At 43.4% G+C, this 144,179-nt stretch overlaps 2 protein-coding genes across 2 annotated transcripts; one reads left to right on the forward strand and one right to left on the reverse strand.

The window, feature by feature from the left end:
• The first annotated feature begins 3,047 nt into the window (after positions 1-3,047).
• Positions 3,048-103,062, forward strand: CCDC148 (coiled-coil domain containing 148). Its single transcript, XM_075284490.1, has 15 exons — positions 3,048-3,056; positions 7,824-7,880; positions 14,132-14,253; positions 44,636-44,739; positions 46,259-46,341; positions 52,372-52,535; positions 52,940-53,035; positions 53,116-53,291; positions 64,587-64,725; positions 65,317-65,523; positions 75,443-75,583; positions 80,938-81,056; positions 83,437-83,554; positions 96,942-97,082; positions 102,469-103,062. The coding sequence occupies exons 2-15, from the start codon at positions 7,826-7,828 to the stop codon at positions 102,613-102,615; spliced, it is 1,812 nt and encodes a 603-aa protein (XP_075140591.1). The 5' UTR covers positions 3,048-3,056; positions 7,824-7,825; the 3' UTR covers positions 102,616-103,062.
• A 4,527-nt stretch (positions 103,063-107,589) lies between these two features.
• UPP2 (uridine phosphorylase 2) lies at positions 107,590-116,219 on the reverse strand. Its single transcript, XM_075285582.1, has 7 exons — positions 116,088-116,219; positions 113,544-113,661; positions 111,962-112,120; positions 111,639-111,753; positions 110,240-110,449; positions 109,539-109,685; positions 107,590-107,752 (listed from the first exon to the last, which is right to left on the reverse strand). Exons 1-7 carry the CDS (start codon positions 116,147-116,149, stop codon positions 107,610-107,612), a joined length of 954 nt encoding a protein of 317 aa, XP_075141683.1. The 5' UTR covers positions 116,150-116,219; the 3' UTR covers positions 107,590-107,609.
• Between the last annotated feature and the right edge of the window lie 27,960 nt (positions 116,220-144,179).

A 144,179-nucleotide genomic window follows, 5' to 3' on the forward strand; every position in this document is an offset into this window, starting at 1 on the left:
TATGGGGCACTGTGATAGGCGTTTCTTATGGGGCCCTGACAGGAGCTTCTTATGGGGCACTGTGACATGAGTTTCTAATGGGGCACTGTGATGGGCGCTTCTTATGGGGCACTGTGATGGGAGCTTCTTATGGGGCACTGTGATAGGCACTTCTTATGGGGCAATGCGATAGGAGCTTCTTATGGGGCACTGTGATAGGCGTTTCTTATGGGGCCCTGACAGGAGCTTCTTATGGGGCACTGTGACATGAGTTTCTAATGGGGCACTGTGATGGGCGCTTCTTATGGGGCACTGTGATGGGAGCTTCTTATGGGGCACTGTGATAGGCGCTTCTTATGGGGCACTGTGACAGGAACTTCTTATGGGGCACTGTGATAGGCGTTTCTTATGGGGCCCTGACAGGAGCTTCTTATGGGGCACTGTGACATGAGTTTCTAATGGGGCACTGTGATGGGCGCTTCTTATGGGGCACTGTGATGGGAGCTTCTTATGGGGCACTGTGATAGGCACTTCTTATGGGGCAATGCGATAGGAGCTTCTTATGGGGCACTGTGATAGGAGCTTCTTATGGGGCACTGTGACAGGAGCTTCTTATGGGGCACTGTGATAGGCGCTTCTTATGGGGCACTGTGATAGGAGCTTCTTATGGGGCACTGTGATAGGCACTTCTTATGGGGCACTGTGACAGGAGCTTCTTATGGGGCACTGTGACAGGAGCTTCTTATGGGGCACTGTGATAGGCGCTTCTTATGGGGCACTGTGATAGGAGCTTCTTATGGGGCACTGTGATAGGCACTTCTTATGGGGCACTGTGACAGGAGCTTCTTATGGGGCACTGTGACAGGAGCTTCTTATGGGGCACTGTGACAGGAGCTTCTATGGGGCACTGTGACATGAGTTTCTTATGGGGCACTGACAGAAGCTTCTTATGGGGCACTGTGACAGGAGCTTCTTGTGGGACACAGTGACTGGAGCTAATTATGGGGCACTATGACAAGCACAGTTTGCAGGATAAATGTTTTGTGTAAAGATGGGACATTGTTCTAATTCATTTTCGTTGCTTTCCTCTGACAGGTTGTGACTTGTGTTTTGTTGGCTCCACGCTTCTCTCCTGGTCCACACACATGTGCGGGGTGAGGTGCCCCTATTATATAGTGTGCAGGGTGAGGTACCCTTACTATATAGTGTGCAGGAGGAGGCGCCCTACTATTTAGTGTCCAGGGGCCTGAAGCTTCTGATGGCCGCCCCACTTGTGTTATTAGTTGTCTTCTACCACAATGCAACTTTAAAGGAAGGCACAAGGAAATAAAAGTCTGTCCTTGGCGTCCCTCCAGCAGTACAATGTCAACAACCTGTAATCATCACCAATCTTCCCAGGAGACATCTGCAGATTGTGAAGTAACCTTTACTAACTATCACACCTCCAGTGTTTTCTTATTATTAGAGAAATATACACTCACCGGCCACTTTATTAGGTACACCTGTCCAACTGCTCGTTAACACTTAATTTCTAATCAGCCAATCACATGGCGGCAACTCCGTGCATGTAGACATGGTCAAGACAATCTCCTGCAGTTCAAACCGAGCATCAGTATGGGGAAGAAAGGTGATTTGAGTGCCTTTGAACGTGGCATGGTTGTTGGTGCCAGAAGGGCTGGTCTGAGTATTTCAGAAACTGCTGATCTACTGGGATTTTCACGCACAACCATCTCTAGGGTTTACAGAGAATTGTCCGAAAAAGAAAAAACATCCAGTGAGCGGCAGTTCTGTGGGTGGAAATGCGTTGTTGATGCCAGAGGAGAATGGCCAGACTGGTTCGAGCTGATAGAAAGGCAACAGTGACTCAAATAGCCACCCGTTACAACCAAGGTAGCCAGAAGAGCATCTCTGAACGCACAGTACGTTGAACTTTGAGGCTACAGATGGGCTACAGCAGCAGAAGACCACACCGGGTGCCACTCCTTTCAGCTAAGAACAGGAAACTGAGGCTACAATTTGCACAAGCTCATCGAATTTGGACAATTGAAGATTGGAAAAACGTTGCCTGGTCTGATGAGTCTCGATTTCTGCTGTGACATTCGGATGGTAGGGTCAGAATTTGGCGTCAACAACATGAAAGCATGGATCCATCCTGCCTTGTATCAACGGTTCAGGCTGGTGGTGGTGGTGTCATGGTGTGGGGAATATTTTCTTGGCACTCTTTGGGCCCCTTGGTACCAATTGAGCATCGTTGCAACGCCAAAGCCTACCTGAGTATTGTTGCTGACCATGTCCATCCCTTTATGACCACAATGTACCCAACATCTGATGGCTACTTTCAGCAGGATAATGCAATGCCATGTCATAAAGCTGGAATCATCTCAGACTGGTTTCTTGAACATGACAATGAGTTCACTGTACTCCAATGGCCTCCACAGTCACCAGATCTCAATCCAATAGAGGAGCATCTTTGGGATGTGGTGGAACGGGAGATTCGCATCATGGATGTGCAGCCGACAAATCTGCGGCAACTGTGTGATGCCATCATGTCAATATGGACCAAAATCTCTGAGGAATGCTTCCAGCACCTTGTTGTATCTATGCCACGAAGAATTGAGGTAGTTCTGAAGGCAAAAGGGGGTCCAACCCGTTACTAGCATGGTGTACCTAATAAAGTGGCCGGTGAGTGTAGTTTTAAGGGTATGTTCACATGTGGTGGATAATCTGGTTCTGATAGACATTAATGAGGCTCCTGGGCCCCAATGTAAGATCTGTATCCGCCCCCAGCTGTATTATATCATGTATAGTACTGGTCTCCTTATATTGGGTATAGACACTTAGTGGTCCCCTTAAAGCTCCAGGACCCAGGTGTGACCCCCATCCTCTGCACCCCCTCAGGTTACTCCCCTGGATAGAAATGGTGATTCCTGTCCTCTGGATATGAAGAACCATTTTCTATCATTTGTTTCCTCTTTCAGCTGATCAAGTCTGAATGCGGAAAAAACTCTCTCATGTAGAAGAGCGGCAGTATCTGTATATTCAAGGCACGCTAAAGTATATGCCCAAAACATCACAAGGTAAGTGATTGTACAGTAAATCGTGGGTATTTTTGACTTTCCGAAAAAAAAAAAAAAAAAACGCAGCAAAATCGACAGTAAAAAAGCTGCATTTCCACAACATGAGGCCTCTGCCTTCCAGACATTTTGGAGGGGATTAATCAAAACCAGCAGATTATATACTGGAATGAATCTGAGCAGCTCATGGGCCATCTATGCCCTGCCCCCACACACTGAGTAATGTGACAGCAGCGATGTAGATGTAAAAACAACGGCTTTGCAAATCACAGCGTGTCCGTGTTGCGATCTTTTCCGCAAAGTGGGCATGGGATTCGCATGTATCCCATCTACTTTGCAATTACTGTATAACGCCACAATTCCTTTTGTAGCCAAGAATGGGAAATATACAGGAAGTACATTTACTTCTCCCTTCTGCTCAATCAAATCCTGGTTTTGGCTCAAACACGCAACAAAAGAAGCTGTGTTTCATTAACGTGGGGCCGAAGACTAAGTCTCCACGTTGCGGAAACGCAGCTTTTTTTTGTTGCAGAATTTGATGAATTTTTTTTGAGCCAAAGTCAGGATTTGATTGAGCGGAAGGCAGAAATATTATATAAGTCCTGCCTATTTATTTCCCATTCCTATTGTAGCCATTCTTGTCTTTGGCTCATAAAACCGTAGCAAAATCTGCAACAAAAAAAGCTACATTTCAGCAACGTGGGGCCTCGGCCTAAGGATCAAAACCTCTTGGTCACTAAGGGTTAAATAAGTGACTCTTTTACGACTTTACACGTCATGTTTGCTACTAGTAAAATACTTCCTGGAACATCTTCATCAGTAGATGAGTGAGGAGCCCAGAGCCCAGACCCCCACTGGGGACACTCTGACATCTCAGTGACAGGCCGGAAGATGCTAGAAGGTAAACCAGCCCTTTAAAGTAGCCATTGGCATCTTGGGACCAAAAACCGTATCACACAAACAAGTGACATTTGGCAGACGGGTGTTACTTGTCCACACGTCAGGTCTGCAGACAGGAAGGTGACCCCAGATTGTGAGACCTTCTACGTAATAACAATGGCTTTGGGTCTCAGCAGGTGCTTTATGTATTATGAAGGCCTCTCATCTCCATCTATTAACCCATATCTCATTGTAATTGAGCTCCGATCCCTGAGGCCATTAGAAACCTTAGACGCTGCTCTCAGTCCATTACATGATTCGTTGAATTGCATGTATATAGCTTTATAGACCTTGTTCTGATTAATAGGCAATTAGTAGCAATGGCCGCAAACAGTGCAGACGGATAACCTGTAATGGCAAATAAAAGGAGAGAACTCGCAGACAAAGGGTAACATAATAGTCTTCCCGGTGTTAAATGGTGACACATCGACAAGCCGGAGACCATTGTGTGTAGTCAAAAGAACGCCAGAGGTATGCTGAAGGTATAATGTCGGCCATTGTTCAGACACTTTCATCATCATTTGTCGTTTCTGTACAGAACACCCGATCCTCAGGTCTAGAAATCACACACGTACTATGTTATGTTTAGCACAGAAACTGAATCTCCCCCCCCCCCTTCCCTGAACAAATATTGAGATATCGCAGTTGCTTATTATGGATCATCTCAGTCAGGTTACATTCTGATGGAAATTCAGATGAAAAGGTCCGCCAAGCCCAACTTTTTTTCCGGCAATGTCTATGAAAAAATAATGGCCACCCAACAGACCCCATTATAGTCAATGGAGTCCCTAAGGATCAGTTGACCGCCATTATACAGACTATTTATTACTTTATTCTGATCCTGCGACAAACCAGAAATAAATCTGAGTTTTGTCCATGTTCTATCGGTTTTTCAATGAAACGTGTCTTTTTTTTTCTATTGGATTTGTAAACTTCAATGAGCAAAGTCTTAAAGGGGTATTCCCATGACGCTTGTTCACCCAACCTGCAGGCTGTGTGCTCTTGTCACTTCCTGCTTTTCTCAGCACATTGGTGGGTGGGGTTTCACTTGCACAGGATTGGTTGTAAGTGAATTACCACAGTGTGAAGCTGATGTAGCAGAGCTGGATTTGAGTCCATTTGCATTACATACAGAGGTAACAGAGGTAAGAGGTAGAGATAGGGACTCCCTATCTCAGCCCTTATCAGCCAAATTCAATTAAACCGACTGATAAGAGCTCAGAAATCCTGCAGCTCTCACCTTCCCTATCTGAGAAGCTCCGCTACTTATCAGACACAAACAGTCAGAGCTGCTCCCAGCCCCTCCCTTCCCCCCTGAGAGCAGGCAGCTACATCACTTGACAAATGAGCAGATAATCCCAAGGGCCATAGAAACAGAGTGTAAACAATGAAGTGAATAAATTAAGATAACGGCCAAACAAAGCAGTTTTGATAAAGCAATGCATTTAGGAATAGTCTTAAATCCACATTAACTAACAGTATAGATAGGATCCTTGTGATGGGACAACCCCTTTAAGTAGAATATGGGCAAGAATAGGCAAGGCGGATTTGCACTGCATCTGGTAGCTGAAGTTTTTCCACACTTTTTGTGTCCATTTCCATGTCAGGATTAACTCAGTGTGAACCCAGCCTAAGATCTGACTAGCTCCACATACGGAATACAAATGCACACAAACGGCATCACAGTATAGAGCCCACTTAGACCCCTACATAGTACGACATCCAAAACCGCGCCGAATTTAGAAATCGTGGCATGTCCACAGCGCAGTTTTTACCGCAAAGTGGACACGTGTTTGCTAGAATCCCATCCACGTTGCCCTGACTGTAAAACGCTGTGATTTTTTTCGCATTGCTTCCGCCACAGCATTGTGTATATCAGCCTTCCTAAACAATGTCCATGGCTCTTCAACTGCAATGAAACTACAAGCCCCAGCGTGCAATCACTGCAGCTTTCAGGGTTGGGATTTGTAGTTTTACAACCCCTGGACATTCGCAGTGATAATAACAGGAGACTTTAACACATAGAGGTCGGGGAGCAGTCACACTGGGCATTTCTGGGGCCTGTTTTTACATGACTGACAGGAGGACCATAAATACCTGGAATGAATCTAAGCTCAAGCAGACAGTGGTTGGGGTCAGGGGTCTTCTGGAGCAGCTGCAAAGGACAGGTCGTATATCTAGTGTCTCGAGAAACAGCAGTCGCTACGTTAAATCCATTAGGGGTTTTTCCAGATTTTTAAGATTGATGATCGTTCATTAGCATTGGTCATCCATCTATGATCAGTGGGGTCTGGTACCCAGAACCTATACAGATCAGCACTTCAACACTGCTGCTACCGTTTCACAGGCCGTGTGATGTCATGTTCATTCGTCACATGACCTGTGATCATCATGGGGCTGAATTACAAAGCCCAAGCATAGCCATTATACAGTGTACGACTGACACTGGGTTCACACCAGCACCTGAACTCCGTTTTCAGGTTTCCGAAACCTGTCAAGCCGAGTCCGGCTGTGAGCGCCGGTGAGCGTTTTATGCTCTCCGCAGCAAAAACGTTTTTTTTAAAACCAGACACAGAGTACGGCATGTCCGACTCTGTGTCCGTTTTTTTAAAAAAAAAAAAACTGTTTCGCCGTGGAGAGCATAAAACGCTCACCGGCACTCACGGCCGGAGACTTTTCAAGCCCATTCAAATGAATGGGATTGAAACAGGCCGACAGGTTTCCGTCTCCTGCTCCTGTTTTGTGCAGGAAACGGAAACCTGCAGGTTACGGGCGCAGATGTGAACGAGCCCTGAGCTGAACACTACGGACTCTTCAATCATCGGAGGGTCCTGGGTGTCAAACCCCCCCACTCAATATTCAATTGATGACTTATCCTAGGGATAGGTCATCAGTCGGTAAGCCTGGACAGCCCCTTTAATCTGCATGGGGTTTGCAAAAAACGTAAATTTTACCACCAAGTCAGAAGAACTGAACTGATTTGCAGTCACACAAATTTCTGCATCAAATATTGCACATGTGAATATACCCAAAGAAGGGTTCACATTTGCATTTGGGCCATTCCATTCCCTTGTCCGCACTTTTCATGACGAAACTGAGTGGTCTATGGGGTCCGTGGGTTTCCTAAATTTACCACCTTTTTATGAGGATTAGGTTTCCGTTCGTGGGGTCCCCAAGCGGACTTCCTGAATGGAAACCCATGCGCAGATGTGAACTGTGCCTAAAGGAGAAGCCCGGGCCAGATGCCCCCTGAAAATAGAATACAAAAAAAATTACAAACAGAAAATAGAAACGAAATAGAAAAAAGTGATTTCATTTAGTTAAAATTGGTGGTCCATTCCCTTTAAGGGCTTGCTATGCAGGACAATTTCTACATACATGATACGTTTTGTGGGATTAAATTCGGAGATCTTACTATGGAATACTGTGCGGTTAGGGGCTCAATGTAAAGTGCGTTATAGTGGAAAATGAACTTCCCCTTGAAATGATTGTAGTGTGTACTATATTCCCGCCAATAAGAGTAAATGAGGACACGCTGTTACATGACGAGCACATAAATAAAATTGATGAGCGCAGTAAATATAAGGAGACCGAGATCGACAAAGACATCTCAGAAAGTGCTAGAGACACCATTAACTTCCCATCTTCAGAGCAGGCGGAATATATTGTATAGATTAGGAGATGGATTGTATAGCGGGGATGATATAATCTGGTTGGGGCTGCAGCTGTCTGATGTAATGAGACCAGAGATGTGGGAGGACGCCGGCGGATGAGCGCACCATCACTCCCCCGTGTATATTTTATTAATATCTGCTTTTCATTCATTTACAGACATGACCGGAAGGGACGTGCGATCATTTGTAAGAACGAACAGGAACGGAGACAATGGTATAGTCTGCCTTTTCAGTGTCTTCTTGGTTGTAATCTTGCAATGATTGCCATAATGTACACTGATCTAATTCCTTATTGTCATAGGTTTCTTGTTTCTGTAATACCTAGGTTGTTTCTTTCTCAGCACACGTTTGTTAGATACATACGTTTCAGCAGTATAAGACTGACACCAGGAGACCATGGATAGATTTGTACAGCTGCTATGACTTGTGTACATCTGTCTTCAGTTTGCTCCACCTAGTGGTTGCCTTGTACTGCAGAAATCTGAGTATTTAAAGGGAATGTGTTGACAAAAAATTACCTATTTTTGTTATTATTTTCCATAATCTAGATTAACAAAGTACTATCTCCCATAATTTTTCACTCTGACCACTAGGACTAATAATAGACTGAAAGTTACCAATTCTGTAGGGGTTTTGTTGGCAGAAGTAACTTCATTGACACCACAGACAAGATTACAAATGAAGATAGATAAGACCACTGACCCATCCTTACGTCACTACTGACAATTGATGATGTCACAGTTTATCTCCTCCCCCTCCCTGCTCGGAGCATGTGTAGAAAACTCTCCCATAGACCTCCATGAGTCAACTCCAGACTATTGCTGATTATGGCCCATGAATATGTCGTAAAGCAGATCACTAACTGCTGCTAACAGAACAGACAAGAAGCTCAGGCACGATGGGTACCTTGTAATCATGTACAGAAAATGGTCTAAAAAAATCTACAAACATGCATAAGTCAATACAGCTAGCAAGTATAAGACGCTTTGTACTACGTCTTATCAGGAAAATATTAGTTTTGTCTTCATATCCACCTGTTACTTCTCTGTAAAATCTCTGCTGAATCTGACTTGGTCTCACAAGATGGACTTCAGGTTCACCAAAACATCAAATTTTTGACTAGAGCGGGAAGAAGGAGGAGTAACCAAGTGAGATAGAAGAAGAGACAAAACATCGGCTGATGCACCTTGTATATTTTTTTTATCTCACCCCAAGTGCTTAATTAAAGGGGTATTCCCATGACGCTTCTTCACTAACCTGCAGGCTGTGAGCTCTCTTCACTTCCTGCTTTTCTCAGCACATTGGTGGGCGGGTTTTCACTTGTGCGGGATTGGTTGTAAATGAATTACCACAGTGTGAAGCTGATGTAGCAGAGCTGGATTTGAGTCAGTTTGCATTACATACAGAGGTAACGGACTCCCTATCTCAGCCTTTATCAGCCAAATTCAATTAAACCAACTGATGAGAGCTCAGAAATCCCGGAGCTGTCACCTCCCCTATCTGAGAAGCTCCGCTATTTAAAAGACACAAACAGCTCAGAGCTGTTCCCAGCCCCTCCCTCCCCCCTGAGAGCAGGCAGCTACATCACTTGACAAATGAGCAGATAATCCCAAGGGCCATAGGAACTGAGTGTAAACAATGACGTGAATAAAGTAAGATAGCGGCCAAACAAAGCAGTTTTGATAAAGCAATACGTTTAGGAAAAGTCTTAAATCCACATAAACTAGCAGTATAGATAGGATCCTTGTGATGGGACAACTCCTTTAAGTATAATATGGCAAGGCGGATCTTGCACTGCGTCTGGTCGCTGCATCTTAAAACCCAGGCAAACTGAAGAAGTTTTTCCACACTCTTTGTGGCCATTTACATGTCAGGATTAATGTGAACTAACTCCTTGTGATGGGACAACCCCTTTAAGTAATTCTTTATAATGTCCTATATGGTGCGTCTGCATCTATGTGTGTGTGAGAGACTTAGTAGACTTTGTTAGACTTTGTTTTCTATATGTATTGTATATGGGAGACATCATATCAGCTAGTCATATCCATCAGATCAGGGACAAGAGCCTGAAGCGTGGAGAACTGCTGCAGAATATAAGTCATATAATTGCTAGATAGTCTTACTCCTTGTGTACACAGAGGGCAGCTCATTCTGGAAGGTTAGGTGTGACTTTATAGTAGCCAGTCACTATGTATTCTAGCCATAAATCACTTATTTTATCCCTATTTCTGAAGGCATTCTTATTGTGCAGCCTTTATTCCTCACCAGCCTAAATTTTTGCAAAGTACTCTATAAGGATGTCTATGAATCAATTCTGTATTTTCATCTAAAAAAGCTCTTTACATGCTGCTACAGAAAGCCCAGGAGCCCTGCCGGTCGCAGAATGATGGACAGCTCTCCTTGTCTACAACCCCATACAGGAGAAACTGTCCATCACTGCTTAGCCGGGGAGGCTGGGCTCTCGGGGGCAACCGAATCATGGAAAACTCTATCACCCCGAGCTCAGCATCTCTCGTCCTAGTCCTGCCATCAGATATAGTAGGGAAGAACAGATCTGACAGAGGCGGTAAAACATCTGTAACATAGAAACAATTCCTGCATCAAAGAAATAAGCCCTGAACCTTCTTAGACGTCTTAGATTATATTATTATTATTAATATTATCATCTCATCTCAAGTATTACCATTTATTATTAGTGTTATGTATTATTAATAGTATTATGTATTACTATTTTATTTTATTATTACTATTATGTATTATTATCTACCTCCATATTATATTACTGTGTATTATCCTGTCTCTGTATTACTTTGCTACTGTAACATACTGAAATTTCCCCACTGTGGGACTATTAAAGGATTATCTTATCTTATTAATAGTTTGATATATTATTAGTAGTTGTATTGTGTATTTTTGCCGTCAGAAGACGGAAACCTGGCAGGCAGTGTCCGGCTGTGAGCGCCGGTGCGTGTTTTATGCTCTCCGCGGCAAAACCGTTTTTTTTTTTTAACCGGATACGAAGTCCTGCATGTCCGACTTTGTCTGGTTAAAAAAAAAACATGTTCAGAATGAGCGCGTAAAAAGCAGCTCCCATTGACTTGAATGGGAGCCGGCATACGTGCACTCCCCATTGAAATCAATGGGAGGCTTTTTTCCCTATGCTTTCAATGTATTATTAGTAGTAGTAGTAGTAGTATTACTATGGATTATTATTAGTTTTATGTATTGTTGTTAGTAGTAGCACATAATAGTAATAAATATCCATAGTATAGAAACTACCCACTGTACATTGTAGGGGACTGAGCACCATTTTGCTTTCAGATAATGAAATAGATGCAGCGTTTTCATAAAGAAAATCTGTTTTATAAATATGCAAATGAACAATGGGGCCGTGTCAGAGACTCCATGGACTCAAGTCAGGAAGCGCCAGGCACATGTGCAGGAACTCAACAAGCAGCGTCATGGCTGTAGGACAGGAAGAAGCTGTCAATCCTGTGTACAGAGGTCAGACCCGGAGGTGGAGCCCCCTCTCCCCGTTGTAAGTTTCGATGTATCGCGGCGTTGATTCTGACACATAAACTCATGTCAGAGTCAGCGCTGCAAAAAAGAATCCCATTGACTTCAATGGGTTCCAATTAGCGGGCGTACCACGTTGAAATCATTGGGTTAAAATGCCTCCCATTGATTTCAATGTGTTACGCGCTCTAAAGGGAACCCATTGAAGTCAATGGGATTCTGTTTTGCAGCGCTGACTCTGACACAAGTTTACGTGTCAGAATCAACGCCGCATTACATCGTGTGAACGGACCCTGACACTAATGAGTCACATGACACCGGGGAGGGAAAATGGTCAATTGGGTACAATTTGACAATTTTTACTCAGGAGTGTACTCACTTTTGTTTCCAGGGGTTTGGGCAATAATGACTGTGTGTTAAGTGATTTTGCTGTCTTTTTCCTCTTTAGTTAGTTAAAAAAAAAATAAAAATATCCAGGTGATACTTTCCTTTAAGACAGGGAGGCCCAGTTCTGCTGCTGCCCTTGCATCTCCTATAGCTATACCCCTGCCATCCCCATTAGAGAAACATAAACATTGCCTTGGTTAGATGGCCGCTTTCCAGTTTGAGCCCTTTGTAGTGCTGGAGTGAGCATGCTAGCGATGCTTATCTATATAAGCAGCCAGCCCTTGTGGACATCAGTACATGTCACCCACTGGCAGCGTCTGGCCCTGCTGAGCAATGGGCCAAACATACTTCAGGCCGCTGCTTAGCAAACAGCGCGGCCACCAAATGATTCATTAGAGAGTCTGAGGTAGTCCATTATTGTGTCATCTAGAAAACAAGCACGACTCTAAACGCAGCTACATTTAGGCTTTATAGGATAAAGACTATGCCGAGGTTCCCTATAGAGAATAGTCAGCAGCTCTCATGTAAACAGTTCAGCATTTGGCATCTTTTGGCAGTGCAGACCTTTATGCTATTGATTGATGGCAGCGGCTTATTGAAGAGTCCGTCCCTCCGGCCTGGAACAAGACTGAAATTTGCAACAAGTATATAAAAATAACATCACTTTTTTCCTCCTTTCTTTGAACACAATCCGCCTTCCCCAGCCCACATTCTTCAAATGGAGACTTGAAAGGTTTTTGCTCCTTGCAGGCCTTCTAATGATCTCGGCCGCCTTGCAACCCCAGTCTAGTGTAAACTACCTTACTATACAAGCAAATCATTACTTCTTACTGTCAATATGTGCACAGAAAACACCTAGACCCAACAGAGCAGTGAGAATACATTTAAAGGGCTAGCAAAGCTGTAGAAAAGGAAGCCATTACTCAAGGGAACCTGTCAGGAGGGAGATCGGCTTTGCAGGCTACCTGTACGTGTGTGTAGACCATACATGACCTGCTAAGGATTCTGGAAAAAGAATATGGACATAATTCTTCCTTCCTAGAAATCTAGACCCATCTGCTATGACCTCTCACCCAGCCAACCTATACCCTGCTTTCCATTGATGAGGGGGGCAGTAACCCCAAAACAGCTGTCTAGGGATAGGGGGTTCTCTTCCTTTTGGAGAGAACTTCCTTTAAAATTGATCCTTTTATCAATTTTAAAAAATGTAACCCTTCTAAAGACTATGCTCACGGATCTCCTTGTGTTGGATTCCATTTTTAGCGAGTCTTTTACACAGACTCACTAAATATGTGCAAAAATGTGAATATAGACTTACATCTACTTCCAACACTAAGGATAGAATTAAGCTTTTTTTTTTTCTAATATAGAGATCACAATGTACATTTTTTTTTCCTTATCAGTATGTCTTTGTAGAATGGGACAAAATCCATGCAAACACGAGGAGAACATACAAACTCCTTGCAGATGTTGTTCCTGGCAGGATTTGACCCCAAGACTCCAACGCTGCAAGGCTACAGTGCTAATGACTGAGACACCGTGTTGCCCCAAAGTTAGCTATTTATATACAGAAATTGTGCACATTTTACTGTCCTCCAGTCATCGGCTTATCATGCATTTCTTAATGTTACGTGGTTCAGCAAGGTTATAACTACAGTATATAGGCTCTGGCATGGTAGATTTAGGTGCCGTGGCTCAGCAAAAAGCCTATCCATATATCAGATCTTTTCATCCTCGGACCGGTGGTGACTGCGCCGCTGTAATGTTAGCAGAAGGCATCACCAAAAATGTTCAATTCACATCCTAGTTATTGCAGAGACCTTTAAATGTCATCTGTGCTTAGCATTACCTCCAAATAGAAACCACTAATCTGAGAAGGGGGACGTAGGAGTCACCAGACTATCGTAAGAAGGAACATTTCTGAGGGCCACATAATCCGCCGTTATGTAATGTCGGCTAGGTGCCTATAGCGGGGTTAAATAAATCTGGCAAGTGACATCATCAGCCACAACAACACAATAATCAACAGATTAGAAAATGACCCGGGATGGGCACTCCGGCAGTGCACTGGACTGGGTCCATGTTAGGTGAGTACGGTGGTGGAACCTTGTGTCTGCTGAATCTTCCAAATCACAAATGTGTGGTTTTTGGAAAATAAGCAAAACCATCATCCTCAATAGAGGATCATAAGCAATGCCTTTACAGCCGAAATCTACACCTTCACCAGCGAGGGATGAGAGAGGTTGCACATAATTCCTAACAGTTTGTGTGCCATACTATGACTTAAGCGCCTCTTCCACCAGTACAGGGGACATCGGCATGATGAATTGCACCGACTGACTTTGTGTCCACACATAGAGGCTATATCAGTCGGAGAGTCAGACTGTTGGTCACATGACACAGCTGAGGACCAGATAAGTCGCATGTGCAGCCCTGCGAGAGGATTATCTTCACTACAATATACATTAGACCAGAGAGTACACATTGTAGTTGGAGTGTTGCTTTAAGCTCAGACCTGGTTTAATGTATGTTCTTACTGGTTTTCTGTCCGTCTCTTTGTAGCAGATTTAGTGGTTCGCATGAAGAATGGATTTGGCAGCTCAAAATACAAGCCTGTTGACTACCAACAACTACGGGCATTAACCGAAGCCAAGAAGTTAGCCTCCTCAAGCATCCAATTAAAGGTACTGCTAACTCCTCGCTGTTACAGAGCGTTTGCCATTCACATAATACATGACACGTTAAGCCTCTGTTCTCACTTTTGTTAGTTATTTTCCATCAGATTTTCATCGCTCTTTTACAGCCATCACAGCACGGTGAGAAAACAAAAATGAGCAATCTTTACATACCCATTCACATGGGGAAGACAATGATGAGGAGGCCCACTCACTGGACTTATAAGCCTCCAGGGTGCAGGGATTTCAGTCAATTGTTAAGGCTACGTTCACACTGTCTTTATTACCATCCATTGCTGTCATCCGTCATAGATAGTGGAGTGACAGACACAGACAGAGCCTCCTCCATCTGCCTCCGGTCCCCTTTGACTATAATGGAAATAGACATGGCGGACACTTTCTTCTATTTTCTTCCTTCCGTCATGTTTGTTTACTTTTGCAACGGAAGAAAAAATCCTGCAGAAGATAGAAGAAAGCATCCGCCATGTTTTTTTTTTGTGGTGAATACAGGAGGACACCATACAGAGGGGGCTCTGTTTGCATCTGTCTTTTAGCCCTTTAAATGCGCGGGGTAATTTGTAGGTTACTGCTTTTTATTTCTTGGTATAGTACATCACACATAGGCTCCATGGCTAACCTTCAGACTGTGCGATCTTCCCCCGGACACCTGGATGCCATGTTTGCCATCTGAGTGGTAAATCCCCCGGAGTTGCAGTATTTTCTTTATCACTCCAGTGTCTAGTCCCAGGTCTCGGTTATGTAATACTGCCAAGTGCCAGAAGTAATGCCGATACAGCTAGATGCCATTACAGCACCTATATATAGCTAACTATACACTCAGCGTGATGTAATTGTACGTCGCAGAGCAGGTTAAGATTTGTGTGTTGCGTTTATCCTTTGGAGGATGAAAACAACAGACATTAAATAACTGTATTGGGATCCTACAATTATACTGAATATTTTCCATCAATCAAGCCTACCAGAAGGGGAAGAAGACTGATTCTGTCTAGAGTCTGTCACCAAAAAGGCACACGAGCAGCTGCCACAAAGGAGACACATGGGAATCCCCTTTATAGTGGCTTCTGAGGTGCTTTTATGGTGATGGAGTCTAGGCAGAATCGGTCTTCTTCCCCTTCTGGCAGGTCTTCTTCCCCTGACCAGTCACTGAGCATGTGTGACCACCAGAAATCACATGGTAGATGTTGCTATATACTTTGAGCACCAGGTGGCGCCTTACTGTGTAAGTCAGTGTCATAAATCTCATTAAAGAGGACCTTTCATGGTTTAAGGCACAGGCAGTTCTATATACTGCTGGAAAGCGGACCGTGCGCTGAATTCAGCGCACTGTCGGCTTTCCTGATCTGTGCCCCGGGTAAAGAGCTATCGGTGCCGGTACCGTAGCTCTTTACTGTCAGAAGGGCTTTCTGACAGTCAGTCGGGTACATCCTTCTCCACAGCAGCGCCTATTGTGCTGTACAGTGTGAGTGGGGAGGAACGCCCCCTCCCTCTGCTCACAGTGCTCGTCCATAGATGAGTATTATCAGGAGGGGAGGGGCGTTCCTCCCCGCTCATACTGTACAGCACTATAGGCGCTGCTGTGGAGAAGGACGTACCTGACTGACTGTCAAACGCCCTCCTGACTGTAAGGAGCTATGGTACCGGCACCGCTAGCTCTTCACCCGGGGCACATATCGAGAAAGCTGACAGTGTGCTGAATTCAGCGCACTGTCGGCTTTCCAGCAGTATATAGAACTGCTTGTGCCCCAAACCATGAAATGGTCCTCTTTACGTCTTCAGTGATATTTAATGGCGGGACAATGCCTATAAGTAACATGGGAAACTGGTCGTGTCCTGATCTCCTCACAGACTGCAGTGTTATGGATGTGGTTGTGTTTAGCTCTTTAGAGGCTTTCAATTTGTATACATGTCTATTAAATAATCTGATGTAATCCTGGAAAACCCGGACTACCAGATTTTACCATCATGTTGTCCTTCATTGCCGGTCAGCACAATAAACTTACCAATCATCCCTTACAGAGCACATGTCTATGTGTCAATGTCACAAGTAGTCCTACGAGGATTTGGCCCTCGGCTTCCCGCACCGATTTGTAATTTCATCCACTTTAGCACAGTTCAGTGCTCACACCTCCTGCTTTGCAGAAATGGGAATATTTACCCATTACTGGATCTAATCCTCAGGCAGTGATTATACCATATGCTCATAAAACTAGCAGCCTACAATGTACCTCTATGGGAAGGGGTGAAATCCGATCATTAGAAGGAGGACGACATACTATAAATACATGGAAGGTTTATTTCCGCCAAAATGGACATAGTTAATAGGAGTCCATATTATTAGAATTTGTCCAGTGTCATTCACTATAACTAATTGGTGGATTATTATGAGTTCCAGTATTATGAGTGTACAGCATGGACATCAGCTAGACGGACGAGTAGGGACTCAGAAAGGTTATCTCAGGTATCTGGAGCCGTGATGACCACAGTGCACCCCACATTTACTGGAGCATGTGGAAGGATCTATAGATCTATAAGGGGCTCAAATGGGTTCAAGTATTGGGCATTAGAAGGCCAGTAAGCTGGTGTAAGCGGCCATTTTCTTGTGGCCCGGGAATGAGCAGTCGGCTCTTGAAAAATTGAAAACCCAGGAAGAAAGAAGACACAGGGAGAGGCCATTCCAGAAGAAGATGGAAGTGTCACTGGAGAGTTCTCTTGCAGCATTGGGGACGCCTCCAGTGCTGTATGAGTGCCAGGGCCCGTCCCCAGTGCTGCGAGAGAACTCATTTGCATGCCGAAGAAAACCGGGATTTCTACCGAACGGCAGCGTGGAGAAGACAGCTATAGGTAGGAGAAGAATAGACTTTCTTAAGGCTATTCCAACGTGTTATTGAGCAAAAAAAGGCTATCCAATGATAGGATCCCTTTAAGCTCAATGTCAGCTTTGTAGCGTTATATAAAACTGCACTTTCACGAGGACATGAAAAGTCCTCTTTAAGGGCCATAATACCCCCTTAATTTAATTTTATGGAACTTTGTACAAAATAATCGATGCAGTATATCAATGCAGGTAAGTGCACCTCTTCCCCCATGCGGTGCCCTTGGCCGCCTCCTATTCCTCATCCCATCCCAGGTTGATGTAGGCAGAAAGATACAAGGAAAAAACATCCATCCAACCAGAGATTTGCTTAAAGTTATTACTAACAGAAATGTTTGGGCAAATACTCAGCCGCTGAACTCTTTTTATTATAGTTCTTGGCCATAAAACATTCACAGATATCCATCCATCATAAGCAATGTTCAGAAAGTCCATTAAACCTGGCAGCCAAGTGATTCTGAGTCCAGCGCCAATGTAGTTTGTCAACAGTAAAATACAGCTTGTGGTTCCCGTAATACCGCTACACATCATCTGATGCAAACTACAGAATATCAACTACTGTAAATACATTCCAAGTAAGACTATCTAATTGTTCTCGTATTTTTGGCTTTGTTGAGTTGTATTTCATGAGGGAGTAGAGGAGCTGAATGGTTGTAAAGGATCCAATGTAAAAGTCCTGAATTCTCCTTCTCTATACCAAAGACAACATTACTGATCAGATATAGTCACAGGACAGACATACCTAGTACACCCCACAACTCGTGGATGCTGTCTCCTCTGATAGTAAACAGTCACTTTCCTTAAAGTCTCCAGTCAGCCCAGACCACTATGACCACTTCTTCTACCAATGACTTGTCTTTGTAGAGTTTGCCACTTGAACATCTGCGATTTCTCACTTTTCTATCATCCCCTCCATCCTGGTGTCCTAACAGTGTCTTCCTGCTGTTGTCACTAATACTGCTGTAACTCACACATCCTCCTGAGCATGGCATGTCTTAGTACATAAAGACCGTGCATTCACCCTGTATGTGCCACATCTCAGTACTGCAGAACATGCATTCTCCATGTGCTACAACTCAGTACTGCAGAATGTGCCTTCTGCTTGTGTGTGTTACATCTCAGTACTGCAGACTGTGCATTACCCGAGTGTGATAAATGATAGTCCTGCAAACCATGCATTTACCCTGTATGTGTTACATGTCAGTACTGCAGACCATGCATTCCCCCTGCGTGTGCTACATCTCAGTACTGCAGACCATGCATTCACCCTGTATGTACTACATCTCAGTACTGCAGACCATGCATTCCCCCTGCGTGTGCTACACCTCAGTACTGCAGACTGTACATCCTGTGTGTTACATCTCAGTACTGCAGACCATGCATTCCCCCTGCGTGTGCTACATCTCAGTACTGCAGAATGTGCATTCACCCCGTGTGTGCTACATCTCAGTACTGCAGAATGTGCATTCACCCTGTATGTGCTACATCTCAGTACTGCAGACCATGCATTCACCCTGTGTGTGCTACATCTCAGTACTGCAGAATGTGCATTCACCCTGTGTGTACTACATCTCAGTACTGCAGACCATGCATTCCCTCTGCGTGTGCTACATCTCAGTACTGCAGAATGTGCATTCACCCTGTGTGTACTACATCTCAGTACTGCAGACCATGCATTCCCCCTGCGTGTGCTACATCTCAGTACTGCAGAATGTGCATTCACCCTGTGTGTACTGCATCTCAGTACTGCAGACTGTGCATTTCCCCTGCGTGTGCTACATCTCAGTGCTGCAGACTGTGCATTCACCCTGTGTGTACTGCATCTCAGTACTGCAGACCATGCATTCACCCTGTGTGTTGCACCTCAGTACTGCAGACTGTGCATACACCCTGTATGTGCTACATCTCAGTACTGCAGACTGTACATACACCCTGTGTGTTGCATCTCAGTACTGCAGACCATGCATTCACCCTGTATGTACTACATCTCAGTACTGCAGACTGTACATACACCCTGTGTGTTGCATCTCAGTACTGCAGACTGTGCATACACCCTGTATGTGCTACATCTCAGGAATCTGGACCATTCGGATGTGACAGCGATCACTGATCCCAGTAAAAGTCATTCCTGCCTGTCCACAAGAGCTTGTAGTATTTTGACTGCAGCTGATATATAGCCATGTTTCAGCTGCCTTTGTGTACGGGCATATCTGGCAGGGTCAGTGATGTCTATGACAGCTGCATTTTTTTTTTATACATGTGTCCTTGTCATTATATCAGCCATGAATCTCAGTCCTGGATAATGGGTACTAGATGGTATTGGATATGACATAGTGTAGCAGATTTACACAACCAGGTTTCTCATCTGCGTGGGGTCCATGAGCCAGGAAAAAATAGGAAATTCTGTAATGTTTCATGAAACAGTCCCTGAGAAGAGATCCAATTCACCCATAGAAGTGGAGGGCTCCACTCTTACATTGTGCTCCATAATAGTAATATGTTTAAAGGGGTCTCCTTAAAACAAGCTGTGTAGCAGATTCTGCCAGATCCTTCAAGAAGATCGATACATATTAATATGGAATCACCTGATAGACTTCCAGTTCAGGGAAAGCAAGAAAGACAATGGTTCACATGGCGGCTCTTGTAGAGTCTTCTGTCTCATAAACCTGCTACAAGAATGTCCCACGTCATCCGTGACGGAAAGGCGAGGCTGAACCTCAGATATGTGGCACAGGGTTGCATGTGTGATCGGCCTCATACAATGGGGCTTATCAGTAGAGATGGGCAAACCAATTCAGATCAAACTGGATTCAAGTCGAATTTCCAGCAGCGTCAAGTTTGATCCGACATCAAAGCTTTTGGAGTTGATCACCCACTAATCATGCGTGTCTATGTGCGATGACGTTGTAGTGCCCCACGTGACGGCTGAAAGCCCAAACACATGACAATATGATGTCAGCCAAGATGTTGGAAAAAGACCGAGCTACCGACAGAGAAGTTAGACAAGGTGAGTATAATGGTTTATTTTGTTGCGGCACCTCCCCTGGGACTCCACTTATTATAATCTGGGGTATGAAGAGAGAATTTTGAGACAGAAGACCACCTAAAACACCCCTCCGAAAGCTGCCACGTGAACATACACTAAACCCCATCAGCCTCTCCTCCAGTCTCTTTTGACTCTTTTAGGATTTATCTTCTCCTCCCTTCGGGTCCTCATCTGTGTCATGTGACCCGCAATCAAACTCTCTAACACTGATGTGGACAGAAAGTCAGTTTCTCCATTGACTGCTATATCTTTAACCTTTTATAGATGTAGGACACACTTTGCATTTCCCCTTCACATTGCCCAATGGGACATTTATGGCAGTGTTGCCTAAAATAGACAAACTGTTTAAAGAACATTCCTCACGGAAATAAAAAACCAGCAGAGAGTCCTTGAGTTGTTCTTTTCTGTCACGTTGCGAAGAGGTCCACTTCTTATTTATATTTGTTCGGACACCTTTGGGTCACAACTAAAATGCCTGCCATTACAGCTGATATGGGAGTTGTCAGACAGTTTTCTAATCCCCTGCATGACAGATCTGCTGAGATTTGTAATAATAACTCCGTCTAGCCATACATTGCTCAACAGGTAGAAGACGTACTGCTCAGGCAATACAGAAGCTATAGAAGCTATCATATGGGTTGTCACCTAAATGCAACCCCAATTCCAAAAAAGTTAGGACAATGTGTAAAAGGGAAGGAAAAGAAGAATGCAGCAATTTGAAGATGTATATACCAATATTTTATGCACAATAGAACAGGTCAGAAGAGGAAGGTTAGACATTTCTCCATTTCATTGGACGAAATTAACTCATTTAGAGATTGATGGCAATAACAAATCTCAAAAAAGTAGGGCCAGGCCCCTGTCTAGCATTGTGCTGCATCCGCTCTTACATCTGGGAAATGAGACCAATTTCTGGAGTTTTGGAGAGAAACATTGTCCAATTCGTGTTCTGAACAGTCCTTGGTCTGCTCAACTTTTTGTTTCATAATGTTTTTTGATTGGTGAAAGGTCTGGACTGCAAGTGGACTCGTCTTCTTTGAAGCAATGCTGTTGTGGTGGGTACAGTGTGTGGTTTAGCATTGTCTTGCTGTAATCTACAATTTTCTATTGCGTAACTTTCACTTTCTGATATGTGATCTATGTTCTATTGTGTAACTTTCACTTTCTGATATGTGATCTATGTTCTATTGTGTAACTTTCACTTTCTGATATGTGATCTATGTTCTAATCTATTGTGTAACTTTCACTTTCCAATATGTGTTCTGTGTTGTATTGTCTAACTTTCACCTTCCGATATGTGTTCTGTGTTGTATTGTGTAACTTTCACCTTCTGATCTGTATTCTGTGTTGTATTGTGTAACTTTCACCTTCTGATCTGTATTCTGTGTTGTATTGTGTAACTTTCACCTTCTGATCTGTATTCTGTGTTGTATTGTGTAACTTTCACCTTCTGATCTGTATTCTGTGTTGTATTGTGTAACTTTCACCTTCTGATCTGTATTCTGTGTTGTATTGTGTAACTTTCACCTTCTGATCTGTATTCTGTGTTGTATTGTGTAACTTTCACCTTCTGATCTGTATTCTGTGTTGTATTGTGTAACTTTCACCTTCTGATATGTATTCTGTGTTGTATTGTGTAACTTTCACCTTCCGATACGTGTTCTGTGTTGTATTGTGAATAAAATAGGGTTAGATGAGATTTCCAAATCCTTTAATCCTAACTTTCTTTACATTTTACCCAGCGTCCTAACATTTTTGGAATTGGGGTTGCATAAAAAAAGGGAAATTATCTTGAATTACAATTTCTATTAAAACTAGGTTTAGCTTGGTAGAGGAACTAAATCTAGAAATAAATGAAGTGCACCCTTGATAATCCTGCCCCCTCTCTTCTCCAGTCTGCAGCACTATATTGTATATTTGTATATACGGTATATTTGTATGGTTGTGAAATAACCAATCTTTTGTCCTTTTTATAAACATGGCACAGCAGGGAAGCTCCTGTTCAAGCCCTTTATCAGTGACAATGGGGCTGAGTTCCTGAGACACTGAGGGATGGCTTTATATATTTCTCAGTTATCATTAAAATATGAAGTAGATATAAAAAAGATCAAAAGAAAGGAGGATGAGGAGGGAGGACTGAGATGTTTTTTATTTCCTTTTGCATTTTTTCCATTAATCCTCGCAAAATGCTGTCCATTAGTAACAGTAGTGTAAAATTTGTAGTCTCGCTGGAATAGTGATTTTCTTTGGGAAATCCATCAGAATTGTAGGGAGATATCAGGCAGTGTTCCCCGGGGAGCAATATAAATAGGTCACCTGCAGAAAGGAAAGAAATCTGTCTCATAATAAAACGTCTACTATCTCTGAGATACAGCATGCAAAGCAGAACGCCTCCATGTATAGCAAAAAGGTATGTTAATGCATAGCGGCAAAGTATATGCCACCATAGAAATACCCTTTAGGCATCTTCCTGGTGAATGGAGCCCTACAGATATATCAAACGTTATTCACAAATCATATGTGAACAGAGCCGTACTGTAATAGTAATTGCTGTTATCAGCCAAGGATCGGATCTCTCCAAAATGCGGTTGTGTTCCTAGTCGCAGGGCGCTGCAGCAATGACGCTACAGTGGGATGAAGTCTAGCAGGTTGGGATTTCTTAAGTGTCATGCTCGCAGCAACCAGTAAGTAGCAATGCAACCCCATTCAATATCATTAGGCTGCAATGTGATCCCATTTCATCCATTTGTCTATGTATTTATTTATTATTCAAATGATGATGGCCACTCCCACTTTTTGGCTGAAGTGGGACGGCCTCTTTTTGTCTTTTGACTATTTGTTGTTTGTCTGTCAGCTAGTGTGTCAGCGCTTGTCTTTTTAAACACTTGACAAAGGGGCGCTCCCCAAAACGTACGTCGTGTTTAGACCCAAATAAAGTATTGGATTTATACAATCTGTCTCTGAGAGTGCAGTCCTTGGCGATTTCCATTGGATTTCAGTCCGATTATTGACTTCAATGACATTTTTTACACGTGTCAAAATACACGTGTAAAATGTCATTGAAGTCAATGGGAGTCTTATTTTTACACGTGTATTTTGCCAAAATACACGCGCATTTACTCCGTGTGAGCTTGAAACCACTCAGCATTGTCTTTTAACTATCCAAGGTAGCCATTGATTGCTGATGCTATCACCCATGTTTAGTATCTGCACCCATGTCTAGTAGCTGCAGAGCTCATTATAATATGTACATGCCAAGAGGACCTTACACTGTGAGCATGACAATGTCACCAAAGGTCTACGAGGGGCCTTGTTAATGCGGGCATGGTGAGGAGGCACTATGGCAGAAAAGGTAAGTCAGAATAGTGGGGGGTACGTTGATAAATCTGAGATCACATGGTAGTTCTCAATAGTATGGGCAGGCAACAGAGAGAGACCTCATGTTTACACAGCAACCCATGCTAGAATAAGCAGGTCACATTTTAATAGTCATGTGATTTACTGAAGAAGCTTAAGCAAAGCAAGATAAAGAAAGACACTGTGAGGAGACAACTATTACTATAAAAGAGATGGGACTGTAATCTTCAGAAGTGCTTTCAGCCGCATAGAAGTGAACTGAGAACTGGTCACACAAGTGCAGTGGTTCTCTATTCACATGGAGGCTTTAACAGTACTTTCCCATTCCTACAGATCACTTGAAAACAAGGCATTCGGGTCTCCAACAGTCGGACACTTATCTTCTGTCCTGTGGGTAGGGGAAAACTGTCCATAACGGGACACACCCATTAAAGGGATCTTATCATTGGATACCTTTTTTTCTCAATAACATGTAGGAATAGCATTAAGAGGCTATTCTTCCCCCACCTTTAGATGTCTTCTCCACGCCGCTGTACGGAAGAAATCTGGGGGGTTTTCCGTATGGAAATGAGTTCTCTCGCAGCACTGGTGGCGTCCCCAATGCTGTGAGAGAACTCTCCTGCGACGCCTCCATCTTCTTCTTTAACGCCCTCTCTCTGTGTCTTCTTCTGTCCTGGGTTTCAATCTTCTAGGCCTTGAGACTCGGGCAGAGCCGATTGCCCAGGCCTCAAGAAAATGGCCGCTTACACAGTAATCTGGTGTAAGCGGCCATTTTCTTGTGGCCCGGGCATGTGCAGTCGACTCTTCCCGAGGCCTAGAAGATTGAAACCCAGGACGGAAGAAGACACAGGGAGAGGGCGTACCAGAGGAAGATGGAGGCGGCACTGGAGAGTTCTCTCGCAGCATTGGGGACGCCCCCAGTGCTGTTTGAGCTGCTGGGCCCACCCCCAGTGCTGCGAGAGAACTCATTTGCATAGCAAAGAAAACCGGGATTTCTACCGAACGGCGGCACGGAGAAGACATCTAAAGGTAGGAGAAGAATAGCCTTTCTTAAGGCTATGCCTACGTATTAAAGTCAGAAAAAAAAGGTATCCAGTGATAGGATCCCTTTAAGGATCAGTTATAGCTTATGATGGGTGCTGATTTCGGTACAGGTGCACAACCCCCTTGAGGATGTGTCCAATTTATGCCAAGGTGAATACCTTGTCATAAACTAAGTGCATTCTCCGAAAGATATGATGATCGGCATTGAACATGGCGTTTTTCATTAATCTATCACTGCGATCGGGAACACGGGTATGTGTAATTTTTTTCTGCAAAACTTCCTTAGCAATGATAGCGATACGGGGAAATCGGAGCAAAACTGGCGACAGGTTCCTAATGTAATAATATAGGGCACAGAACACATTTGTACAGTATAATAACCTGAGCAGCCAGTTATTTGCTGTCACGATAAATAAACGCTTCTTTCTTCATTTGTGGTGGAGACACTTTCAGGCCTGGTACCTGCTGCGACGGGAAGCTGCTTATGTAAACTGTACATCAAAGGCTGCACAATCTGCTCCTACATATTTAATGACCTCTAATATGGGACCATCTTGTGCACTTTCATTTCTTATCTTACTAGAATATTGAAAGTCTTAGTATCCGCTGGCACTATAACCAGACAGGTGTCCCTGCATGTAATAAAGAGTCATTATTACGCATCGGACAGAATAGTGTTAGATTTATAATCTGCTTAAAGGAACAGTAAGCGTAAGAAGTAACGCTAAAGGTAAACATTATGTTTGTCCACCTGTGACATTTTCTTCTTGACCCCGACATAATCTTGTAGAAATCTTTGGAGGACTGAGTTTTATCTCCTGTTGGTCTGCTCCATTTGCAGCTGGAAAGTGACTGAGGGGAGGGACTTAGCCAGGGGGGTGGGGTTTATGGGGTTTTCCACAAATATAACCATATTTAAGTTTGTAACCAATTAAAAGCTAAAAATGTTTGCAGATATTAATAATGTTATCATATTATGTATATATTATATATTTTTACAGATAGTGGTAACAGTCTGTTGTCTTGATCAGTTGCAAATTGATACCACCATGCATGCAGGATCTTTCTATGGTCTGAAACCCAGCCATGATGTTATTATTGCGGTCAGGTTATCTTCTCATACATGTAGTGTCCTCCTGATAACCAGCCATGATGTCCTTATTGTGGTCAGGTTATCTTCTCATACATGTAGTGTCCTCCTGATAACCAGCCATGATGTTCTTATTGTGGTCAGGTTATCTTCTCATACATGTTGTGTCCTCCTGATAACCAGCCATGATGTCCTTATTGTGGTCGGGTTATCTTCTCATACATGTAGTGTCCTCCTGATAATCATCCATGATGTCCTTATTGCGGTCAGGTCATCTTCTCATACATGTAGTGTCCTCCTGATAACCAGCCATGATGTCCTTATTGTGGTCAGGTTATCTTCTCTTACATGTCGTGTCCTCCTAATAACCAGCCATGATGTCCTTATTGTGGTCAGGTTATCTTCTCATACATGTAGTGTCCTCCTGATAATCATCCATGATGTCCTTATTGCGGTCAGGTCATCTTCTCATACATGTAGTGTCCTCCTGATAACCAGCCATGATGTCCTTATTGTGGTCAGGTTATCTTCTCTTACATGTCGTGTCCTCCTGATAACCAGCCATGATGTCCTTATTGTGGTCAGGTTATCTTCTCATACATGTAGTGTCCTCCTGATAACCAGCCATGATGTCCTTATTGTGGTCAGGTTATCTTCTCATACATGTAGTGTCCTCCTGATAACCAGCCATGATGTCCTTATTGTGGTCAGGTTATCTTCTCTTACATGTCGTGTCCTCCTAATAACCAGCCATGATGTCCTTATTGTGGTCAGGTTATCTTCTGCATGGAGGACCCATATAGAAAGCTGATTTTCCGTGGTACAGAAGAGGATTATGGACTGTGTGGTGTATGTATGTATTTGTTTAGCTTTAAAAGGTGTCCTGGCGCCAAATCAAATGTTCATAACCCCAGGATAGGTCATCATTATGTGATCTGTGGATTTGTTACTTACATAAAGATTTTAGTGTATGAAGGTGTATGGATGAGGTCACGGCGTCCTCGTTCTGTCTTATGTCATTTGCCTTCGAAGGGATTGAAGATTCCAGAATAGGAAAGGGATCTTAAATTGAAGTGAGTGAAGAGACAAGAGACTTACCTCCTGAGTTACTGCCGTAACCTTCAGTATAATTGGTATCATGGTAATTAGTGATGTCTCTTGTATCGGGCCCGCAGCCAGTTATAGTAAACATTGTGATTTCCAGAGGGGGTTTCTGTCCATTGCCTTATCTGAATCAATTATCTTCTTCATCCTCAGCAATAGTCAGACTTATAGGGACTCTTTTTTATTATTCTGGTTTGGTAATATTTATTACTTTATTTTTCTTACTCAAGATACTGTTGGCTACCGCTTAAGGTAGATCAAGACTTAAAGGGGTTTTCCCATAGTTGCTTTTGATTGCCTGTGCTTTGGTCACCAGTATTAGATAGATGGGGGTCTAGCAGCCGGCGCCCTCACCAGTCAACTGCTGGATCTACACAGTGTATGGAGTTGGAAATATGTAGTAGTGGGCGAGCTCTTAATAGCAGTTCAGATCCATTTTATGAATATAAGCGGAGTGGCAGTGCTCCAGTATTTCCACTACGTAATGTACAGACTGTTTCTGGCTCTGTATACTGTGCGAATCCAAATTAAGAATTGTGGATCTATTTAGGTTAAAGAGGACCTTTCACCACCTCTACCAATTCTAGTTGTTAGCATCTCTTAAAATATGTCCCTTCAATGATTCCAGAACAGTTGGAATTTACTCTATAGCCTCCCCTGTTCCTGAGCAATAAGGGCACGCAGTTTTGGTGCCTGATGTGCTATTCCAGCTTTGTAATGTCAGGTGGGAGGTGTCAGACAGGGGGCGTGACTCAGAGCTCCAATCTGACACCACCGGTCTGACAGTACGGAGACTAAATAATATATCAGGCACCAAAACTAACAGCAGCGATTGCTCAGAAATGGTGGGGGTGAGAATAAAAGATGAAGATAAATAAAAATGGGGTGTAGTTTACTGACCCTAGACCCTGAGGTGGCCCCTAAGGTCCCTCTGCCACTATTTTAAACAGTCCAAGGTAAGTAGGGACACATTACAGATCCTGCACTGGCCCCCAGGAACTTCCCGGGTTGACTTGACCCATGGGTTGAAAAGAAAAAGTACCAAAATTATAAAACGGTAATAAAACAAACATCATCAAGAAGAAAATAATCTAAACCTCATCAACAAAGACAAGACGACAACAATGGCGAGAGGGAAGACAAGAAACGACTTGGTCGTGTAAGGGAAGAGGGATAGAAAACTGAATATGGAGATGCTCACGGCTACACCAATAACCTGGTGGGATATGAGAACGAGACAGGGCCAGGAAAGTGATACAAAGGAAGAATATTCTTCCCTAGCTGGAGATGACGCCAACCATAACCACATGGTCTTTGAGCACTGATACCAGGGGGACCAGGTAGCGTTAAACGACTTCTTCCCATCTAATAGAATAGATATATGTCAGTGATTTTAACCACCGAGCCATCATGTGAAGAGACAGACCATCACAGGGCTCGGATTCTTTTTCTTCCCCATCCCGACTCTCCAGAAACATAAAACCAAGACTCCCCTCGAATCCCCTCGAACGTCTCAGAAGATCGTTCAGTTTGTTAAAGAAAAACAGCAAGATTTATTCGAAGTGCCAGATGCAGCCATGGCGTTGTTCCCATTACATCAGTATCATCTTTCTTGTGTCTTTCAGGCAGGCGTGCCAGGATCACGTCAGTTTCCAATTACACGGTGGGATGTGTAGTGTCTTTCCACTGCTTGAGAAAAAACACACTCACTAGGAAAGCGAGATCCTGTGAACACCTTGCCAGCTGCTCTGCACACGAGATAATGTTGCGTATTGGGACGGACACCTGCAGATTCTGCATTTATTTCATCCCTCCAGCCATCGCTTCACACACTGGGATCATAAACGGAAGAGCAAAATGTATGATAGATGATAAAAACAGCGATTACGTTTAGATGGAAAAGCGAATTTCTCCTTGTGATTGGTTACTATATGGGGGAGGTGTCGCCAAGAAATTACTTATTTTTATATTAAACATTATTTTTGGTGATGTTTTTAATTTTTCATGTTCGCAATGTTCTTAAAATCTAGCAATTCCAACTCTTGCCACTAAGCCTAAAATAGTCTGTGGCTTCCTGTCTCCTGGAGATGGACCATGGGCCATAGACACAATGGTCTGGAGCAGACGCTATTGACTTCTATAGGAGAGTTTTCTAAGCCTGCTCTGTGACCTGTGCAGAGAGGGGAGTAGATAAGATGTGACATCACCTATTGTGGATTCTGTGTCTTATCTACATAGACATGATCGCTGTGATCGTCAGTGTGCTGTAAGTGAGGTGACTGCTGCAAAGAAATCTACACAAAACAGGAAGACTCAGTATTTCATTTGGCTTAGTGGCCAGAGTCAGAACTTCATGATTTTTATTGAATATTTACAATATGCATAATGAGATGAAAAATTATTATTTTAAAAATTTCACCAAAAATTCTTTAAACTTGATTAAAAACTAGGTTATTTTCTGGCGACACATTGCCTTTACGTTTTTTTTTTTTGCTACTGTACATCAACTTCTCTGAAGTTTTGGGGAACCACATAATGAGTGCACTTAGAGGGGTTGTCCCATCTCAAAGATCCTATCTATACTGCTAGCTTATGTGGATTTAAGACTTTTCCTAAATACATTGCTTCATCAAAACTGCTTTGTTCGGCAGTTATCTTAATTTATTCACTTCATTGTTTGCACTGCGTCTCCATAACCACCTGGGGATGATCTTATTCCTCTGCCCAGGACAAGTGAGGTAGCTCCTGGCTCTCAGGAGAGGGAGAGCTGAGTGCTTGGGACTCCGGAGCAGCTTGTATTTCTGAGCTGTTTATCTCCCAGTTATCAGGTCGACTAATTGAATTTAGCTGATAAGGGCTGAAATAGGGAGTCCGTTACCTCTGTATGTAAACACAGACCTAAAATGGAGTTTATTGCAAGCTGACTCTTGTTCCTGTAGCATGTAAATTTGGGATTCTCATCACCTATCAAATCCAGCTCTACTACATCAGCTTCATATTGTGCATCTTCCAGTGATACTGTGCTAATTTATTTACAACCATCCCTCAGTACTGACTGCAAACATGTACTGCTATGAAAAGAGATAGCCGAGCTGGCTTTGTCTGGGAGACAGCAGGTGAAACTCTGCCCACCAATGTACTGAGAAAACCAGGAAGTGAACAGAGCATACCCCTTTAAACATAAGAAACATATATATAGGATGTACAGTAAAATGGGACCTTACTGGTGCCGAAGTATTAGGGTAAGTGCACACGGGGTTTTTTGGACTGGAACCTGAGGCGGAGGCCGCCTCAGGTTCCGGTCCAAAAAACGGGTAGCCGTGGCTGAATGCCAGTGCACTGCACCAGCATCCAGTCACGCACTCCACTCCGGATTAGGCCCAATGAATGGACCTATTCAGGAGGGCCAAATTGCGAGGCGAAACAGCCTGAATAATGAGCATCTTGCTTCTTTTTCCGGGTGCCGGAACAAGCTGACTCCTGGAAAAAACACCTGATCGGCTCCCATTGATTTCAAACGGAGCATTCTTTTTAGTCAGGATTTTGAGGCGAATATGGCCTCAAAATCCTGACCAAAAAACCCAGTGTGAACTTACCCTTAGACTTGGATTATCAAAAGAAAAGTAGAAGCCCCCAAACCCCCCCATGTGTACCCAGACAACCAGATGTACAGGACATATGTCAGTTGCGCAGCAGACATGTTGATCGCTGATCACTGTGGGTCTGGCTCCTGGCCATGCAATATCACTGCAGTGGCCTCTACAGGCGAAGTGAAGTATTACATTCTGGCCATCCGATATGGTTAGTTGACCATGTAATACAGATCTGTCAGATAGCGAGCTGCTCATACCGGAGGGCCCCGCTCTGTGATGTCCATATGGAGTTGTCTTCTCTTCTTAGCACTAATAAAATGTAGGAACTCCGTATATAATGGTGCGCACAGCGGGGATCGGTTTATAGTTTTGCTTTAATAAACTGTCACGGGTCTGTCTCGTGGGATGGGATAATTTGTCTGCTTTTTTACCTCTACCTCTTCACCTGTTAAGAATCCTTTCTAATGAAGTGAAATGACTGGCACATAATCCCCCTAGAAATGTTCCTTTTGTGAAATCGAAAAAGCTGATTTTCCACGTAAGTGCGGATCATTAAAAATGAATTTGACATGGTGAAATTAGGAATGGAGATGAAAGGATTTCTGTTCTGTGCCCAGCGCTACACAAGATGAATTCCTGGCGAATATATTACGGCGTACGCCGCCTTTTAATAAGGTCCACAAATGTTTAATGTATTATAAAGAAGGACGTTACAGGCGGTACTGTATATATATGGTTATAGGAAGATTCACGACTGGGAACATACAAAACATTCTCACAACTTGTTATGTCTGGCCTCTTCATAAAAATCAGATTGCAGTATATAAGTGTATGAAGTGGCGGAACGTGCGGCTGCTTTATATAGAAACTACTTAGATCAAAGCCAGGTCTACAGAAGAGAGCGCCCCTATCTATTCCCATCAGCCATCCCCTACTTACAGCACATTCTGGAGAGGGTGATACTCCACTTCTTACACTACTTAGACCTGTATTTCCTTCACTCGATTCTGATGGCGGCCATCTTGCCTGAGCTTCTCCTCTGCTCTGTTAACAGCATTTAGTGATCTGCTTTACAGCACAGTCATGGCCACAATTAGCAATAGTCTAGAGCCGAGCGACATAATCTATTGTCAGCAAGGGTTGCAATGATGGGTCCCTGTGGTGTTATCTATAGAGGTGTCATCTTCTATGGTAATCCTGGCTGTAGTGTAAATGAGGTCACTGCTGCAAAGCAAACCCTTACAAAATTGGAAAGTGTCAGTTTGTTATTAGATTTAGTGGGATATAGTACTTTTTTAATGTATATAGAGGTCATTGTACAGGAGGGGAGTAAATAAACTGTAACATCATCTGTTGTCTGCAAATGCATCGGAACTTGGTTCCGGCATAATTAAAAAATGTCTTAAATGTTTCTGACGCGGAATGCCGAACATAAAAAAACATTGTTATTTACCTCTCCTGGCTCCAGAAGGCTTCAGGTTTATTTGGTGACATCCCAGGTGTCACATGAGTCAGGGCTTGCGTCCTTATGTGTCGCGACGCAAGCTCCTGCTCACGTGACGTCCAGTACATCGTTAAAGATGGCTGACATCTGCAAGGAGTGCGCCGTAGCAAGGGAGAGGTAACTAACAGTGTTTTTTATGTTTGAATCTTCCTCTGGGTCTCTGATAATTATACTCTGGGGTCTGAAAAGACTCTTGAGTATAATAATTGTTCCTGGGTGTCCGCAATGGGGCATAATACTGTGTGCAGGGGCCACTATGGGGGGATAATACTGTGTGCAGGGGCCACTATGGGGGATAATACTGTGTGCAGGGGCCACTATGGGGGATAATACTGTGTGCAGGGGCACTATGGGGCATAATACTGTGTGCAGGGGCCACTATGGGGTATAATACTGTGTGCAGGGGCCACTATGGGGTATAATACTGTGCACAATGGCCATTTGAGACGGGGGAGAGCGTTTTCCCTAAAAATTTTTCCCAATTTAAGCACTGTGTATACAGGTATTATCCTGCCTGTGATGTAAATGAGTTGACTGCTGCAAAGAAATCCCCTACACAATTGGCAAGTGTCAGTTTATTATTAGGTTTAGTGGACAGAGTAAAAACTGTAGTAAGTAGTACTTATTAAAAAAAATTTATAGATAGATAGATAGATAGGGGAAAAATATATGATCAAAAATATGTTTTCAAAAAAATGTTTAACCTTAAACTTTGGATTACAAAAGGTCTCATTTTCTGGTGACGCATTTGATTTTCGCCCCCCTGTCCTGCGGCTGTCAGCCATGGTTGTCCCACCCCTGAGGCTTTTTGCCCTGTACTATTTATTATGTTTTTCCAGCCACTTCATACTTATGTGAACAGTGCACATTTTTACTTTATTTTTAGTGTTTCTGCTCTTTCCAAGTCTTGACTTTGTTCTGTCTTCCTTTTGAGTCCTCCATGTTTGATATCCGGCGAGTTTGTTATTGCTCATACAGCTTGTGCGTTACAGACCGCTGTGCGAGCTACCTGTGTGCGGTGAGAAGTTTCTTAGCATCTGAGCGAGATTTCCTCATTTGTGTTAATTATGCTCATTCATTTGTTATGACTGTTCGCTTGGCCACGGGTGGTGTGGACTTGTCTCTGAAGGACTACGTGCACATCAGTCGTGAGGGGCAACGCACAACTCGGCTCGTTATCAGAGTCTTAATTAAAGATTATGTAACTAATTATGCCTTAAATATAGCTGGAAAATTGCCACATGAGTTTTTCATTATATAAGCCTGAAGTTCTACTTTCTTACAAAGTTCCAATTAGTTTACGTTGTGTTATATGTTGTGACATCGTCTGTTGGGTGGAAAACGTTTCTATCCCTGACCCAAGGCTTCTGGTTTGTAAGGCAGTTGTGGGACTAATAGACAGGTGGTCGCACAAAATACAGTTATAATCACACAAAATACAATTAGAGCAATAGAAATAAAATGACGATGATACAAAACACAATTAGAATAATATAAATACAATTAAGAGGATGCAAAATGCAATTATAATAACACAAATTGCAATTATAATAGTACAAAATACAGATATAATGTCCAACGTAATGGAGGTATGACGGTTGTTAAAGGGGTTGTCCAAGCAAAATTGGACAACCCCTTTAACTTTTAAATCAGCACGATGCTCCGGGGTTCTCTGGCACGTCCCAGGTCTCCTCCTGGGTTCTGCTGAACCACCGATTGGCCTCATTGGTCACCGCTGAGGCCAGTCAGGAAGGGACCCGTGATGTTAAAGTTAGTGACATCACATGTTCTTGGCTGATTGGCCTCAGTGGTCAGATGACCGCTGAGGCCAATCAGCGGATCTCCAGAAGAGACCCGTTAAACAGAAAGAACGCAACGTGCCAGGAAGACACCGGAACATCAAGGACAGGAGAGTAGGAGTTTTTTAAAATAAATTTTACTGACCCCGGCTGATTTAAAAATTAAAGGGGTTCTCCATTTTTGTCTGGACAACCCCTTTAACTGTAAGTTACTTTTTAACATTATTGTCTATGTCTGATAGACAGCCATCCATTAGGGCTAGTTCACACGAGGCATGGGACCGTGTATATTGGTCCTGATTTTGATGCGGGAAGTCGCGTCAGAATAGGACCAAAATGCGACTGTCGCGGCTTTAGACTTAGGCTTCCCACTCTGGAGTAGGCTCAGATGAATGGGCCAAATCCGGAGGGTGTTGTCGCGAGGAGGACGCCGGGGCTGAATCAGCTGCGGAATCCGGCGGTCAATCAGCACTGGGGGCGTCCCCAATGCTGCAAGAGAACTCTCCAGCACCGTCTCCATCTTCGTCTGGAATGGCCTTTCTGCGCGACTTTTTCCAGCGCTGGGTTCAAACTTCTACACATGTGCAGTTGGACCTCGGCCAGAGCCGACTGCAAATGCTCACAGCCATTTTTTGTGGCCGCCACGCGCAGTCAGCTCTACCCGAGGCTTGATGACAGAGCCGACTGCAAATGCCTAGAAGTTTGAACCCAGTGCCGGAAGAAGATGCGGAGAGAGGGCGCTGGGTCCAGCAGGCCTCCAGCGCAGCGCTTCATTCACTGCTATGGAGCTTCTGATGCTGCAGAGATTGCAGTCCTGGGAGCCCCATAGCAATGAATGGAGCCTCAGGTTATAAGTATCGTTAATGGCACAACCCCTTTAAGGAAACCATCAGTTATTACATTCATTCCCTCTTATAGTTCGTTTTCCTTTTAGATTCTCAGTTGCATAGCTGTCAGGTTGGTACTTGTGTTCCCAGCATGCTTTGCTGTCCTTTGGTTTCTAGGATCTTGTGATAAATAACCAGTCTCAAGCTTACAATAATTTTCCCATCAATAATCTTCGATTGATCCAGAGTATCCTTCATGATACACAGATTTCATCATCTGACGGCCATAAATGTGCAAGTTTCACAGTCGTCCTGCAGTTTTATTCTGTTTGATTGCAAAATACTGCGCAAGGCAAAACATGGAGAAAAATACAATAGAAGCCCAGATAAAGGGCGGCATAAATATATCAAAATATCGCCAATTAATGTGGCCGAGTAGCTGTAATTACACTTTATTACATTTCACGGTAGGAACAGGCCGCAATAAAAAGGCAGTGAGTGGCAGGAAAATGATGCCCATAAACTTTGTCCAGCGTCTCCCCTTCTCCCCAATGACTGTGGACGCCGCAGTTACCGCGCGATTGATGGAAGGAATTTACAGAGAGGAATGAAGTTCATTAAAGTGTGTCCGGGTAAATGGGATCGCTGTATTTACTACGCACCAACCTGCTTTCTCTACCACAAAACAAATGGCCAAAAAAAAAGGAAGCTTGGCGATGGCGGAAAACAAACTGACAGATACAGAGCGTTTTCCATATCCTGCCAACGTATGGAGGAGCTGGCCCCTGGGGCGGACATTTCTTGGCATCAGTGTTGGAATTACATTCACACTTTGTCAAATTCTAGAATTTCATTTCAGCTCGTAAGTCAAAATTTCTGTTTAGATGATTCTACCCAAAGGCTACCGAAAGGAAATGAGCACGAAAGACGAAGAAGGTCATATAGGAATAAAATATGTTATAGCTTGTCATTAGGATTGGAAAAATCCTGGCGGGAGCCACATCCCAAATATAGGACCCAGACCCTGACTTCATACTTATAGAAGAACTAGCTTTTACCCGCGACTTCGTCTGCGGTGATTTTGAGAATTGGGCTGTCCGCCACTGGGTTTCCGTCCTAAACCCCGGAGAAACCGGACAGGCGGTGGCTTGCCAACCGTCTGCTTTACAATCCATTCATTGGAATGGGTTGTAAAGCAAACCGCCGGTGTCCGTATGCGGCCTCTCGGCCTGGATGAGGGCTCCTTCATATCTGCACCCGGGAGAACATACAAAGCTCCTTGCAGATAGTTTTTTGGCCTTGGCAGGATTTGAACACCAGGACTCCAGCGCTGCAAGGTAGCAGTGCTAACCACTGAGCCACTGTGTGGCCCCATAGCTTTTTTTTTTTTTTTTTTTTTTTTTTATATCCCGGCCCAAGTAATGTGTGTCTCAAATTTCAGGCGAATCTGTTCGGCGGTTTACGCGTGATTGAGGAACAAACATCCAAACCCACAAACTTTCACATTTATAATATTAGTAGGATTGGCATGAGTTATGGACAACCCAGCCAGCAAGTAACCTGGGCTCTGTTCACATCTTGTATTTAGTTCAGGTTTGGCCTGGGCATTGGGCAAGCACCTGGTACTCATACTGAATGTGTTCATAGGTCCCCAGTATATGGCAAGAGTGGGCCAGTATGGGTTGGCTCATCTTTTTTTCACTGTATAGGAAATCTTGGTTTGTTGGCTTCTCCTATAGAAGTAAAACAATCGCTAGTCAGTTCCATTTTTTTTTAGCAATTTTAGCCAAGGGCCAACATGTGACATTCTATGGCTGTATGATAGCATATATTGGAGAGTATTCTCAACATACATACAACTGATAAACAGGTGTAAGTGTGGGCGAAGGGAGCTGGTGGAGCAAGCCCCTTGGGTGCCAAAAGTTTGCTTTGGTTAGGGTAGATCAGGGATAGGGAACCTTCGGCTCTCCAGCTGCTGTGAAACTACAACTCCCATCATGCTCCATTCACTTCCATGGGAGTTCCAAGAACAGCAGAGCAAGTATGCATGCTGGGAGTTGTAGTTTTGCAACAGCTGGAGAGCCGTACGTTCCCTATCCCTGGGGTAGATGGATACAATGCTAGGACAACAAAGTGAATTATTCCCATGGATCATATATACATACACATATACATCTTTGGCAGCATTTCCATGCCATATTACAGTGGTATTTTTCTCCCCAAGTACGATACTATATTGAGTTACAAGACAGTGATGCACAGACAGCAAAGGATTCTTAGATGTGTGACATGAAGATCCTGGGCCCCAAGACACAATCTATACAAGTATCCCCAAATATAATGTATCATTTGCATCATTGGCCTTCCCATATTGGGGTCCCCTAGGGTTCCCGGACCACGGTGCGACCACACCCTCTGCACCCCTCAATTTTTCTGTAACACTGAGCTCTAGGGACAGTATATATATGCGGGTTGTGAATGTATTGCCTCCAGTACATTTCGGGAGCCCTGTTTAGACTGTGACTAGCCGTCCTTTGAGGTGGATGATGGATTGCGGCAATGCAATTTCTATGATCAGTGGGGGTCCAGTTGGTCACAGGATAAGTGCTAAGTTATTTTGGTGGGATATCCATCCATAGAGGTTAGATCAGATCCAACATCTATGGGCCTTGGTCATCTCTTTGCATCTCAAGGAGGATGTGCGTCAGAAGATAAGGTGGGTGATATCTGACGAAAAGGATGGGACTCGCCGTTCTGTATACGAGCCATTAGATTGTGTTGTAAGTTGGGCGGTAGATTTCCTCTTACACCGCGCTGTAGCCGTCTCTCTGGACTGTTATTTCATGGGTAATTGGAATGGCCCGTGTGGATTATCCATCACTTCAATGTTTTCTCTAATTTGGTCACAAGAAAAGACTCTGAATGAAAACGGCTGGAATGGCTGTATAATGGTTATATAGGATGATGATATTGCTTTCTGGATGGATTTTTTCATATATATTGAATCCATAAACCTGTCTCGGCAGTATCACCCTCACCTGCAGGAGTCCTGCTGAATATGCCTCCTTCTAGGTCATTTACCTACTAAAATTTGCAAACATATAAATGAAGAAGAGATCCAGGGTGCTATTTACAGGGCCCTGATGAAGGGGGAGGCTGTTTCAACACATTGGTGAGCCCCTCCCCCATTACCACCACTTACACATATTTGACCCATACAAAATATAATGCCCCTCAGTGGTCCCCACATAGTATAATGCCCCTTAGGACTCGTTCACATCTGCACCCGGGGTCTCCGTTATGCAGGTTTCCATTTCCTGCAGGAGACGGAAGCCTGCAGTCATGTTTCAAACCCATTCATTTGAATGGGTTTAAAAAGTGTCTGGCCATGAGCGTTTTATGCTTACCGCGGCAAAACCGTTTTTTTTAAACTGGACACAGAGTCCAACATGTAGTACTCTGCGTCCAGTTTTTTAAAAAAACGTTTCGCCGCGGAGAGCATAAAGCGCTCACGGCCAGTCACAGTCTGACAGGTTTCCGTCTTCTGAAACCTGATATGGAGAACTGAACACTGGTGTGCACCCAGCATTAGTGGCCCTCACACAGTGTAATGACTCCCTAGTGGCTCCAAACAATATAATGTTCCTTAGTGGCCATCACATAGTCCAATGCCCCTACATTCATCACACATTACCCTGTACGCTGAATTCATTCAGCGCACTGTCGGCTTTCTAGCGGTGTATTACACCGCATGTGCCCCAGGAGGTGAAAGCTCCTCTATAAGGGCCTGTTTCTACTCTCTCAGCTTTTAGTCAAGGAGAAAAACTTGAGGAGGGGGGACACTGAGTAGAAGAGTCAAACTTGGCCTGTTGGGTAGCTTGTGGAGAGAAACAGGTTAATAGCTTGTACAAGCCAGTGCACCCATAGAACACCCCATAGAAGGACAACACTCCATGTAATGTACTGAGAAGCTGGAAAAAAATCAGAATTGGGTGGGATTAGAGAAAAACTATGTTTGCACGACGTTCTTACTGGCTTCATTTTTACAGCGTTTATTTTGCAGCCAGAATGTCATGTCACCTGTATGCTGCGGGTCAGTACGATTATGGCAGGACCAAATTTATATAATTTGGTTATGTTGTATTCTAAAACTTTGGAAAAAACTTTCGAGTCACCATATTTTGACACCCGTAACGCTTTCATATTTCCATATGCGGGGCTGCATAAGGCATCTTTTTTTGCAGGGCCAGATTTACTTTTTATTTGTACCATTTTGGGGAATGTCTGATCATTTAATATTCTTCATTTTTTTTATATTTTTATATAAAAATTATTTGTAGATGTTCGTAGAGCTCTTGAATTCCAGGGGCTCTGATCACTAGTACTATAAACTGCAATCTATTGTGCATCTACTATGGGATACCTTACACATCTGCCCTGAAATGTTACTCTGCTTTCTATACTACCCACAGTCTAAAGTGATTTTGGGACAATTTTTCCACCCATTATGTTTCAAGGGATTCTACCATTAAAATCGAATTTCTTGTCGGTCACATGTAGGAATAGCCTTCAGAAAGCCTATTCTTCTCCTACCTTCAGATGTCTTCTCCACCCTGCTGTTCCGTAGAAATCCCGGTTTTCGTTGGTATGCAAATGAGTTCTCTCGCAGCACTAGGGGTGGGCCCCAGCGCTCAACCAGCACTGGGGGCGTCCCCAATGCTGCGAGAGAACTCTCCAGCACCGCCTCCATCTTCTTCAGGAACGGCCTCTTCATGCATCTTCTTCCAGCGCTGGGGATCAAACTTCTAGGCCTCGGACAGAGCCGACTGTGCATGCCCGCGGCCACAAGAAAAAATGGCCGCTTACACAGTAAGTAAGCGGCCATTTTCTCGTGGCCGCTATGTTTTAGATGTTTCATGTGAAATGACACTCCAGTGTCATAGTTTTCATCCTCATCTGGCTTTATCATCTAGATTCTTTCCCCCTAAAGTCTATAAATGGACTTGCACCTTTCAGCTCATTACCTGTCCAGTGCACAAGTCATTGGGGGCACCACTGCTAATATAATACAAGTAAGAAATCGCCCGGGCTCAAATGTCTTTCTTCATTCTTGCTGTCGAGAGCAATGTTCTTTGGTGTCAGCCGCTGCAAACCGGTGTGCGAGATTTACCTATTATCATGCTCGGCTGGCACAAAGCAACAAAACACAGACAGGGGGGATAATATTTAGCATTTTCCATGCAGATCTGCACCGCTGTTTATTGCTGTCGTGAAATTACAGAATTACATACTGGAACCTCTTAGCTAAGTATGACATATTTTATTACTGGGTATAAAAAGAGAGACAAAATACAGGAGTAGTATAAGTAAGTGTGGCTTAAAATAGTGCCGAGCGGCGGTGTCCCCATGTGCTTCATTTATTTGATGGGCCCGTTGGCAGGTAAGCTCGCAGTATGCACATAAAGGTTACATTGCTCCAGATCTATTGTATTGCATTTACCTTTATCAGGTGGGAAGAGAGCAATTATATTTCGGTTTCTAGAAACGATAGACAATATGTGGAAGGTAACTACAACCACGACCACACCTGAATGAAGGAATAAGGCCGTACCATCCTCTGGGATCTGCTCATAAAGCAAGAAACCTTGACTAAATCATTATGTGCAAAGATCAGCCCACCTACGATCCAGGCTGCAGACACGTCAGCCTAGATAAAGGTAAAAAGAACAAGTCCCATCGCTGTGGTGCGAAAAGCTTCAAAATCAAAGGCTTTGTGCTAAACTCATGCTGGATCGGGGTCATCATGTTCTCCCGTTTCTGGATGACCTCAAATTTGTCCTGGGTCCTGATCTCTCTCAAGATGCTCTGCAAGAACACAAATGTATTGATATTTTCTTTGTACGTGCCAGGGAGCTGGGCTTGGATGACTTGTAAGAGCGGCTGGACTGTGGCCAGATTTTCTGGACGTCTTGATCTCTCACATCTGTTGGTGTAAGAATAAACTGTATTAACCCTGATGCCGGGGGATTGTGTGGCAGGTTTTCTATCTTTGTTTGGCACCTTTACCAGTTGTAGTAATAATTATTAGATAAACCACAGAAAAATCTCTAATACAGAAGGAGCAAATGTCCTGTACAGTTATAGAATTTACAGGGCGGCTAATGTGACCTTATAAATATCATTTTTGGAGCAAAAACACAACATAATCCTGGGACTTGGATTATTGTGACTTTTTCGTGCAGTGTTTTTTCATGGCGTTTTCCATGTGGTCTCCAAACCAATCTCTGGCTATCACTGTCTCCAAGACAAAAATGGGACTCGTTGCTGTAGAGGATAGACCTCCATTCCAGGACTCCTCACTGAAAGGATAGACCTCCATTCCAGGACTCATCTCTGAGGAGGATAGACCTCCATTCCAGGACTCATCACTGAAGAGGATAGACCTCCATTCCAGGACTCATCACTGAAGAGGATAGACCTCCATTCCAGGACTCAACACTGAGGAGGATAGACCTCCATTCCAGGACTCATCACTGAAGAGGATAGACCTCCATTCCAGAACACATCTCTGAAGAGGATAGACCTCCATTCCAGAACACATCTCTGAAGAGGATAGACCTCCATTCCAGAACACATCTCTGAAGAGGATAGACTCCATTCCAGGACTCATCACTGAGGAGGATAGACCTCCATTCCAGGACTCATCACTGAAGAGGATAGACCTCCATTCCAGGACTCCTCACTGAAGAGGATAGACTCCATTCCAGGACTCATCACTGAAGAGGATAGACCTCCATTCCAGGACTCCTCACTGAAGAGGATAGACCTCCATTCCAGAACACATCACTGAAGAGGATAGATCTCCATTCCAGGACTCATCACTGAAGAGGATAGATCTCCATTCCAGGACTCCTCACTGAAGAGGATAGACCTCCATTCCAGGACTCCTCACTGAAGACGATAGACCTCCATTCCAGAACACATCACTGAAGAGGATAGACTCCATTCCAGGACTCATCACTGAAGAGGATAGATCTCCATTTCAGCCTTCATTGGCGTCTTGCCATACAACATTATAGCTTTTAAAGAGAGGTGGTGTGAGGTCAATGGATCGCCTGTAGCTGGACGTCTGGCTTGTAGCCAGTGTAGTGCAGACACCTTCTTATAGCTTGTGTTGACATGGTTTGCCACCCTAGTCTTGGGATGTGACACTCAATTTCACTTGCAGTACAGAATGGAACCATAGAAACAGTTTAGCTCAGCTGTGCCATTCCTTATCTGTAACCCCCCATTCGCCTCTGTAGGAGTTACAGAAACAGCGTAGAGCAGCGCCACTCACCAGCCTTGCGGCCGATTCCCGTCTCAGCAGTGATTTGTTGAGATGGAAATAACCCTGTAAGGCATCCATATGGCGGTGTCATATAGCCATATGGTAAATCTGTATCATCAATCTTCGTATAATTGCTTATCGTCAGACCAGGATATGTTTGTGTGTAGGATTAAATATAATGCAATAGCTCAATAAGTCTCTGAGTTTGATTCTTAAAAATCTCTTCTATACAATAGAACCAAATAGTTGACAGAGGAATATAATATAAAAGATGCTCGGGAGCCATACAGAGACAAATGAATCCCACTCTGGTGCTGAAATCTCAGGATCTCTGCTGGAATGACTTTGTCCTCATTGCCAGTCTAATCCATGTAATGCAGACATAGCGAGATCACAATCTTCATCCCTTCCTTTCTGCTTATGAGACTGAAATCTAGAAGTGCTGCCAATAGTCGGAGCCGCTCCTTGGCTGCTTAATTGTATCTGACAGATAAAGGATATAGGCAGTGTAAAAATCTAAGCACTGTACTTACCGAGCATAAGGCTGGATTATTGATGGCGTGCATGGCGCCGACTGGTTAATTACACATCAGGCAATATCACTATAGGGGATGGACGGTGGGTAGAAACTGTCTCTGTATGGAAGGGAAATAGGTCAGAACAATTGTTAAGAAACAGAACGATGAATTCCATCTTCTTATGATATTTCCAAGTATAAAGGCTGATGTATATGCCAATGCAGTGCCTAGGTGGCAGGGGAGCACATGCATTCCCTATGGCTTCATACTATAGAGCTGTACTGAAAGCTGCAGCATCTCTGTATGTCTTCAGCCGGGTTCACACTGGGTTTATTGAGCCGGATTTTGAAGTGGAGTCAGAATTCGTCTCAAAAAAATACCTCCCATTGAATTCCACGGGTTCCTTTTTCCGCGAGCGGGAAAAAAGAAGCAACGGGATACGGTGCAATGCATCAGCATTTCGTCACAGCACCCTGCTCCTGATTAGGCCTTGATGAATGGGCCAAATCAGGAGGAAATCGGGAGCTGCGGACCCGGTGGGCAGAATCCACAGCAAGATCGAGTAGGACGCTTCTTTTTTTCCATGTCCTGCTACAATCTCTGCCTCCCATTGAAAACAATCGGAAAGAATCTTCTCCAGATTCGGGGGTGAAATCCACCCCCAAATCTGTAGCAAATTCCTCCGCGTGAACTGACCCTTAATGACTCTCTCCCACTCAGCTCCTACCCTTTCCCCTACACTTCTATGGGAATCACATAATTTGATCCCTCAGTAGTCTACCAATCCATCTCATCTCTCCAGATGGATTTAACTGTGAATACAAAGTGAGTAAACAGTTTAGAATGGGGAAAGGGAAAGAAAGATGATTTTAGTAAGTGGAGAAAGAGACATATTTTACCAATAAGATTACAAAGTTTCTTATATTATCATGTACCATTGATTTAAAGGGGTTTTCCAGGCTAATTGATGCGCCATCCTTAGGATAGCATGACACCCGGGCCGCTCACTAATAAGAGTTCGGCTGAGCACTGCAGCCACTTCCGTACAGCGCTATACATTGCATAGGAGCTGTTTTTGGTATCACAGCTCATCCCATTCACTTGAATGGGACTGAACTGTGAACAGGCCATGTGTCCCTTGGTTATCAATGTGAAAAGTCAATTTGGGGCTGGAAAATCCCTTTAAGCAGTTATCGGCTATTTCCAGTGATCCCTATTCTTTTAGTGGCAGACCAGCCACTCCATTTAAAACTGGGATTGAAACATCCAGCTGTAGGACACCAATCGGTAAGTTACCCCCAATCTTGTGAATGGGTGTAACTCGATGTGGCTGGACAACCCCTTTAAAGGGGATATCTGGTTTCTCAGATCGATGGCCTGTCCTTAGAACAAGTCATCAACATTAGATCTGCGGTTGTCCAGCACTGGGTACTGGTACCAAGGCTATATGGTGCAGCCCTACTGCTCACTCTCCATACAGACAGCGGGCAGTATAGATACTGTAGGGCTGTGTTATAGATTTCAGTGGGTCAGGGCTGTCCTATAGATTTTAGTGGGGCAGAGCTGCACTACATACACTCGCTGCTACTGTTTGTACAGCGAGTAAGCAGTACGGTTCTCCTGCACTGCCTGGGTACCAGTGATCTGCGCTAGAGATGAGTGAACACTGTTCAGATCAGCCGTTCCGTACAGCACGCTCCCATAGAAATGAATGGAAGCACCTGGCATGTACACTTTGCCGGCGGCCGGTCGCTGTGCCAGGTGCTTCCATTCATTTCTATGGGAGCGTGCTGTTCGGAACGGCTGATCCGAACAGTGTTCGCTCATCTCTAATCTGCGCGCGTTCCAGGTGTCAGACCCCACAGAAACTGGATATCCCCTTTAAGTACTGTTCCTGTTTTGTGCTACAGCCATACATCTCACTGCGTCTGTTTCAGTCTCCTAAACTCATAGAAAGAATTACAGGTATAATCCAAGATCCTAATAAAACTAATATATTATTAATGCCGTTATGTATGTTAATAGATATGTCATTGCTTATGTGTTGCCCGTTGTTCCTATACACAACATACGTGTGTTGCGACCCCCATAAAGGCCTCTTTTGTTTCATTGTATCCATAGAACTGCTTAAACAATTGAGCACTTACCTTGTTCCCGTCAATGGGGCCGGGCTCTCCAGCGAACCACTTCACTTCTGCACCGCTCTTTTCGCCCACGTACATTATTTACCAGCCATTTTACATTTTCAGTTCTGTACAATTTTTTTTTTTTTTAAATTCGATCCAGGTCAAGAAAATTCAGCAAGTTTGTAAAATAACAAAAGAGCAAACGCTGTTGAAGCAGCACTCACCGGTGTGGTGGAAGGAGAAGCAGCGCCTGAACGAAAGTAGGTAAGAAAGCCGAAACCTGTAATTATAGTGCGGCCAGCCATGGATGTGTTATTGGTGCAGCCTCTGTGTTCCAGCTCTCTGGATTCTTTCGGTCACATAAGATTTGAGTGTTCAGTTTAGATACGTAATGCCATTTTCATGATAAGAACCTTCTAGAGAGTTTTTCATAAACAATCGGTTTCATTTCCATATTTCCATCCATCCTTTCTTTGCTAAATACAGGATTGGATCTATAACCACATATGCTGCAAATTTGACACCGCAGAATCAGGTGCCACAAAGGGAATTTGTCGCTGGAGATTTTTTTCATCACGTTTTATTTTAAACATATTTTAGAAGAGATTCTATCATTAGAATTTCATTTTAAGCTAACCCCACGTCGGAATAGCTTTAATAAATGCTATTCTTCCCCTACCTTTAGATGTCTTCTCCGTGCCGCCGTTCCTTAGATATCCTGGTTTTCGTCCAAATGTTAATTAGTTTTCTCGCAGCACTGGGGGCGGTCCCCTGCACTCAAACAACACTGGGGGCGGTCTTCAGTGCTGCAAGAAAACTATCCAATACCACCTTCTTCTTGTTTGCCGCCTCTTCTTTCCTTTTCAGCCACAGGAAAATGGCTGACTGCGCCCACTGCACATGTCTTTTGGCCATTTTTCAGTCGGCGCTTTTTGAAGAAGACGTGTGGAACAAGAAAGATGAGGCGGAGACCAAGAAGAAGGCGGTGATGGATAGTTTTCTTGCAGCACAGGGGATGCCCCAGTGCTGTTTGAACGCAGGGGACCGCCCCCAGTGCTGTGAGAAAACTAATTAGCATATGGACAAAAACCAGGATATCTAAGGAATGGCGGGGCGCAGAAGATATCTAAAGGTAGGGGAAGAATATCTTGTCTTAAGGCTATTCCTACGTGTGTTTAACTTAAAATGGGAGTCTAATGATAAAATTCCTTTAAGGAATTTTTAGTGAGGGTTTTTAAAAGTTATCCATTTTAATATCTATCCTGAAATTTAAAAACTTCCTATAAATATTACAGCACCAACTCTAGCCACCAAGCCAAATCATATGCTGAGACTTCCTGTTTTCTGTCGGAGAATACTTTGCAGCAGTCACTTCACTTACAGCACGTTGATGATCACAGCAATCATGTAATGTGTAGTACGAGCATTGGAAGTAACCCCGGACTACTCATCCGTACGCGGTGCAGCCGTGGAGTCCGCGGCAAGATAGGGCATCTCGCTGCCTTTTTCCACTACTAGCTAGCGGGAAAAAAAGCGAGCGGCTCCCATTGAAGTCAATGGAAGCCATTTTTGCTTGTAGATTTTGAGGCAAATTCCGCTTCAAAATCCGCTGGCAAAAACTCCATGTGAACATACCCTTACAGTGGTGATTTCAGGAAAAACACGTTGAATATTCCTGACAGATAAACAGCCGCTCTTCCATCCTGTGTGTTTTTAGCTCTAAGTGGATAAAGACGTCTTATTAATTCATTAACATTTTCAGATTTTTTTTATCTTATTACAGAGATAGAATGGAGCTGCAGTTACAAGAATTCCTGGAAGAGAAAAGCAAGTCGTGTCAGTTCTTTGCAGAGATGGCAGATTATGGTAAGTAGCTTATAGTTTTACCACATATACAGTATATCTAACGTCATATATTTACAGTGTGTATGAAAGGCAAAAAAAGAGCAAAGCTGTGTATAAAAGGTGCGAATCCCCAGATCAATAGCTGGTTGTGGATCTGTAGAGATAGAAGAAAAATGATTGGTATTTGGACAATTTCCTCCATTTGAAAAATACACAAACATAATAGAAAAACAATTACATATCTGTTTTATTTTGGTGTGAATGGAAATGGCGGAACCCCATGTATATATCAGTCATTCCAGCACCCGAAATTCCCATGAACGTAACCAAAAATAAGTCTGTAGACAATTAAAAATGCTGACAGTCTGTTGTCTTGATTAGTTGTCAATAGATATGATCGTAAATGCAGGAATTTTGTATGGTCTGAGACTTTTCGGAAACCCAGCCATGATGTCCTTATTGTGGTCAGGTTATCTTCTCATACATGTAGTGTCCCCTCCTGATAACCAGCCATGATGTCCTTATTGTGGTCAGGTTATCTTCTCATACATGTAGTGTCCTCCTGATAACCAGCCATGATGTCCTTATTGTGGTCAGGTTATCTTCTCATACATGTAGTGTCCCCTCCTGATAACCAGCCATGATGTCCTTATTGTGGTCAGGTTATCTTCTCATACATGTAGTGTCCTCCTGATAACCAGCCATGATGTCCTTATTGTGGTCAGGTTATCTTCTCATACATGTAATGTCCCTCATTATAACCAGCCATGATGTCCTTATTGTGGTCAGGTTATCTTCTCATGTATGTAGTGTCCTCCTGATAACCAGCCATGATGTCCTTATTGTGGTCAGGTTATCTTCTCATACATGTAGTGTCCTTCTGATAACCAGCCATGATGTCCTTATTGTGGTCAGGTTATCTTCTCATACATGTAATGTCCCTCATTATAACCAGCCATGATGTCCTTATTGTGGTCAGGTTATCTTCTCATGTATGTAGTGTCCTCCTGATAACCAGCCATGATGTCCTTATTGTGGTCAGGTTATCTTCTCATACATGTAGTGTCCCCTCCTGATAACCAGCCATGATGTCCTTATTGTGGTCAGGTTATCTTCTCATACATGTAGTGTCCTCCTGATAACCAGCCATGATGTCCTTATTGTGGTCAGGTTATCTTCTCATACATGTAGTGTCCTCCTGATAACCATCCATGATGTCCTTATTGTGGTCAGGTTATCTTCTCATACATGTAGTGTCCTCCTGATAACCAGCCATGATGTCCTTATTGTGGTCAGGTTATCTTCTCATACATGTAGTGTTCCTACATAAACTGGGGCAGGTAAAACACTGCCAATATTGAGCATTATATAGCGGCTTTAGAACATCTGCTTCTTCCAGACAACATCTCAAGGAACGCCTTTCATATTTCAGAAAGACAATGTTAAACCACATACTGCATCAGTTGTCTCCTCACATCCCAAATTTGGTGGTGCGTGTGTATGTGTGTGTGTATATATATATATATATATATATATATATATATATATTTTTTTTTTTCATCATGGTACACCACAAAAATGTCTACATACTGTATAATGTGAAAGAAGATGAAGATATCAGGAAGCGGGGGAGCTAAATGCACAATACACAGGCTGTTCTGTGATGAGGGAGTGGGAGTTACAAGTGGCAGATAAGGGGCTGGCACGGCCCCCGGCCTGTAGTTTTGCTGCCAGATAAATTGGAAGGTACGAATGACAAGAGGAATGGTGGATAATGTAAGGAATCTCAGGGAATAATGTATCTTATATAAACAGCTTTATATATCCCTGGACAGTGTTAACAAGGACTGTAAGTTTACTCTGTCTACATATAGATTGTGTGATGGAATATGAAACATATTACACGAGGGCTCAGTGGTTAGGGGATCCTGGTTGTGATTCTGACCAAAAGCAAGATCTGTATGGATTCTGTATGTTCTCTCCATAATCCCCGGTATCCAGTGTTTCATTAACTTTCATTTCACTTAAAGGGAGTTTATTAGTATATACTTGAGATGTAAACTAATCCCAGAACCTTGTAGGGTTGTCAGGACAGTGTACAATGATGTATTTGTTATTCAGGACCACTGCTGACCGTCCTTTTATCTCTATACAAATAAGCAGAAAAGAGCTTTAGAGCATTGCTTTCCATCAATGGGATTTTTGGGCGTTGCTTTCCATCAATGGGATTTTTGGGCGTTGCTTTCCATCAATGGGATTTTGGAGCGTTGCTTTCCATCAATGGGCTTTTGGAGCATTGCTTTCCATCAATGGGCTTTTGGAGCATTGCTTTCCATCAATGGGATTTTTGGGCGTTGCTTTCCATCAGTGGGATTTTTGGGCGTTGCTTTCCATCAATGTGCTTTTGGAGCATTGCTTTCCATCAATGGGCTTTTGGAGCGTTGCTTTCCATCAATGGGCTTTTGGAGCGTTGCTTTCCATCAATGGGGTATTGGGTGTGGCTTTCCTTCAATGCACTTTTAGAGCATTGCTTTCCATCAATGGGCATTTTGGGCGTTGCTTTCCATCAATGGGCTTTTGGGGTGTTGCTTTCCTTCAATGCGCTTTTAGAGCATTGCTTTCCATCAATGGGCTTTTGGAGCGTTGCTTTCCATCAATGGGCTTTTGGAGCATTGCTTTCCATCAATGAGCTTTTTGGAGCGTTGCTTTCCTTCAGTGGGCTTTTGGAGCATTGCTTTCCATCAATGGGCTTTTGGGGTGTTGCTTTCCTTCAATGCAATTTTGGAGCATTGCTTTCCATCAATGGGGTTTTGGATGCTGCTTTTCATCAATGTGCTTTTGGAGTATTGCTTTCCATCAATGGGCTTTTTGGGCGCTGCTTTCCATCAATGGGCTTCACCACCTGCTGCTCCTACCTGCTGCTCAGCTTCACCCACTACCTGTAATATACATTTCTGATGATGTTTCCCATTGCACACAGAAGTGAAGGAAGCTGACTTTAACAAAGAACCAAACCAGTTGTCATCTGTCAGTTCTCCATGCCACTCCTGCACTGATAACATGACTTACATTGTTCAGGTGATCTCTGCAGCCTCAGCAGTCTCATTCCATGAATGCAAGTCTCACCAATGAGGCAAGTATTGGCTGCAATGTCATAGCAGGACCAGGCGTGCCCACCAGGGCAGTGCTAGTACATTTTTTTTATTGTATACCTTTCCCTGTTTGCATGTAGATTTGAGAAAATCCCGAACAACTCCTTTAAAATCCCTCTTCTCCCATACTGTAGGCTAAACCCTTAGAGTGAATGTCTTGTAGAAAGAACCTCAGATCCGTCATCAAGCATTCAGTCCACATCTTATCTATCGTACAGATACAACAGACTAGAGTAGACATATACATGAGCGACCGCTAACCATGCAAATGAGAAAATCACCAGTAAATAATATCTGACAAACAGTGAAGAGAATACGGGAAACATCCAAGGAGCAGACGTGGGAGACTTTGGAGTGATATCAGCAGAACAAATTGACAGTAATACACGAGAGCCCGCAGCAGCCACATTAATAAAACATGGACTAAGGGGAAGAAGGAAACACCTTGTTAACACACCGCAGGTGACAGCGCCGAGGAATCAAGACGTGGGATCAAGCAGTTTCCATGAATCTGTTCTCTCACTGCGTAGCCTTAAATTTCCGTTCCCTGTATTATAACATGTTAGATTCTCGTCAAGGGAAAGGGGTCACATTCATTTCAAGTGTGCCAAAGACTGACATGATGCTTTATGGGATTGTGCTACTGCAAGCTATATATACTCTCGTGGTAGTGTACTATGCACTGTATGTGCACTCTCACAGTGTTATATTATATTATTATAGACTTACAAATTGATTTTTTCTCTAGTCCCCCACCATTCCTGAACAATCATTTCTGTAAGTTTCAGCACCCAACAAGGCTCTCTACTGTCAGATGGGCGGTCCTAGGGTGGAGCAAACCGTCAGGGTCCGCCCACCTGACAGTAGAGTTCCAAATTAGCATAATGAGTAAGCGTGATTAGCATAATCGGTGACACATCTGCTGGTGGCCCTATCATGTACATTCTCCATGCAGAGCTTTACAGACTGTGACCATTGCGTCTGATGCCCCATACACGCCCTGGTTATTGGTCTCTTATATGTATGCAGAACGGGTGTTTGTCTGCTGCCTGGAGAGAATGTAAATTTATCACTTCTCACCATAGTCTTTTTAAGCTTCAGCAATTTTGTAACATTTTCTGCTTTTTATCTTACTATGCTGTATTTTATTATCTAAATGGTTCTGCCGTTCTGAGCCGACTTACGTTTTTGATATAACTTTATACGGGTTAGAGTGAGCGCAGCCAAGGGGTCTTCAGGTTACAATACCATTAGCGTGCAGCGGTCAGTCCATGACATTATAACTATTTATACCGTACATTATGCTGATCTGTGGCAGATCTGATTGACTGCAAGATCTAGCAAATCAGTCCAAGCAATTGCTGAAGTGCATGCGGAGATTGTCTGTCTAGTAGCGCCTCTCTACAGTACAGTGCAGTACTACATGCTTCGTCTGATCCCTCCTCTCCTGTGTTCACGGGTAGTTGCCTGTACTATAAGACTATTATAATGATCAAATCTGCCAGACCCCATGGTACAGGTATTTAGAAGTGAACACAGGCGGAGCTGAATGTTGGTTCCCGTCATGTCAGCTGGGGTCGGAACCAGCTTGGTAACCTGTGGGTCATAACAAATAGGGAATTAACTGCTGAAGCCCTTTTTTTTAGATTTCATACAACCCCTATAAAGGAGGAGTTGAGGAAAGGAGAGGATAAGTGTCCAACTACTGGGAGTTCGACTGCTGGGTTCCCCCAGCCATCAGGAGAACAGGGGTCAAAAGTCTACCTAAGGCTAAGTTCACACTGAATTTTTTGGTGAGGATTTTGAGACCGTATCCGCCTCAAAATCCTGACCAAAAAAGACAGCTGCCATTGAAATCAATAGGAGCCGGTCAGATGTTTTTTCCGGGAGCCGGTAGCCGTGACTGAATGCCGGTGCACTGCCCTGGCATCCAGTTGCGCACTCTGCTCCGGATTTGGCTCAATGAATGGGCCTAGTCGGGAGGAGGGAGTGTCTTCAGGCCGAATCACAAGGGGAAAATGGCCTGAAGAATGAGCACCTCGCTTCTTTTACTAGGAGCCGGAACAAACCGGCTCCCGGAAAAAAACCACCTGACTGGCTCCCATTCAAATCAATCGATACGGCCTCAAAATCCTGACCCAAAAACCCCGTGTGAACTTACCCTCATTCTTCAGGCCGATTCACCTCACAATTCGGCCTGAAGACACCCCCATTCATTGGGCCTAATCCCGAGCGGAGTGCGTGCAATGTATCGGCATTCAGTCACTGCTACCTGTTTTTTGGACCGGAACCTGAGGTGGCCACCGCCACAGGTTCCAGTCCAAAAAACCCAGTGTGAACTTAGTTTAAAGCCTCCTTGTGATTGGGGCACTATTATGTGTGTGTACGACCAGTGCCAACAGCCCCATAACTGTGAATGGAGGGCTGGTCACACAAGTGTGTTGATGCTCCATTCACAAGGTGGCTTTGGACCCCCCATCTTGGATAACCCATCGATTGGATCCCCAGCCATTGCAGCATTGTCTCTGTGGATTTGGGATGTGCCCATAACACCACAACTCCTTTAAGATCTCCACTTCTTGAAAACCCAAGGCCTCCACTGCTTCCATGTTAACGTCCTTTCCTTAAAAGCTACAACTAAATCTTTGAATTTTCTTGTAATGTGGAAAGGATTCTATACGTGTTGACTGTATCTGATAAGAAAACCAAACCGTACGGTTAAAAATGCGAGAAGCTGTATAGACAGATAAAAAGGATTGAGGACGTTAACTTGCTTAACCTCGGCAATCCCCGAGGAGCCTCAGAGCTTCGCTCTTCCCTGCGTTGGCGTTCCCGCCGGCAGTCGAGAGCTTAATTCTTCACTTGCCATTAAGTGATAAAACTTTCTGTTTGGAAGCAGAACAGCAATTATCGGAGGAGCGAGATGAGTATACAGCATGCACAATACATCCAATATGGCAGCTGAGGGACGACTTAAAACACAGGATTTGTCAACTACAACATCGCTCATTCCTTGAGTCCCGCATGGAGAATGACTTTGATCCGGCGAATATTATGGAGCAGGTTGGTGATTTCCCTCTATTCCATTACATGTACTGATGCCGCTTTCTCTCATTGCCTCGCATAGCTTATGGCGCTGAGAAAATTGAATTGACACAGAAATACCAAATAAATGTATAGAAATAACCATTACACGGTCTCTATGATGGATGTGTTATATACTCGACCTGGCGAGCGATGGCTCTCTAAGGCATGTCTGTGTTCTTACATCAATCCTGGATGTTTTATTGTACTTTTTTATATATAATGTTCATTATCTCAGTTGTAAATTATACTTACGATATCAATAAAGTTTCTCCAGAACGTCCAGCTATGAGATAGGCCTTGGACACGCTTATCTCACATGTATATTGTACTGTACTATTATTATTACGTCACTGTTTCTCCTCTGAAACTTTTATCTATAGGTTGAATCTGTTAAGAGTCAACAAGAAGCATTAACTGAAAAGTTGATTCAGGAGCAGCGCTCTTTAGAGAATGACCTTCTGGACTGTGACCTTCAGGTAAGTAAATCTCCATGAAGGTGTCTTCTAGCAAGCAAGGCAACACTTCTTATATCAGGTGTCGCACCGTCTTCTTACAGGAATGTGTTCATTCAGAAGAGACAACATGGCAGATTGGAGAAGTGCCGCCAGTTCTGGAGCTGTACTGTCCATATCCTGAGCTGAAAGCTTCTATTTTATCTGAATACCAGCAGCTTGTTGGCTTATACCAGTCCAAGATGGAGGAACTTGATAATGAACGCAAAGACATAGACAGGTGAGATATGGTAGCCTGTGTTGGATCACAACACAGGCCATCACCAGTAGCCATCACCAGTGGCCATCACCAGTGTCTACTGACCATATACACAGGACATGGTCTGTTTGTCACTAGGGTTGAGTGATTGGGATCGGAAAAGATCGGATCCCGATTGACGAACGAGCAAATTTCACGATCGAGATCGGCTGGAAAATGATCGGAAATCGGATTTTAAAATCGATCCTGAAATCTCAAGATCGGCTCAACTCTTATTTGTCACTTCACCTCTACCCTGGTTTTGCATGTTTTACATTTTAAGGATATGTTCCTACCTCAGATTAAAATCAGACATTTATATCCGTAGCAGAAAGTCAAGGCTTTACTCTCTGGTTTTGTTCTTTTGTGGGCATGCCCATGAGGCGACCTGAAACGACCGCTTCAGGCGGTGCTATGCCAGGGCCTCGGGAGGGCGGCATTTTTGCTGACCTAAGCCAGTCCAGGACAAGCTGTCCTGGACTGGCTTAGCGTCACCGTGTCTGCAGCCCAACACGGGAAGCGAGCGGTGTATTCGGGCGGCACTGCTGGACGCAGCGCTGCTCCAGCGGCCGCCCCTCACACTCAGGCAGAGAGCAGGTCCTCTCCCTGTCTGCTCTCTGCCTGCAAACGCCGCTCGCTCCGCTTGGCCACACCCCCTTTCCACTCGACCCCGCCCCTTCCGCTCGGTCCAGCCCCTTTCTTGCGGCCCCGTCCCCTCAGCTACGCCCCTCCTCCGGGGGGGGGCTTTCTCACGCCGTTTCAGGCGGCAGAAAGCCCAGGTTCACCCCTGATTAGCGCCATTGAATTCCGTGAAGTTCCAGTGAAATAAGTGATGTTTCATACAGCGTTATATCTGGTTTTTCCATAAAGAAGCCCAGAATGCGCAGAGGATGACATCAGCACAGTGGCTCAGTGGTTAGGATAGTGGCTCAGTAGTTAGCACTGTTGCTGTGCAGCGCTAAAGTTCTGATTTTCAGTCTGACCAAGGAGCTTGTATGTTCTCCCTCCGGGTACTCCGGCTTCCTCCCACTTTGCTAAGGAATAGATTGCAGTACAGTAAGTGATGACATTGGGGCAGATTTGGTATTTCCTAAACCAATCTTAGCAAAGGCACCAACAGGCGCAGGGCACAACTGATTTATGAAGAGGTAATGGCCAGTGCGCTACTACGGAGGTAAATATAAGTTATAATTATGATGCACTGAGGTGTCCCTGGCCCGCTCCTCCCAATTTTGCAGCAAGGGGAAACCAAGGCGCAGAATGGGGGATGTGCTGCAACTTTGCCACAAGAGGCGGCCTTCCATGCCAGAAAATCGCTGCAGCGGAGGTTGAGAACTTCCACCAATATATGTAACGTGCTGCAGATTATATTGGTGCTACAAGAGAGATTAATAAGAGATCTATACACTCACCGGCCACTTTATTAGGTACACCTGTCCAACTGCTCGTTAACACTTAATTTCTAATCAGCCAATCACATGGCGGCAACTCAGTGCATTTAGACATGTAGACATGGTCAAGACAATCTCCTGCAGTTCAAACCGAGCATCAGTATGGGGAAGAAAGGTGATTTGAGTGCCTTTAAACGTGGCATGGTTGTTGGTGCCAGAAGGGCTGGTCTGAGTATTTCAGAAACTGCTGATCTACTGGGATTTTCACGCACAACCATCTCTAGGGTTTACAGAGAATGGTCCGAAAAAGAAAAAACATCCAGTGAGCGGCAGTTCTGTGGGCGGAAATGCGTTGTTGATGCCAGAGGAGAATGGCCAGACTGGTTCGAGCTGATAGAAAGGCAACAGTGACTCAAATAGCCACCCGTTACAACCAAGGTAGCCAGAAGAGCATCTCTGAACGCACAGTACGTCGAACTTTGAGGCAGATGGGCTACAGCAGCAGAAGACCACACCGGGTGCCACTCCTTTCAGCTAAGAACAGGAAACTGAGGCTACAATTTGCACAAGCTCATCGAAATTGGACAATTGAAGATTGGAAAAACGTTGCCTGGTCTGATGAGTCTCGATTTCTGCTGCGACATTCGGATGGTAGGGTCAGAATTTGGCGTCAACAACATGAAAGCATGGATCCATCCTGCCTTGTATCAACGGTTCAGGCTGGTGGTGGTGGTGTCATGGTGTGGGGAATATTTTCTTGGCACTCTTTGGGCCCCTTGGTACCAATTGAGCATCGTTGCAACGCCAAAGCCTACCTGAGTATTGTTGCTGACCATGTCCATCCCTTTATGACCACAATGTACCCAACATCTGATGGCTACTTTCAGCAGGATAATGCGCCATGTCATAAAGCTGGAATCATCTCAGACTGGTTTCTTGAACATGACAATGAGTTCACTGTACTCCAATGGCCTCCACAGTCACCAGATCTCAATCCAATAGAGCATCTTTGGGATGTGGTGGAACGGGAGATTCGCATCATGGATGTGCAGCCGACAAATCTGCGGCAACTGTGTGATGCCATCATGTCAATATGGACCAAAATCTCTGAGGAATGCTTCCAGCACCTTGTTGTATCTATGCCACGAAGAATTGAGGCAGTTCTGAAGGCAAAAGGGGGTCCAACCCGTTACTAGCATGGTGTACCTAATAAAGTGGCCGGTGAGTGTATATGACAAGTGATACTGAATTCCCACAAACCTTTACATCAATCTACTCCGCTCTATAACATCAGCCTGCAGACTGGGCCCGATTTGTAGTTTGACAGGTTCCAGCAGTGAGAAAATGTGCATTTATAGAAACCAGCAGAGGACTGGAAAAGATCCAAAATATGCCAGTTCCATGCGACGTCTCTGGCTTTATCTATAACTGCTGAAGGAGGGATCTTGGTTTATATTTGCAGTCGTAGGTAAGAGAGCAATAAGCTACAACATAAGCAATTACTCAGTATGACATAAAGACCATCCAAAATTCTGTTCATTGTTACCTATGTTGTAGTAGTTATTAACTATTAGACCATAGGTCATGTAGGTATTGGCTTAAATAGATCCTATCATTGGATACCCTATTTTTCTCGATAACACGTAGGAATAGCCTTAAGAAAGTCTATTCTTCTCCTACCTTTAGATGTCTTCTCCGCGCTGCCGTTTGTAGAAATCTGGGTTTTCTTCGGTATGCAAATGAATTCTCTCGCAGCACTGGGGGCGGTTCTCAGCGCTCAAACCCCAATGCTGCGAGAAATCTCCAGCCAGTGTCTTCTTCCATCCCGGGTTTCAATCTTCTAGGCCTTGGGCAGAGCCGACTGCGCATGCCCAGACCTCAAGAAAATGGCCGTTTACACTGTAAGCTAGTGTAAGCAGCCATTTTCTTGTGGCCACTAACACAGTAAACTGGTGTAAGCAACCATTTTCTTGTGGCCCAGGCATTCACAGTCGGCCCTGCCCGAAGCCTAGAAGATTGAAACTCGGGACGGAAGAAGACGCAGGGAGAGGGAGTTTCAGAAGAAGATGGAGTCATCACTGGAGAGTTCTCTCGCAACATTGGGGACGCCTCCAGTGCTGTTTGAGCGGTGAGGACCACCCCCAGTGCTGCAAGAGAACTCATTTCGGGATTTATACCGAATGGTGGCGCGGAGAAGACATCTAAAGGTACAAAAAGAATAGCCTTTCTTAAGGCTATTCCTACATGTCATCAAGAAAAAAAGGCTATCCAATGTTAGGATCCCTTTAAGCTACAATGACTGTGGCTGGGAGGCAGCTTGCTGAACAGGATGGGTAGGGGGGGATTGAGTGATGGGGGGGTTATATTTCCTACTATATTGTATTCCTACAATGATGTAAGAGTATAGTTAATAACTATTAGATCATGGGTACTGTTTTAATCTAGACTGACTATAGCTGGGAGGCAGCTTGCTGTATCAGAAACCTTCTTGCACCCCAATTCTTGCAGTATAGATATGGAGAGGTGGTGAAGTAGTCCTGGTTTGTGCTGGTTATTGACAAGGCTGTTTATTTCAGGAACCTGTGTGTGTATATATATATATATATATATATATATATATATATATATATATATATGGTTGGTTATATCTGATGGGAGTTATACCTCCCCTTATATTGTGTTCCTATAATTATGCAAAAAAAAAGCCCACAGCTATCTGCTAAACCAGCGGCCAGCTGTGATGGCGAGTTTTAAAGCTTTTACAGTACGTGTACATTTTCTGAACGCCGCAGAATAATCTTATTTTTAGAATGGTATTTTACTTGCTAATACATACTAAAAATGGGAAGGCGGCCCTGACTAGGAAAACATTTGCACACATAAAAATACAGTATTTACATTTTCCGAGAGATTTCTGGAACTTATCTAACCTGCCACCCACCACACGGAGGACGCCGGACAGTTCTGCTTTATGGTTTAATTCCTTTCAGCAAAGAGGAATTAGCAATGTGTGTGAACGGCGAGACATCATTGTCTATAGCGCTACCCTATCTGCTATTTATTACTTTACTGAAATAATATTTAATTTCCCACTACAGTAACTGCAAAAGGATTAGTGTGAATTGCATTCGAGTAATCCGGGAGCATCCAAAACCAAATAAAAAAAAAAAAACCTGTTTCCATTTCACGTCCTATGAATTAGAGCATTACAGCTAATACCGGAGCATTATAGCAAATGATCATTTAACATCAGAAATTCAATTACCAGTTCTGCATCGCTTAAGGAAGAAAAAGCTCCATTATCTGTCTTATAATCATCGCTGAAAGGAAGTCAAAGAACTGGCAATGCTTCACTATATTATTAAAGCACCACTAAGTACAATGCAGCGCTGGGCAAAGCTACGCCGTTTCCGTAAAACCCGACCTTAGCTGACAGTCTCGCAGTTGTGTCCTGGAGCGCAGAGGATGGGGAGACTCATTTTACAGATGGGACCTGCATCTATCATACGTTCATGGCATACGGGTATTTGGTGGTAAAACCACTATAGGCTAAACCTGCAGCGGAACACGTTTGGTTTTTTCCGCAACGCTTTTCACAGAAAGACCTCAGAGTTTTCTTCTGTGGACATTCTGCTTTAATTCTACACAGTCCAGGCACATTAATGTGACCACCTGTCAAAATCCAGAATAACCACCGTTGGCAGAGCGGACCGCTGCGAGACGTGCAGGGAGAGAGGGGATGTTGTGATGATGTCACTGGGATGTTGAGCCATGCCGACTCCAGTGCCGTGGCCAGCTGCGCTAGGTTATGTGGTTGAGCCTCCATGGCGCGAATAATCCGATCGAGGTGGTCCCACAGATTCTCAATTGGATTCAAGTCTGGGGAATTGCTGGCCAAGGGAGTACCGTAAACACATCCTGGTGCTCCTCGAACAACGCACGTACACTGTGAGCTTTATGACACGTCGCATTGTCCTGCTGGTAGATGCCATCATCCTGAGGAAAAACATTCACATGTAGGGGTGAACATGGTCCACAAGGATAGATGCATACTTGTGTTGATCCATCGTGCCTTCCACAATGATGAGTGCACCCATATGGCTGATGACACGCGCCTTCTGCCATTGGTTATTTAACGCTGACGTCAAAAGTAGGCGGTGGTCACATTAATATGACTGGACTGTGTACCTATAGGGAATACGCCAGGGTTTCTGTAGGTATTATTGACATGCTGCGATTTCCAAAAATGCAACGTTTTTTGAAATCGCAACATTTTCACTTCACATATTTTTCTGCAATGTGTAAATGAGATTCGCAATGTGTAGATGGGGACCCCGCCTTAAGGTTGGTTGTGACCTTTCTGATAAACATTTGGTGAGAGTCCTCTAGGACCCAGACCCATTGAAGGGGCTCCCTCTCTTCTGGTATGCCAATGTAGCTGGAAAATAATTACATTCTGCGACTGTGAAGCTGAATATCAGGTGGCTACAACATACCTGCTGTACTTCAAGCATAGTATGAGCTCCTCGCTCTCCTGTACCCAACCAGCCTTGGTAAAAATAACCAGCTCTTTCCTCTTCTATTCATTGCATATATATAATACTTGGCCAAGTGAATTCACATTGGAGGAGATTTGCAGCTGATTACAATTGCAATATTGCTGTTCAGCTGAAATAAAGCTGCCAGTACATATGGCTTGGTTACCATCTTGTGCCAGAACCTCAGCACTGTGCCAGGCTTCTTACGCCTGCATGTGAATACTAACAAGAGCGGTAGACAGACATCTCCAGATACCAAAGCCTGCCTCTTTGTGATGTTGGCCTCTGGTAGGATCCTTAAAGAGGCAACGACGCCCAACTCATCCTTTAAAGCTACGTTCACACAGAGTTGTTTTGGTCAGGAATTTGTTCAGGAAACGGACTCAAATTCCTCCTCCAAAAAACGCCTCACCATACAGTCCTATAGCCTTAGCCTTATAGTTGCCACTCCATTGTTTCCAGCACAGTTGGACTTTTTCCTGTAGCCCTCACCATTCCTGAGCAATCACAATCATCTGTTAGTTTCAGCATCCAATATGTTAGGGGGGCAGTTCCAGATTATCTCCTCCAGCCCAGGACCGCCCACCTGACTGTAGAGAGCCTAATTAACATATTGTCTTATAGGTATAGATACTAGGTAAGTATAAGGGGTTGGTTTTTTATACAATATGGTCATGGACAGCTTTACATCTGGAATATTTGGGACACCTGTGAGTGGTTTAGTCCCTTTAGGCCGGGGCCCCACAGGACGTAAACGCCGCAATTTGCCCGCAGCGGAGATGCTGCGGGAAAAATCTCAGCGTTGTACAGTGCAGGCAAAGTGGATGGGATTCATGCGAATGCCATCCCAACTTTGCGGAAAAGATCTCAGCGCAGACACGCTGTGATTTGCAAAGCCGTTGCAGCTTTGCAAATCACAGCATGTCAATTATATCTACGGAAACGCCGGCGGCTTTCCCGTAGATATAATGTTAAGAGAAAGTCCGCGGAGGAAAACTCTGTGAACTTTCTCTTAAAAGCGCTGCGGAAAGAACCGCAATGAGTTCACGCAGTGTTTAGTGCTGCGGATACGGCCCGTGGGGACTTAGCCTAAGGCGTCATGCATATGGAGGTATCTGGACTGAAAAATCTGACCCAAACATCGGTAGGATTCCTGATCCCAAACAGTCTGGAGACCCAGATTCCCTGCAGCATGACTGTTCTATAATATATTCAGTATTGGGGTTACGGTAAGTCAAGGTCTTCTACCATAGATTACTATAATGCAACCAAAGCGTTTGGGTAAGTTCACATGGGGTTTTCTGGACCGGAACCTAAGGCGAAGGCTGCCTCAGGTTCCAGTCCAAAATACGGGTAGCTGCGACTGGCTGCCAGTGCAGTGCATCGGCATCCAGTCTCGCACTCCGCCCCGGATTAGGCCCAAATGAATGGGCCTAGTCGGGAGTGTCTTCAGGCGGATGTTGCGAGGCGAATCCGCCTAAAAGAATGAGCATGTCGCTCCCAGAGAAAAGAACTGACCGGCTCCCATTGATTTCAATGGGAGCCGTCTTTGTGGTCAGGATTTTGAAGCGGATACGGCCTCAAAATCCTGATCAAAAAACTCAGTGTGAACTTACCCTTTCCATGGTATTTGTAGTCCCAGAAGCTTTGCCAATTATGTCCTGATTTGTCACCACGGAGCGGTACGAGCGGACTCTCAGAGCGCTGCGCGGCCCCGCTGGTCAGCCCTAATCTGTTTCTTATTGCATCTGATAAAATGCTTTTCTGAACGAGATTTTCTTGACATAAAAGTCGCTTCTTTATTCATTTCAGTGGAAATCCCTCTTTCTAGTCCTGGGCTTGGCAGAGTAATTAGATGTCTTTGTGCAGAGAAGGACCTGGGAGTCACACTGCGCCGGTCTCTGCACAAGTGTAGGAGGACGGAGTGTTCCTGACAGAAACAGATGTAAGAACCTGCTCGGGAAGACAATGGGCCTTAGTACAGCATCAAACTCCTTTGCAATTTCACGTCGCTTCAGGGCTGTTAGGGGGTCCAGGAGTTCTTTGGCCTATTTCATTGCCGATATGATGAAACACGGCTTTGTGCTAAGATTCTTACACATTAGCCGGCGTTCACTTCACAATAGTTAAACTTAATTCACTGAAATGTGCTTTGAAGTTAAAGACTTTGACCAGCGAGTATTGTGACGGCTTTGTCTGCTTGGCCTCCCACGTCTTCTCAGAATAGTCCATGTGTACAAGGAACTAATGGTAGTAAACGGCTTAGTGATGTCACGTGTAAGTCAATGATAATGTAGTATCAATGTTATAAGATGAATGTACTTTATAGTATCATCTACTCTATACAGTGCATTGACTTCTCAGGTGGGCACATGCAGTATACAGTTAGCATTATGGTGGGGGCCATGGATACTGGATATGATTGTCTTTATTTTGCTAGGATGCTTAGGGTTAGGATTTGGCAAACCCAACAATTTCAGCAGGACCAGTCATCGCCTGATGTGTATGGGGCATGCTTACTAACTTCCAAGGAAAGGGACTCCCAGAAGGGCAGAGAGTCCAGCGCCATAATCTCCAGCGCCGTAGCATTATCATTGACTTTACATGTAACTTTGGTATCTTATCTGCCAGTCATGTCTGAATAAGAGGGCCATACACAAAAAACAAGGGTGTGGCCATTCTCCTGTAGGCTGCTAGGGCAATCTTGGCAAGTAGGGGTCTGCTCTGAAAAATGATGAGGCATATTTCTGTCCTTTCTTATGTCGGACACAACAGTGTCCACTTCCAGTTCCCCCTCCAACTGACTCCAGTTTAATGTCCTTCTTCATATGCTCCTACATATGCCCTTTCTATCTGCCCCCAAAGTTTATTGTCATCCTCTATCTGCCCCCAAAGTTTATTGTTGTGCCCCCCATCTGCCCCTACAGGTTGATGTACAGGTTGATGCCTCTCTTCATCTGCCAAAGTTTAACATAACAAACACTGATATTCACCTCTCTTCGCTGCCCTGCTGCATAGTTTGCAGTCTCTTGTCCTGGAGTGTTAGGGGAGCCGCAGATGCAAGGTGAATGATGTCATCACACCGCGCCTACAGCTCCCAGGGCCGTCACCAAAGTATTCAACTCAACGGTGTCCTCTCCGAACGGGAAATACCTCCAGCTGACCAGGAACACGGGACTAGACCCGGAATCTGGAACTGTCCCACTGAATCTGGGACGGTTGGGAGGTATACTTTAATCAATATCACACATCGGGTGCTTTATTAACATCTCTGACATGTTATCATGAATTTTCAGTAACAATCTTGGCATATTTGGCTTGTCACCCCCAAAGCAGGCAGGATTTATGCATACACCACAGTATGAGTTCTCTTAGGTGTTGGGGCTGCTTCCAGGTCCTAGATTTTGGCCAACTAAAAATTGGTATTTTTGCTTTCCCTTGACAAGCAGCAGTGTAGGTGACTTCACCCCCTTCAGTATTGATCATAGAAATGTAATATCAGCTCATCCAAGACATTTAGCGCTTCACACGCTACTATTAATCTGCTATTATTACCCTGATAGTGCGAGCCAAGCTGGATCACTTGCAAGGTTCCTCTATTGTTTTGCCTGTGGGTACGAGCTGATTTTCGCTGTATATTGGCACTAGTCTTCAGTTCTTTATATAGGTTTTTTTACTCCAAAGCCAAGTTTTATCTGTGCGTTCAGTGAGCCATGAAGTGTTATATTAGGGAGCGGTACATGAAGCGACATTGGCAGGAGAAGAGAAGATATAATTGATGTATACGTTATCATTAAATCAGGTTAGATTTCTATCATTTGGATACGGCATCAATAAGGACATATGTGTAGGTGGAAGATGCCGAGGATTGTGCTTAACTTCCCTGTAAGAAGTTGACATTGCACGACTATCAGCAGATGCTGTTGTGTTGTTGAGAACTTAATTGCAATATGTTTTTCCTGCAAATCTTCAATCTGTTTGCGTTCCTCCACCTTCTTATTTCTGCAGATTCCCCATTGCAGTGGACTCGGCACCTACGCTGTTGTGGTTGCCTCAGTCTGTCCAAAATTTAACTTGAGTGTCAGTTTGCACATATTTTGTTGTCACCAAACCTTAAGCGCAAGGGCGTAACTTGGGGGGCGCAGAGGGTGCAGTCGCATGGGGGCCCATAAGCACTGGCATCAGTATTGAGATTGCAGTTTCCATCTGGCCCATAAGCCAAGGAGATCCACAGATTACCCAAACCACACTAAGGTGGATTAAACTCCTTAGCATCCGGAACCATCACTATCAAGAGTTCTCTGTAGGGATGAGGTAGGAGGCCCGGACAAAAGATTGCACCGGGGCCCACAAGACTTTAGTTACGCCACTGCTTAAAGGGATCCTATCATTGGATACCCTTTTTTTCTGACTAACAAAGAAAATGGCTGCTCACACCAGCTTTCTGTGTAAGCGGCCACAAGATAATGGCCGCTTACTCCAGCTTACTGTGTAAGCGGCCATTTTCTTGTGGCTCGGGCATGAGCAGTCAGCTCGGCCCGAGGTCTAGAAGATTGAAACTCAGGACGGAAGAAGATGCAGGGAGAAGGCGTTCCAGAAGAAGATGGAGGCGGTGCTGGAGAGTTCTCTCGCAGCATTGGGGACGCATCCAGTGCTGTTTGAGCGCTGAGGCCCGCCCCTAGTGCTGCGAGATAACTCATTTGCATACCGAAGAAAACCCGGATTTCTACTAAACGGTGTGGTGGAGAAGACTTCTAAAGGTAGGAGAAGAATAGCCTTTCTTAAGGCTATTCCTACGTGTGAGTCAGAAAAAAAGGGTATCCAGTGATAGAATCGCTTTAAGGGGTTTTATTCTGATGAAGTCAAGACTGTGGGGTGAAAGTTCTAGGCTTTCATGTCTCTATAGTCCTTGACCATGCTCATAATGACATCATATGTACTACATGATTGAGGATTAAGACTGTAAATGGCATTGGGTTGAGAAGCCATCTTGACACCTGACGTAGGGCCACTCGTAAAGGCAGCTTTCCATGTATTAACTACTGTACAGGGATCTGACCTTCACTATGGGAAGACTACCAGAACACTAACCATCCGTATGGTCCTGGTATGGGTATAAACCAATTATTAAATGGCAGTATCTACTTTCTCTCCCCCCTCCATAGACTTCTATGTGTGAGGCTAGATACTGATACGATTCTATTAGGCATATTATTAATATATCTTATATACGTTACAAAGTTTTTTACGATTTATTCATGGAAAGAGGTTTTACAACTGGAGGTTCACGTTAAGCATTTAGGCTATTCACTGCAGATAACAATCATTAATTATCTTATGTTTTGTAGAGATTGTAAATGGACTGAAGAAGATCACTGGATATTTCATACCATTGTTAGCCAGTATCCAAGTGACCTTCCCAATAGAAGGATGTTGTACTTGGATATGTTATCTAAACACCTTCCTCATAAACCAAGACAGGAGCTGGTAAGTAGATTTATTGTAACCCCTATAAATATTCTGGCTATGAAGACGGTGAATAAAAACCCTTCGATGTTCCATTCTTCAACTTTTCACGTTGATCTTTAAAAAAGAACTATTGTATGCCAATACACCCCATGTCTCCAGATAGGAGTGACCTGCTGTTTTGGGGGTGGATTCAGATTCATACTATATCTGACCCACTAGAGCCCGTGATTGGCACAGCAGTCACATTTCCGTGTTGAAAGGGGTCAGGAAGTACACGGAAGTACCCGTGGGGCCTTAGCCTTAAACTGTTTTCTGCCCCTCTGGTGTTTTCTAAAATAATTTTGCCATTGTTGTTTCAAACAGTCCGGGGCAAACAGCGACTACATGGAGTACGAGTACATCCCTGAATGAGAATAGTTCCTAAAATCCCCATGGTAGACATTGTTACAAGCTTGAAGGAGTACGAAGGGTGTGCGTGACTCTTTAATTGTTTTGGATTCAGATGTGTCCATTGTGATGACCATGAAGCGCAGGTCTCCGTTGTTGCATGTGTTTGAGCGGGGCCTAGCAGGGAGCTCGGCTGTCACTTACATTACGTTCCCCGTGTAGGTGAGCCATGAAAAGATGTGGGACTCGCAACGCTTCAATAAAGATCAAAGACGAGCATTGATGGAGAGCTGGACTCGCTATAAAAAAGATTTTCTCATCAAGGCAGCGATGACCATGGCCGAGGCTTGTTCTGTCTATGAAATGGAGCTCTTTGTGGCAAGTGACAGAAAACTTCAGAACGACATCTGTAGTGAACTTAAAGAGAAGGTAAGTGGCTGCAACATGTGAGGACCTCTTATCTCTTCACAGACCTCTCCATTGCAATCATATAGGTATTCAAGTCCTAGACAAAAGGGCTAAACAGAGAGTAAGTTGAGGAAATAGAGGAAATGTTTCTTTACAAAATATATATCTAATTGATAGCGTTCCTTAAAGGCAATGTCAATCACTGTTCTATATAGGTCTCCCAACTATGAGGTGATCATTGGGTGTCCTGCGGCTGTGATCACCAGTGATCAGTTCTAGTTACCCTGCAGCACCACCTAAGGGAGAAAGGAAGTATTACACACTTCTTATGGAAATCAATGGGCTGTCTATGTTATCAAGGGGCTCAGCAGGTTCTTCTCATCAAGTGACACTATTTAGATGGTCAGGCTGAGGCTTTCACGTTGCGGAAATGCAGCAGAAAAAAAACTGTATGTTTTACAATACCAGCAAAGTGAGTGAGATTCTGGCTAATCCGATTTACACATTGCGGCAAAAAAATGCTGCAGAAAAGCAGAGCATGTCAATTTTCCCTGCGGACACAATGGTGGTTTCCCTATAGATATAATAAGGGAAGAAAGACAAAATGAAAAACACGCAACATGTTTCTGCTGCGTTTTTTTCTGCAGAGTTTTCCACACAGTCCAGTAACATTAATGGGACCACCTGTCAAAATCCCGAATAACCACCTTTGGCAGAGCGGACCGCTGCGAGACGTGCAGGAAGAGAGGGCATGTTGTGATGATGGTCACTGGGATGGTGAGCCATGCCGACTCCAGTGCCGTGGCCAGCTGCACTAGGTTATGCGGTTGAGCATCTATGGTGCGAACAATCCGATCGAGGTGGTCCCACAGATTCTCCATTGGGTTCAAGTCCGGGGAATTTTCTGATCAAGGGAGTACAGTAAACTCATCCTGGTGCTCCTCGAACCACGCATGTAACTGCGAGCTTTATGACACGTCGCATTGTCTTGCTGGTAGATGCCATCATCCTGAGGAAAAACAATTCACATGTAGGGGTGAACATGGTCCGCAAGGATAGATGCATACTTGTGCATACATACAATGATGAGTGCACTCAGATGGCTGATGACACGCGCCTTCTGCAATTGGTTATTTAATGTTGACGTCAAAAGTAGGCGGTGGTCACATTAATATGACTGGACTGTGTAGTATAAGGCTGAGGTCGCACGTAGCAAGCCAAAAAGCGCTGCGAAAAAGTCTGTGGTGAAAATGCACTGCGTTTTTTTTCTGCAGCGCTTTTCACAGAAAATCCTTAGAGTTTTGCTCTGTAGACTTTCTGTCCCTCTTATAACTGTGCGCGCATCTGTAGCTATAATTGACATGCTGCCATTTACAAAATCACAACAGTTTTTGAAATCGCAGCAATTTCGTTACGGATATTTTTCTGCAATATGTGGATGAGATTAACCAGAATCCGCTTTGCAGGTACCTCTGTGTTTCGCAGCGTGGGGCTCTGACCTTAAGGAATTCTCCTAAGAAAACTAATTATCCCCTATCTATAACTTAGGGATCAGTGGGGGTCCGACCTCTCAGATCCCACTGATCATAGGAATGGGGGAGTTTCATTCCCTGTTCTGAAGGCACTTGTTTAAAGGCATCACTCTGTAGTGCATGTTGCCCAGCAAGTTCACAATTTTTTGAGTTTTAAATGCATGTCGTGCACCTTTTGGCACGAATAGCCTGTCACCTATATCAAACTATACCAAATATGGATAGATTTTTTTTATATTTCTTTTTAGGACTTTTGTAGATTTCACAGAAAAAAATAACTTACATGCATAAAGAGTACAGCATTCGGACAATCAACGTTGTTTCTGCCAGAGGAGACGGAGTCTAAGATCGGTCTACAGCAGTCTCCATTCTGGTCCGATCTTAGACTCCACCTCCTCACAGACAAGCCTCCAGCAGAACCAGCGTTGATTGGCCGAATGCTGTATTCTGTATGGCATTCGGCCAATCAACGCTGGTCAATGCATTCCTATGGGAAAAAGTCAGCTCCCGCATATCGCAAGCTGACAGGGATCCTGACCAGATAGAGCCCCAAAGAGCTGGGTGAGTGACATTACCCCCTAAATAAAGGTTATCCCTAGCTAACCCTGCCTGTACATCTATCCCTGTCTCACAGTCACATAGTTCACAGTCTCATATGAACCGGATAGTAAATCCACTGTTCATATAAATTGGAGGTCACCTGATTTCGGCAGCCAATTACTTTTTCCTATTTTTTTTCAATGAATCCGTTGTAGTTCCTGTCCCACCTCCCCTGCACAGTTATTGGTGCAAAAAAAGCGCCAGGGAAGGTGGGAGGGGAATCGAATTTTTAGTGCGTTTGCAACCTGGTGTTCGACTGGAATCGAACATCTTGAACAGCCTGATATCTGATCGAACATGTAATCGATCGAACGCCGTTCGCTCATCTCTAATTGTTACCTATCAGAGTAGCAGGCCATGCCTTTGGAAATATAGCCAAGGCAGACCAGGGGGCCTCGATCAAGCTCTTGCCTGTTATGACAACTATAAGGAAGTTTCGGGAGCCCCCTCCTCTATAGATGATGTACTTACTATTGACATCTAAAATGTTATATTATCAGGATCAGGGTTATCTCCGATCCCCGCCATTGAAGCAGGATGTCATCTGTATACTATACCCCACACTCACTGCCATGCAGGGGATGTAGTGATGGGTCAAGTTGTGGGAAGGGGTTAAATAGATAAATATTCCTCAGGACACCTATAACGTTATATCATCCATGTCATACATTCCTTGTGACATGAAGAAGAAAGTCATACAGGACTATCAAAGGGACCTGAAGAGGAGGATACAAGTGAAAAACTTTGAAGTCAGCGGCTTCTTTTGACATGACAGTTCTGGCGAGGCGAGAATGAAATTGTCAGATTGGGCCTTTATTTTGTGCTCTAGGTGTCAGATTATAAGAGGTGTTTGTCACATAAAGAACAGACCGGGAAGTCTCAGATCTTTTGTGTAAGAGGTTGATACAGGTCACTGTTACTTGCTTTCTTCGCTCTAAAACTTTGGGTAACATAAATGGAGGCATCTACAAATATCTGACCCTTAAAGGCGAATATAATGGAAGTGAACTTGACTTTGCTTTGATCTTCTTCAGTTTACCGTGTGCTATATAAAGATGGTCATTAAAGTAAACCTGGTGGATGGAATATTACTGTAGCAGAACAGGATGGTTATGTAGGAAAAGATTCAATAGACCTAGCCCTTTATTATTGCAAACCCTTGGGCTTGTGTGTCAAGTGGGCGGTCTTACTCAGTGACGGACAACCTTCGCATGGGAGTGTGCCTACTAATATAGCTAACCACAAAAGAGACTGACACTGATTGGTCAATGTCAGAAGTCTTTAATGACGCATCTCATTGACATCAGGGGCATGGCAATATCCAGGGATCATTGACACCAGTAGATAGGTGGAAATAATCATAAATCTGTTGAGATCAAAACAGTGAAAAAGGTCACTAATTTTTCTTTTAAAACCCAAAATCTGTGACTTTCATATCTGGTTTGCTAGATAATTGGTGTACAAGGTATGATAATGAGTTACCTCCTGACTGCAGGTTTTGATGGTCCACCCAGAGCCTTAAAAGTAATAATAGACTGATACCTCCTGTTCTGTAGAGATCACTTCTCAGCAAACATCATGTTATCATGATAGGTAAGATTACAATGAAATGTGGCACCTATGTATATTGGTAACACAGGATCCATCGTTCATAACACCTCCCCTCCATCCACAATGACCTCTTCCAAAGTTATAAAGAATGCCCACAACACTCTTCCGTAGAAGTCAATGAACCTTTCCAACCTAAAGGACCCAATGATTGACTGCTGTAAAGCAAATTGCTGAAATTCTGTTAAATGAGCATTGCATAAGCTTTATAATTCTAGCCATCAGAATAAGATGGGGGGGGGGGTTTGACTCCCAGCACCCCACCCCCATCCATCACAAAGTCCTACAGTAGTTCAGTAGTTGATGTGTATGGGACTTAGTTGCAGCACCAGGTACAACCACTACACCTTGTACAGCGTTGTGTCTGGTACATAATGAAGAGGCATCCAGCATTCCTTTGAGAACTGTAGCCCCTGCAATCAGCTGATCAGAGGGGGCGCCGAGTGTCCGACCTCCACCGATGTTATATTGATGACGTATCTTCAGGATAGACATATAAAACAACTAGAGTATATGTATATGGGTTTATTTAGTAAACAAATATAGGTGATATATTGACCTCAAATGATTTATGCTCTGTCTATAGGATAAGGGTTACATTGCCTATATAGAAGATACATCACCACCGAAACCCCCACCCACCATTGACAATGTAGCCATGGACATAGATGCCCCCTGGTCTATTAATTTCAATGGGAGCACCAAATATCGGTAAGTGCTGTATTTATGGTCATCCCATTGAAATGAATAGACCAGGGGGCGTCTACGTTCACCGATACGTTTTCAATGAGAGTAAAACACACAATAGGTGGGGGTTTCCACAGTCGGACCCCCACGACTTGCAATTTATTCTGTATCCTAAATAAAGAAGATGAATCATATTCAGGCAATAACCCCTTTAAGACATTTACACAAGGGGCCTCCAGTGCTTAGTGAATCTCTCCGCGTCTCCGCTATGAGTTGTCCCCATAATCCACAGCATCTGGATCCCATGCTTCATCTACTCTGCTGTTATTTGCTTAGATTTATTAACCTTCAGATGGAATTAATCATTCATTTTTTTTATGATTATAATTCCATAATTGCAGTACAAAAAAGAGCGACGTGAATGAAAAATCAAATATAATTACAAAAAAAGTCTGTGATTAATTGCTCCCCGCTACTGGAAATTCTCATCTAAGAAAAGAGAGGATAATTGCACTTCATTAAGGAAACCATGTGACAACTTGTTTAGAAAGTTCAGCTCGAGCACAATTTATGTTGTCAGAGATAATACTTATTGACCGTGTTTCACACATGATTTTATTTTATTCCTTTTCATCATTGTGAATGCCATCTTTGTGCCCCCTACCGTAATAGTATAATATTGTGCGCCATCTTTTGTGTCTCCCTGAGTAATAATGCCGCACAGCGACGACCTTAAGGGGGCATTTACATGAGCAAGTTGGCGCTAATTCTGGCGCGGACTCCGCGTAAGGACTCCAGTTATTCATGACACCCAGGTTTTGTGCTGCCATGGTTCTCCCATAGACTTGAAAGGGAGAAGCTCTGCAGCACTCACTACAGCCGCTGTTAGAAGTAAGGAGCAATAACTGATCTGCCAGGATCTGTTAAAACCCCTGTAATAACAATTGCCCGATGTAGCAGAGTTTAGGCAGCGCTGTAGCACACCTCTATAGGCTCTCCATATGCAAACATGTACATACAGCTGGGTATCCTATACTCTACATATGCAGCAATGTAGCAGAGCCGAGACACGGGAGCAGGCTGATCGAACTGTGGCAAATTTCTACAACATCCGTTCAGCCGTTTCCAACACAGAAGCTGCTCACACACTGACATAAGAACACCCCTATAATCCAAATGGCCAGATGTAGCAGAGCTTAGGCAGCGCTGTAGCACAGCTAAGTACGCTCTCCAGATGCAGAGATGTACATACAACTGAGTATGCTGCGCATATGCTGCGATGTAGCAGAGCCGAGACGTGGGAGCAGGCTGATCATCCACAACAGCAATTGGCTAAATATAAGCGACTCAGCGCCAACACCAACCCGCAGACGAATTTGCGGGCAGATGCTAGTGTTACAATACTGGAGAAATAGCCCAAAGATATGGGGTGCTAAGTGAGGATGTGCTAGTGTTTCCCCCTTCTCTTTCTATCCTGAATAAACTCAATTTTTGTTTTCCCGGGGAAGGGCGTAATACACACCTTATAACATTCTGCCATGATTTATTTCTACCCCAGAAGGTACAAGCCTCCATATTAATGCTACACTGTTAAAGGGCTTATACAGCTTTTAATATGATTGTCTTATTCATAGGACAGGACATCAATTTTGAATCGGTATACTTCCAAATACCAGGACCCACACCGATCAGCTATTGCTCCTTACTTCTAACAGCGACTGCAGTGTATTATAGTGAACCCAGTTTTTGAGTCTGTAACTTTTTTGCGACTCCACCCAAAAGTAGTCTTGACTCTGACTCCACAACTCCGAGGATCCTGACAGTGAGACCTACTGCACCTAAGGGACCTGTCACCTAAGATGGGGGTTGTCTAATCCCAGCGGTCTCTTCTCTATACAGTATAGTGCGCTTGGCTTTCTTTTCCATCACTCTTTACCGTTCTGTATGTGAATGTAATGTGACCGCACAAGTTCTGCATCTCTAAGTAGACAATATAAACGATTTCACGTCTGGAGGATTCATCTTCCTTGCCGACCCTCGTTGATCCTTCGCGACTTGAACTCTTGCTAAACTGACCCGTGACAGTCCATCATATTTCTGTAAAAGATATTTGCAGGCTACAATTTGCCTCATTAATCTGCTCTTGGATGTAACATTGTTATCGATTCTCTCGCTCACACAGTGTTTCTCCGCCCGCGTTGCGCTCGTAAGAAACCTTCGTTAGTTTGTCATTTTCTCGTTATTTGAAGTATTGGGCAGACACCAACATTTTTTTTCTGTGCAATTTATCTTAAGAACATCTGTTCAGTAACACCCCGAGCTTGCAAAATCCTCTCATGTCAGTTTCATCATTTATGCCAAGCTGAGAAAAATCTGCGGCTTCTCATACGGGAACCAATCAATAAGGAATTTATTTTCTCTGTCAAGATCGCACAACCTTAGTTAGGCATGAAATAAATGGAGGCTGCTGAAACGTTGAAGGCATCTCACGAATGTGACACTGTTTGGTACGTACTAATAATTTTACAATTAATGCATTGTCTGCCTCCCACGTTTTCCTGACGCGTAGTCACTGTTATCATATACATAACATTGAGGAGATGACTTAAATACCAGCTCTACCATTGACGGGAAATTACAGGTGTCGTTCATGGGTTGTGCCGTAGGCGAGGATGAAATTACGTAGCGAACATCTTAATTCATTCATCTGAAATAACAAGACTGGTATAGGCAGGAGAGAAGGTATGCACCATGGCGGATTCTGACAGCGGGACAATAGAAGGGTAGCCATGTGCAAGGAAAGGGGGAAAATTCTACAGAACAAGGTAATTATTAGGATAAAGGGTAAATGCCATGTATACAACTAAAGTCCTGTAAGCTAATGCTAACCATTGAGGGTTGGAAGAAAGATTCAGGATCTCGGATATAGTATAGTAGTCACAATCTAGGTCACCAACTATCTCAGAATGGCTGGGAGACTTCCGAAAAAGGAAAGGATCTCACCTGCAAGAAATGGAAAATCTCCTGAGCACTGTCAGGAATCTAAAACCTCTGCGTTCCTACTTCTCCAGGCGGCAGGAACCATTCCCTTCTGTGCAGCATTTGTATATGGCACATGACTGTTGCTTTAAGGTGGCTATGCATGCCAGTCAACTTTGACTGGGTCGGTTCAGCCAGATGTAGAGTCCATCAGGACTGTACTTCATATACAATAATGGGGTAAGGTACTGAAACCTGGTTCTGACTCTCATCACCTGTCTGTGATTACATTACTATTCTAGAATCTCATGTTATCAGAACTCGCTTGCATTATCTTAGGCATCATGCATACAACCATGTGCAATTTGCACCCCCCCCCCAAAAAAAATACATCAGTAGCATCCATGTGATATCTGTTGTTTTCTGTGTGCCATAGTGTCCGTGCCACAAACACTGAGCAGAATAGGGCATGCTCTGAGTTTTGCAGCACCCATGAAAAACATGGTAATGTGCATGGGTCCATTGAAATGAATGGGTCACTGCGCTGTGCAGGAAAAACCAGGAGAGCACAGTGAAAAGGCACACGGTCTTGTTCATGAGGCCTTATCATGTTTCGCTGATGATTCCCTCGTTTACTGATTTTTGCCTTGCTTTCCTGGTTTTTCCCTTGCTTGCCGATTTTGCTTTATCTGTGACCTCCTGGACTCAACCTTGGCCTGCATTTCTGATATTCCTCTGACTTCATTTTGGCTGTTCTCCTACTCCTAGTTTTTGACTATGGCTTGGGTTTTGCTTTCTCTATCATAGGGTTTCAGTTTTTTTCCTGTTTTCTGGCACCTTGTTCTGGGGTTGCAATCTGGGGTCTGGGTAGCCAACTTCAACCTGCCTTGTGTCCGGCTCTGGTAGATACTTCGGGGTGACCTTAAGCTCTGTGAAACACTGTAGAACTATAGGTACAGTAACTTGTTTATTAGCCATCTGCTGGTCCTGTTAGTTACCTTATGTGTATTAGAAAAGTGCTAAATAAGCAATTCCATTAAATTCTGATACTCTATATACCCACTGGTCCCCAGGCCTATGCTTCTTTCTTCACTTTGCCACATGGCAGAGTCAAGATGTTCTGTACATATCACTGAGCTGTTAGTGTTCTTGTATCATTTCTATGGTGATCCACTGTCATATTTGATGGCCCCCACATCATCATACCAGTAGGGGGAAGAGTGTCACTCCACAACAAAGGCATGATTGACACGCTCACCACCATTGCCCCCATTTGCAAACCCAACTATGGTCAGATCCCAATCAGAACCTGGATTTGTCCGGTTTATGATATGGGTCCAGTCAAGGTTTCTCATTCACAAAACCACTGCAAACATAGGCAATGGTAGCTGGCTGTCAATGGCAAGACACATAATGGACAGTGTGACACCAAACTTCCTCCTGTTAAGTGCCAAAGTGTCTGGATGGTGGACAAGGTAACTGCAGGAGCTGCTCGTCCTTGTCAGGGGATCTAACCATCCTCTACAGGGGATCTGTCTGGGTCAACTTGTAAACCATACGTGTGCCCCTGTGTAACCACTGCTCCCAACACCTCCTAAGAGCTAAATTAGAACGGCCTGGATACTGGCAATTTATCCAAATGACCATCCTGCTCCTCTCATTTCATTGAGCCATCCCCTCTCAAAGTCTGTCAACTGGGTAAAATGTCTTTTTGTGTGCTGTAAAGACATGTCTAGTCGTCCACAATGGCTCACCAAGGGGTACACTACCCAAAAGTAAAAGTGGGGAAGCACTTTTGCGCCCTCTTGTGGCAAGATCCAGTGTGCAATTACACCTTACCTGTAATCATTTACATATGTGTGGAGACTGAACTGCAGGGTGAGGTTTACAGCGATCTAATATTTCTGTCTGATATATATATATTTATTTTTTTATTTTTTTATTTTTTTTTTGTCAATGAGTGTATTTGATGGCATGAAAATCTCTACAGACTGTTCTTATAAAAATACCTGAACCCCTAACAAAAAAGGGAAATTACAAATGTGAACAGCACAAAGTGACTTTGCTCGCCAGGCACCATACACATTGAGTTACTATTGGCTGACCCTGCTAGTTTGGTTTGGACTAGAGGACCCTCTACTATGTATGGGAGTGTCGGGACCCACATGGTGAAACAGAAGGATTGGACAGGTGGATTTCAATATGACCAATCCCATCAGGAAAGATGAGCTGCCGATAGAGGTGTCTGACAGCAGCTTTCTTCCCGCTCACTGTTCACAGCCCTTGTATAATTTGCCAAGTGTGCATGTGTATGGCGGGGTCAGGGTCGATGGCTGCCAACAGGACAAGCTCCTCCCTAATGTGTATGGCCAGGCTACAATGGGAAAGATGTCTTGAGATATTCCGCATGTATTCACGCCCTGTTCTGCTATAGTATACCAAATGCACTTTTTGTCATCTGGAAATACTGCATTTGATTTATGCCGACGTTTGTGTATTAAACATGTCTGAAATGTTCCCAAATCCAATTTTAGGTCATGCAATGGAGAATACACCAAGAAGAAGCCGCTAGATTAGAATCTGCTATCGCTGCCAGGAGACAACAGGAGGAGGAACAGCGAGAAAAACAAAGACGAGAGAAAGAAAAGCTCCAGCGAGCGAGCGAGAAAGAGAAAGTAGGAAGGCTCCGATCATTTGCATATGTTACTTAAGAGATTACAGAGAATATCTTGATGCGTCCTAATTAAAACTATTTGTTACCGCTGGCAGGGCGTTGGGTACGGAGTTTACATAGCATTCCAGGCAAGATTGTTTAAGACCTCGCTAAAGCCATTAATGTCTCCAAGGAACTAAATCTTATCCTTTCCGCAATGTGCTGTGAGTGTAGCCGATCCTGAATTATTCCGTAAATGTGGGTTTTTGTAACAGTACTAGAGAGACTGTGGGAATGCTGAATGTGCTGCAGTCAAGTACCCTGCACTGCAGTACACGCCTGTCACAAGTCAGCAACTCCGTGCAAAGCAAACTTTACCCACCCTGGGATATCAGCTCAATGTGTGTATGGGAGGTGTCGCACCACAAATAGCTGGAAACGTATCATCCTGATTTATCATTACGCTGATGGAATCCATTATAGTTTCCAGTGCCGTTGTCACCCAGCGTATCTCTCAGGCTGCAAATTGTATATAGATGTATCTAAATCCAAACATTCCCAATTCATCAATGTCTGCCTCCGCTAACGGGTTAAAGGGGTATTTCCATCTGACCCCGTGCCAGGTATGCGAACACCCACTGGCCGCACAAGTACGTGTGACCGATAAAGGGCCATTCACATCTTATGCTCCGGTCATGGACCGCACAAGTTCATATTATACATTGATCTATATTTCTCAGTATACTTTTTGATCATGGTGTATAAGTTCACTAGACACTTCACGGTGACTTCTGTAGAATCTGCTGCGTTTTGGGGTGCCAGTTAATAGTACATTAACAACAATAACCACCGGATCTTTAAAAGGGGATTTATTAATGGCACAGGGACATATAAGAAAAGGTTACCTAACTAAGGGACAAGAATGCAGGGAAGAAGAAAAGGAGAAAGACACTGAGTGCAACTAAGTGTAGTATTGACCAATGTATGATGGTACATAAATGTATTAGAATTGCCCAGCTGGCCTTTCCGTCACAAAACCTATATCTGCTTGGTATCAATGTTCCAGGTGAGAGTGGCAGCAGATCACCCTGCAACATCAGCGGACCGGGATGAAGGAAGACCAAAGGTCTCAAAATGGGAGATCTGCACTCACTGGGATATGGCACGACACGATCAGAAGTGAAATCCGAAATCTTTTTATTTGGACAATAATACAAAAAGGCGACACGTTTCAGACTTTCCCAAGCCCTTTATCAAGTACAATCAACTCAGCGCAGGGCAGTGCTCCTTCCCGGGCACTCTTATAGTCTCTACCTCCTCCTCACGTTGGCTGAGCAGCTGCAAACTCAGTGCTCTGACTAGGAGCATGAGGGGCCCCTGAGTCTGCAGCTGCTCAGCCGAGGCAAGGAGGAGGTAGAGACTATAAGAGTGCCCGGGAAGGAGCACTGCCCTGCGCTGAGTTCTGCGCTGAGTTGATTGCACTTGATAAAGGGCTTGGGAAAGCCCGAAACGCGTCGTACAGGCCTTTTTGTATTATTGTCCAGCGCAGATCTCCTGTTTCAAGATCTTCGGTCTTCCTTCATCCAAAGAATGCAGGGAAGGATATAAGATTGTGGGGATAAGTAAAGGTTAGAGAAGGAAGGGCTTACCTAACTGTGTAAGGGAGGTCTTATATATCAGCCACACATACATATACTAGGCTCACACATTGCCCATCACTGGATCAACTCCAAAATTCCAGGCAGCCAATTTGCACAGCCCCTTTACAGTTTGCAGACCATGAGGTCAACACCTTCCTGTAAGTGGCATCCTTGAGAACAGAGTTATTCTCCTTACAAGATTCAAACAGACTTGTAGAAATCCTTGGCCTCCTCCAAATCTGGGAGTCTCCCCAGACCTAAATCCTGTATTACTTGTTCTCCAAGCCATGTACTGTTGACCTTTAGATGGAATAGGAGTGTCCATTGTTTACTGAGCAGACATAGGTGGTCCACACAATAGATGCTTATCAGGAGATTTGCTTTAGGTATTTACAGGCCATGTATTGTCTTTGTACTGTATAGGCTGCTAGCTGAGGTCAGGAGTCCCATGTTCGGATCCCAGCAGTCCCCAATCTATTGGGTGCAATTCCTGAGCGCTGTACTTTGGCTATCTCTGCTGCTCCAAAGTGAAATGAATAGAGAATGGGGGACAAAACACCCCCCATCTGAACTGCTTAACCCCAGCATTGGTGTGTCATGAATAAAGCCATGTGCTTAGACTGTTTGGCACTTTCTTTACTAAGGGTGCCAAGTAGTTTTACTGTCTTACCAGCCTTCAAGTATCGGACCCAAATTATGGAACCTGGTATTGGGGTCATTTAAAGGGACCATCTAAAATCAGTTAAAACGAGCAACAATCAACTTGTTATATCTTCCCAGAGTTCTAAGAAACATTAGGAGATTTCGCCTATGATAATAATTTGTCTTCACCAGTGTAGCGTCCCCGGAGGGAAAACCAAGCATTACACAGTTCCCACAGAAATCAGTGTATAATATGACACGGATTTTGTCTCAGTTTGGTTTCTAGGTTTCTATTCTAATGATATGTAATATCACGGTGGTGATAATTCGCCGCTCTTGTTGCAGCACCATTGTGCAATGTGTTTTTATTAAGATGTAAACAAAATAATTTATGTGGGAAATGAATCTCTGTACTTTTATATTATCTGCCTTACAGTGTGAACCGGTGTATAATAATAGACAGAACGCTTATTCCAGCACGTACCATTATAATAGGATAAAAGCATTACTAATGGCGCTGTGCGAGCTGGCGCAGTCTGTCTCTGTTACTACACAGTATGCCTGCGCAGGACTCCCATCACATCATTTACTCTCCTAGGCTGAGGCTACACATGGACTGTTACTAGATGTAGCAGCGTTAAGAGAGCTATCTTATCTCTTGTTACAATGTGTAGCTGAGCTTAGCAGCTGCAGCCTTCTCCATAGACTTCTATAGTAGTAATAACTCAGCCTGATCAATGCAAATAGCCACATTTTACTTTAATCCGATATATTGCCAAGTTTCTTCACCGATATACTTTATTTATGAAAGTCAGACTGCATAAAGTTCTTTTGTAGTCTGTTACCATGGAGATAGATATTTTTGCATAGGAGCTATAGATACAAAAAGGCATTTGTAGATATTACTTACAGTGTTGGCCAAAAATATTGGCACCCCTGCAATTGTGTCAGATAATACTCATTTTCCAGAAAATGATTGCAATCACAAATTCTTTGGTATTATTATCTTCATTTAATTTGTCTTCAATGGAAAACCACAAAAAGAATTGTCAAAAAGCCAAATTGGATATAATTCCACACCAAACATAAAAAAGGGGGTGGACAAAAGTATTGGCACTGTTTGAAAAATCATGTGATGCTTCTCTAATTTGTGTAATTAACAGCACCTGTTACTTACCTGAGGCACCTAACAGGTGGTGGCAATAACTAAATCACACTTGCAGCCAGTTGAAATGGATTAAAGTTGACTCAACCTCTGTCCTGTGTCCTTGTGTGACCACATTGAGCATGGAGAAAAGAAAGAAGACCAAAGAACTGTCTGAGGACTTGAGAAGCAAAATGGTGTGGAAGCATGAGCAATCTCAAGGCTACAAGTCCATCTCCAAAGACCTGAATGTTCCTGTGTCTACCGTGCGCAGTCTCATCAAGAAGTGTAAAGCCCATGGCACTGTGGCTAACCTCCCTAGATGTGGACAGAAAAGAAACATTGACGAGAGATTTCACCGCAAGATTGTGCGGATGGTGGATAAAGAACCTCGACTAACATCCAAACAAGCTCAAGCTGCCCTGCAGTCCGAGGGTACAACAGTGTCACCCCGTACTATCCAGTGTCAGCGTCTGAATGAGAAGGGACTGTATGGTAGGAGACCCAGGAAGACCCCACTTCTTACCCAGAGACATAAAAAAGCCAGGCTGAAGTTTGCCAAAACTTACCTGAGAAAGCCAAAACCGTTCTGGAAGAATGTTCTCTGGTCAGATGAGACAAAAGTAGGAAAAGGCCTCAACATAGAGTTTACAGGGAAAAAAAGAGGCCTTCAAAGAAAAGAAGACGCCCCCTACAGTCAGACATGGCGAAGGGTCCCTGATGTTTTGGGGTTGCTTTGCTGCCTCTGGCACTGGACTGCTTGACCGTGTGCATGGTATTATGAAGTCTGAAGACGACCAACACATTGTGCAGCATAATGTAGGGCCCAGTGTGAGAAAGCTGGGTCTCCCTCAGAGGTCAGGGGTCTTCCAGCAGGACAATGACCCAAAACACACTTCAGGTCAGCACTAGAAAATGGTTTGAGAGAAAGCCCTGGAGACTTGTAAAGTGGCAGCAATGAGTCCAGCCCTGAATCCCATAGAACACCTGTGGGGGAGGGGGAGAGATCTCTTGGTGGCAGTTTGGAGAAGGCCCCCTTCACATCTCAGGGGGGACCTGGAGCAGTTTGCCAAAGAAGAATGGTCTAAAATTCCAGCAGAGCCTTGTAAGAAACTCATTGCTGGTTACCGGAAGCGGTTGTGCGCAGTTATTGTGTCTAAAGGTTGTGCTACCAAGTATTAGGCTGAGGGCACCAATACTTCTGTCCGGACCATTTATGGAGTTTTGTGTAAAATGATCAATGATTTGACTTTCTTTTCATTCTCTTTTGTGTTTTTTCATTGCAAGCAAAATAAATGAAGATATTAATACCAAAGAGTTTGTGCTTGTGATCATTTTCTGGAAGACAACGAGTATTATCTGACAGAATTGCAGGGGGCCAATACTTTTGGCCAACACTGTACCTATAATAGGGTGAGGACACATGCTGGGGTGCCAGACGTACTCTGCACCGTCGGAGCTGACATAGTGAAGGAGTTATTGATCACCGCCTATGGTTTGTTACCTGCAGATCTGTTACCCTCCAAACCCTGCAGGCAATATTCGATAGTATTTCGCTATGTTATGAGAACACCGCCATCCTGACCTGGAGTGTGTCTGGCACCGCAGTATGTCTCCTTACCCATGGATTTGGGCTAGTTCATGCTGTGATACAGATCTGAATGTGATATGTAATACCCGAATAGATGAGAAAGGTGCAGCTGGGTGATGTGATGGAGCGCAGCTCTGTCTTATAAATGTTTCCACTTAGTTAGAAATGAAATCAACAGTGAAACCACCAAAAACAATGCCGGGGATTTCAAGCCTCACGGCACATTCATACATAACCGTATTTGCTAGAAACAATATCAAGATATTCTAGCATTGGGGATTTCCTTTTGTATAGCTTGTCACGCAGGCTTAGGCGCAATTCAATATGAACCTTTTTTTTTTCTTTCCTTCACACGACAGATACAAAAGTACAAAGCCGAGAAACAGCAAGCGTGGGAAGAGCAACAGAGACGGGACCTGCAGCGTCTAGAACAGCTAAAGAAACTAATGGCCCAGCAAACTGAGAACGACAGAGAGAGGTAAGTACATGATAGGCCCAAGACGGGCGTGTGTAACCATAACCGGCCACCAGTAAACTCTTTTCCATTCTCATTTCTATACAACACGTAAAATACAGATTGAATTTAATATATTATCTTTGGCTAGTCCATAATTTTATCAACCTATCTCCATTTCATTAAAAATCCTTCAAAATCCTCAACTTTAGTGGCAGCCAATAGTAAAGCCCTAAGAAATGATTGCTGTAAATGTTTAATGTACTGGACGGAGCAAACAGCTATTTCTGCAGGTTTCACCAATCTGAAAGATTAATATTGATCCTGCAAACCCAAGGGAGGTCGCAACGTACGCCGGACAGGGCAAAACCGCAGGGAGTGTAGGGAAACCATTAAGAAATATCCCATTGTTAATCGTATGAAGGATTTACAAGGAAACCGAAACATATAAAGTTTACAGATAGGCAATCCCATATAAGTGAAACTTGGATACTCATAGAAACTACTGGAAAATACAATCCCAGGATCAGTCTCACCCCTCGTTCTTTTGGATTCCGTCCGGGGGAGTCTGCATGAGGAATACCAAACGCAAGTGCAAGGGCTGGTGCAGTAAAAGCACACGGACCCCATAGACTATAATGGGGTACGTGTGCTTGCGGTGAGATCTCCACAGGGATCTTGCGGACAGGAAAGTAGTTCACCGTCTACTTTTCTGTCCGCATGATTCGTGCGGGCAGCGCGCAGCAAGCAGACGAACCCCATTATAGTCTATGGGGTCCATGTGCTTTTATTGCACACCGCTTGCAATTACATGTGTAGTCCGTTCGGGGGGTCCCCATGCGGATTCCCCCGGCCGGAATCCAAATGCTGATGTGAACGAGGGCTTAGATCCTCTTAGATACTATCAGAGTGAGAGGAGGACATCCAGGGATAGACTTCAGAAATGGTTCCCAACTTTAGCACCCCAAGAACCCCATTCAGTGTGGAGAGATGTTCGCGAGTCACATCCAGCACATCCATTGTATATGTGGCCTATTCTAATTAATAGGATCCGTGCACATTACTTGCTGGACGTCAAGCAGTTGCCTCAGCAATGGAGTCTCCGGGCATGCAACAGAGTCTGTTTATGGCCAATGTCAGATCAGGTGGCGCAGGCTGCTGCAGTCCTGAAAATGACTACTGATGGGGGGTTATTTGATGCAGCCCAGCCATCAGCACCTCTCGCTGGGAGACACTGTGCCTGCGCTAGTTTTTCTGAAAATTCAGGATCTGTTCAAGTCCAGATGGAAGTATTAGGCTCGGAATAAATGACGATTTTGGCTACGACTCCCAAAGCTTGCTGAGTTCACTCTTGATAGCGAAAGAAGTTGCATTGTGACTCCTAATGTGTCGTGAGCACGACTCGGAGCCACAAAAAAGTAGAACAATTTTGACTTGAACTCGCAGTCATTGCACTCTCAGGATTGCAATCTTACTGAAAATCACAGTGTAGCCCTAGCCTTATAGATACCTTTTTTAACTGTATTTGCACTGTCGCTATATGTGCAAGCACCTAGTTCAGGCATAGTGCATACAAATAGGATATGCTGATGGTTGTGCTGCATCACGTGTCTTTCCATCAGCAGACATTTCAGGACCAGAGAGGCATGCTGTCTGGATAGAAGACTAGACTAATAAGGAACTGGGGTCTCTGTTAGACAGCAGGGACTCACAAACTACATGTTGAGGGTCCCTGCACTTGAAGATGCGGCGGGGAGGGGGTCATAAAATCGCATTCAAAGTCTCCGAACTCTTTGGATCAGCACCGTAGGTTACATTCTGGGCTTGGTGGACCTGCGCCTTCATCCATCCTCATGTAACATATAGAAGGTTTGCTGAGATCCATACAGTGAAGCAATGACTAGCACTCGCCCCCTTTCATTGACCTCTCTATCTGACTATGGCCCATATAGAGCAGGCCCATAAAGTGTTATTAGTATGCAGCCATAGCGAGTCCATCCCTAGGATGATATTCACACTTCATTCAGCAGGGACCAACGTCTGTATCTTCCTGTCTCTTCCACTAAAATAACATCTTCACGGCGACTTCCACCCATCTGCTCTTTTCCCTCGCATCTTTGTTCTGAAAGATTTTAAAATGAACAGGACGACTATTGATCCAAAAATAGGCAGCAAAACCCTTCAGTCATCATCGCTCATGAAGCCTGTCAGAAAGAGGCGAGCGTCTATCACAGCGAGCCGCAGCGCGAATGCAAATATCTTGTTTTGACATTGTACTAAATGGAGCAGAGCGCCGCAATATGCCGGAGATGTACAGAAGGCTGGCAGTATTGTAGCATCAATGGATGCGGCGACGGATTCCTACAATTAATAAGATTTCTTTCCCACTGACATTTCTTTTCAGAGTTGTTTATCGGCAGCAGTTGTTAGAGAAGCGTCTGTCAGAAAGGAAGGAGGCGGCTGTCCTCGAGGAGCAAGCGGAGTCCGAGAGACAGAGGCGGCTGCAAGCTCTGCGCCAACAGGTAATGTGCAGAGACAATCCTGCGCCGGCTCTAATAGTTGTGTCAGCTTATATTGTAGCAACTGGTCTGAATGTACAAGACAACAAAGCAACGAACAACTCTATCGCAACTATCTGATATACAATAATACAGCTCAGTATATGGGGGAAACGACAAACTAAAGGGAAACTGTGTTTCTGCTACCATATTTGAGAGCAAGATATACAATCTATCATATAACCCTATATATCACAGAGCTCAGCTTCTCTCCTCTATCATATAACCCTATATATCACAGAGCTCAGCTTCTCTCCTCTATCATATAACCCTATATATCACAGAGCTCAGCTTCTCTCCTCTATCATATAACCCTATATATCACAGAGCTCAGCTTCTCTCCTCTATCATATAACCCTATATATCACAGAGCTCAGCTTCTCTCCTCTATCATATAACCCTATATATCACAGAGCTCAGCTTCTCTCCTCTATCATATAACCCTATATATCACAGAGCATAGCTTCTCTCCTCTATCATATAACCTATATATCACAGAGCTCAGCTTCTCTCCTCTATCATATAACCCTATATATCACAGAGCTCAGCTTCTCTCCTCTATCATATAACCCTATATATCGCAGAGCTCAGCTTCTCTCCTCTATCATATAACCCTATATATCACAGAGCTCAGCTTCTCTCCTCTATCATATAACCCTATATATCGCAGAGCTCAGCTTCTCTCCTCTATCATATAACCCTATATATCACAGAGCTCAGCTTCTCTCCTCTATCATATAACCCTATATATCACAGAGCTCAGCTTCTCTCCTCTGTCATATAACCCTATATATCACAGAGCTCAGCTTCTCTCCTCTATCATATAACCCTATATATCGCAGAGCTCAGCTTCTCTCCTCTATCATATAACCCTATATATCACAGAGCTCAGCTTCTCTCCTCTATCATATAACCCTATATATCACAGAGCTCAGCTTCTCTCCTCTATCATATAACCCTATATATCACAGAGCTCAGCTTCTCTCCTCTATCATATAACCCTATATATCACAGAGCACAGCTTCTCTCCTCTATCATATAACCTATATATCACAGAGCTCAGCTTCTCTCCTCTATCATATAACCTATATATCACAGAGCTCAGCTTCTCTCCTCTATCATATAACTCTATATATCACAGAGCTCAGCTTCTCTCCTCTATCATTTAACCCTATATATATCACAGAGCTCAGCTTCTCTCCTCTATTATATAACCCTATATATCACGGAGCTCAACTTCTCTCCTCTATCATATAAACCTATATATCACAGAGCTCAGCTTCTCTCCTCTATCATATAACCTATATATCACAGAGCTCAGCTTCTCTCCTCTATCATATAACCCTATATATCACAGAGCTCAGCTTCTCTCCTCTATCATATAACCCTATATATCACAGAGCTCAGCTTCTCTCCTCTATCATATAACCCTATATATCACAGAGCTCAGCTTCTCTCCTCTATCATATAACCTATATATCACAGAGCTCAGCTTCTCTCCTCTATCATATAACCCTATATATCACAGAGCTCAGCTTCTCTCCTCTATCATATAACCCTATATATCACAGAGCACAGCTTCTCTCCTCTGTCATATAACCTATATATCACAGAGCTCAGCTTCTCTCCTCTATCATATAACCCTATATATCACAGAGCTCAGCTTCTCTCCTCTATCATATAACCCTATATATCACAGAGCTCAGCTTCTCTCCTCTATCATATAACCCTATATATCGCAGAGCTCAGCTTCTCTCCTCTATCATATAACCCTATATATCGCAGAGCTCAGCTTCTCTCCTCTATCATATAACCCTATATATCACAGAGCTCAGCTTCTCTCCTCTATCATATAACCCTATATATCACAGAGCTCAGCTTCTCTCCTCTATCATATAACCCTATATATCACAGAGCTCAGCTTCTCTCCTCTATCATATAACCCTATATATCACAGAGCACAGCTTCTCTCCTCTATCATATAACTCTATATATCACAGAGCTCAGCTTCTCTCCTCTATCATTTAACCCTATATATATCACAGAGCTCAGCTTCTCTCCTCTATTATATAACCCTATATATCACGGAGCTCAGCTTCTCTCCTCTATCATATAAACCTATATATCACAGAGCTCAGCTTCTCTCCTCTATCATATAACCTATATATCACAGAGCTCAGCTTCTCTCCTCTATCATATAACCCTATATATCACAGAGCTCAGCTTCTCTCCTCTATCATATAACCCTATATATCACAGAGCTCAGCTTCTCTCCTCTATCATATAACCCTATATATCACAGAGCTCAGCTTCTCTCCTCTATCATATAACCCTATATATCACAGAGCTCAGCTTCTCTCCTCTATCATATAACCTATATATCACAGAGCTCAGCTTCTCTCCTCTATCATATAACCCTATATATCACAGAGCTCAGCTTCTCTCCTCTATCATATAACCCTATATATCACAGAGCACAGCTTCTCTCCTCTGTCATATAACCTATATATCACAGAGCTCAGCTTCTCTCCTCTATCATATAACCCTATATATCACAGAGCTCAGCTTCTCTCCTCTATCATATAACCCTATATATCACAGAGCTCAGCTTCTCTCCTCTATCATATAACCCTATATATCGCAGAGCTCAGCTTCTCTCCTCTATCATATAACCCTATATATCGCAGAGCTCAGCTTCTCTCCTCTATCATATAACCCTATATATCACAGAGCTCAGCTTCTCTCCTCTATCATATAACCCTATATATCACAGAGCTCAGCTTCTCTCCTCTATCATATAACCCTATATATCACAGAGCTCAGCTTCTCTCCTCTATCATATAACCCTATATATCACAGAGCACAGCTTCTCTCCTCTATCATATAACCTATATATCACAGAGCTCAGCTTCTCTCCTCTATCATATAACCTATATATCACAGAGCTCAGCTTCTCTCCTCTATCATATAACTCTATATATATCACAGAGCTCAGCTTCTCTCCTCTATCATATAACCCTATATATATCACAGAGCTCAGCTTCTCTCCTCTATCATATAACCCTATATATCACGGAGCTCAGCTTCTCTCCTCTATCATATAAACCTATATATCACAGAGCTCAGCTTCTCTCCTCTATCATATAACCTATATATCACAGAGCTCAGCTTCTCTCCTCTATCATATAACCCTATATATCACAGAGCTCAGCTTCTCTCCTCTATCATATAACCCTATATATCACAGAGCACAGCTTCTCTCCTCTATCATATAACCTATATATCACAGAGCTCAGCTTCTCTCCTCTATCATATAACCCTATATATCACAGAGCTCAGCTTCTCTCCTCTATCATATAACCCTATATATCACAGAACTCAGCTTCTCTCCTCTATCATATAACCCTATATATCGCAGAGCTCAGCTTCTCTCCTCTATCATATAACCCTATATATCGCAGAGCTCAGCTTCTCTCCTCTATCATATAACCCTATATATCACAGAGCTCAGCTTCTCTCCTCTATCATATAACCCTATATATCACAGAGCTCAGCTTCTCTCCTCTATCATATAACCCTATATATCACAGAGCTCAGCTTCTCTCCTCTACAATATAACCTATATATCACAGAGCTCAGCTTCTCTCCTCTATCATATAACCCTATATATCACAGAGCTCAGCTTCTCTCCTCTATCATATAACCCTATATATCACAAAGCACAGCTTCTCTCCTCTACAATATAACCTATATATCACAGAGCTCAGCTTCTCTCCTCTATCATATAACCTATATATCACAGAGCTCAGCTTCTCTCCTCTATCATATAACTCTATATATCACAGAGCTCAGCTTCTCTCCTCTATCATATAACCCTATATATATCACAGAGCTCAGCTTCTCTCCTCTATCATATAACCCTATATATCACAGAGCTCAGCTTCTCTCCTCTATCATATAACCCTGTATATCACAGAGCTCAGCTTCTCTCCTCTATCATATAACCCTATATATCACAGAGCACAGCTTCTCTCCTCTATCATATAACCTATATATCACAGAGCTCAGCTTCTCTCCTCTATCATATAACCTATATATCACAGAGCTCAGCTTCTCTCCTCTATCATATAACTCTATATATCACAGAGCTCAGCTTCTCTCCTCTATCATTTAACCCTATATATATCACAGAGCTCAGCTTCTCTCCTCTATTATATAACCCTATATATCACGGAGCTCAGCTTCTCTCCTCTATCATATAAACCTATATATCACAGAGCTCAGCTTCTCTCCTCTATCATATAACCTATATATCACAGAGCTCAGCTTCTCTCCTCTATCATATAACCCTATATATCACAGAGCTCAGCTTCTCTCCTCTATCATATAACCCTATATATCACAGAGCTCAGCTTCTCTCCTCTATCATATAACCCTATATATCACAGAGCTCAGCTTCTCTCCTCTATCATATAACCCTATATATCACAGAGCTCAGCTTCTCTCCTCTATCATATAACCTATATATCACAGAGCTCAGCTTCTCTCCTCTATCATATAACCCTATATATCACAGAGCTCAGCTTCTCTCCTCTATCATATAACCCTATATATCACAGAGCACAGCTTCTCTCCTCTGTCATATAACCTATATATCACAGAGCTCAGCTTCTCTCCTCTATCATATAACCCTATATATCACAGAGCTCAGCTTCTCTCCTCTATCATATAACCCTATATATCACAGAGCTCAGCTTCTCTCCTCTATCATATAACCCTATATATCGCAGAGCTCAGCTTCTCTCCTCTATCATATAACCCTATATATCGCAGAGCTCAGCTTCTCTCCTCTATCATATAACCCTATATATCACAGAGCTCAGCTTCTCTCCTCTATCATATAACCCTATATATCACAGAGCTCAGCTTCTCTCCTCTATCATATAACCCTATATATCACAGAGCTCAGCTTCTCTCCTCTATCATATAACCCTATATATCACAGAGCACAGCTTCTCTCCTCTATCATATAACCTATATATCACAGAGCTCAGCTTCTCTCCTCTATCATATAACCTATATATCACAGAGCTCAGCTTCTCTCCTCTATCATATAACTCTATATATATCACAGAGCTCAGCTTCTCTCCTCTATCATATAACCCTATATATATCACAGAGCTCAGCTTCTCTCCTCTATCATATAACCCTATATATCACGGAGCTCAGCTTCTCTCCTCTATCATATAAACCTATATATCACAGAGCTCAGCTTCTCTCCTCTATCATATAACCTATATATCACAGAGCTCAGCTTCTCTCCTCTATCATATAACCCTATATATCACAGAGCTCAGCTTCTCTCCTCTATCATATAACCCTATATATCACAGAGCACAGCTTCTCTCCTCTATCATATAACCTATATATCACAGAGCTCAGCTTCTCTCCTCTATCATATAACCCTATATATCACAGAGCTCAGCTTCTCTCCTCTATCATATAACCCTATATATCACAGAACTCAGCTTCTCTCCTCTATCATATAACCCTATATATCGCAGAGCTCAGCTTCTCTCCTCTATCATATAACCCTATATATCGCAGAGCTCAGCTTCTCTCCTCTATCATATAACCCTATATATCACAGAGCTCAGCTTCTCTCCTCTATCATATAACCCTATATATCACAGAGCTCAGCTTCTCTCCTCTATCATATAACCCTATATATCACAGAGCTCAGCTTCTCTCCTCTACAATATAACCTATATATCACAGAGCTCAGCTTCTCTCCTCTATCATATAACCCTATATATCACAGAGCTCAGCTTCTCTCCTCTATCATATAACCCTATATATCACAGAGCACAGCTTCTCTCCTCTACAATATAACCTATATATCACAGAGCTCAGCTTCTCTCCTCTATCATATAACCTATATATCACAGAGCTCAGCTTCTCTCCTCTATCATATAACTCTATATATCACAGAGCTCAGCTTCTCTCCTCTATCATATAACCCTATATATATCACAGAGCTCAGCTTCTCTCCTCTATCATATAACCCTATATATCACAGAGCTCAGCTTCTCTCCTCTATCATATAACCCTGTATATCACAGAGCTCAGCTTCTCTCCTCTATCATATAAACCTATATATCACAGAGCTCAGCTTCTCTCCTCTATCATATAACCTATATATCACAGAGCTCAGCTTCTCTCCTCTATCATATAACCCTATATATCACATAGCTCAGCTTCTCTCCTCTATCATATAACCTTATATATCACAGAGCACAGCTTCTCTCCTCTATCATATAACCTATATATCACAGAGCTCAGCTTCTCTCCTCTATCATATAACCCTATATATCACAGAGCTCAGCTTCTCTCCTCTATCATATAACCCTATATATCACAGAACTCAGCTTCTCTCCTCTATCATATAACCCTATATATCACAGAGCTCAGCTTCTCCCCTCTATCATATAACCCTATATATCACAGAGCTCAGCTTCTCCCCTCTATCATATAACCCTATATATCACATAACTCAGCTTCTCTCCTCTATCATATAACCCTATATATCACAGAGCTCAGCTTCTCTCCTCTATCATATAACCTATATATCAGAGCTCAGCTTCTCTCCTCTATCATATAACCCTATATATCACAGAGCTCAGCTTCTCTCCTCTATCATATAACCCTATATATCACAGAGCTCAGCTTCTCTCCTCTATCATATAACCCTATATATCACAGAGCTCAGCTTCTCTCCTCTATCATATAACCCTATATATCACAGAGCTCAGCTTCTCTCCTCTATCCTATAACCCTATATATCAGAGCTCAGCTTCTCTCCTCTATCATATAACCCTATATATCTCACAGCTCAGCTTCTCTCCTCTATCATATAACCCTATATATCACAGAGCTCAGCTTCTCTCCTCTATCATATAACCCTATATATCACAGAGCTCAGCTTCTCTCCTCTATCATATAACCCTATATATCACAGAGCTCAGCTTCTCTCCTCTATCATATAACTCTATATATCACAGAGCTCAGCTTCTCTCCTCTATCATATAACTCTATATATCACAGAGCTCAGCTTCTCTCCCTTTATCATATAACCCTATATATCACAGAGCTCAGCTTCTCTCCTCTATCATATAACTCTATATATCACAGAGCTCAGCTTCTCTCCTCTATCATATAACTCTATATATCACAGAGCTCAGCTTCTCTCCCTTTATCATATAACCCTATATATCACAGAGCTCAGCTTCTCTCCTCTATCATATAACCCTATATATCACAGAACTCAGCTTCTCTCCTCTATCATATAACCCTATATATCACAGAGCTCAGCTTCTCCCCTCTATCATATAACCCTATATATCACAGAGCTCAGCTTCTCCCCTCTATCATATAACCCTATATATCACATAACTCAGCTTCTCTCCTCTATCATATAACCCTATATATCACAGAGCTCAGCTTCTCTCCTCTATCATATAACCTATATATCAGAGCTCAGCTTCTCTCCTCTATCATATAACCCTATATATCACAGAGCTCAGCTTCTCTCCTCTATCATATAACCCTATATATCACAGAGCTCAGCTTCTCTCCTCTATCATATAACCCTATATATCACAGAGCTCAGCTTCTCTCCTCTATCATATAACCCTATATATCACAGAGCTCAGCTTCTCTCCTCTATCCTATAACCCTATATATCAGAGCTCAGCTTCTCTCCTCTATCATATAACCCTATATATCTCACAGCTCAGCTTCTCTCCTCTATCATATAACCCTATATATCACAGAGCTCAGCTTCTCTCCTCTATCATATAACCCTATATATCAAAGAGCTCAGCTTCTCTCCTCTATCATATAACCCTATATATCACAGAGCTCAGCTTCTCTCCTCTATCATATAACTCTATATATCACAGAGCTCAGCTTCTCTCCTCTATCATATAACTCTATATATCACAGAGCTCAGCTTCTCTCCCTTTATCATATAACCCTATATATCACAGAGCTCAGCTTCTCTCCTCTATCATATAACCCTATATATCACAGAGCTCAGCTTCTCTCCTCTATCATATAACCCTATATATCACAGAGCTCAGCTTCTCTCCTCTATCATATAACCCTATATATCGCAGAGCTCAGCTTCTCTCCTCTATCATATAACCCTATATATCGCAGAGCTCAGCTTCTCTCCTCTATCATATAACCCTATATATCACAGAGCTCAGCTTCTCTCCTCTATCATATAACCCTATATATCACAGAGCTCAGCTTCTCTCCTCTATCATATAACCCTATATATCACAGAGCTCAGCTTCTCTCCTCTATCATATAACCCTATATATCACAGAGCACAGCTTCTCTCCTCTATCATATAACTCTATATATCACAGAGCTCAGCTTCTCTCCTCTATCATTTAACCCTATATATATCACAGAGCTCAGCTTCTCTCCTCTATTATATAACCCTATATATCACGGAGCTCAGCTTCTCTCCTCTATCATATAAACCTATATATCACAGAGCTCAGCTTCTCTCCTCTATCATATAACCTATATATCACAGAGCTCAGCTTCTCTCCTCTATCATATAACCCTATATATCACAGAGCTCAGCTTCTCTCCTCTATCATATAACCCTATATATCACAGAGCTCAGCTTCTCTCCTCTATCATATAACCCTATATATCACAGAGCTCAGCTTCTCTCCTCTATCATATAACCCTATATATCACAGAGCTCAGCTTCTCTCCTCTATCATATAACCTATATATCACAGAGCTCAGCTTCTCTCCTCTATCATATAACCCTATATATCACAGAGCTCAGCTTCTCTCCTCTATCATATAACCCTATATATCACAGAGCACAGCTTCTCTCCTCTGTCATATAACCTATATATCACAGAGCTCAGCTTCTCTCCTCTATCATATAACCCTATATATCACAGAGCTCAGCTTCTCTCCTCTATCATATAACCCTATATATCACAGAGCTCAGCTTCTCTCCTCTATCATATAACCCTATATATCGCAGAGCTCAGCTTCTCTCCTCTATCATATAACCCTATATATCGCAGAGCTCAGCTTCTCTCCTCTATCATATAACCCTATATATCACAGAGCTCAGCTTCTCTCCTCTATCATATAACCCTATATATCACAGAGCTCAGCTTCTCTCCTCTATCATATAACCCTATATATCACAGAGCTCAGCTTCTCTCCTCTATCATATAACCCTATATATCACAGAGCACAGCTTCTCTCCTCTATCATATAACCTATATATCACAGAGCTCAGCTTCTCTCCTCTATCATATAACCTATATATCACAGAGCTCAGCTTCTCTCCTCTATCATATAACTCTATATATATCACAGAGCTCAGCTTCTCTCCTCTATCATATAACCCTATATATATCACAGAGCTCAGCTTCTCTCCTCTATCATATAACCCTATATATCACGGAGCTCAGCTTCTCTCCTCTATCATATAAACCTATATATCACAGAGCTCAGCTTCTCTCCTCTATCATATAACCTATATATCACAGAGCTCAGCTTCTCTCCTCTATCATATAACCCTATATATCACAGAGCTCAGCTTCTCTCCTCTATCATATAACCCTATATATCACAGAGCACAGCTTCTCTCCTCTATCATATAACCTATATATCACAGAGCTCAGCTTCTCTCCTCTATCATATAACCCTATATATCACAGAGCTCAGCTTCTCTCCTCTATCATATAACCCTATATATCACAGAACTCAGCTTCTCTCCTCTATCATATAACCCTATATATCGCAGAGCTCAGCTTCTCTCCTCTATCATATAACCCTATATATCGCAGAGCTCAGCTTCTCTCCTCTATCATATAACCCTATATATCACAGAGCTCAGCTTCTCTCCTCTATCATATAACCCTATATATCACAGAGCTCAGCTTCTCTCCTCTATCATATAACCCTATATATCACAGAGCTCAGCTTCTCTCCTCTATCATATAACCCTATATATCACAGAGCACAGCTTCTCTCCTCTACAATATAACCTATATATCACAGAGCTCAGCTTCTCTCCTCTATCATATAACCTATATATCACAGAGCTCAGCTTCTCTCCTCTATCATATAACTCTATATATCACAGAGCTCAGCTTCTCTCCTCTATCATATAACCCTATATATATCACAGAGCTCAGCTTCTCTCCTCTATCATATAACCCTATATATCACAGAGCTCAGCTTCTCTCCTCTATCATATAACCCTGTATATCACAGAGCTCAGCTTCTCTCCTCTATCATATAAACCTATATATCACAGAGCTCAGCTTCTCTCCTCTATCATATAACCTATATATCACAGAGCTCAGCTTCTCTCCTCTATCATATAACCCTATATATCACATAGCTCAGCTTCTCTCCTCTATCATATAACCTTATATATCACAGAGCACAGCTTCTCTCCTCTATCATATAACCTATATATCACAGAGCTCAGCTTCTCTCCTCTATCATATAACCCTATATATCACAGAGCTCAGCTTCTCTCCTCTATCATATAACCCTATATATCACAGAACTCAGCTTCTCTCCTCTATCATATAACCCTATATATCACAGAGCTCAGCTTCTCCCCTCTATCATATAACCCTATATATCACAGAGCTCAGCTTCTCCCCTCTATCATATAACCCTATATATCACATAACTCAGCTTCTCTCCTCTATCATATAACCCTATATATCACAGAGCTCAGCTTCTCTCCTCTATCATATAACCTATATATCAGAGCTCAGCTTCTCTCCTCTATCATATAACCCTATATATCACAGAGCTCAGCTTCTCTCCTCTATCATATAACCCTATATATCACAGAGCTCAGCTTCTCTCCTCTATCATATAACCCTATATATCACAGAGCTCAGCTTCTCTCCTCTATCATATAACCCTATATATCACAGAGCTCAGCTTCTCTCCTCTATCCTATAACCCTATATATCAGAGCTCAGCTTCTCTCCTCTATCATATAACCCTATATATCTCACAGCTCAGCTTCTCTCCTCTATCATATAACCCTATATATCACAGAGCTCAGCTTCTCTCCTCTATCATATAACCCTATATATCACAGAGCTCAGCTTCTCTCCTCTATCATATAACCCTATATATCACAGAGCTCAGCTTCTCTCCTCTATCATATAACTCTATATATCACAGAGCTCAGCTTCTCTCCTCTATCATATAACTCTATATATCACAGAGCTCAGCTTCTCTCCCTTTCATATAACCCTATATATCACAGAGCTCAGCTTCTCTCCTCTATCATATAACTCTATATATCACAGAGCTCAGCTTCTCTCCTCTATCATATAACTCTATATATCACAGAGCTCAGCTTCTCTCCCTTTATCATATAACCCTATATATCACAGAGCTCAGCTTCTCTCCTCTATCATATAACCCTATATATCACAGAACTCAGCTTCTCTCCTCTATCATATAACCCTATATATCACAGAGCTCAGCTTCTCTCCTCTATCCTATAACCCTATATATCAGAGCTCAGCTTCTCTCCTCTATCATATAACCCTATATATCTCACAGCTCAGCTTCTCTCCTCTATCATATAACCTATATATCAGAGCTCAGCTTCTCTCCTCTATCATATAACCCTATATATCACAGAGCTCAGCTTCTCTCCTCTATCATATAACCCTATATATCACAGAGCTCAGCTTCTCTCCTCTATCCTATAACCCTATATATCACAGAGCTCAGCTTCTCTCCTCTATCCTATAACCCTATATATCAGAGCTCAGCTTCTCTCCTCTATCATATAACCCTATATATCTCACAGCTCAGCTTCTCTCCTCTATCATATAACCCTATATATCACAGAGCTCAGCTTCTCTCCTCTATCATATAACCCTATATATCACAGAGCTCAGCTTCTCTCCTCTATCATATAACCCTATATATCACAGAGCTCAGCTTCTCTCCTCTATCATATAACTCTATATATCACAGAGCTCAGCTTCTCTCCTCTATCATATAGCTCTATATATCACAGAGCACAGCTTCTCTCCTCTGTCATATAACCTATATATCACAGAGCTCAGCTTCTCTCCTCTATCATATAACCCTATATATCACAGAGCTCAGCTTCTCTCCTCTATCATATAACCCTATATATCACAGAGCTCAGCTTCTCTCCCTTTATCATGTAATCCTATATAAACCATCTATAGAGTGTAGAGTCCATCACACATACTTTTACTTGACTAGTTAGGTGGGTGTACTATTATCCAAGCAGTAGGAGACGTTGTAGATATTACCTATTTTCCGGGGTGATTATGGGCTTTCTGCTGCCTGAGCTGAGACGATGACAATGAAATGGATATTGTTGAGCATACAGATGATATATACTGCGGGCTGGCAGTGGGGGATTGCCTCACTATACTGCACCCCGCTGTATCTACATGGTCCTGTTATTTTGCATTCTGGTCCAGGACGTACCTGCTTCATTGGTTGCAGACTTACAGTATCTTTGTTCCTTGGGATATGGTAGTATATACAGTGCACGTTAGTCTTCATGCTAGATTGTTCCTTTATATTCTCATTGTATACAAATCTTATAGGATTATATAAGGCCTGTCATCACCCCTGACATGGCGGTATCAGTAAATAATCCTGGAACTTGATGTTGGGCTGTATCTTCATGTACTATGTCTTCATATACGGTAGATGCTAGAATGAAGGGAGTAAAATGAAGTACTGGCGGGTATGCTGTGGATCCAGTAGGTGGCGCCACCTGCTGTATTCACGTCAAACCACACAGGTTAGGGTTACATATAGGAAAAGCATCGTTAGCCTCTACTTCAACAATTTAACACCTTAAAATGCCAAGGTTATGGGGGTGATAACTCTGACGGACTGGCAGGTGGAGCCTATTAGATCCTTGACACTCCCAATATAAACCACTCCATTCTATCAGTCATCATCAGTGTAAGTGATGTAACTGCTGCCAAGAAATCTTCTACAGAAAAAAAAGGAAGTCTTGGTGTATTATTTAGCTTAGTGGCCAGAGTCAGAACTGCAGGATTTCCAGTTTGTATTTTTGTAAATATCCATAATAACATGAAAATGTTTAAAAAAAAACTCAACAAAAACTATTTTATAAAATTTGTTTAACATAAATCTTAATAAAAAAATAGATTTTTTTTTTCCTGGTTAGACGTTACCTATATGTAGTTAATACTTTGTATACTGATCATCTAAGAAAAACGTCCATTTCTTAATACAGGTGGCTGTTATTGCTGAATTCGATCCCGTCAGAATGATGAGCGACACAAAAGCGTGGAAAGCGAGACTCGGTATCGGGGCAGAAGAGGAAATTGTCCTACAAAAACCACTTTTTGATCTGTTCACATACAATGAGCAGCAGGTCTGTGTCAGATGTGCGAGAACTTTCATTGAATTTGTGTTCGCTCTCATATCCTGGTAGCGGTGGCGGCAAATTATTTCCACTTTTTATTGCTGACTTCAAAAAACTATAACATAACGACAACTATCCATAGGATGTGACTGGCATTGCACCTTAAATCCTCGGTCGTGTTCTTGAATCCCCTGGGGGTGATGTATCACAACTGGTGTACAGTACCTGGTCGTGATGTCCTCTGTAACACAAGCAGATACATACACACATTGTGACACATACAATACACGTATACACATTGTGACTAGAGATGAGCGAGTAGTATTCGTTTGAATATCGAATCCTATTATAGTCTATGGGAAAAAACGGGAATGTTGTTCCGCTTTCCATGGAAACCAAAGTTCGACACCTTGGATCCTCCAAGTTCCGGAAGTAGCAGGATGAGGAGCACGAGGAGGTTTTTGCATTGAATTCAATGGATTTTTCCCGTGTGGTATTCGACCGTTAAGAGTATTCAATCGAATACTACTCGCTCATCTCTAATTGTGACACATACGTACCGTATTTTACGGACTATAAGGCACACTGGACTATAAGGCGCATTGCCCATGAGCGCCTTATAGTCCGTCTCGGTTCATATATAAGGCGCACCGGACTATAAGCCGCAGTCCGGTGCGCATTATATGTTATTGAAAGCGGCGGCAGGCAGACTTTGCCAGCGGCCGCTTAACCCCCCGCGTGCCAGCCGCTTCTATTGGAAGCGCTCGGCAGGCGAGGAGGGGCTCTATCAGCAAAATCATGCTGATAGAGCCCAACCGTAAAAGTTATATTAAACTACTCCCCCGTTTTAAAATAAAACCCTGAAACAGAATGTGAAACTTACCGAGCGGTGCAGGGTGGGCGGGCATTCAGGCCTCCTCTTCCTGCGATGTTCCGTCCTCCTCCTCCAGCGCTCGCTAACTGATAATGGCCTGGGCGCATGCGCAGTAGCCGTAGTAGAAGCATTATGATATTGCGCATGCGCCCAGGCCATTATCAGATCGCGAGCGCCGGAGGAAGTGGTCAGGACATCGGAGGAAGAGGAGGCCTGAATGCCCACCCGCCCGCCCTGCACCGCTCGGTAAGTTTCACGTTCTGTTTCAGGCCGGCGTGACAGCAGGGCTGCCGGACACTTCCCATTCATTTCTATGGGAGCCGGCATGCGAGCGCTCCCCATAGAAATGAATGGACTGCTTTTTTCCATTCATTTCTATAGGGAGCGCTCACATGCCGGCTCCCATAGAAATGAATAGGAAGTGTCCGGCAGCCCTGCTGTAACGCCGGCGTGTACGGCTGTGATACACGCCGGCGTTCCGTAGTGTGAATGCCCCCTTACGGTGCCTTTTATGTATGTATGGAAGCGGCACGCAGACTTTGCCGCCGCTTCCATCCATATATAAGGCGCACCGGACTATAAGCCGCACTTACGATTTCTGAGGAAATCGTAGGTTTTTATGTGCGCCTTATAGTCCGGAAAATACGGTACATACATGTATACATACTGTGGCACATAAACATACTTACATATATACACACTGTGACTCATATACATACACGTACACACCCTGTGACACATACATACACGTATACACACTGTGACACATACATACAGTACATGTATACATACTGTTACACATACAAATACATACTGTGATTAGGGTTGAGCCGATCTTGAAATTTCAAGATCGATTTTAAAATCCGATTTCCGATCATTTTCCAGCCGATCCCGATCTCGATTGTGAAATTTGCTCGATCGCCGATCGGAATCCGATCAACCCTGGTCAATGCTTTTCTATGGGAAAAGTCACTTTTGGGGTTGAGCCAATCTTGAGATAACCTCCGATCTCGATCCCGCTGGGAAAGATCGGGTCGGAATTCCGTTATCGATCGTGAAATTTACTCGATCGCCGATCGGAATCCGATCTTTTCCGATCCCGATCGCTCAACCCTAACTGTGATACATACACATACATATTGTAACACATATACATATTGTAACACATATACATACATATATGTATTTAATCTGTAATACATTCACACATACATGTATACACACTGTTATACATACACATAAATAGACATATACACACTGTAACTCGTATACATACATATATGTATTCAAACTGTAATACATATACACATACACTACATGTATACACACTGTGTCATATACATACAGGTATACACACTGTGACACCCACACATATTCATACTGTGACTCATATAAGATAAGATAAGATAATCCTTTAATAGTCCCACAGTGGGGTAATTTCAGTATGTTACAGCAGCATAGTAATACAGATACAGGATAATACACAATAATATATTACAGGCGTAGGCACGCATATGCTGAGAAGAGAAGATATACTAGGAGTCCATAGCAGCTAAGGAACAGAAGAAGATAGAAGGAAGACTTCATAATAAAACATAGATGTATACACACTGTAACACATACACGTAGACACATATTTTCTAGCACATGGGGACAGCATTACATTTTCGTTTGTACTACAGACAGGTAATGAGTGAGGGTCAGGTTTTAACCCTTGCAGTTCTTCTTAGGTACGGTCCCTGATTCTGGGCATTAGAACGCTATAGGTGTATGAGAACATCTTTGTGCCCGTATTCCGTGTGTACAGAGCCTTATCCAGTAATGTTACAGTGACAGGACATGAAGACATCTGGACATGGGCGATATCTTCTCATTTCTGAAGCCCCTTCTTCTGCGTCCGGTTATTACAATGTGTTACTCTATGACGATGATTTAGGCACCTTTATTTTTCTATTGTATATGACAGATAGTCCGGAAAATTTTTCATCATCTTTCATTGTGATACGACTGGACTGACAGCGTGTAGGGCTCGGGAGGTCTCCAGTGAGGTGTTCGCGCCAGCTCCTTCATATACTCGTCTCTATCTGACACCTCTAGATTCATAACTAGTGATAGACAAGCCGACGCTGGCCGCTCGCTACCGCTGACCTTTATCATTCCAGTCAGATTTTCTGACTGAATTTGCTGTTTTATAGAAAAAAGGGAGTTGATCAAATCCTCAGAGAACCAAGTAAAGGATGATCCGAGTACAGATGCAGCAACCTCCGCACCAGCAGAGATGACCTACTTGGCCATACAAAGCCGGTCAGCGGTCGGCGCCGCTACACAAAGTCACTACCCAACATTTACAAAGATTTAACACTTTGAACTTACACAAAAAATAAAACAATAGGCAACCAGAATTGAAATACCGGATCCAATTATAGGTCCAAAAATAGGTAAAAACATGAAATATTGAATATTTCTTTTACATTCTATCTTTATTAAAGGGGAATCTCATGGTTACATCGAACATTTCTGACCAGAGAAAACAGGACATGTCCATGCTTGTTATGGTGCCCCCTGGTGTTCTTTTGGTTCTTTTTCAGAATGTCCACTTGGTGCTGATGGTCACACTCTTTTCTGGGAGGCGTTCGTTCCGGCGAGATGCTCAGTGTTTCAGGCGGATTCACCTCGCAACATCTGCCTGAAGACACTCCCGACTAGGCCCATTTATTTTGGCCCAATCCGGAGCAGATTAGGACTGGATTAGCATCGGCATCCAGTCACAGCTACTGTATTTTGGATCGGAACCTGAGGAGGTCCCCACCTCAGGTTCCAGTCCAAAAACCCCATGTGAACTTACCCTCATAGTAATTCCTGCTGCTGTAAAGGCCGTCTAGTAATCAGCACACTAGAGGCAGCTTCCTCGCACCAGCACTGCATACTCTAGGTGGACGCTCTTAGGGTGCATTCACACTGAGTAAACGCTAGCTTATTTTGTAGAGTAAAATTACACTTGTAAATTTTGCTATCCCATTGACTTCAATGACATTTTACAGGCGTATTTTTACAGGCGTATTTTTTACAGGCGTATTTTTTACAGGCGTATTTTTACACTTGTAAAAAAATATCATTGAAGTCAATGGGATAGCAAAATTTACAAGTGTAATTTTACTCTACAAAATAAGCTAGCGTTTACTCAGTGTGAATGCACCCTTAGAGGGAATGAGATGAACAGCATTTGTGATTTTCATGCATTGTCTCTATTATAATAGTGAATCAAAACCAAGTCATTAAATTATTTAGAAAGGCTCCAAGAGAACCCCATGTTTTTCATCCTCTAATTCTTGGTCACTCTCCAGGCGTCTTTCACGTATTCTGCCCTCATATCCCAGCTTCCCTTCACTCCTGATCAGACGCCATCTTGGCATTTTTATTTTTTTCTCTTTGCTTTGCTATCATTCCGATTATGCATCAGCAGAGCATCACATGGACAGCTAGAGACTGTACTATATGTACCTGCTGGGGGAGGAGTCATTACCCTTCTCTCAAGATTAAAGGGATTCTATCATTAAAATGCTATTTTTTTGTCCCTAATACGTAGGAATCGTCTTAAGAAAGGCTATTCTTCTCCTACCTTTAAATGTCTTCTCCAGGCCACCATTCGGTAGAAATCCCAGTTTTCTTCGGTATGCAAATGAGTCCTCTCGCAGCACTGGGGGCGTCCCCAGTGCTGCAAGAGAAATCTCCAGCGCTGCCTCCATCTTCTTCAGGAACAGCCTCTCTCCGTGTCTTCTTCTGGCGCTGGCTCCAAACTTCTAGGCATGCGCAGACAGCTCTGCCGTCGGGCCTCCAGCCGAGCCAACTGCGCATACCCGCCGCCATTATCTTGTGGCCGCTTAGCCCAGCTTATTGTGTAAGCGGCCACAAAAAAATGGCCACGGGCATGTGCAGTCAGCTTTGCCCGAAGCCTGATGGCAGAGCCGACTGCACATGTGTAGAAGTTTGAACCCAGCTCTGGAAGAAGATGCAGAGAGAGGCCGTTCCAGACAAAGATGGAGGCTGTGATGGAGATTTCTCTCGCAGCATTGGAGACGCCCCCAGTGCTGTGTGAGCACTGAGGCCCCCAGTGCTGCGAGATAACAAATTTGCATACAGAAGAAAACCGGGATTTCTACCAAATGGCGGCGCGAAGAAGACATCTAAAGGTAGGAGAAGAATAGCCTTTCTTAAGGCTATTCCAACGTGTTAGTGAGAAAAAATAGCATTTTAATGATAGAATCCCTTTAAGTATATAGTCAGGGAGGTGGAGCGGTGATCTCCTTCATTATAGCTTTGTGATAGGAAGTGTCTGCTCATCAGTAGCTAGTGACGGAATTTTCTGTCTCCCCCTGTAGAGAGCTTGTGTGGTACAGTCCATCATTCAGGGTCTTTTCTGGTCTGGCCAATCAGCAAGTAGACACTGGTGATATTTCCTTTGCAGTAAGTCGTACTATTTGTAGCTATAAAGGTGGTCTTATTTTTTTTATTCCTCTGCAGATTATCCGTGACCCAAGGGTTCGCATTGAGATGGCCCTTCGCGAGGCCGGACTGCATAACACCATCTACGCCAAAGAAATCTTACCCAAAATCCTTCCGCCAAAACCTCCAAGGAAAGACATGGAGTCTACGATATTCAAAAAATAGCAGTGTCCTGGGTGTGTAATATATATTGTAATAGTCAGTAGTCTATTGTGTTATTGGGAGTGTCTGTATAGCGCCGGTGACACCGAGTGACCTCTCCATTATACCCAGAGCCGCCAGCACATGCCATCTATCACAGTGTGCTTGTACAGTAAGTGTCTCTTTATGCGCGGAGAGGATGGAAATTGAGACATTAGATGTGAGAGATGGACCGGAGGTGACAGATACATCGCTGCGGTGGAATTTAGCGGCTCTTGTTTACCCGTCGTTTATTGCTGTACGCAGCATAACATAAATTGGAGAAGGTTTCTGACTTCTGGTGGCTGCGGGGGGAGAAAGGTTTATAATGCATGCATTGTGTAATGTCGGTGCGAACCGTCCCATCTACGCTCCGCTATCCCTCATTATCAGACATCATCCGCACAAGGTCTATGATGGAACAATCCTCATGGAGGAGGACGGGGGTCTATCATAGGCTTTATTTGTATATATCCATAATACATACTTCACAGCTCAGATTTTGCCTTTGGAAATATTCTGGTGTTAAACAACATTATTGCAGGGATTTGCAACAGCACAAAGAGCTGCATCATTTCACGTAGCGGGCCACAAACCAAAAAGAGCTGTGGGAAACGCCATGGGCCCATGGTGGATACACATTGCAGTTTTCCTGCAGCGCTTTTCATAGAAAGTCTGCAGAGTTTCTGCTTCTATTATATCTATGGGGAAACCACCAGAGTTTCCATAGGTATAATTGACATACTGCGATTTCCAAAACTGCAACAGTTTTGGAAATCCGAGAGTGTCCACTGCATGTATTTTTTCGCAATGTGTGGATGGGAATTGCTAGTATCCTATCTACTTCACAGTGACTGTAGCCGGAAAAATCGCGAGGTTATACAGTAACTGCAAAGTGGATGGGATTCACATGCACTCTTTGTGGTAAAAACCGCAGCGCGGACACGCTGTGATTTCCAAAACAGGCACGATTTTGGAAATCGCAGCATGTCAATTATATGTACGGAAACGCCGGCGGCTTTCCCGTAGATATAATGGTAACAGAAAGTCTGGAGTAAGACTCCACAAACTTTCTGTTTAAAGTTCTGGGGGAAGAACGTGATGCGTTCCCGCTGCGGTTTTTCCTGTGGTGCTTTAGAGCTGCGGATCATCCCGTGGGGCTTAGGCTAAGGCCATATCCGCAGCACTAAAGTGCTGCGGGAAGAACCGCTGTGTGAACGCATCGCGGTTCTTTCCACAGCGCTTTTAAGTGAAAGTTCACAGCGTTTTCCTCCGCGGACTTTCTCTTCACATTATATCTACGGGAACGCCGCCGGCGTTTCCGTAGATATAATTGACATGCTGCGATTTGCAAAGCCGCAACAGCTTTGCGTATCGTAGCGTGTCCGCGCTGCGATCTTTTCCGCAAAGTGGAGATGGGATTCGCATGAATCCCATCCACTTTGCCTGCACTGTACAATGCTGCCGGCAAATCGCGGCGTTTCCAGTCCGTGGGGCCCTGGCGTAAAGGGGTTTTCTGGGATTTAGAGATTGACTCTGTAGGTCCCGGAGTTGGTTCCTAATACTCGGATGTGGACAGACAGGGTGTCGTCTAATACTAATAATCACAGGAGGGGCATGGATAAATAGATGGTCACTTTAATCACTTTTTTAAATATTCCTAGAATTATGAGATGATTTTTTTTACTCTATGTTATGTGAATATAAAACGCTAAAAAGTAGTAATATTAATAATGATCATCAAATAATAATAGTAAAAATAGTAATATTCATAATAATATAAATAATACTAATAGAATAGTGGTAATTACTGCAATAATAACAGTAATAATAATAATAATATTTTATTTAAATTCCTCTATATACATATTAAAATATATAACACCAAAAAACAACAATATACAAAACTCCTTACAGTAGAGATTAAACCTCTTGAGGACAGATTCTGTAATTACAAGAACAATGAACATTACATCCTCTAATCTATGCCCGATTTTTACCAATTTTGGCCAGATCATCTGCGCCTCTATAACCAGTGTAAGTTACAATGATTTATTTCATCTTACCCTATAGCACCATTACTGCCGTATACAATGTAGGATAAACGGAAGAGATCCATAAGACAATCTAGATACAATGATATACCAAACCTTCTTCCCAAACTTTAATGAAATGATAATGCAAAGTTCTACAATATGTATGATGTCATATTCTCACTGCTGTAATTTAATAGGATTTAGTGGACACAACTCTGTCCTGGTCATGTGATACAGGTGACATACAGGTGCACATGTGATAATTCACACATATATGGATGAGCGGACATGATTGTTTGTAGGGGCAGAGGAGAAAAATCTGGGCTGGAGCATCCCAAAGGAACAAATCCAACATGCCCAATCCGGGTTTGATTATTTTTATTGATTTCAGTGGAAGCGTTAAAGGGTTTTTCTGGGCTAAAAAAATGTGTTAGATTGGTGATGGTCTCACCATCTTATACACAGAGAATGGAGCAGGAAGCGGACAGCGCTGTTCTGTGTATGGTGGTGGAAGCGAGTCACTGCAGCTTAGTTCCCTTTCAAGTGAATAGGAGTTGATCTGCAATACCAGGTCTGGCCACTACACAGAGAACAGCGCTGTCTGCTTCCTGCTCCACTCTCTGTGTATCAGCTTCTGTTGGTATAGCAAGTGATTGATGTCGGATCATGTGATATTGATCGTTTTAGCCCAGAATAACCCTTTAAGGATGGGGCCCCCTGTGGAATAAACTCCATGGTTTGGCTGGTTTATCCCCATACGTGGGACCTTAGCCTCAAATGGTGACTGCGTCGGCCACATTTACATTCTCGGAGCTCCCAGCCTTCGAACCGAATGATTCACGTTAATCTCTAATGTGACTATGTAGCAATGTTTGTTCTGTTTTCAGATTCTACTTTTATGTGATTAGATTTGCCTTTTACATTCTGATTTATATCTCTAGAACTTCAGGCTTATTTAATTATTTTATCCGCTTTATTATCCTATAAAGTTTTCTTTTCCCCTTAATTTATTTCAATGCCTTTAGTGCAGCCCAGGAAGGAGATTTTAGTTTTCTTTTGTTTCAGAATTAATTTGTATCATCCATAAAATATTCATTATTTTAACACCATATTACAGGACGGGAGAGGATAAAACCCGAGCGATGTAACGCACTGCGCGGTATAAACAATCCTATATGTATTGCGAGGTCTGACATGTGCCAAACCCACAGCAGCTCCGGCCTCTGTAATGGCCGCTCACTATAATTGTACCTGCCGGCGAGAATCTCCATCTATTCATTAATCATAAACGTCTCTGACCTGAAAGTGCTTCATATCATTAGCCAAGACCGAGCAGACTTAGAAACCTCCCCGGCTGCCAAGTAAACTACAGGGGGAAATAAAGTCTTGGATTAAAACATTTTATTCACTGACCCTTGACCCAGATGATTTTTAAGATTTTTTATTTTTTTTTTGAAACTATGGAAACAAACTAAATTTTTTATCCTAGATTTAAAGGGTAGGTCCGAATCTGCAAGTAGTTATTGCTCCAATGCATCTTAAAACGTAACAGTTTTGCAAATGAATCATTTCTGTACACAGCTCCTTTGCTGGCGTGTGTGTCTCCATGGTTACAATCTGCAAACAGACTAACAATTAAAGGGAAGGTGTCACCAGAACCCAGCATATCACCTCTGCCTTGCAGGTAGACATACTGGTTCTGGTGACACCTATCTGCAGTACTAGGGTGATATGCTGGTTCTGGTGACACCTATCTGCAGTACTAGGGTGATATGCTGGCTCTGGTGACTATAACCTATCTATCTGCAGGGCTGGGGTGATATGCTGGTTCTGGTGACAGTAACCTATCTATCTGCAGGGCTGGGGTGATATGCTGGTTCTGGTGACACTAACCTATCTATCTGCAGGGCTGGGGTGATATGCTGGTTCTGGTGACTATAACCTATCTATCTGCAGGGCTGGGGTGATATGCTGGTTCTGGTGACAGTAACCTATCTATCTGCAGGGCTGGGGTGATATGCTGGTTCTGGTGACACTAACCTATCTATCTGCAGGGCTGGGGTGATATGCTGGTTCTGGTGACACTAACCTATCTATCTGCAGGGCTGGGGTGCTATGCTGGTTCTGGTGACAGTAACCTATCTATCTGCAGGGCTGGGGTGATATGCTGGTTCTGGTGACACTAACCTATCTATCTGCAGGGCTGGGGTGATATGCTGGTTCTGGTGACACTAACCTATCTATCTGCAGGGCTGGGGTGATATGCTGGTTCTGGTGACACTAACCTATCTATCTGCAGGGCTGGGGTGATATGCTGGTTCTGGTGACAGTAACCTATCTATCTGCAGGGCTGGGGCGATATGCTGGTTCTGGTGACACTAACCTATCTATCTGCAGGGCTGGGGTGATATGCTGGTTCTGGTGACAGTAACCTATCTATCTGCAGGGCTGGGGCGATATGCTGGTTCTGGTGACACTAACCTATCTATCTGCAGGGCTGGGGTGATATGCTGGTTCTGGTGACAGTAACCTATCTATCTGCAGGGCTGGGGCGATATGCTGGTTCTGGTGACACTAACCTATCTATCTGCAGGGCTGGGGTGATATGCTGGTTCTGGTGACACTAACCTATCTATCTGCAGGGCTGGGGTGATATGCTGGTTCTGGTGACAGTAACCTATCTATCTGATTATCTTATGAACGCAAGAAAACACTCTAATTTCAGGGGATTCTTCTAACAAGATGGAATTGCAAATAAGCAGGCAAGCCCTTAAATAAAAAGAAAGCACCATTCCCTTTAAATATGCAGATTCTGGAACCTTCTTGAGGGTGCACAGTACATTATACGGTATATACAGTATTTTAGGTTTACTTCCCATCTGGGGTATAACTTCCAGTATATATACAAAGTGCATGGCGTCGGTGTATTTGGCGGCTCTCGGCCTATGTGCACATCTGCAGCTGCTTCTTGATGAAACTAGAAATCAGCTTCTGAGGTCGCTTCTGGAATTCTGTGAGGACGCTGTGACTGTGCGTGATCTGATCTCCTTGTAACCTGTCAAGAAGAGTCACACAGACCACGGCAGCTAGAAGAGATGAAATATCAGGATACTGTTACTGCTGTTTACTAACCAAAGACATTGGCCATAAAATATCACACAAAAATATATCAGGAATTACACCCAGTGATGCAGCCATAGAGATAGAGGAGCTTAAAGGGAATGTATCACCAGAAAATAACCTATTGTTTTATCAGATTTTACATTTTAAAAGGTTTTTAAACATATTATCTATATTAAAAAAAAAAAAAAAATCCTGCAGTTCTGATTCTGGCCACTAAGCCAAATAATATGCTGAGACTTCTCTGTAGGAGATTTCTTTGCAACAATCACCTCACTTACAGCACACTGATGATCACATAAGACACAGAATCCACCAGTGCCTAGAAAACTTTCCCATAGAACTCAATAGGGTCTGCTCTAGACCATTGTGCCTATCACCCATGGTCCATCTCCAAGAGACGGGACGTTACAAACTATTTTAGGCTTAGTGGCAAAAGTTGGGATTGCAAGATTTTTAGGATTTTTTTTTTTTTAATCAGTCAGTGTCATAACTTAAAGCTCCTGGGACCCCATTTCAGATCTGTATCCAGGCCCCCCTCTTATACCTTTGAAAACTGAGGCCACACTTTGCAGTCTTCAGCCTTAGCCTAAAGAGTTTATCTACAAGATAGGTCATCAGTATCTGATCCGGCTGCCTTTGGGTACCAGCACCGGACAATGCTGAAAGCAGTTCTGCTAACGGTGGCTCAGTGGCTAGGATTGCAGCGCTGGAGTCCTGGTGTTCAAATCCCGCCAAGGGCAAAAAAACATCTGGCGCCACCACAATATAGTAGACAGAGCAGCAGTACTTGGCTCCACCACTATACAGTAGACAGAGCTGCAGTACCTGCCTCCACCACTATACAGTAGACAGAGCTGCAGTACTTGGCTCCACCACAATATAGTAGACAGAGCTGCAGTACTTGGCTCCACCACAATATAGTAGACAGAGCTGCAGTACTTGGCTCCACCACAATATAGTAGACAGAGCTGCAGTACCTTGCACCACCACTATACAGTAGACAGAGCTGCAGTACCTGGCACCACCACTATACAGTAGACAGAGATGCAGTACTTGGCTCCACCACTATACAGTAGATGGCGCTGCAGTACATGGCTCCACCACTATACAGTAGACAGAGCTGCAGTACCTGGCACCAGCACTATACAGTAGACAGAGCTGCAGTACCTGGCACCACCACTATACAGTAGACAGAGTTGCAGTACCTGGCTCCACCACTATACAGTAGACAGAGCTGCAGTACTTGGCTCCACCACTATACAGTAGACAGAGCTGCAGTACTTGGCTCCACCACTATACAGTAGACAGAGCTGCAGTACCTGGCATGACCACTATACAGTAGACAGACCTGCAGTACCTGGCACCACCACCACTATACAGTAGACAGACCTGCAGTACCTGGCACCACCTCTATACTGTGCTGTAGCTATATGCATCCAATGCAGTAGTTTTTGGCGAACATAGGCAGGTGGATCAGTTGGCTAGCAATGGGGTTTGGGTCTTAGACCCCCTAAAAATCAGATACTGATGGCTTATCTTATGGCAAATCCACCTTTGGGCCAGAAAATCCCTTTAAAAGATGCAAAAGAATATTATATATGGGGGGGGGGGGGGGGTCGACTAGATCATTTATTTTTAGATGGTAATAAAATCTCCCATCAGAATACAACCATGTAATATAACGACAAACCCGCGGTCGCTGCGTCATCTATTTCATCCTATACATTTGTTTATAGGAAAAATAATTACCTTTAAGTCCACATAAATGGCACATGGCAGCGAAGACCGAGGACTCCATCTCAATGTTCCTGACTCCGGCTCTGTACGCCTTCTGCAGATACTCGCATTTTTCTTCCTTAGAGAATGAGCAGAGCGCGCCGTCCAATCTCCCCTGACCTTAGAAATAAATGACTTTTACCTCTCCCGTCCGTATGTCATTACTCACAAACAAACACACAATTATTTTATTCCATGTGACTCATTTCTGCCGCAGTCGCTCTTCACTGCCATACAATAATAAGAAATGGACAGATATCCATCCCAGACGATCTAGGGGGCGCTATGCTTTCCTTTTTACGTGAAATGAACACTAAACATACAAAATGCACAAAATCTAAACCAAAAATGTAGCTTTGGGGCAACGTGTAACCTCAACCTAAGGAAAGAAAGCGGGTAGTAAACCTGGCACATTTTCAGATATCTAGGCTAAGTTTATACCATCTCTTAGTACATGTGGACCAATGTATGGACGCTAAACATACGAAATGCACAAAAACTAAACCAAATATGCTGCTTTTGGGCAACTTGTAACCTCAACCTCAGGATAGAAAGCAGGTGGTAAATCGGGCACATTTTCAAATCTCTAGGTTAAGTTTATACTGTCTGTGACATGTCGATGACATCCTTGTGAATGTCACATCTGATATGAACCATGCATTCTGGAGACCTACCTTCATAGAAGTCATAGGTGCACATGGTGTGTCCGATTATAGATGGAAAATCATTGATCTCTTTGCTGCAGCGTAGCAGACTTTCTGCGAGTTTCTGGTCGAGCTGAGTGTTCCTGACAACCACCTTATCTAAAATAACCTGCTCGAACTGAGGCCTGAAGAAGGAGTCCACCGCAATATCTGTGATCACCACCGTCCCCGGCTCTATGCCTGCAATATATACATTAGTGTGGATCAATAGTGGATCAATGCTGTCCACAGAACAGAGACAGGATTATTCACCAGTAGTGTACGATCAGGGTCGTGACTCTCAAGTGATACCTATAATAAATCGAGATCTAGAGAGACCTTACTGTGTCACATCCATTATAACAATGATATATATTAATCCAGGTCAGGTCACAACACGCGTCTGCCATCAGGATTAAATGGAGTACCAACATGGAAGGACGTTCATATGGTAGGCTGGCCACCTATAGCCCACTTAGAACTTATTCCAGAAATTGCTTGCTATAGTTATAGACCTGCTGAGCTGCAATACTAAACTTGGCCACTATGATATGTATGGTGTTCGGCTTGGTATTCAGTGAAGAGGCCACAGAACTCACTCAGACACTGTGGCTTGCTCAACTAGCTGATTTGTGGGGGTCCAGATGTCATACCCCAACTGATCATAAACTGATGACCTGTCTTTAGAAGGTCCTGGAAACCCCTTTATGACTTACCCTAGGTATACTAGTGCAGTATTATTGGCCTAGTAATGATTGGCTCTTGCAACCATGTTGTGTGACCTAGAGCTGAGCAACATGGCTGACTACAGCAGTGGCAGTGACAAGTGCCATTTACCATGCCACAGAAGTGGCATGGTAGATGGGTTCATTCATCTGCTTATGGACACCTTCTATTACAGCCTTTAGTGAACCAGTCCATTTATATATTATACAGACGGCTACTCCTTGCCTCCTGGTCCAAGTTGATCGCCCGGGTCCCTTAAGAAATGTCTAAAAATTAATTTTCTATATGGAGAGCCAAAGACTGATAGTTTGAGATGACATCACCAGGATGTCCATCCCAAAAATTACTAGAACAAAACAGGTATGGACCAAAAGAACAAAACAGGTGTGGACCAATAGAACAAAACAGGTGTGGACCAATAGAACAAAACAGGTGTTGACCAATAGAACAAAACAGGTGTGGACCAATAGAACAAAACAGGTGTTGACCAATAGAACAAAACAGGTGTGGCCAATAGAACAAAACAGGTGTGGACTAATAGAAGACCCTTCGGAGTTCTCCTTAAATTATGCACATATACAGCACATCCTCCTACGTTTTTGTGGCCGGAGGAGGGGATTTGTTTATTCATGTAAACGATGGACAATTCTGGGCAGATCCTTACCAATTCCTCCTGATGTCCCGATGCGTATAAGGGTCACATCTTTGCACTTGGCATGATGAAGAAGTTTGATGAGTTCATGGAGCATGATAGAGATAGAAGGAACCCCCATCCCGTGCTGTGGATATAGAAATCTTCATGTTAAGAACTGTGACCTGAAACACCCCCAAGTCTATACACGCACCCCCCCCATATACACCTAATTAGTATATTGGGTGATAAACATAACAGCTGAGCTGATACATAATAACAGGAGGTCACCAACCCTGGGGACCATGGATTGAACCCGTGCAGTTTGTTATGTTTCATTTTTCAGTAACACTCACACTGATAGACAACACGGGCCCGGCCTTATACATGCTGTATCTGTCTGTGCCGGCACATATATCACTGATGTCACTTCCATCTCCGGCCAGACCAAGCTCCTGGTGTATGAATATCGCAAAATTCCTCATTCTGTTTGGACTTCCTCCAACGCAGACAAACTGCAAGAAACATAGGAGTTGTAGTTAAGGGACAGAAGCAGTTGGGGGGGTAGGGAGTCACCAAAAATATTCATCATTTATCACAAAAAATCCAACAAAGTAATATACTATAAATAAGATCCAGAGCGGGACAAACCATGCTGGGGCCCCCTAGCCATGTGCGGTAAGGAGGGCCCCCGACACTAGAGGTCTATGCAGGAAACCTTGGCCTTCCATCAGTTCTTTTCGGTACTTGCAATCAGTTTTTGGCAGAACTGGGCAGGGAGGTTGTTCCCAAAGCCATCTTGGAGGACAAAGCACAGATCTTGTATGGATGTAGACATAGTGAACCTTGGGGTCCCCCCCCAATTACCATGCCGTCTTATATAATGTAATGATCTATGGGCGTTGCACATGGCGGCTCCTCGCTGCTCGCCTCATTGTTTTCCCTGGAATAATATAAATGGTGATCCTTACATTTACAGCCCTCGGAAATAAAATGCTGAGCAATCACTTCTCATTGCTAGAGTAGAATATAATAAATGGCGGCCACCCACGCCTGCTCCTGAGAATAGTCCGCCAGAACAATGTATGGAAAATACAAGATTATACACCGAGTATGTGAACAGCGTGTGAGCGCGCAGGGGTGAGCGGGGTATTGTCTGCAGTCAGAGCCGCACTTATCTTATAGTGCCAGCCGCTGCGAGCAGCACGACATATTAGACATTGCTTAAAGGGACTATTCACATTGTGTATATATTCAGCAGAGTTACTGTGCCGACATCTAAAGGCCCCAAAGCAAAATGCAAAAAGGCCCTGCTGGATGTCCACTGAAATCGCCAGCAAGTATACAAGGGAATGAATCATTCATCAGATTGACATATTAGGTCTATATAGGATTTTTCACGCAAATTCTATATCCATCGCTTCCTTTTCTACACTACTGTCATTCAAGTCCATTGCTCTGATCCGTCATAGAACTGAAGTCAACTAATGACTGATAGTCGGAGCCCCCCCTTCTGAATTCGTCTCCACCCACTGTAAGGGTTGTTTTTATTTTTGATGTTTTTTGCTTATTTTATCAACTGAGGAACAAGCCCTGTGCCATTTAATAAACTGCCAAGATGGAAGAAAGCAGACAGGTGCACAGGCTTCTCCATATATTATGTCATTCTGTTGGCCTTTCAGTCTATTGCTCTGATCCCATGATGGATCAGAGCAACAGACGTACAAGACAGCATTCATGGTTATATCCATTGGCAACTAATCAAGACAACAAACTGGTTAGAGAAAATCTATAAGACTCTGCAAATTATTTATATTTGCAAAAATATTTAACTATTAATTGCCCGCAAATCTATATATATGGCCACGTGAACATGTAACGTCCCTTTAAATCTTTCTACCATTCACACATAGTAATGTCTTGTGATCCATCAGTTACCTTAACATCCCCAAACATGGAGGGCAGGTCATGTGTCCGTGTTCCCAGGTCAAAATGGTAAAGGATATCCTCCGATAACAGGTCCAGATGGGGGTTTTTAACATATCCTAATGCATTGCTGAGGAAGAGAAGCAAATATCAGGCAGGGGCGATAATCTCTGCATACGGTATATAGGTATATATAGCCTTCACGTACACACTCCTATTACTGGGGTGCAAAGTCCCCCTCATACCATTATTCAGAGGTTCTCCTAAATGAAGACGGGTTTTACAGAATTTAGAAAGAGATTATTTTGGGTGCAAAGCTGAACATGAAAACCAAATTAATTGATGACAAATGAACGTGCCCAAAATTAATACAAAAAAGAAAAAAGATAGGTGAGTATCTATCAAGGGACGCTTAAAAATAACTCTTTATTGGATAATTTAAAGATAAAATGATAAAACACCAAAACACAGACTATGATAGTCCAAACAATCGCTAGAGATAGTAACCACTCATCACTAGCAAAAAATCTAAGGATGGAGGGTCCTTATTATGTTATAATTCCCTCACTATCACTTATGTATGGCCATACATCAGTGCCGCGGGGGAGCGGGAGGGTGTGCAGCACTAGTTTGAAACAATATCTAAGATTAGGTCAGACACCTTTGCCGTTTTTGACAGTCTATGCCTCTGAAGATATGTTCGGTCATAGCTATAGAGACCGGAACATTGAAACGCGTCAGGCAAAAAATAGCTAAAAATAGCAAAAAATATATTTAACAACTTTGTTGACAGGAAATGAATATACAACTTTGTTGACTATAGGCAAAGATTCTGTGTCTATATAATTGGCCAGTATTTGTTGATTGGTCTCAAGATAGATTCAGACCATAAAGATATAGGGGAGATCAGTGGCAATATATTTGCTAGGGAATTATTAGCCATAATTTTACTCTTGGCATTCTATCCCTGTATCATATGCTTCTGATAGGTATCCTTTATTTTTGGATCTGGCCAATTACTATCTAAGTGATAGTGAGGGAATTATAACATAATAAGGACCCTCTATCCTTAGATTTTTTGCTAGTGATGAGTGGTTACTATCTCTAGCGATTGTTTGGACTATCATAGTCTGTGTTTTGGTGTTTTATCATTTTATCTTTAAATTATCCAATAAAGAGTTATTTTTAAGCGTCCCTTGATAGATACTCACCTATCTTTTTTCTTTTTTGTATCAAAGCTGAACATGGGTGGATTTACAATCGATGCTCCCTGAGGGACCCCAAAATCCAATCGTACAGTGCCCGCTAAACAGCACCCCAGTTTGTTTAACCGTTTCCAATCATTAAACTACAGAATGTGCCAGCGTTTTGTAAAGCTTTTGCAGCTTCAGGCCTGGGTGAGATCAGGAATGAAACTGCAGGTATTTGGGTTATTATTATCACCTCAAGGCGTCCACTACAATAGTGACAGGTGGTGCACCCTGGGCAGGCGCAGCCAGGGGGACAAACATACCTAACTGTCTAATATCCGTGTCTACTGGAACTGTCCCCAGTTCTGGCTAATAATACAATCTTCATGAAAACTGCATAATACAACAGTGTGAACTGAGACAAATGGCTGATGCACATGGCTGTAGTAGGGATCTGGGTGATTCGGATGAGTAATTATATGGTGCCCTTTAGAGTCTAGGGGCCTGTACTGCGCCACAGCTCCATCTGCCACATAACCCTGCAGCACATCTCACCTCATATAACAAGGCTCTTCTTCCCTACAAGCATTGCTGCCAACACCCATGAGTACATGTATGACCATAATAAGGGTCCAAATGGACACATGATATACGGCAATGGTCCCATATGCAGAGTTACTATATGGGAAGAGTATTCATGTATGTATTTTTGCATGTGTCATCATTTACCTCCATACTATAACGGTTCTACATTATTTTTAACCTACGACAGATTCATTGACAAACCAGGTGCGGTTGTGTTTCCATAAGTGTCAGACTTTGCCACGTGTACAAATATGACACTGGATCAAAAACCCAGCAATCCGATTCCAATCCAATCAAATTGATTTATCATTTTATTTAGGCAACTTTTTGGCAGTAAAAACAAAGGCGAATGTTTTAGAAAAAGTTGGTGCAGCTGAAGCTGAGCGGGACTGGCGATGGGTCTGTTCTGAGGCACATGTCAGATCTTATACAAAAAGTTTAGGGCATCAAAAAAAAGCAAAAACACGGAATTACCAAAAACTAGCACAAGACCCCTATTTTCACAGCTATTTTTGTATGGGGTGAGGTTGCCCCTGTACGAAAATGTGACAAATCAGATAGCGGCTATCTCTATAGATAAGGTGGTTATATCCCATATAGATAGACCCCTCTATCCACATATCCAGGAGACTCGGCTATATCCCATCTCTATCCACGTATATAACAGATTAGGGAGAGGCGGCCAAGGCTCTGGTGCGGGCTATAAGGGCAAACAGAATTCCCCGGCTTTTATAGTGATTTTAGCCGTACTATTTGCCTCCCTTCCACATCATTCACTTACTTTACATAATTGTCCCTTTCAGGTAACGTTGAGCTGCTGTTATCTGCTAAAATTGGAGCCATCGCTTATCCGTAGAGATGTCAATCCACAATAATCGGTTCCTCAGATCCTTTCTATCTGTTGCTACAGATGATAAACTTCAACTAAAGAGAAGTCCTGTGCTGATGTCACCATGAAGGCGGTTCTTATAAGGGAAGGTGATGTCATATGAGGCTTGTCGTTCCTAGGCCTCTGATTGGCTGCTCTTGCGGGGGCGTTGTCTGGGTTATTTGGTAAATACTGGTTACTGATTAGTCATTGCTGAATGTCCGGGATTGTGTACAGTTACTGTACTGAAAGCCTCAGATTATGGGGAACTACAGTAAAAAGGCCGAGATTGTGCAGTAAATTCTGGGCCTTGGTTACTGCACAAAAGCTTGTTGTGTTTTAAAAAATTCCAGTTACTCATGAATAAAACATATGCAATAAATGCACAGTCACATGTGAGTCCTGGATGATGCTGGATCCATCACATGATTGTATCCGGCTGGGCCTACGTGACATCTAGTAACACAGCAGGTGAAACTGATTCACTGTGTCATGTCTAGGGCAGGGCCTGAGGGGGCCCGCACGGGAGATAAAAGTTATGGCTGCCGCACCCTGTAGTCCTAGCTCAGGGGATCAGATGACTGGGGCACCACTAATACACAGAGGAGAGGTGTTAGTGCACTAAACACAATGGGAGGATTTAGAAAGACTGACGTTTCCTTAGCTGGTGTGAGAGACGCCTGAAGAGGCTCCAAACTCTTAAGAATTCCTCAGCATCTTGCAAGGTCTTACTAAACCTGCACTAGCCAGGGGCTGCTATAAAGTTTAGGTGTTGCTCATAGCATGAGTTATAGTAAATGTGTCGGGCTGAGATGTCCCTGCCCCAGGGTGCCTTGATCCCAAACCTGCTTTGTCCAAAGTGGCAAACATGTTGCAAAATAGAGAACATGGCACATTTTTGATGCAATTCTTGGGGGTGCATTAAAAATAAATAAAAATTCCTCCCATTTATCAGAACTCATCTGCATCGGATAAAGTACACAATGAATAGGAAGGAAGGGAGGGAGGAAGGGAGAGAAGGAATGAAGGAAGGAAGGGAAGGAGAGAAGGACGGAAGAAATGAAGGAAGGAGGGAAGGAAGGAAAGAAAGAAGGAAGGACTTCAAAAGATGCAACTTGCACAGATGGACATGGCAACTATTGTGAACGTGTGTCTCTAGGAAACATAACACACCAGTACTCACCTCTCCAGGGGCCTCTGTTTCCAGTGTGAGCAGCTCCATTCATCACAGATCAGCAGTGACCTCTTTACAGCAGCCATGTGGTGTTTGTAAAGAGGTCATTGCTGAGTCCTGTGATTGGCTGCAGCAGTCTCTTACCACAAATAGGATGTCAATGGTGACGTCAGCCGGAGACATGTATACAGAGCTGCAGATGCTGGATACATAGGCCCAGGGAGAGGTGAGTACTGGTTTCTTATGTTTAAGGACCCGTCAGCAGCCCTATTAAATAATATAATTATGTGGACACCCCCTTTAAGTTTATGGGTGCATTTTTAAAGGGAGATTTTGAGATCCAAATAAATATTGTGCAGTCATGTGCTGTAAGTTTGGATCTTTCTTTCTTTCTTTCTTTCTTTCTTTCTTTCTTTCTTTCTTTCTTTCTTTCTTTCCAAGGTGTCACATTTTATTTCAGTGTACAAACATATGGCGGATACCTGTGGACAATATCTATAACGCCTATAACAAGCTGGTTTTAGTACTTAAATATTTTGATGAAATTAAAATGAATTCTGTCAACCTATTTTTATCATGAAATTTGCCTGACGTTCATCTGATTGTTGTGAGTTTGGGATGCGAACAGCCCATAATCCACAAGGATGTTGCTGCCCTAAGTACTTTGGAATTACTCGTCATCTTCCATTTACATGTCAGAAGAACCATTAGCTGCAAATGCGTCTGTCACAGCAAACACCGTATGTCATCGCATCCGAAGGAGCAGTTCAGGTTCTGGCCACTAGAGGTCACTAGTCAGCACCTCTCCTCTTGCACTGTGATGTCATCGGTGTAATGTGCTATTATTATAATAATATCCTCACTATTTTATGACAATTTAAGTGAGACGCATCACATTCAAAGGCCAATAATAATTCACGTTCTGAATGCGTCATGGTCCTGGATATTTAAGTGATCAGAAATGGTTGTTAAAGGAAATATCTGAGCAGAAAGACTAATAATCCCCATTTATACAGATTACTCTAGTGGAATTCTAGGAAAGTAGGGGACGCATTGTGTAAAATTGCAGGGGGCTCAATCCTATGGGAAAAAAAGTAATTCCAACCTTTATTATGTCGAATATTGATCTGGATTCTCAGTTCTGGTGCTAGAATTAGCTAAATGGACCCATCAAAGATATTTTATTTCCAAGAACTGGGGGCACTTACTTTACCGGGGTCACAATGACATTCCCTGGGCCCACCAGATAATATTATTCTGGGAGACCGCTCTCCAATATCCCTAGTAGGCCATAGTGCTCTCCAACTTTGGGTCTTCTGTGAGACAATTATTGTGGTATAGGGGCCACACGGTGGCTCAGTGGTTAGCACTGCAGCCTTGCAGCGCTGGAATCCTGGTGTTCAAATCCCACCAAGGGCAAAAAAACATCTTGTGTTTGCATGGGTTTCCACCCATATTAAAAAAAAAAACATACTGATAGGGAAAAAGCAACATAAAAAAAAAAAAAATATTGTGGTAGAGTCTGGGCCGACCAGAAGATCCTCTGGTATTAATGTAGGCCATTCCTAAACTTGAGAGACACTGAGATCCATCAGTCAGCCTCAGCTCCAACCCAGCAGTATCCAAACCCTTGCCAGCTTCTGATGGAAGATTGTTGTTTGGTTGTTGACTGGCCACAATTTTCCATTGTCTTCTAAATCCTTGCACTACCATACAGGGCGCCCTGACCTCCAACAGGCTCAGTTAGGTTTACTACCGGTTGTGCCCTGGGGGATACCATTACCACCACCATCCACACAGCAGGTCTCCTCATCACATACACAGAAGTGGTGTGTGTTATTTGAGTATTGTATGTTACACCACAAACGAGGGCACCAGCAGAATATTTGGACAGGGCGCTAACCAACCCAATATTAGGCCAGTGGAGACCTGTTGCAACCTCAGCATGTCAGGACCTGATCCTCCGCAGTTAGTGATGACAGACTCACCAGCTGACTGTACTATACATCCTGATTTCCAGTAAGCGACTCATAGAAGGAAGTTTGTGAAATCCATAGGTCTTTCTACTCTCGGTCATTCCACCTGCATACTAGAACATGGATGTGTGGTGGACGAGACAAATATTTAATCTACTGAACCTACAGAATATGACCTGATCTCATCAAAGCATGGACTATAGTAATCCAAATACTAGATAATCTGTCACGAGACAGAATGTGAATTAGGGCAAAGTATAAAACTATTAACTATAAACATTTAACACCACTAGTGAGAAGTGCCAAACCTCACCCCATCCCGCTCTGGTGCAGTCTATGAGAGCAAGCTCTGAAGAACTCTATGACTTGTCCTCAAGGTAGATGGAGCCAGGACAGTCTGCCAAGAGAGACATTGGACTGCCATCACTTAGGCCCCTATGTCTCGTACAGTGGACCTTCCCCTGGGGCCTCCATCAGGTTCATTTTCAAGGTCAGCTTTATATGATTTAATAGCTGCTGCTCCAATGATTCTGGAACATGTCCCTGCCTGACGTTACAGATAGGAAATAGCACATCAGGCACCAAAACTATGGTGGAGGATAGAGAAAGAGATCCAACTGTGCTGGAATCAGTGGAGCAGCAACTATCAACATATGCTAAGAACTGGAAGTGGTGGGGGTGGTGAAAGGTCCTTTTTAAAGGGAGTCTGTCACCAGAACCAGCACATCACCCCAGCCCAGCAGATAGATAGGTTAGTGTCACCAGAACCAGCATATCACTCCAGTCCTGCAGATAGATAGGTTAGTGTCACCAGAACCCAGAATATCACCCCAGCCCTGCAGATAGATAGGTTACTGTCACCAGAACCAGCATATCACCCCAGCCCTGCAGATAGATAGGTTAGTGTCACCAGAACCAGCATATCACTCCAGTCCTGCAGATAGATAGGTTAGTGTCACCAGATCCAGCATATCACCCCAGCCCTGCAGATAGATAGGTTAGTGTAACCAGAACCAGTATATCACCCCAGCCCTGCAGATAGATAGGTTAGTGTCACCAGAACCAGCATATTACCCAGCCCTGCAGATACATAGGTTAGTGTCACCAGAACCAGCATATCACCCCGGCCCTGCAGATAGATAGGTTAGTGTCACCAGAACCAGCATATCACCCCAGCCCTGCAGATAGATAGGCTAGTGTCACCAGAACCAGCATATCACCCCAGCCCTGCAGATAGATAGGTTACTGTCACCAGAACCAGCATATCACCCAGCCCTGCAGATAGATAGGTTATGGTCACCAGAACCAACATATCACCCCAGCCCTGCAGATAGATAGGTTAGTGTCACCAGAACCAGTATATCACCCCAGCCCTGCAGATAGATAGGTTACTGTCACCAGAACCAGTATATCACCCCAGCCCTGCAGATAGATAGGTTAGTGTCACCAGAACCAGTATATCACCCCAGCCCTGCAGATAGATAGGTTACTGTCACCAGAAACAGTATATCACCCCAGCCCTGCAGATAGATAGGTTAGTGTCACCAGAACCAACATATCACCCCAGCCCTGCAGATAGATAGGTTAGTGTCACCAGAACCAGTATATCACCCCAGCCCTGCAGATAGATAGGTTACTGTCACCAGAAACAGTATATCACCCCAGCCCTGCAGATAGATAGGTTAGTGTCACCAGAACCAGCATATTACCCAGCCCTGCAGATACATAGGTTAGTGTCACCAGAACCAGCATATCACTCCAGCCCTGCAGATAGATAGGTTACTGTCACCAGACACCAGCATATTACCCAGCCCTGCAGATACATAGGTTAGTGTCACCAGAACCAGCATATCACCCCGGCCCTGCAGATAGATAGGTTAGTGTCACCAGAACCAGCATATCAACCCGGCCCTGCAGATAGATAGGTTAGTGTCCCCTCACTACACTAAGGCTGGTTAAACCTCTTTGATGTGCTTTCTGGTTCCCTTAAATGGCTGGATGTCTATGCAACCTAAATGCATTCCCCCTGCCCTCTGGTGTACTGGAGTGAGAAGATTTATGATATACAACCTTGCACTGTCAGAAAGGAGAAAATTAACAATTTATTCATCAAAATATCAGTTGGTCAGCAGCTTATAGTCAGGGAGGGATTCTGTGGGGGAGATTGTAGCACAAAAGGGGACATGATTATTATTTGGGGGTCACTGACGGGAGATGGGGATGATGGGAAGCTTGTGTGTACAGACATGTTGTGAACAATTCCTGCTTGCCTGGGCCCAGATAAAGGAGGAAAGGGGAATGTAAAAGCTGCTAAAACGTATGGATGGAACCCGGGTTTTATGGATCTTTGAGCAATAGTGAAGCCTCATTTGGGTGAGAGACGTGTCTGACAATAAAGCTGCGCTCACTTACACGGAGCCTATGTACAGCATATTGTCTCATTACATTCTATGGGATGACAAATATGTTGTGTGTTAATTATAGACCTAGTAAATGGCGGTCGGGGAGTTGCGGCCTAGTTAGTTAAACACTTCTGTGTTGGGGAATCACCTATAGGAATAGATGTTTATTAATCTGATGCCAGCAGCCATTATTACAGGATCCCTCCGTCATTACCTCTGCTCGGGGGACACCTTATGTTCCCGCCTCAGTCATTGTACCGACTGCCGTAATTTGTTCGCTCTGTGACCCCTCTGTCCAGACGTAGCAGGTGCTCCTGTAATCAACACTTCCTTCAGATCATGTACGGCAGATGGCGAATCCTATACATTCTCCTTCTCATTAGCACTCGCCGCCTTTATATCATATGAAGACAAAGAGACCCGGGGGCTATGCTCATATTCACACTATAAGCTACGTAATTGTGATAGATCAGCAAGTCTGTGTTTCCGCTGAGTTATTTTTTCACATGGACATACTAGGAGGTTATGGTCACATCGGGAGGAGAAAAGACAAAAATATTCAAGTTTCCCTGGAATTTAATAGAATTTGCAATCTCTAAAGTAACGTGTAATCCTTTAGTCCATCAGATTTGTGTTGATTTTGATTGTTCCAATTATCATCCAAAAGCCATAACTTTATTTCCCATGGGGCTTATTTTTTGCTGGATAATGTTCTGGAAAGTTGCATGTTCCCTTGGCATTGCAGTGGTTTTGACCACTGCCAATTTCGCAGCTGCTAACCGGCAGTGGGTACGCCATATGTGTCCCCTGCGTAAAGTGGTTGTCCAGACAGACAGAGAAATGCGTTGCCAAGTTGCGTTACCAATGCACTCATACTATATCCATATTACTATATTCTAACTAATAGGACCCATGCACAATACAGCAGACTGTACACTCTCACATCTTGTTGGATGGAGGACATGTCAACTTGACTGCTCAGTATGCAGTTTGTCATCACACCAATGTCAAATACGACAGGACAATATGCCTCGACAATCCAGCCTGTATAGGTGCCAGGGAACATATATGCTTTGTTGCCAGCTTTGTGAGAGTCAACAGCTCGGAGCAGAACGTCACACAGTTGCGTTTACAGTCTTGGAGTTGGCGTACAATCCAGCTCCTATGTACCTTACCACCTCAGCAGCTGTCTATATACCCGGCCACATCCATCACAATCTTCGCAGCTTCCTGGAAACTTGTCGCAATGGTGTTGAGGTTGTGTAAACACAGCTGCTCATTCAAGGAAGACTCGCCATATATCTGTGAAAGGGAAAATCCAGGGATTAAAGTGATGAAAATCTGAGTAGCTGCAACGCTGAACAAGATGGTGTGTGTGCTACGTGTCAGATTATGGGTGGCGAGAAGAATTTACTGTAATTTCCAGGGGCAATATCCAAAACCAAGTCCACATCCTTCTTATTTGAATAGAGAATCAATGTAGTATTAAACGGTTTATTATTATTATTATTGTTTATTTATAAAGCACCATTAATTCCATGCTGCTTTACATTTGGGGGTTACATACAATACACAGAATATACAGGTAGATATAATACTAACAGTGATCGGCAGGCACAGTGGGGTAGAGGGCCCTGCCCGCGAGGGCTTACAATCTATGGGGGAAGGGGGTAGAGATAGAAGGAGAGGGGGAGACTGTACAGATGGCGGTGTGGTGATAGTGTTATTGGAGGTTGTAGGCCTTCCTGAATAGGTGAGTCTTCAGGGCCTTCTTGAAGCCTGTGATTGTGGGGGTCAGTCTTATGTGTCGTGGTAAGGAGTTCCAGAGTATGGGGGATGCACGGGAGAAATCTTGGAGACGGTTGTGTGAGGAGCGGATGAGAGCAGAGCAGAGTAGGAGGTCATTGGAGGATCTGAGGTTACGTGTGGGCAGGTAGCGGGATATTAGTTCAGAGATATATGGAGGGGACAGGGTGTGGATGGCTTTGTATGTTAGCTTGAACTCAATTCGCTGGGCTATGGGTAACCAGTGGAGGGACTGGCAGAGGGGAGCGGACGATGAAGATCAGGGGGTGAGGTGAATTAAGCGAGTAGCACAGTTTAAGGTGAACTGGAGGGGGGCGAGGGTGTTAGCTGGAAGTCCATGGAGAAGGGTGTTGCAGTAGTCTAGGTGGGAGATTATGAGGGCCTGGATGAGTGTCTTAGTCGTTTCAGGGGTGAGGAAGGAGCGGATTTGGTGGATGTTCTTGAGTTGGAGGCGGCAGGAACTGTTGAGGATTTGAACGTGTGACTTGAAGAATAGGTCGGGGTCCAGTGTTACCCCAAGGAATCAGGCCTATGGGACAGGGATAAGTGTGGTTCCGTTGACATTGACAGATGGGTCAGGTGGAGGGGCCATACGGGGTGGAGCAAAGGTGAACTCAGTTTTCTCCATATTCAGTTTGAGAAAGTGGGAGGAGAGGAAGGAGGTTACATCCATTAAACAATCTGGACCTCTGGCCAACAGGGAGGTAATGTCTGGTCCAGAGATGTATATTTGGGTGTCATCAGCATAGCAATGGTACTGGAAACCATGAGATTCTATGAGTTGGCTCATGCCAAGGGTGTAGATGGAGAACAAGAGGGGTCCTAAGACGGAGCCTTGGGGGACACCTAGAGAGAGGGTGTGGTGAGGAGGTGGTGTTAGGGCCGGAGTAATGACTTCAGTGAGTTTGGGGACGAGATGTGACTGGATCGGGTCAAGCGCACAGGAGGTGAGGTGGGATTTAAAGATTAGGGAGGAGAGTTTTTCGTCAGTGATGATGGAGAAATAGGTCAGGGACAAGGTGCAGTAAGTAGTTGGGTAGAGTAGTTGTCGGGGGAGTAGGGTGAGACTGTCTCTGATGGTGTCGATTTTAGTTTTGAAGTAAGAGGCAAAGTCGTCAGCTGACATAAGTGATGTCAGGGGGGGGAGCAGGAGGACCGAGGAGGGAGTTGAAGGTGGTGAATAGCTGTTTGGGATTGCGAGAGAGTGCAGATATGAGTGTGGTGAAGCAGACCTGCTTTGCGGAGGCGAGTGCGTTCTTCTATGTGAGAACTGCCTCTTTGTAACTGAGGGAGTCCTCCTGGGAGTGGCTTTTCTTCCAGAGGCGTTCTGCAACCCACACGGCACGTCTAAGTTTTTTTTGTCAGGTCAGTGTGCCAGGGTTGCCTATTGGACCTTGGACAAGTTGCGCTCTTGGTTTTCTTCTTTTGCCTACAACATGTTAGTGAGTCGGCTCTGTGTGTGTGGCCCCCCTCCCCCCTTTGATGGGGAAGGACGGAGTCAAAGAAGCCATGTGCTCATTGAACCCTCATGCTCTTATGGATTATGAGGAATATGATGTAACTCCGATCTGACCATGGACTGATGGACTGTTTTACCGGTATGGAATAAAAACTCTCTCTATTGCTATATGTTATGTGGTGGAGCTGTATGTCCCACTACCATGGACACTATTGGACTGTAATCTCTTGCCTTATGGACACCTTGCGCTGGCTGTGGAAGTGCCATGTGCCAAAGGACTGTTCTGTGATGGGGGAGTCAAACTCCCAACAATCTGTGGACTACTTATGGACTCTAAATGGACTGTGCCCTGGGTTTCGTGAGTGGAATCCCAGAGACCCAATCGGGTATTATATTTCTGTTTCTAATCTTTTATTCTTTCTATCTTACTGTACTATAACATACCTTTCTGTAACCGTATAAGCCTGTATCCGTTAGCATATATCCCCACGTATGTTGGTTGTCTAGTATCGACCCTCTTGGGTTAATAAATATAAAAACTTTAGAAAGCTCGTCTGAAATGGAACTATCAACTCCTTGGATTTCACAAGAATCTGATGTCATAGTAGGTGAGAATCAGACAACTTAGAGGAGCCCAGGGCGACTACAGGAACTGCATACATTTGCCAAGATAATCTTCCTGTGATTGGATTCGAACCCATGGTCTAGGGCCAATAATGGGGACACTAGAGGCTGTGCTAGCGGCAAACACTCTCTAACAATGGGGCAGTTACACTATGCAAAGAATATGACCCTTATAGGATGATACCACGACCACCAGGAACAACATAGGTGACTATAATAATACGTTTTATTCACTATTATCACCAGGTATCAATGGGGAATAGTTCATAGCTCGAAAACGAAATTTGACAACTGGAACCAGTAGAACAACTGCTAGTAGTGACCAAAAGTGGTGGCCTGAGGCTCAGATGTGATAGATATGAGGTTGTTCAAAATTTCCACAAATGCGTTGCAAAAAGTGAACAGAGCAAAAAATCGGTTTATCACTTTCTTGACTGAGGTATTGACATTGTCCTGACCTGTAAGTGGGTCGGTCTACGTAAATCACTCCAGCTAAAAAAAACGGAGAAGGTGAAAGAAAAACTAAGACTGACTAAGACCAACTCTCCTTCCCCTCACTAGACTCATTTAAGTCAAGGGGCGAACCTTCACCTTTCTCAAGCTCCATCGGTTTTGTTTACTTAAGACACAAAAATACATCAGACAGAGCCTTCGGTCAGATGTATATGTATGACTTGATTTTCATGGAAGGCTTAGTTCTTAGGTATGAAGATCAATAACCAGATTCCTTCTAGTCCATGTGGTCTTGTCTTGATGGTAAATGTCAGAGTCTTCTAGTGTAACGCCTTGAACCTTCCATGAACAACTCGTTCTTTCCTTCTGAGACTCTGTTGCCCTGTATGATCATAGGGGAAGCCGAGCTGATGGCACTTTCTGCTTGTTAATGGTTAACCTGATATTTTAGGACTAATCGTACTTCAATCACCCGAAATAATCAACGGAGCATAAATGAGATCAAACAAGCAATTGCAATGCAATTAGTTCCAGCAGAGCCGGAGTGTGCAGGTTACCAGGGACTAATCCTTTGTGGGAAGTAACTTTCCTGGTGTCCAGGTGTGCACTTAATAACAATATAAGCTCATGGCAAGGGCCCGGGGATGAATTAATGAGGCCGAGCAGACGGCATAGGGAACTTTTTCTCCTTTGAGCTGCTTTATTATTGCAGATTGTACAGGTTCTCAAAACAATAGCGAAAGTAGGTCTAAGAGCCTGCAGGGTGGGAGATATTACCTTCACTTTTTTCTTTCAGGTTTTGTTCTTGTAACATTCCATATAAATGATAAAAATCAGTCTGAATGGTGACTTTGAAGAAGCAACTTGGTAAAGCCGGTTAAATCTTAAAGTTTCGGACCCTGACAGTCCCCTTGTACTGATCTAACACTACCACTCTCAATTTAACCCTTGTTACTACAAGGTTAGTTGTTTCACCGACCAACCAACCAACCCACTACCCAGCAGCTACTATGTGGGAGTTTTGAGGTCTCATAGAATAAAGGGGTCCTAATATGGAGTCTTTTGCTTCACATTAGTACAAATCTATTTTGTTGGTGTTCTGTTCCCCGCTCCACGGACGCACTAAATATATGGTATGTAACTACAGCCACCATGAGCCAAACTCTACCCGACTACTACTCCCATCCTCTCTACATTCCTCCACCAGAATGCTGAATGTATGCAGTAGGGTAAAAGATTGACAAACATAACTTCTGTTGCCCAAATTATTTGCTCATATGGGGCCCAGATTTATGAAGGTGCCTTGCATGCACGTGGTTGTACGGAATCATAATATGACATCCACAGACATCTAGGCCCCTGCTGTACCTCTAGTCTGTTCCCTCGGGGCTCTTTGCCTGGTGCTAGTTGTTCTATTCCATGCTCTAATATTTGACCTTGTCCCTCACTTTGTTCCTTGATATTGCCTCTTGTCTGGCTACTTGCCTTGTTTCCTGGTGCTAGTTGTTCTACTCCTGGCTGTGATCTTTGACTCCCAATTGACCTTGTCCCTAACTTTGTTCCTTGATATTGCCTCTGGTTTGATCCCTTGACTTGTTTAGCTGGTACTAGTTGTTCTACTCCTGGCTGTGATCTTTGACTCTCAATTGACCTAGTCCTTGTTCCTTGATGATGCCTCTGGTCTGGCCCCTTGGATTATTTGCCTGGCACTAGTTGTTCCCCTCCTTGGTTCCATTCCTGCCCGTTTTCCTGCTGACAACCCTTGTCTTTGTTCCTGATTATGCTACTACTGCATTAGTGCTACTGCAGACAATATATGAATATTCTGGGCCTTCACGCTTTGGCCTGTACATAGGCACATTGCTCAGGCGGTCATGGGTTAGGTGTCACCATCTCTCCATATAACATTCCTCGTAAGAGCTTTTGATTCCCCCACAGATGACTATCACGGGACTTTTTGTTTCCTTCATTGGTTACCTGTGAATTTATTATTTGCAAATCACTTGCGGTAGAGAATGATGGCCGGGTATGACAGCTGTCACCGGGGAATCAGTGATGTCATTACCGCCGCGGCGCAGGTTTTTTAACTGCACAGACTATATTAAAGTCTCTCTCTTGGGGCTTGTTTGATGCTAAAATACATCATATGATTGATAGGTGGGTGTCATCCTGCGCCTGTCATGTAGTAATGGTCTATCACTCACAATGCTGAGTATTTCTGTACAAACACCTGTCACTATTTAACTTGATTTACACGCCGAAATTACTGACATTAAAGGCAATTTTATTTATTTTGAGATCAGTAAGAGATAAAGTTCTCAGAATTTACTAGACTTTCCTTGCACCTTCTGACACCGGAGCGGCATAGAACATCATTCAGTCTGATGGGACCTAAGAGTCCAGGTAGCGGCAGCAGAGACGTCTTTGCCTGGGATGGTTCGGAAATTACCTAATAGCATTGTCCCAATGTCTTTATAAGTCCAAGCATGGGTGAACACAGACCACAGCACAGTATGGCCACCGCATCTTCCCTGATAGCTCATCATACGATAGAGCATTTACCTAATATTCAATTAAAGGGAATGTGTCACCACAACATGACACAGACATTTGTATGATAAACATATTTTTCAGTGTTTTTTTTCCATGTCATTAATTTAAAAAAAGTACAAAATTCTTAAATTTTCACTCTGACCACTAAGCCTAGTCATAGACTGACACCCACCTGGCTGTAGAGAGATTAATGTGCTTATCAGTCACCACAACTAACAGCATTGATTGCTTGGGAATGGTGGGGTTTAGAGAAAAACAAAATTACACTTGTGCATGAATTAGAGGAAGGGATGGAAGGAGCTGGAGTTGGTGGAGGTGGTGAAAGGTCCTCTTTAAGGCTGGGTTCACATGGGTTTGCTTGGGCTGGATTTTGACGCGGAATCCGCCTAAGAATCCAGTCCAAATAAACGTCTCCCGTTGACTTCAATGGGAACCGTTCAAGCAATCTGCCCTTCCTTGACGCGGATTCCACCGCAGCGTCCGTGGTGCGACACCTCCCTCCCGACTAGGCCCATTCATTTGGGCCTAATCTGAAAGGAATGCCGCAACTAGATGCCGGTAATGGCAGGTAAGTTATTGTCCGGTCTGACATCTATGATATATTCTTCCAGGGTTGGTTGGTCATTGATCCTATCTAACTAGTTTCCTGAATTTTCCTTGTAAAGTTCCTTATAGTTTCCTTGTAATATACGTCACAGCCATGGACGAGGAGGTGCTGGGAGAGATAACACAGACTGGTGGTAATAAGTTAATATTATTTGCACCTAAAGTAGATCATTGATCATTCGTCACCAATTATTCCTCCTTTCTGTGAATTGTTATGGACAAACAAGTTGTTCCCTATAGAGAGGTGCTGAGAGTCCTGGACACTATTCACACACCAGTGTTTTACGTCATTGATTGTGAACCAAAACCAGGAGCAGAGTCTTTACAGAAGTATCATGGGAAGATTTCTACCTGTTCTGTGGTTTTTAACCCGTTCTGGTGCTTAATGCTACAGAACTCCATTGGGCTGGGTCCATATGGCGCTTTTATACTAAAGAACTGCGTGCAATTTTTGATTTCATGAGTAGTTTATGTTACTTTGTATCTCACCTCCATCATAATGGCCATTACATTGAAAATCTCCAATACTCTGGCTATTAGGATACAGATGAGATACATAGTAATGTGCCAGGCGTCGCTGCATATAACCACATGCAGTTCTTCAGCATAATCTCAGCCTTAGATTTGTTTTGTTTTTGGACGACCTCGATGAACTCCCACCTCTCTCAACACAATTCGCTCGTAAACTCACGCCCCGATCTCGTGACTTGCATTTTATAAACACATAAATGAAAGAGCCGAGTTCATTTTGTGTTCAAAGTTCAACATGTGGTGTTTACCCAGAGCTGTCAGTAGTTATTACATAACCTGCGGAGGATGCGGCGGCCATGCAAACTGTGAAAAAACTCTGCAGTAATAATAAACATGGAGCGCGGCAATGGTGCAAACGCTGCGGAATATAATGGCGCTGTATGAATAAAACAAAGAAATAAATCGCACCGGCCGCCGGTAGATGTCATATGTCACTTATAATAGAATTGACTTTTCGGATAAAAATGGTGTTTGTATATGAAGAGCAGCGCTAGTTATACAACAGGGCTTGTATTTGCTATTTTTCACCAGTTTTCCCACAATGAAAGAGAAGATCCTGATCCGTTATCCCAGATCACAATGAAAGAGAAGATCTCGATCCGTTATCCCAGATCACAATGAAAGAGAAGATCTCGATCCGTTATCCTAGATCACAATGAAAGAGAAGATCTCGATCCGTTATCCTAGATCACAATGAAAGAGAAGATCTCGATCCGTTATCCTAGATCACAATGAAAGAAAGTCCTGATCCGTTATCCCGTACCCCAATGAAAGAAGGTCCTGATCCGTTATCCCAGATCACAATGAAAGAGAAGATCTCGATCCGTTATCCCAGATCACAATGAAAGAAGGTCCTGATCCGTTATCCCGGACTACAATGAAAGAGAAGGTCCTGATCCGTTATCCCAGATCACAATGAAAGAAGGTCCTGATCCGTTATCCCGGACCACAATGAAAGAAGGTCCTGATCCGTTATCCCGGACCACAATGAAAGAAGGTCCTGATCCATTATCCCGGACCACAATGAAAGAGAAGGTCCTGATCCGTTATCTTTCTCTCAATGATTTTTCAGTGATCTGATAATTCATCTTCATCTCTTCCCCATCGAAGAAAGATTTTACTAGTGTATTGTGAGGTTAAGACTGACACATTGACTATAGATTAATAGTACAGGTGGCTAGAAGAAACATAATGATGTTTCAGAGGAAAATGCTTCTTTCTCCTTTTATCAAGCTGTTTTCATCGTTGCACTAGGTTCACACTAACATCATCTAACTGTTTTTCTAGGTCATCAGGGGACCAGAACAATGTATAGGAAGACTGCAAAAAAAAAAAAATCAGTTACACATAGCGTCAATTTGTATACATTAGTCAATGGGTTCCGTTGGGCGTCCGTCATTCTAAAACTGAAATCAACAGAGGAAAACATCTTGAACCCCCCTCCCTCCCAAACCCCTTAGATGCCACAGTTGCTATTCACCACGACACCTAAGGGGTTACATCACCAATGTAGGTGCAGGTGCCCAGCTGAGCAGACCCAGCATTATTCTGCTGCAGCAGAAAGTCTATGTGTCAGTCACTGATGGGTTAATAACTAATTTCTGGAAAATCCCTTTTAGGCTGAGGCCCCACGGTGCGGAAACGCAGCTTTTTTGTTGCAGATTTTTGAGCCAAAGCCAGGAGTGGATTGAGCAGAATGTAGAAATATAAAGAACTTAAAACATAAAATCTGCAATAAAAAAAAGATGTATTTCCGCACCGTGTGTCCTCAACCTAAGGCCAGGTTCACACGATGTATTTTGGCACGTAATGTGGCACGTTGACGCCGTGGGAGGTTTTGCGGGCCGTATACGCTCCCATTGTTTTCAATGGGACCCGGTACCGTATACGCGGGGCTATTTTGCGGCCGCCACAAAATCACAGCGTATACGGCCTGCAAAAACCTCCCGCGGCGTCTACGTGCCAAAATACATCGTGTGAACCCGGCCTAAGATAGGAAATTCTTATATATGCAACTCCAAATATATTGAAAGTTATCTGAGTAGTACATGTATGTTACAGTCCTCCACTTCATAGACAAACCCCTTCCTCTTATGGATCATGTATATACTATATATGGACCCCCTGCACAGATGTGATCACTCAGCCATGACCCCACCAGGGTGATATGTAGAGATACGCAGGCCTTGGCGGTGTCCCCTAGACCTGTCCTTTGCTCACCTGTTTATTTGTCTCTCCGGTTTTTACACTCTTGCTAATGATTAAAGGCCATAAAAATACGTTGACATTTTGAAAACACATTTTTGGACTGAACGTGAGAATCTTTGTAAATACCGTTTAGTATCGCGGCCCCATTATACGAGGTGAGGCTGACATTTCTCTCAATAGACAGAGATTTAAGAAAATACAAGAGAGCGCACGGTGACACGCTACAGGGCTCGGCAGAAGGTGGAGGAACAGGTGACAAGAGCTGGTGAGAATTATTTGTGGCAGCTTCTCGGAGAGGTCATTACTCCGCGCCGCAGAAGGCTGACATACTGTGACGAAATAATTGCTGGGAAGGAATGACCCGAACACTCATTACCAAATCCTTAAGCAACGGCTTGAGATAAAAAGCCACTGCGTGCACCCCGAGGTCACTCTGCTGACCCGTATGATTGTTACTCATGTGACAGATTGAAACGCACGGTGCCAGCGCTCAGCCGTAATAATGTCAGAGCAGGCGGCGTAAACACATTGGCACGTAATTGTGCAATGTAGCAGGGATAAGTTACAGTCTACAAACCGCCACTCGCCATCTAGGTTACCTTTCTTTCAGGAGTTAGTGTGACTTTATATATGGAGAACGGACTGCGCTAAGGCCTCATTCACACAGCAGAGCTTGCATAGCAGTACATGGTTGTAGGCACTTTGTGTTCTGCTGGATAGTGCCCTATGGCACAATATGGCGATATACAGAAATCCTCCATAACCCTGCATGCGATGAAGATTTTAGGTCTTGGTTAGAAACAAGCGAATCAGTTCAGAAAGACACAAATTTTAAAAAGTTTCACCACCCATAAATCACTATTATACTCTGGTGTCTGAATAAGCAAAGGTCCAGGGGAGGTGAGTAACATAAGCACTGATACTCACCTTTCCTGGGCTTCCTTAGGGTCCTCTTCGGTCGTCTTCCAGCCTCCCAGGGGAATCTGAGACCTGTTATTGGGCCTCAGTGGTCACATGATACCTGAACTAAAGTGCCATGATGTTGGTGCACTCATGAGGTTTCAACAGTCTCCCAAGGCCCATGACATCACCTGGGAGGTTAAAAGACAATAGAGGGCCCCAGGGGAGTGCTGGACCCTGCAAAGAAGCCCAGGAGAGGTGTGGGGAGGTGAGTATAGGGTTTATTATATTGCTGCATCCCCCCTGGGCCTGAGGAGACCCCCAGGGTACAATAATAGCACTTCCAATTAAGGCTGGGAAATGGAACCCACCCCCAGGGCAACCCCCACCAGACTTGTCCCAAAAAAGCTTGTATCGCCTATTTCGGGTGGTGTTTGTGAAAACGTTGATTCCGGTTTTCACATAGTTTCCGTAACCCTTCTTCAGGGCAGGACTTGCCTGATTTTGCTGGGATTGCTAGCAAAATTTCAGGGCGCTCCTGGCAACTATAGGACATTTGGCAAATTTACAAATTTTTACTTTTGGTGGGAAGAATAGTGCTGCATACCGAAAAAACCGCAAAACAATGCAAAGTCCATCAGTCTCTGCCAGTATTGGTTGTTGTTTATGATTGAAGCCATGATGCAGATGTGAACAGAGCCTTACAGCACGGCAGAGCCACGTGAGATTATCTGCTCCATCGCTCCCTGGCAGGTGAAGTGGATTTTATCTGTATTTTATTTATTTACCTTTCATAGGTCACTAAAACCGATGTCATCTGCCCTTGGATATAACTTACTGTCCCCTGTTATCAGTCCCTGAAGCTGGGAAGAGACTGACTGTAATGGGATTGCTGCAATAGGGCCGAGAATATCCGCACCTACACAGTCAGTCTCTGAGAACCTGGTGATAATATAGGGAATCTTTATAGGGTTTCCATTGTATTTAGGATTATTTAGGTTTGAACAAGTTTCTCATTCCAAAACAGCGCCACCTGTCCACAGGTTTTGGGTGGTATTGCAGCTCATTCCTATTCATTTAAAGGGGCTCTATCAACAAAAAATTTGCTGTATGAGCCCCACATATGCGTGAATAGCCTTTAAAAAGACTATTCAGGCACCACTAATTTTATTTTAAACCCCAGTCCCATTTTAAAATAAAACTATAAAAACAAATACTTAAATCATACCTGAACGTGCACCATGGGCGGTGATGCACGATCCGACGTCATCTTCTGGCACGCCTATCTCTTCTCCGGTGGCACTGCCATTGAGAAAAATGGCGCCGGAGTGTGCGCAGTAGCTCCGGAGGGAGCGCTACTACGCACACGCTGGATTTCAACTAATCGGATTTGAACCGCTGGAAAAGGATGAAGATGAAGCTGGGGCAAAGCCAGGAGTGGAGGGTGTCGCCGAAAGAAGAGGTAGGCGTGCCAGAAGATGACGTCGGATCGTGCATCACCGCCCAGGGTGCACGTTCAGGTATGATTTACATATTTGTTTTTATAGTTTTATTTTAAAACGGGACGGAGGTTTAAAATAAGATTAGCGGTGCCTGAATAGCCTTTTTAAAGGATATTTACGCATATGTGATATGTGGGGCTCATACAGCAAAATTTTGCTGATAGAGCCCCTTTAATGGACGCCATGGACAGGTGTAGCGCTCACCTAAATTCCTGGTTTCTCTGGAATATCATTACCTCTGTTTTGGCCCTTTTTACAAATAACTCATTTGAGCCACTCCAACTTGACTCTCTTAGTGACCAGCAATAAGAACAAAACTTGGATAGAACACATTAAAAAATTATGCTACAATATGAAAATCCTCGGTGTATTGGCCACCTGTCTTTTGCGATTTGTCCAACCTTGCTCAAATCTGGACCGCAAGATCCTTGTTCCCCCTTTCCAGCTTATGACCCTTGTGCCGATTCCCCATCTTGTCCATTAGAGAGGGCGAATCCAATATAGTCTTCGCCCATGAGTAAAAAAAAGGTCTATGGTGATGAGCTCCCCCTAGTGGTGGCAGTGAGCACTTAGGATGTTACGCAGAAGGCATAGACTCACTTCATTGACCATTATGTGATTGTTGTGACCCAGGATTGAGGAGGTTGTGGGTCGAGGCCCCTTATCTAGTGATCTAGACAACCCTTTTATCTACTGTCTGCAGATGACTTGGCCCTTGCCCACACCGCTCATTACCCATTCCCTACATATTAGTCCAGTATGTGGTTTACAATATATATATATGGCAGTATACAATATACGTATGTGTACAAAACAAACGTGGCAGAAGGGAAAATCACAACATGGTTACCAAATGTTAGTTCCCAAACTATAAGTCCACGGTAAAGGATGGGACCCAAAATTCACAATAAAGATACAGCCAAAGGAAAGATGACTGGAGCACCAGGATATAATCAAAGTACAAACAACTTTATTAGACAACAATGTTAAAAAATAGGGAATCGTGGAGACCGGTTCCTGCTCGGTATCTCTTTCATGCAACATTGCCATCATGGGTAGGTTTACTTTATGGGATTAGTTACCGGCCATGTTCTGATCCGTATATGTCTGCAGCAGATATACATTTCTATGGAAGTATTTTGGCGTTTGGCTGCATTTACATAGCACATGTATGTGGCCTGGTTTCCCTTACTTACTTTACACACACCGACTGACACCATTAGATTTTACCATCTATACACATTCTGCTGCATTCTGGTCTATAGGCTATATTGGATTCTATTTCAGGATTGAAATGAGGTTTATTGTACTAACAGAAAATGTGCAATATGCATTAAACCAAAATTTGACCGGTGCAAAAGTATGGGCACCTCAACAGAAAAGTGACATTAATATTTAGTAGATCCTCCTTTTGCAGAGATAACAGCCTCTAGTGGCTTCCTGTAGCTTTTAATCAGTTCCTGGATCCTGGATGAAGGTATTTTGGACCATTTCTTTCTACAAAACAATTCAAGTTCAGGTAAGTTAGATGGTCGCCGAACATGGACAGCCCGCTCTCAAATGATCTGAAAACAAAGATTGTTCAACATAGTTGTTCAGGGGAAGGATACAAAACGTTGTCTCAGAGATTTAACCTGTCAGTTTCCACTGTGAGGAACATAGTAAGGAAATGGAAGACCACAGGGACAGTTCTTGTTAAGCCCAGAAGTGGCAGGCCAAGAAAAATATCAGAAAGGCAGAGAAGAAGAATGGTGAGAACAGTCAAGGACAATCCACAGATCACCTCCAAAGAGCTGCAGCATCATCTTGCTGCAGATGGTGTCACTGTGCATCGGTCAACTATACAGCGCACTTTGCACAAATAGAAGCTGTATGGGAGAGTGATGAGAAAGAAGCCGTTTTTGCACGTACGCCACAATTAGAGTTGCCTGAGGTATGAAAAAGCACATTTGGACAAGGCAGCTTCATTTTGGAAACAAAAATTGAGTTGTTTGGTTATAAAAAAAGGCGTTATGCATGGCGTCCAAAAAGAAACAGCATTCCAAGAAAAACACATGCTACCCACTGTAAAATTTGGTGGAGGTTCCATCATGCTTTGGGGCTGTGTGGCCAATGCCGGCACCGGGAATCTTGTTAAAGTTGAGAGTCGCATGGATTCCACTCAGTATCAGCAGATTCTTGAGAATAATGTTCAAGAATCAGTGACGAAGTTGAAGTTACGCCGGGGATGGATATTTCAGCAAGACAATGATCCAAAACACCGCTCCAAATCCTCAGGCATTCATGCAGAGGAACAATTACAATGTTCTGGAATGGCCATCCCAGTCCCCAGACCTGAATATCATTGAACATCTGTGGGATGATTTGAAGCGGGCTGTCCATGCTCGGCGACCATCTAACTTAACTGAACTTGAATTGTTTGTCCAAAATACCTTTATCCAGGAACTGATTAAAAGCTACAGGAAGCGACTAGAGGCTGTTATCTTTGCAAAAGGAGGAACTACTAAATATTAATGTCACTTTTCTGTTGAGGTGCCCATACTTTTGCACCGGTCAAATTTTAGTTTAATGCATATTGCGCATTTTCTGTTAGTACAATAAACCTCATTTCAATCCTGAAATATTACTGTGTCCATCAGTTATTAGATATATCAAACTGAAATGGCTGCTGCAAACACCAAAATATTTAGAACTAAAAATGATTAAGATTAATAGGGGTGCCCAAACTTTTTCATAGGACTGTATAGGATGGTATACAATATATATGACAGTGTACAATACATATGGCGGTATATAATACATATGGCAGTATACAATACATATGACGGTATACAATACATATTGCAATATACAATATATATGGCGTTATACAATATATATGACAGTGTACAATACATATGGCGGTATACAATATATATGACAGTATACATTACATATGGCGGTATAGAGTTCTCTTTGAATAAAGTGTAATTTCTGGAAGAAATAGATCATCTGATACACAATTAACCTGCGGAGAAAACTCAGCATTAAGTGAAGAAAACGAACAATATAATTAATTGTTCCTCGTTTTCTTTTGCGATAAAGCCAAGAAATAAAAGCAAGAAACATAAGGGACCCGAAGTATTGCTGCCGCAACGCGGACCTGGCGTCTCCCCCTGAATCTGAAGAGTTTGCAATTCTAATGAGTATCTGAATCACTTATCAGTATGCAAATGATAAGAACGGGCTGAATGAATTAAAGGCAATTAACAATAGACAATTCCTCTATGATTAATTCGGCGGCTCGGATGGTTTGCGCTGCTAAATCGGATTGGATCAGTAGCATCAATTTTACAAGTTATGTTAATCCAGTGACTGGTGGGTTACACTGAGCGGCAACAGCTGGAGAGATACAGTAACGTCTGAGCAAGGTAGAACGCCATTAACTAGTGATGTACTGGAGCTTACTGTATACACAAGTCATTAACTAGTGATGTACCAGAGCATTCTGTACAGGTAAAGTTGTTAACTTTAAAAGTATAAGAGAAGTATAAGAGGAGTATAAGAGGAAGTATAAGAGGAGTATAAGAGGAGTATAAGAGAAGTATAAGAGAAGTATAAGAGGAGTATAAGAGAAGTATAAGAGAAGTATAAGAGGAGTATAAGAGGAGTATAAGAGGAGTATAAGAGAAGTATAAGAGGAGTATAAGAGAAGTATAAGAGGAGTATAAGAGAAGTATAAGAGGAGTATAAGAGGAGTATAAGAGGAAGTATAAGAGGAGTATAAGAGAAGTATAAGAGAAGTATAAGAGAAGTATAAGAGGAGTATAAGAGAAGTATAAGAGAAGTATAAGAGAAGTATAAGAGGAGTATAAGAGAAGTATAAGAGGAGTATAAGAAGAGCACAAGAGGAGTATAAGAGAAGTATAAGAGAAGTATAAGAGGAAGTATAAGAGGAGTATAAGAGGAGTATAAATGGAGCATAAGAAGAGCACAAGAGGAGTATAAGAGAAGTATAAGAGGAGTATAAGAGGAGTATAAGAAGAGCACAAGAGGAGCATAATACATGTATAAGAGGAGTATAAGTGGAGCATAAGAGGAGCACAAGAGGAGTATAATAGATGTGTAAGAGGAGTATAAGAGGGGTATAAATGGAGCATAAGAGGAGTATAAGAAGAGCACAGGAGGAGTATAAGAGGAGTAGAAGAGGAGCAGAAGTAGAGCACAAGAGGAGTATAAGGAGTATAAGAAGAGCACAAGAGGAGTACAAGAAGTATAAGGACTATAATAGATGTATAAGAGGAGTATAAGTGGAGCATAAGAGGAGTATAAGAGGGGTATAAGAAGAGCACAAGAGGAGTATAAGAGGGGTATGAGGAGTATGAGAGGAGTATAAGCGGAGTGTTTCCTTTATATTTCCCATTCCATTTGAAGTCACCATGACATATATATATATATATATATATATATATATATATATATATATATATAAAACTTATGTATTATTACATCCCCTTTAAATAGTACACTTTCCACCTTGGCAGGGAGATTCTCAGACCAATAAAGGTCATGGGTCCCGAAAAAGAACAAGATAAAACTTTAGGTGTAATTTGGATCAGTTTGAGGTACTGTTCCTCTTAGAATGGGACAATTGCAAAATATTACCTGGTCAGCTGAAACCTCCTGGTCACATGCCGAGTCTAATAATAAATAAAAATAAATGCAGAGGTCAATGTGGTCAGAGCTGAACCAATGGTGACATTACTGCAGGATCACGCCGTGCCAGACATCTGTCCACATCAGGCACCTACCAAACAGACTGGTCAGAGCTGATGTAAAGGTGATACCATGCCCCCCAACTATGATGCATTGCATTGGGAAGAGACACCTTTTGGGCCCCCTAAGGCTCCTGGGCCCATTTATAACTGCACCCTCTGCACCCCCTTATGTGTACTAAACTGGAAAAGGGGTGAAACCCATTGCTAGTTAATATCCAATTAGTTGACCCCAATGTTGGGTGCAGACACAAGGCTTCCACATATAGTAGTGGGCCACGTGAACTCCCTGAAATTGGGCAGCTTAAGATGTTCAGTATCTGCAGAAGTTCCGCAGTATCTGGAGAATCCTTTAGATAGCTTGGCCCATCACATAACACTTAACCTTTATTTTCTGGAGAGTAATGAGCTGCAACCTGTGGAGCGCCGGCACTTAGATAACGTTACCATCAATGACCATAGTTAAAATGAGACCTCATGAACGTCTGATCCCATTGAGGACCGGATAGAAAAGCGAGCTGACAGCACCATTAAGTCCATTTACTGAAATAAGCAAAAATGAAGAAATTAGCAGAATTTACAAACTTATGTACAGTAAAGTGCGAGCAGATTCTGACCTCATTACGGCTAAGTAGAGTAACTCGCAGCAGTTGGAAGCTATTAGCCTCAAACGCCAGACAGAGATCCCTTTGGTGCTTAAGGGTTTCCATAAATTTTACATTAAAGAGGTATAACCTCACTGCTTACAAGCTGCGCTCTGGGCTCATTTCACCATTTTCTAGGTATCTCTATTATGTTCTGTGAATACCAATTTTTTTTTTTCGCGTAGAGATTCCTTTTTGCACAGCCCCATCTAGTGTGAAAAGCAAAAATTGCACAGCAGGGAGGATAAAATATTGTTGGTGAGTTGCATGGGGTAAGTACTGTATTGTTTAATGATGTATATTTCATTAAATACAGTTTTTGGCAAGTTTTATGGATTTTTTTTTGTACATAGGGCTCACAATGTACATTGTTCCCTATCAGTAGGTCTTTGGAGTATGGGAGGAAATCCACACAAACACCGGGAAAACATACAAAACGCCTTTAAGATGTTGTCCTTGGCAGGATTCGAACCCAGGACTCCAGCACTGCAAGCCAGCAGTGCTAACTACTGAGCCACTGTGTTGCCCCCAGTTTTTGGGATTTTTTTGGATGTTCTTATAAGTTATTGGCTACATAAACCAAACAAAGGTCAAAGTAGGAATTGTAAAAAACTGAAAATGGAATACGTTTGACGCTAGGTTCACACCTGCGTTCGGCACTCCGTTCTGTGGTTTCCGTCTTCTGCATGCAAGAAGACGGAAACGACAGACCGGGTTTGGCCGTGAGCGTTTTATGCTCTCCACCGCGAAACCGATTTTTTTAAATCCGGACACAGAGTACTGCATGTCCGACTCTGTGTCCGGATTAAAAAACCTGGTTTCGTGGTGGAGAGCATAAAACGCTCACCGCCGCTCACGGCCGGACAGCTTTCTCACCCATTCAAATGAATGGGTGAGAGAGACTCCTGCAGGTTTCTGTATTCTGCCTCTATTTTGTGCAGGAAACGGAAACCTGCAGAACGGAGACCGGGCGCAGATGTGAACGAGCCCTGACCCAAAACATTACATGGAAAATTTACGCTCTGTTTTTGACTTTAAAAAGTTACAATTGGTGGTTTGAAACTTTTTGACAGCATTTGACACTTAAATAGACACCAGTGGTGCCCGCTTCGGCAGCGCATATACTAAATAGTCACAAGTTATGTTTTTATGCCTTCCTCCCCATTTTGCTGAGTTCACAAACCAACAACCATGCCAGATTCACTTTTGCAACATAAATGACAAGATGAATATATGCCAGTGAGGAGCTGGTCTTGATGTCCCTTGCTCAGGCGTGGATGTGCGTAATTCATGACGAGGGGCACAACTTGTCACAAATTAGGTGAATCTTCCGTGTGTCTCAACTACAATCTACACCAGCACCTTGCTAGCACAGATTTCTGCCATGGAGATGAGAAAACTTGCTAGAGATGTCATGCCTAAACCTGGCTGTGTCCCTAAAGCCGAGTTCACACGGGAGTTTTTTGGACCGGATTTTGACATGGAGGCCGCCTCAGAATCCGGTCTAAAAAAACGGCTAGCCGCGACTGGATGAGCCGTAATCGCCTCAAAACCCTGACCAAAAAGGAGCCGGAAGAAACGGGTCCCGGAAAAAAGAAGCGAGATGCTCATTCTTCAGGCAGTTTCGCCTTGCGATTTGGCCTGAAGACATTCCCTACTCCCGATGAGGCCCATTCATTGGGCCTAATCCGGAGCGGAGCGCGCGTCTGGATGTTGGTGCAGTGCACCGGCTTTCAGTCGTGGTGACTCGGCTTTTGGAGGCCGCCTCAAGTTCTGCTCAAAAAAACCCTGTGTGAACTTACCCTAACAGAATAAAGCCTTGTTGCCCTGTTTAAGACACAATTGTACATAGAAACTGGAAGAACTAACTCTGATTTTCAGGATGTGTCAGTGATGGCCTATCCTTAGTGATACAGTATTATCTCAAGCCACAGTAAGTGTGCACAGAGAGCACAGACACAAGAAGTTACAAAATTAAAAAAATGTCAACAATTATTTTTTATTATATTTGTGAGTTAATCAAATTGAGGTCTATTCCTTGCTGACTTACAAATAGACAAATCAAAATGTATTTAGTTCACCAACATATTTTGTAGCACTGTACAGACCGACATATGTTTCCATTAGAACGCACTTAAATACAGTTCGCCAATGGGGTGCTAATGCACCCTGAGTCTAAGTTCGGGGAAATCTTCAAGTCATGGCACAAACACCTCATTCTAATGAAGACAATGTCCTCTGCCGAGTTCCAAAACATTTAGGGGAAGCCCAAAGGAAATCCTAAAATTAATAAACGGTTGTTTTTTTGTTTGTTTTTTTACAACTGTTGTTCTTCTTAAAATTTTGAGGGTAAATGACAAGAAAGTAATAAAGGAAATCACGGGATAAACAACAAAGAAAAAAAATAAGACAAGTAAAACATCAAGACAGGGGAAGACAGATATAGGGCAAAGGGGAGAGGGGAATCGGAAAGTCATAGATCCTGAAGTGTGTAGTAGGAAGACCATATGAAGTTAAAGGACACCACTGCATTTTTAAAATTAGCTGCTAAGAATTCCCAATGATGTATGTTCTTGATATGGGAAATAAAGTCAGGGGTAGATGGCGGTGTAACTGATTTCCAGTGCAAGGCAATGAGGGATTTAGCTGCTGTGCAAAGGTAAATAAAGAATTGAGCCGACTCTTTGCCCATCTGCCTCGGCGGTAAATTGAGTGAATGAACAAGAGGATCCAGCGGTACCGGTTGGAGAATCAATAGCCTTGCATCAGGGAGCAGTACCAAAATATGTGATATAGGGAGCCTAGGGACGAATTACATCTCCAGCAAGTGGTGGGGATCACAGGGTTCAGGGAGTGAATGAGGGTAGGATTATGGGATGAATGCAGAAGAATCTTATATCGTTTGAAAAGTCACAAAGGTAGAGGATTTGGATGCCCGAAATCATAAAATTTGCCATTGAGCAGGGGAAATTGTCAGCCCCAGGGTTTTCTCCTATCTCGACATATATCTGTGGACAGGAGGGGACGGACCCTCAGGAGAGGATAGAGGTTTATTGGAAATAAAGCCCTTGGTAGAGGTGTCAGACGTACACAATTTCTAGAAGATCATAGGAATAGAGCCAAAGAGAGAAAACATAAAGGGGGCAATTTGATGAAAATGGAGCACTCAAGAAATGCGTAACTCTGAAGATAGAAGGACCTGAGCGCCAGAGTCAGAGAGTCAGTCATATTGGCCAGTCTAAAGAGGACAGCTCTGAGCCAGGGGCAAACTATGGGAGCCGAGAATCCTTCCAGGAAAAGCAGATTTTATAGGAAAGAGATCATGAATGATCTCTCTGAAGTGAGAGGGAACCAGGCAGAACAAGTAGACCAGATTTCCCTTGTAAAGCATATGGGGCCCAGTATGGGGGTTGGGGATCAGGAAGGGAGTTGGAGATCGGGTCTGCCGGAGAGCATTAGGGTGCATGGGAGCAAGCCACAATTTCTCAATCTCCATCAATTTTGTATACACCTGACTTGTGGCCCAAAAGGGAATGTATCACAGATAGGTGGCCCAATAATAATAGAGGAGATGTGGAACCAACATACCTCTAACCTCATTCCCCGCCAACATAACAGATCTTTGGATCTGATGTTGTTTAGCATTCCAAATAAATTGGAATATGGGCCTCTGTAAGTCTTGAAGACCCAACTGGGATATAGTAGATTCTGGCGTAGGGTCATTATTACGGCTAATATACTGCCCAATAAAGAGACATGCGAGGGGGGCTACTTATCTAGCAATTGCTTGAGTTCCTGGAACAGTTGAGGATTATTCACAGTGTAAAGTATAGCATAGGAGGGGGAAAGTTTAATTCCCAAGTATCTAATAGATTGTTCTTGCCATTGGAAATCAGAATGTTAAGTGAAAGGGCTTCTGCTTTGAAGGACTGACCTGGTAGCCTGGTATCTGACCATAGTCATGGAGGGTTTTCATAAGGTGGGTAGGGAGGTGTGGGGATTAGTGAGGGTAAGCAGAACGACGTCAGCAAGGAGAGAAATTTTAAAGTCCCTGTTCCAAGCCTGAGACCTTCCCTTTTAAGAGCGCCCCACCCCGGGGGTTATAGGGTTTACAGTATATTTGTAGTTGACAGATTTCATTTAAATCCATAACAACTATTTCAAGCTACAAACACCAGATAATAGATTCACAAGAGTATTTAGGTTTCCGTCCTTCAACAGAGACTCTTTCCGTTTAAAAAGTGATTACCCGCGGAAAACCAGCAGAGAGAAGAGTCCTCCTTGCAGAGCTTCACCTCTATGATGATTTTAAGCTGAATGTGCAATGGAGTCTCCTACAGAGACTAAAGCGCAGATGTGAATCCAGCCTTACGTCCTTAAGGAGGACCTTTCACGTCCTCATTGATATGGGAT

This window comes from Leptodactylus fuscus, chromosome 8 (assembly GCF_031893055.1).
Source record: "Leptodactylus fuscus isolate aLepFus1 chromosome 8, aLepFus1.hap2, whole genome shotgun sequence".
In the NCBI taxonomy this organism is placed as follows: domain Eukaryota; kingdom Metazoa; phylum Chordata; class Amphibia; order Anura; family Leptodactylidae; genus Leptodactylus; species Leptodactylus fuscus.

Bases quoted from the DNA above. Each gene is read 5' to 3' on its own strand.
- CCDC148 (XM_075284490.1), top strand. From the start codon at position 7,826: ATGACCGGAAGGGACGTGCGATCATTTGTAAGAACGAACAGGAACGGA. The intron at 14,254-44,635 runs GTACTGCTAACT...AATTCGATCCAG, and splicing joins CCTCAAGCATCCAATTAAAG to GTCAAGAAAATTCAGCAAGT. The intron at 97,083-102,468 runs GTCTGTGTCAGA...ATTCCTCTGCAG, and splicing joins TCACATACAATGAGCAGCAG to ATTATCCGTGACCCAAGGGT.
- UPP2 (XM_075285582.1), bottom strand. From the start codon at position 116,149: ATGGCTCCAATTTTAGCAGATAACAGCAGCTCAACGTTACCTGAAAGG. The intron at 113,662-116,087 runs GTAAGTGAATGA...TCTCTTCCTCAG, and splicing joins GAAAGGGACAATTATGTAAA to CAATGCATTAGGATATGTTA. The intron at 110,450-111,638 runs GTAAGGATCTGC...TATATATTGCAG, and splicing joins CGGGACATCAGGAGGAATTG to GCATAGAGCCGGGGACGGTG.